This window comes from Manis javanica, chromosome 8, assembly GCF_040802235.1.
Source record: "Manis javanica isolate MJ-LG chromosome 8, MJ_LKY, whole genome shotgun sequence".
In the NCBI taxonomy this organism is placed as follows: Eukaryota; Metazoa; Chordata; class Mammalia; order Pholidota; family Manidae; genus Manis; species Manis javanica.
The window spans coordinates 1,769,346-1,910,824 of NC_133163.1; the positions used below are offsets into that span (position 1 = coordinate 1,769,346).

Below are 141,479 nucleotides of genomic sequence, written 5' to 3' on the forward strand. Positions count from 1 at the left end.
CTCCCGGGAGCCCCCCACCCAGGAGCCCAGCCCTTTCAGCATGGATAGCCTTCAGGGCATTCTGCTGTGTCTTTCTCAGGGGTTTGAAGCTCAGATCTTCGTTTTGCACACTGGGTGGCTTCACCCCGACAATTGCCATTGGCTGTGCGCTCAAGCCCCTCTGGTCTCCAGACTGTCTCTGATGAGGATCCCCCTTCCTCAGCACGTCCATGCCAGGACCATGCCTCAATTCCCAGCCTCTAACCAGGCCCCCCAAAAAACTCCCCGTAGACCTTCCTCTGCCTCTCAAACGGCTAATCCCCTCCTGCTTCCCCTACAGCCCCCTGGCACCTGTACACAGATCGCTTTGAACCTTGTTCAGCTTTTCCATTAGCTATTAGCTGAAACGTTAGTCCAGAGCTCAGAGAATCACACTGGGTCTTCCTAGGAGTAATTGCTAAGAATTAGATTTGCTGAGTCACAATTTTTAGGCATCTGACATTTTAATAGGAACTGCCCATCATCTCCTGCATCAGTCAGGAGGGGCTGGGCTAGGCCTCGGTAACAAGCAGCCACCAGATCTCAGGGGTCACGACAGTGAAGGCTCATCCCTCAGCCCTGTGCTTGGCTTGCCGCGCACTGTACGTGCTCCCCGTGCATGCTCCCCATGCGTGCTCCCCATCACTGCTGTTCCTCTCCCTGGGTCACTGCTAGTCCCACTGGTCACTGAGACCCAAGAAAGGCAGGCCCCGTAAACCACATGCTGGCTCTCAGAGCTTCGGCAGGGAGGTGACACAGGTCGCTTCTGCTCGCCTCCCGCTGATAGGACACGTCACGTGCCACATGGAGAAGCCGATGCCTGCCGTCCGTCCTACATCTACAGCACCCTCCAAGACAGGGATACTTCTCTTTTTTTTTCACCACATTTGATATTTAAAATACTTCTAATCTTGCTAATCTAGAAATTGAACAATAGCTCATTTCTGAAAAAATTTGTTTCCTTAATGAATGCCATTGGGTGACTGTTGACGTGTTTCTTGTGTCTAGCAGTTTATGGAAGAGCATTTTATGACTATGGGGTAAAATGTAACATAGAAATGTTTATAAATTCATCATTAGTAATCATGTGATTCACATCCTTGACATTATTTTTTTTATACACTTGCTCAGGCATACGCTAACAAGGCCGTGCTGAATTCTCCCTCACATTGGCCTCATCAGGTCCCCTCAGACACCGAACAGTTCTCCTTTATACATTTGGATATTACATGTTGAAAACATACAGGCATGAGGTCATTGCAGCCTTTTTGGGTATAATATTCCCTCTTAACCTATGCCAGTCTCTATCTCTTAGCAATTTGTGCTTTGAAGTATTTTTGCTATGAATGTCACCACTCTGATCTGTGCATCCCCGTTTGCCTGTGCAAACAGTTCTGCCAATGCTTTGTCTTCAGACCACGTACAATACGTATGTGGTGCCTCCTAGAGAATCTATAATCTGTATTTTTGAATGTGACTCTAGTCCTTGCCCCGTTGGGGTGGGGTGGACGTCCTTGGTCGCCCACGCACCCTGCACTGAGTCCCTGTCCCACGGGCACCTCTGGCTGGTTGTGCCTTGAATTCCTCCCCCTCCGGTGTCTACCTGGGTTCCTGACCATGCTTAGCTGTGGGCATCTGAAGGGAAAAGCCCCCTGTGTCCCCGTCCCTCCGCCTGCTGTGGCCGCTGCCCACCTTCTCCTCTCCTATGCCCTCCCGCCCACTCCAGCCCCCCATTGTCATCCGCACACCGGGAGACTCGCCAGGGCTCTTCTCGGTCCTTCTCTACAGACCCAGGGCCACCTCATGCCCTGTCATGGGCCTTTTTGGTGTCTGCTGTGGCTGCTCACCTTGCTAGTGTCCCAGAGGTCAAATGTCTGTGCTCCTCTCTGTGCCCAGAGTCCACCTGGCCACCGCCTGGACTTCCCTTCCCAGCATCCACTGAGCATCCCCATCTTCCTGTCTCTCGTCAATGCCCTGGGTCTCCTTTCTCGTCTCACCAGGGACCCAGAGCCGCCTCGTACCTGCCCCTCCTGGGTCCCCATGACCTTGTGCAGAATCACGACACAGCCAGAAGCCCGCCCTCCATCCACGACCTGCTGTGGCACGGAGCTGCCTCCCCTGTGCACTCCCAGCAGGGACGAGCCGTCCGCGCAGCAGGTGGCAAGGGCCTGGGCCGCGCAGCAGGTGGCAAGGGTTGGATCTCGGCTTCGCCACTTCAGAACCTTGGCGAGCCACTTAAAGCCCCGTCCTTTCCTCCGTCTGTAAGCGGGGGGCATAATTCACACCCTCCTCATGGGGTTACTATGAATGCCTAGTAGGCAGACTGCCCCATAAGGGTGGTGTGTCATCAATTTTTATGTTGTTGTTATTATTATTGGCATGCTGGTGCCTGGAAAATATTAGGCATTCAAGAAACAGTCTGAACAGACTAATTTTAGTAAATCAATTTTGCTTCAATCGTCTCTTGTGCGAGTACATCTGCAGCTGACGTGCTGTGACACAGGCTGAGCGCGGGTTTCGCGGCTGCAGCCTCATCCGGCAGAGCCCCTGCCCCAGCTCTCGGGCCGTGTCTTAAGGGTCATCCAGGCTGGTGATATCGGGAGCACGCCTTAGGGAGGGACCTCGCTCTCCAACAGCTGAAGCTGGACCCCATGCCCCATGTTCCCCCCAGGCTGGGGCTGGAGGTCGACCCCTTGTCATAGGGAGATGGTGAAGAGAACCACGGCAGAGGGCCCAGAGCTGAGGCCCAGGCGGCCTGGAAAGGTGGCTGCCCGGAGCAGCTGGGCAGAGGGCCCTGTAGGGGAAGGCTGGCTTTCGTACTCTCTGTGTTCACAGTGTGACCCCCGCCAGCCACACAGGGGTTCTCCAGGAGCCCCGTTTGAGTTCCTCATGGGCAGGCTGCTGTCTGGGACCCAATGGGAGGGAGCCTGGGATCAGGCCCGAGCGTCCGGGGACCTTTGGAGGTTGATTCAGCCTGGGTCCTGGGCCATGTGCTTGGGTGCTTTTGCAGAAAAATCTAGAGCCAGATGGGGTCTAGTCCTGTGGATCTTGGACATCACTTTATACCACTTTCTTCAGAGCAGACCAGGAACCAAGTACTTGGGGCACATGATTTCCTGAGAAGGTGCCCCGGGGGAGACAGTGTGGTGGCGGAGTGGCCAGGGAGGCGCTCCAGCCTTGCCTGATACCCAGAGGAGACAGCAGGGCCAGTTTATGAACTCTGGCTTCACCTCCAAGAGAGTCAAAATCAAAGCCCCCATGCGCAAGGCCCAGACCCCGAACTCTCAGAACACCCCCCGTGCCACATCCCACTGGCCAGAGGAGCATGGTGGCATCGCAGACTAGAGGGGTAGGGGGCAGACTTGGTGGAGGAAGGGATGCCGAGCGGGGTGGGGCGCAGAAGGCTGCAGGCGTGCCGCCTCGGCACACCACCCCCCAGCCCAGCCTGCAGGGCCCCGACAGCCACGGCTGCCCGAGCTCCACGCCCACTCATGACTTCTTCACGCTCCTCCTGCTGGTTAGACCCGGTTTCTTCAGAGAACTGAGGTTGAACAGCATCTCTTGATTCATGGATATTTTTAGAAATGCTTTTTTATGGTTACTTTTACATAATATTTACACCATCTTGTTCTGATACAAAACTCCTGGCTCATACATCTTTCCTGAGATTCTGTGGGCATTATTTCACTCCTTCCCAATGCCAGGTGCTGCCACGGGAAATCTGAGCTGACCTGGACTTCCCTGCGCTCTACCAGCTGCTCGGCTTCTGCCTGGAGCCGGGCACACTCTGTGCGACCTGCCGCTCTCAGGCAGGTCTCGGTGCCAGGCGTGGGTGGTCTCAGTGCGGGTGTGGGTGCGGTCCTTACAGGAGCACCATGTGCCCTTTCAGTCCGTAGCCTTAGTCCTTTTGTCAGCTTCCTGAAATGCCTGAATCGTCGCGCTGTCTTCCTTTCGTGTCTGCACGGTTCTCCTCGGAGAGCCACCACTTACGTGCGTGTTGTCTCTCCCTTTGCCCTCCCTCTCCTTCATCCCTGTAAGCACTCTGTTCTTTTCTGTTTTGTCGCTCACCCTGTTCAAGCCTGCCCCGCGGGCCCTTGTCCTCAGCGCCACCCCGCGCCTCTCCTCTGGGTCTGGTGCGGTTGTTACTTTTGATGCTTTTATGTTCTTCCTCTTGTTTTCTGAGCCTCTTTTTCACCTCCTATGTCTGGTCGTTTCTTCTTTAAGCCTGTTCTGGCCTTTCTTTTAGAGAGAAGATGTTTTCATTGCGGTCTTTCAGTTCCTGACCTTAACAGACCAAACCAGAGCCGCTGTCCCCGACTTCTGACGTCCGTCACCTTGTCTGGCAGCACGTTCAGTGGCTCTGCTTTGATTCCTTTGGCCCTGGTTTGTTTCCGCAGGAAGTGAGCCCCACAGGGGCGGCTGTTTGCAGGGCAGCTGTCTGGGTGCACAGGCGCTCGCCTGGCTCTGGGGGGCCCCTCGCAGGGGATCCTTTCCATGCTTGGGATGGTCTAGGGCTTCAGGTGCTTCCAATTTTCCATGACGATGGAGTTCCCATCTCTGCTTCTCATTTCAGGGAGGAAAAGGGAGACAAATTCACTGCACTTTAACAATCGATGGCCTTGTTTGTTTGCTTGCTTTTGTTGCATTTTGTTTGCTAGTACAAAAACCACAACAGAAGGATAAACCCTTAACTCCCAAACTGTGAATGCTTCTCACAACATTCGCCCCGCAGACACGGGAGGCCTGTTGTAGAGGCTCCCATACCAATCTGCTCATGAGTTGTCGTGGATTGGATGTTTGTGTCCCCCCAAATCCGTATGTTGAAACCCTCACCCCCATTGTGGTGGGACTTGGATGTGGGGCCTTGGGGAAGGGACGAGGGTCACATGAAGTCATGAAGGTGGGGTCCTGTGTTGGGAGTAGCACCCTAACAGAAACAGGAAGGGACCTTGGGGCTCGTCTCTCTCCATGATGTAGGACAGCCGGAAGGTGAGCCAGGAAGAGCCTGGCATTTTGTTACAGCGGCCCAGCTGGCAAAGACACTTGGTCAGTCATTAGTTTGCTCAAGACTATGGCAACATGCAGGCAAGGTGGCCACAGAGCTCTTCCCGGATTCTGGCGACGCTGTGTAGATGAGGCGGGCCCGGTCCTGCTCACCTGCAGGCTGCATTACGGGCGGGGCAGGGGGGGGAGGCCGGCAATAAACGGGCAGACAATGGATGGACATGCCTTTCTCTTTAATGCAGGAAATGGACATGAAGGAGGGCACAGGAGAAAGTGGAGCCGGGAAACAGGCTCCCTGTCGCCGCCTCCACGCCCCCTTGACTCATGCTGCTCGGATGAGCGAGGCTGTGCTGTGGACGACACACAACAGGGAGCATCTGTGCCATCCCATGTGAGCACGGCTCCCAGGAGACGAACAGATGGCCTGCAGTTAGCAGGCTCGCCGGTAAGACACCCTGAGGTGTGCTGGGGAGGAGGGAGGGTGGAGCCAGGACATGAGCCCCTTGATGCCGTGGACTCCCACGGTGCCAGGCCACAGAGGCACCCATGTGGACCACCGTCCTACCCCCAGCCTCCTCTCTTCTAAAGGTACGTTCTTCCCACACCTGAGATACGCTCACACACCAGCAGTACCGTGTCTGTATCGGCCCTGACCACCTCCTCCCAGGACGCTGGCTTCCTCCCTCGGCACATCCTGTGGGGCCCACTCTTCAAGGCTGTCTTCAGAATGAAATCGCTGCTTGCCGCCGTGCCATAGTTCCTGTGTCCAGCCAGCTTCCCAGCCCCAAGTCAGGAGTGCCTGCCCTGGGCTCCCACCTCCCCCACTGCTCAACCTGCTGCCGCAGCCAGAGTGGCCCTCCCAGTGAGATCCAACCCCGCGACGTTCCACTTGCACCTAGAATAAAACCCACATTCCTCGATGCCTCACGGGATGCTGCAGGTCCAGCGCCCTGGCACTCAGCCTGTGCCAGCCACATGGGCTCCTCGTACATCATACACGCTCAGCTCCCACCACCCCAGGGCCTTTGCACTTTTGCTGTTTTCTCCACCGGTGTCCTTCTCTACCATGTCTCTTCAGTCTTGGTTGAAGTACCCTCCTAGGAGAGACCCTCCTGGTTGGAGAGAGCCCCACCGCTGCTGCCCAGCCCTGTGCTCCTGCCCTGCTGTGATTCTCCGGTGTTGCTCGTCTGCCCTGGTCTCTGCTGTCTCCTCCCCTCCCACTGCCGTCTCTTCCTTTCTGTCTGATGGGAGCTCATCATGTGCCCACCCCAGCCCAGGATACAACCCCAGGCAGGCACAGCCCATCCGCTTTGGCAGCTGCATGCCCAGGGCCCAGACAGTGCCCAGCCCACAGCAGGTGCCCCTTTGGCACTGGCAGAGAAAAAGCATGTTTAGGAAGAATGAAAAACCCATTCTGATTTTGCTAGACAGAAACGAGAGCTAAGTGGGGCTGTATCAGATGCACAGTTAACAGGAACAGACATTTCAGGGAAGAGACAGAAAAAGGGAGACTCGTTTAAGTAGTGTGTATCTGGAGTCTTCCATTTGATCCCCCAGACCCATCTACCCCCTCCACCCTCCTCTGGACCCTGAGAGCCTGAGCTGCTTGGACCATACGGGACCCCGGGACCCCCGTGTCCTCAGCCAGGGTGGAGAGGGCGGGAGGAGGGAGGGGCAGGTGCTCGGCCCCTGATCCCTCCATGGGAGGGGCCTGGCCGGGCCCCTCCTCTTTTCTCAAAGGGTTGTTCTAGAATTAAAGGGGTTCATACCTGCAAAGCCTTTAAAGTAGCTCGTGGCACCAAGTGATCGCTTTGCAGATACGCACTCTGCCCTCTGGAGAAGCCTGACGGGCCGGGCCAGCCAGCCAGCTGCCCCCAAGCCGGGAGGGCCTGCAGGGCTGCCCTCTGCCGCAGAGCCCGCCCTAGGCTCCAGGAGGGTGGACGATGCCCTGTCGAGGGCAGCGGTGGCTCCTGTTGCTCTTTTGTCTTAAGGGGCTGCCATAGAGCCCCGGCCCAGTGCGCTGTGTAACCTCGGTCCTCAAACCCGGAACCCGAAACTCGGCACCACGCACCCCGCCCAGGCTCAGGGAGTCGGTGGGGCTGGGCTCGTACACAGAGGGTTATGGGGCGGAGGTGCCCCGGCCTGGGCCATCCTCCCGTGTTAACCTGCGGGGAGCCTCAGGACGCAGGTGTTCTGGGTGACTGCCCGGTGTCAGCCCCGGTGCCGCCCTGCGTCTCCTGCCCGTGGCCCCACCTCCGGGGGGGGGGTGGTGCTTGGAAATCTCAGACTCCGTGTCCCTGACATAGCGGCCAAGCTGTGATTTCAAAGTTGTTTGGCAGGCTGTTTCCAGTTAATTCTCAAATATTTTAGATGCTAATCCAATTTTTTCCACCAGGAATAAGCAAGCTCTCAAATTAGCTTTGTCTCGTGGTGCAGTGACTTTTATTAATCATTTTAGCCCATGCACCACTTCCTGGAGTCAGTCATAGGAACCCGGAATGCAGAATTCGCCGGAAGATTTCAGATGTCAGTGTTCCCAGGGGCCCTCCAGGGGCAGCTGCCCGGACCCACCTCCAGGGATGGCCAGACGTGGGGGACATAGGCAGAGTGACCTTGGGCTCTTCCCCACCTGGCTGGTCGTCTTGACTGCAGGGGTGAAGCTGCCCGGACCCCAGGCTGCCTACCCGGGGGCCCAAGGGGCAGAGGCTGAGTGGCGTGCGCAGAGCTGAGCCAGGAGCAGGGAGCGCCTGCTGCCTGAGGGGCTGCCTTTCCTCGGCCATCAGCCATCCGGGGCACCGAGAGTGGAGGGCGAGCCCGGGGCCCCCCACTGAGCAAGGACTGAGAGGGCAGGTGCTGTCACTGCACCTGGGGGCCTGAGGCAGACCCCAGAAACCGGAGGGGCCGGAGAGGCAGCACAAGGGGTCCAGAGGGGCTGTGCAGGGGCAGGAGGGGGGCACCACGGAGGGGCTGTTTTGAAAGGGGGTCCCTGGAGACCCCGCATGCACACTCAGGGAGGATGCATCTGGGTCCAGTAAGGGCACGAGCCGTCAGCCCAGCAGCCCAGAGGCTGGGTCACCACTGCACGTTCAGGCGTCAGCACCTGGCGCTGGACTCACAGCGGCCTGTGTCCCAGTCTCATCTGCTCCCCCCACCCCTCACCTGTACACTGGTCAAGGCCCCTGAGGTGTGGCAGTGACACCAGAGCCACCACCACTTGTGGCTGAAGCCATGCCCACTTGGTACCTGCGGCGGAAGGGCCTCCGAGGATGCGGGCACGGCCGAGGTCCCCGCTTGTGGACCCAGCTGGGCACTCCCAATGACCCCCTGCCGTGGCCCCTTACTGGACAGTCATGACAGTCTTCTGCCCCGCTCTGGGCCTCAGTTCCCCATCTCCAAGGCTGGGACTCAGCACGGAAGGTGGGCCTCGAAGAAGGGAGAGGTGTTAGGTGGGTGGGGCAGCCCTGGGATTTTCCCACAGACAGAACAATGCCTCGGAGAGAAGGCTGGCCCAGGCCAGGCGCAGTTCCTGCAGGCCTGGAAGCCATCGTTCATCACGCTGCGGGTGACGGAGAATTCTTACACTGGAAGCCAAGTGCTGGCACCCAGGCCCCACCAGGCGCCTGGAGCCAGACCAGGGTGTGGGCTTAATTAGCTCTGTTGCAAAAGCTGTGACACAGTCGGGTGTGCGGCTCTCAGCAGGCGCTGGAGAGCTGGGCTCGGCCTGCTGCGGGTTGTCACAGGACCCGGAGGTCAACCAAGGCAGCTGTGGGGCGGAGGGGGCGGGGGTGCTGAGACCCTGCTGGGCCTCATGGAGCTCCACTCCCATCTACCTGCCCCATCCCCCAGCCCCTGCCCGCTCACCCAGGCTGGCCGCCCTGCTGCAGGGCCAGAAGCTTCCCATGCCCACATCACAACGGCCAGCTGCAGGGAGGGTCTGCAGAAGGGGGCCTGGCAAAAGCCATCTTAGTCTTGGGTCCAGAGCAGAACTGGACCCTACTCAGGGCTCCCAGCCCTAGCCTGGGCTGCACCCCCAGAGCCTCCCAGGGCTCAGGGTCCACCCCTGGACCACCTGGTCCTTACTGGGGATCCCACACCAGGCACTGAGGCAACCCCCCCTCAGCAACTCAATGCCCCAGGGCCTTTGCACCCACTGTTTCTGCTGCATAGGGAGGTGTCTGTTCAGGTCCCAACTCTGCCTGCAGGCCTTACTCAATGCCACCTCCTCCTGGAGGCCCTCCTGAGTGCTGCCCTACCAGGTTCCTCTGGTACATCCCACAACCAGCCCTTCCTTCAGAGCACATGTCTGTGGGACACTTTGCTCAATTTTCCCTTTAGACTACAGGCATCCCTGAGGCCGGGGGCTATGGCCACCTCCTTTTCCACAGTAGCCCCGGTGCCTACAACAGAATTGGGGGTGACTGTGGAGCATGGACCCCCTACCTCCCCATGACCAGGCTGTCAGGTGTGGGGGCGGGAGAGGAGGCCCAGCAGGGTCCGTGACAGGGGAGCAGGTGGCTGAGAAGCCCTCACAGGGGGCGGGGAGAGGCCGAACCTCAGTCCAGGCTCTGAGCCCCTCGAAACCTCACTTACAAAACCCATCCCAGAAACAAAATTAAGAATTTCTAGCTGCTGTTTGTCATCCAAGAGCAGGACCCTGTGGGCCTGCGCAGGCAGAGCCTGTGAAGGTGGCCGCACCCAAGGGCGTGTGTCTGTCCACCACCGGGAGGCTGTTCTTCCAGCCCTCACCCTCTGTCCTTCGGGGCTGCCGCATTGCTCCTGGATGGGGACTCTTCTGTCTCCTCCCGTTGCTCTTAAACTGGGATCATCCAGAAGTTGCCATAGGCGTCCTGACAGAGGCCAGCCTGGCACGGACGGGCGAGTGCCAGCCCACAGGTGGCACACACCTTTCTCCTCAGCGTGAGGCTGGAGTGTGCGGGATTCAGCAGCTTAGGAAGTCAGGGTCTCTGCACACAGAAAGGGACTCTGGGCCCAGGGAACTGCTGTCCTGGATCCAAGATGCTTGGCTCCCCCAGAGGATACCCCATGGCATCTGACCTCTGGCCTGGGCGTCCCCTTCAAGGCAAGGTGTCTATTCACACAGCTTTCAGGAAAGAAGCTGCAGAGCGCTGCGAAGACCACCACCCACAGTCACATTCCCTGAACCCTGCCTGAGAATCCTCTGCCCACAGGCCTCCGGGAGAGGGCTTATAGCCCAGGCCCCGATTAGCTGCCCAGAGCGTGGCACAGGCACCCTGACCCATCCAGCCAGGGCCTGATGGCAGCTCTCAGTGACCAGGCGCCCACCCTATGGGCGGCACCTGATTGGCAGCAGCTGGGCTGGGGTCAGGCCAGGCATAAGATGCAGGGGGCCCTGCCTGTCTGCTGGCCTCTCTGCTCACATGTGGCTGCCAGTGGCCCCTTCACTGGTGCAGCATAGTGGGGCCCTGTGCCCGGGGACCAGGGCTGGCCAGGAGTCGGCCTGAGCCTGTCCAGAGCTGTGCACGGCCTCATGTGCAGGTGACCCCAGAGAGTGCTGGCAGTGCCCTCAGAGCCTGGAGTGCCTTGTGCCTGGACGCTGCAAGCCCGGTTGTCGCTAATTTATTGCAAATTGTTTGGGAAAGCCAGTTTAATTAAAATCTAAGTAGCCTCCCAGGAGGGCCAGCTCCCCTGCCCCCAGCGGCACGATGAGGAGCGGCGGGCGTTTCCGGCTCACGGCAGCTTCCACGGTTCTGCCCTCAGAAGGCCCCCGAGATGATACAATTTATTCATAGAATTCACACTCCAGCGGTGTAAGTAAATGGCGAGCTGGCGTTCACAAAGAATCTCACAGAATCCCAAACCGGAACCAGGCGATGGTTCAGGGACCGTTTTTCCCCTACGTAAATCAGAGCGCATCATGGTAGCTGGGCCATCATTAGAATGTGGCTGTTTTCTGGGGATTTACAGCAACTGTCTGTGAAAGCACTCATCTTGCCTTGTTTCGGCGTGGACACTGATGGGCCGAGAGGCACAGGGGTCCTCCCAGCACTGGTCACACCAGGGACAGAGGAAGCCATGGCAGGGTGCTTCCCCAGCCAGGGATCTGGCCGTGTGCCGCAGACAAGCCCCCTGCTCTCTGGAGCCCCAGCTGCCCCACCTGCAGTGGGAGACACCTGGACCAGGCGATCCTGCAGGTCTGTCTCCCTCCGAGTTTCTGCTGTAAAGCAGAGCAGCAGGTGCCCAGCTCTGCATGGAGGAGCACACCAGCTTGTGGTCCCAGCAGACCCACTGTCTCTTCCAGCACCCAGCATCCACCCAGAACTGACAGAAGTGACCCAGGGAGGGGCTGTGTATGTTTGGGGTGATGCATCTCTCCACACCTAGCTGTGAGAGGGGCAGGTGGCATGGCCCCCAGGGTGGAGGTCACGGAGGCCTGCTCCAGAGCCAGACGGCCCGGCCACTGGTCCTCAGCCCCTCTGCCTCTTGGGCCTCGGGGCCTGTCAACTGGGAAAAGTCATCACAGCCCCTTCACCTGGGCTGGGGCCCTGACGCATCCTGCAAGGTGAGGCCCAGCAGAGCAGGGCAAAGCAACTTAATGGTCACTTTATCAGTAATGGCCTGTCTTCCCCAGGCCCCGAGTGTCCCCAGGGCAAGGCCAACCGAGGTGCTTCTGGGTGGCCCATCCCCCACATGGGATCTGCTACGTAGCCCGTGGCACAGGTGGGGATTGGCGGATGGGTGGACAGATGGATGGCCAGGTGCAGGTGATGGCTGGCTAGGCAGCCTACAAGGCTGGGAACCTTAAACCCGAGGAACTGGGTCCCTCTTGCTGTCTCCTCGAGCTCCAACTGATCTAAAAGCTGCAGCTCCTGAAAGAAGAAACACCACACTTTTAAAATCATATCGCCAAGCTCTAGCTGCAGACAGCACTGAAACAAGGTGCAAGGGTGAGGAGCCCGGTGTGTCCACCCCTGCCTGTGTGGCCACCAGCCCTGGCCCACCCTGGCCCATCTTTCCCACCAGGGCCCCAGGTGTCAGCTCCACCTGTCACCCACGCTGGGGCTGCAGTTAAACACACTTGGGTGCTTTTATCGGGGCCTCTCCAGTGTTATGATAAATAATTGAAACTAAACCACATGTGTCAAAATAGATAAACCTCGTGCAAGGGGGAATGAGTCTCCGCAGCTTGAGCTGTCTTTCTCCTGAGACACTGTAAAACGGGGACCTAAAGTGAGGACAAGGCCTGGATCGCCCGCGGCAGGAGGGGCTTTCCTCACCTGGGAGTGGGCTGCGTGGGTCTGCACACGGCTGCCTGGGGAAGAGACCGCGCCGAGCACACAGCTGGCTTTGTAAACATCGCTGCCCCCCACCATCTCCTACGGGAGCGGGGACCTGATCTTAGCACCGGCCAGCCCCCTGGGGCCTCAAGGTGGCTGCCTGGCACTTGGTGCGGCCTGAACGCCTTGACAACGCTGCCCTGGCTGCTGCTGTGTTTGTCTAAGCAGATGGCCTGTGAGCAGCCCCTCCAAATGTGATTCCAGCTTCCCGCCAGGCTCGGAGGCCTAGTCACAGCCCTCTGAGCTGCCTCTCTCCCTCTGCCCAGACACCGCTGCTGGACCCAGGGACCACGTCCGACACCACCTGGCACACGAGGAGGACCAGGGCCGGGCAGCTGTGCCCACCCTGCAGGAGGGAGCGCATCGCTCTGCATTGATGCACATTTACTGCCTCATGTCCAGATGCTTCCTTCCACGTTAAGTACACTTGCCAATTTTTTATGCAAGATTGAACAACTTAACGGCCTGAACAAGTCGGACGACAAGACTTTAATTGCTATTTTTCTCCTCTATCCCTCAAGAGGGCAATACGTAGGCATTTAGAGAAGCAGTTCGTAAAACCGGAAAGAAAGCAGTTCACAAAGTTCTGGGCACACTCGCTTCCAAGCTTATTTCCATCAGACAGTGGCCACTCGGGCAGGGGGCTTGCAGTCTTCGGGGGCCCCAAGGCCTTCCAGGGTGCCACTGGAGGGGACCCCAGCCCCTAACCCTGGGAATCAAAGTTTCTCCTCATCCCTGGCTCTGTTCCAACTCACACAGTCACTCTTGCAACAAGCCCGCTGAGCAACCCCGGTGTGTGAGACCCCTCAGGGGCGCTGACCCTGAGGACACAGACGGCTGAGTGAGGAGTGCCCGGTGCGGTGGGGGACGGGACCCCGGGAGCCCTGGGCAGTCCGCAGGTTGGAGCGAGGACCCCGGCAGTACCTGGTTGCCATGAGGCCTGTGCGGGCGCCTGCATGTGAAAGCAGGTTTTGTCTGGAAAAGCATCAGTTCTGGTGGGGGGGACGGGATGGGGAGAGAGAATAACAACGCCTGTCATCTGCTCCCCAGGGCCCCACTTCGCTCCAGGACAGGCGTGATGAACAGCTGCTAAGAACACGGGGCACTTCAGGAGGCCGGCCGGAAATCCATCTTCTTCTCTAATCTCCAGCTCCCCGTAATTCTGAGGAGCCACTGCCGTGCGGTCCTCACTGTTCATTCACGAAGTGCTCAAAGGGCTCTGTAAGGTTAGAATTTCCCTTTCAAGAACTCGCTCAGGGCAGCAAGTTCCCTGGAAGAGCCGCCCAGCTGACGCCTCTCATCAGCGGGCCTGGCCGGAGGACACCTCCTGCCCCAGAGCCGGGAGCAGAGCAGAGTGGGTGGCGCACTGGGGAGGGGCTGCTGGTTCGAGGTGGGGCCCAACCCACGTGGAGGGCTGGACGGGGGCTGGACGCTGATCTCAGGACCAACGTGTTTGTACAAATGCAAAATCAGTCTGTAGAGGCCGAGGGAGCTTAGAGCGCCCCCCCACTGCCTGGCCCCCAGGCCTGGGCTGAACTGGGGCCCAGCTCCCACGCCCATGAGTGCCTCTGCTCTGCAGTGTTGACTCAGCACCTACCAGCTGCCTGGCCTTGTACTAGCCTTGGAGGGGTCAGTCGAGGACAGGCTCAGACCTCAGGAGCTCCACACATGTCCGTGCATGTGTGCACACAGAGACACACATGTGCATCATGCTTGCATACATACAGACTCAGGCATAAACACGCACACATGGAGGTGTGCACACACAATGCGCAGACACATACACACCCTTGCACATATACATATGTGTGCCACACATGTGCACACAACACAGATATAAACACATAGTCAATGCACACATGCACAGGCACACCTTCACATGTGTACACATCTGTGTGCACGTGAAGTTGTGCTCATCACACACAGATGTGCATGTACACAGCATACTGACAGGCACACACCCTCACACATGTGCACTCATACCTACCCTTGCATTTGTACATATACACATGCATGTGCACACATGCACATGTTCACATTCACTCAGCGCTCACACAGATGTGCACACAGCCTCACACAGATGTGCATTCATGCATGTGCACGTGTATGCGTATGTACACAGTGGGAGGCATGCTGTCTCTGGGAGGCTGGCTGCTTTCAGGTCCCGCACCTGCGTGGGTGGGGGCCGCAAGAGGGAGCTGTTTGGCCACGGGCTTGGGGACGGGACCCAGGGCACCCGGGCAGGAGGCCAGGCTGGTAGGGCTGAGCTGGTCACCAGCTGAGGCTGGGTGAGCAGCCAGGGGGCGAGGCACTTGCACAGACGCCACCACCCCAGCCCTGCGTGGTCCCCTGAACACTGACGGGGAATGAGAGGGGAGGGCCAGCGCTCTTGGTGGGGGATGGGCTGAGCTGCAGATGAAAGGCCTTGGAGGATGGGGGTAGGGTCTTGCGCTCAGCACAGAAAATATTGAAATTAAATCATTTCCCAGGGTTGGGGGAACTTTCTGTCCTAATTAAATAGCCAAGACTCTTGCGGCCTGCTGTCAGAGAGACATGCTTGGGGGTGGGGAGGAGGCAGGTGCTGCCCTTGAAAGAGGAGGATTAGCGGCTGCTCCCCTTTGATGCCCGCCCCTCGGCTCCCAGGGGCCAGGGAGGCAGCCCAGGCGCACTAATTAGGGCCGAGCCTGCCGCCCCCTGTCCTTAGGCACTAATCCATATTCACTTGCTGGGGCGGGCAGGAAGGCCTTTCCGGGGATGGGGGTGACAAGAGGGGAGCCCCCCGCATACACCCCTGCTCCTGGGCCACCAGCTCTGGCTGTCACTGTCCTGCCTTGTCCCCTCTCTGCATGGGAAGGCCGGGCTGCGGGGGCCCCCACTCCCTGGGCAGGAGAGCCCAGTGCGGGCGCCGGGGGCCCTGGGCACCGAGCCCAAGAGCAAGCAGCCGAGCTCCATTCAGCCCGAAGAGGTGCGGAGCTGCGTGGCCCTCCCTCTGGTACTCGCTCCAGCTGGGCTTCTCAGGGCTCACCGCTGGGGGAGGTTGCCACACCCCAGCGGTGCCCTCTGGCCTCAGGCTCATGCTGGCTGGCCTCCTGCAGGCGGGCACCCTTGGGCCAGTCAGGTCAAGAAAGCTACGTCTGAATTCACCAGGCATCAAGGAGACAGAAGGAAGGAATTGCCAAACCCAGTTTGGGCATGGAGACGGGCGAGGTGTTTACAGGCGTGCTCTAGAAGAGAGTTTCTGATCACAGTGAGTCGCTGCGAAATGAAGCAGGTGCCAGGGAGCAAAGCAGCCTTCTCCCCCTTGGCTCTGATGCCAGAGCCCTGATCCCAGACGCAGTGCAGGGCCCAGGTGTCCAGGCCCTTCAAATCCACTGTGAGAATAGGGACCGCTGCCAGGGACTCCGGAGAGGGCCCCACGGAGGTGACAGGGGCTCAGACACAGGGTCCGACGCTGCTCAGAGCCGACCTTCCTCACTTCTTCAGCTCTCTGTGATGAGCCAGGCAGCTCCAGACCCCAAACAAGCCATTCCTGGACCTCCAGGGGCCGAGCTGCCTCAGAGCCTGGACAGACCCCATCTGGTCCCCGTAATCCACACGCAGAGGCCCAGAGGCCCAGACGGGAGGCCACCGGCCTAAGGTGGCGCAGCTCCACCCACAGGCTCCTCCAGCCAAAGCCCCAGAGCCCCCGCCCCAGTCCCTGCGGCTGGCCTCCGGCATGACCAGCCTGCCTCTCTCTCCCTGGAAGGAGGTGCATGAACGCGTGTGTTCTGAGGCTGGCCTGGGGCCCGGCCTCCCCTTCTGCCACCTCAGAGGCCTGTGAGAAGGCGATGCCCGCTCTGAGTGGGAGCTGCCATTATGGGCAGGCTACCTGTTTCGGGGAGACAGATGACAGGGGAGCCAGTGGGGAGCCCTCCCTCCCAGCTGCCAGGTCGGGAGGTGTTATTTACCCACACACTCAGCATGATACTCTAGTCCTTGGAACTGAAGGTAGGCATCTGTCTGGTGCCATTTCCCATCCACCTGAAGAGCTTCCTTTAGCACATCTGTCAGTGAAAAATTATTTGTTCTTTCAACTGAACATTTCTTTCACTGTCATTCTTTAGGACTATTTTTACTGTTTCTGGGATTTTTTTTTCCCCTACCACATAAAAAATATTTCCCCCTGCCTTCCAGCCCTCTGGGCTTCTCAGGGGAAGTCAGAATTCACTCAAACTGTTTATCTCCTGGCGTCTTGTGTCATTTTTCCACAGCTGCCCTCAAAACATGCTCTTTGTCTTTGGTTTACATGCATGTGACTCCAGCGGGCATTGGCTTGGCTTCCCCTGAATTCATGTTGCCTCGGGTTTTCTGAGGACGCCAGGAGACGTCAGCAGTGTGCAAGCCAGGGAGAGTCCTCCCCAGAGCCCGGCCATGCCAGCGCCCTGCTCTGGGACTTCCAGCATCCAGAGCTGTGAGGAATCAGTGTCTGCCGTCTAAACAGTCCAGCCCATGGCGTGGCGTGGCGGCCGCCCGAGCTGACATGCGCAGGTGCTCAACGGGTTTCTCTCTCTGGCTGGCCAGGAATCCGATGTGCCCCAAACAGACTTCCAGTGCTGTTGCACGGGACAGGCCCTCCTCGCAGGCCGTCTTCCCTGCAGGTACCTGCCACCCAGCCTCCCCGGGCGGGAGGACCCCAGTCCGTACCTCCCCAGTCAGCAAGACCGCTGTGCCCTGCTCCGGCTCCTCCTTGCCACATTCCAGAAAGGCCTCAAGCAGAAAGTGGGGTGCTCACCAGGCTCTGCCTCTCTGTCTCCCCTCCCCTGGGGGCAGAGCCCTACACTGCCTGGTGTCCAGTGTCTGGAAGCAATAGTTCCATGTATGGAGCTCCACTCAGCATTGTGGTCATTCACGGCACGAGGCAGAGCCCCTGCCAGTTGCTCTGCCATGGGCAAAGCAGCAGCCGTGTGTGCCTGAATTTCAGTGTGTATGATGCACACACAACACACGTGGACAAGACGTGAGGTGGGTGTGCTCTTGTAGCCAGAACGTGGGCCGAGGAAGGAAACACCTCCACACTCAGGTACCTGTCCTGCCCCAGCCTCAAATGAGCCGCTACTTGGGCTTCCAGCCCCCCAGACAAGCTTTTTCTCTTCCGATGTGCACGTGGTGGGACTGTGTGGGGTGCACCTTCCCAGGCAGGGGGTCTTTCAGTTGCACTGTCATGTGCAGCAATGGTCGGCTCAGGCTGGTGGTCCCCATGTTCCCCTGTACGTGCATCCCAGCTCGGGTGTCCACTCACCCAGCACGGGCTTTTTGGTTATTTCAGGTTCCCAGCTGTTGAATGGATGTGCCCAGCAGTGCCACGCATGGGGACCAGATGTCATGCTCCTACTTGCCGACTCTCCTCTCTTCACTGGGGCCGCGCCTCTTGGAGGTGGTATCGCTGCTGGGAGTAGCCTCTCCCTGCTAATGGCTGAGGTCGGGCATTTCATTTTTCAAAATACAGTGGGCATTTGGGTATCCCATTTAATGAAATGCCAGTTTAAATACTGTGGCTCTTTTTCAGTCCATTTGATTCCCCCCTTTTAAAAACAGTGGCTGTTCTGTTTTTTTGATCTGGTGATAAGTCTTTTGCCAGGTACGTGTATGGCAAATTTGCATCACCCCTTCTTCCGATGGACCGAAGTTCCTAATTCTCATGTGGGCCAATCGGTCAGTTCTCTCCTGCATGGACAGTGCTGTTGCATCCTGTTCAAAATTTCTTCTTAAATCCTAAGTCATCTCCACGTTGAGATGGTTCTGAACCATGTTTCTTCCTGGCAACGCACCTCCTCTCCTTTGTTTCAGCAGCAATTTGACAGGCAGGTCCTTTATTTCTTCATATAAATCATTGATACGAATATTGGACAGCCCAGGACTGATGTCAGGGTCCCGCGGGAAGCTACTGGAGCCCTCCCCGAAGGTGACACTGGGCCATTAGCTAACTCTTTGTCTGTAATTCTCGGTGACAGACAAAATGCACCTAACATTTCATCTAGGATGCACTTACCATTTCATCCTCGAGGCTAACACAGCGGCAGACTTGGCTAAAATCATCACACTGGGCTGCACGTCCGCCGGGCAACGGACTGTAATAGGAAAAGAAAACGATGTCAGTCTCACATGATGGCCTCTTGGAAAACCTCCGTAGTCAGAGGGCAGAGCTAAGGGGGGCTTACCAGCACCTGAACCTGGCTGGACTTTCTTCCCTTCTCTGGGACTAAGTGACTCTGAGGTCTGATATTTCAAGAAATTGGCAGGGTCCTTCAAACCACAGAGCAGGTTCCCCTGACTGCAGAGGCCGGTTGCCTAGTAACTGCCTCTCATGATGTCATCACCAGCAGCAGCATCCCATCCCAGGCCCAGGCAGCGGGGTCCACAGGAGGGTGTGTGCGGGCAGACAGGGGAAGGATGCCAGCTCGGGCCAGGGAAGGCTCCTGGGGGAGGCTCCCAGAAGAGGCTTGGGGTCAGGCCTGGCAGGAGGATGTCCAGCCAGAGGGAGGCCCAAGGGGCAGGTGGGAATGGAGGTGTGGGGACAAGTGGCACAGCATGGCAGAGGAGCTCGTGGTGTGGGAGGAGGGCCACTGCCCTAAAGGGTGGAAGGGGCACGAGAAGGTGCCCCAACAGCTGAGCAGGACAGTCCCTGAGGGCTCCTGCTGCCCTAGCATAGCCGCTGTTAGTGCCCTGCCGCTCCCCGCCGTACCCAGGGCTCAGATCAAGGGTCTCTGTGAGGGCAGCCGAGCATGTCACCAGCCCCCACCTTGGGCTCCATGCCCACCACCAACTGCAGGACGCCACAGCAGCCCTGTGGGCAGGGCCCGTGCTGGTCCTAACAGAGGGCAGGAAGGCTGAAGGCTAGAGAGGAGAGCAATGTGCCAGGGGCCTGCTGCAGAAGAGTGAGGGGAGGCAGAGGGCTGAGTGCCTGCCCTGCGGGGCAAGAAATGAGGGTCACATGGGGCCGACGGGGACATAAGCAGAGACAGGTCTGAGAGGTGGTCTCAGCTGCAGCAGAGAGAGGGATGCGGTCACGGGGGGCACGGCACCCCACCAGAGCCCGGGGGAGGTCGTGTGGTAGACGGTGAGAGGGGGCCAAAGCCTCCGTGGTTTCAGGCAGTGCTGGCCCCAAAGCCCTGACCTGCAGTGTCTGGACCAGGTGCCAGATCACAGCCGGCTGGGGCACTAGATCACAGACACATCCTGCCAGCCACCCGAACAATCCAGTTACACAGGGTAATTTATCGATTTGACAAATCAAAGGAGGATGATTAACACAAGTAAAGCTGAGTCCAGACACCCCAAAGGCCTTACCTCCCGGCTCCTTCCTGGGGGCCCCCTGCTCTAGCCCCCAAGCCCACCCCAGACCCCACATCATGCATTCCATCTGAGTTCCCACCTCCACCCTCTTCCTCACAGGGCCCTGCTCCTGCCCCGATCTCCCACCAGGATGGCATCCCCACAGCCGCCGAGGCCACCCAGCATCCCTTGGCCCTGTTGGCGGCACTGGACCCAGGGAACAGCCCCATCTTCCTGAACTCTCCTAAGAAGCCCCAACATGGCTCTAGGAATATGCCCCAGCCTCTCTGACCAGCCCCACTCAGCAGCTCCTGTACCCCATCCCCCATCCTGTAAGGGGGCCCCAGACTCCTGCACCCCATCTCCCTTGTCCTGTGGGAGATCATGGCCCCAATGATAGCCACTGCACCTGTGAATGTGGGACCTGTCATGGCTGCAGGTGTGCCTGGGGGCCTGCAGGTGGACAGGTGGCCCTGCCTGATGGGGTCAGAGCAATCCCATGGGTCCTGACACAGAGGAGGTGGGGGGACAGAGAATGCAGGAGGGGAGGCTAGAGGGGCCCTGGGAAAGAACCTGGGACACCCTGATCGTAGCTCTGAGACCCCAGACCTGTGTCCCGCTTTCTAGCTCCAAGCTGTGAGGTGGCACCACGGTGTTGCTTTGGGGCAGGACGTTTGCGGTGACTTGTCACAGCAGCCACAGAGCATGACGGACGACCCCATCAACCCCCTCCCTGCAGACCCCTCATCCCCCAGCCCTCCTGGACCCTCCTCTTCGGCTACCCTCCTGGGGCACTCTCCAGGCCTGCCCCATGTCCTGCCTGGGAGGTCCCTGGTGACACAACTGTGCCCCAGCTTGAGGACAGCCGAAGCTCCCCCACCCCTTAGGCCCCAGCCCAGAGCAGATGAATTTCATGTGCAGACACTGAGAGGGGGCAGGGGACATGGATCAGCGCCAGGATGCGGCAGCCGCTCCCCACCGTGTCCCCACACCCTCCTCCTGCCCCCTCCGGGGTGCCCCCCACCTGTGTCCCAGGGAGGGGTACAGGGGCGTCAGAGCCACAGCCTCTGCGGGCTGCGGCTGTCTATGCAGGCCCTAATTGACAGCAGCAAAAACAAACATTTGCCCTGGTGATCCACGCTGTTAGATGCTCAGCGTTATTTTAATTAAGCTTGTGGCAGATCAATCTCAATAAAGAGCTGCGGCGGAGCATTCAGGTATATAAATAAAAGCGACATCAGCGGGGCACCTGATGACATCACAGGCTGCCGCATGCGTGATGGGGCAAGGGACCCACGGCTGCTCCCGAGCAACGCGGCCGTCGGGGCTGCCCCCCCACTTGCAGGGGATGGGGCTGTGCTCGGGAGCGACCCCTCGGACCCTGGCCTGAGGAGAGGCTGGGGCGGGCGGTGACCAGGTGGAGGCATAGGGGTGTCTGGCCTCGAAGGGCCTCTGCTGTGCCTACGCCAGTCGCATGACACCCGCAGCAGCCCCAACCCCTTGCCCCCGAGGGGTGCCTTCCTGCACCCCTAAGAGCCTTCCTGGATGCCTGCCCTCTGGGGTGGGGGAAGCTTGGAGAGCCCCCAGCCTGGACCATGGCCGGGGGCTGGGTGTGCAGGGGCAAAGGGGTGCCCCGACAGAGGCAGGGGAGGGGCGAGTGGCCCAGTGCAGAGCAGGGGGAGCAGCCTCCCCGACGGGGTCCCTGTGGGGGCACGGCAATGGGGCGAGAGGGGCCCAGTGCAGGAGCCCTTGTGGGAGCCCCGGGCCCTGGCGGAGCCTGGGGGATGGCCCGGGAGGGGCAGGCAGACAGGGGCCGAACCAGCTGTCTCCAGGGACAAGACGCCACCCAGGTTGGGGTCCCGGGGCTGAGGGATACGAGGGCAGGAGCAGGAAGGGCCTCCATCGCTGCACCGCTGAGGGCCCCGTTCAGGGCGGGGTGGGACAGGGCAGCTGCCACTTCAGCCCTCCAGAGTCCGTGGCGGGACAGAGAGCCTTCCTGGGCTGGGACTGCAGCTCGCCGACCGGTCTGTGCCCACGAGCACGGGGCGCCGGGGTCCATCCCCTCCAGCGCAGGGCGAGCACCAGGGCACGAGCGAATGCGTGAGGCCACCGGCTGGCCCTGGAGGAAGGACTCCTTGGGGTCAGGCCTGGGGAGGCGACTGACAGGGACAAGAGGCAGAGCCTGGGGTGCCCCTGGGGAGTCCCCAGGAGGGCAAAAGGGGAGACTGTGGTGCGGGTAGGACAGGACATGGAGTCTGCTGAGTCACTAGTGGTGACAGGACCTTGCTTTCTGCCCAGGCTGGAAGCAGACAGGGAGGCAGGAGCCACGGAAGGGGGGCCTCAGGGAGGGGCAGTGGGCAGGCGGGGCTGTGACTGGAGAGCCCACTGGGAGTGCCATTAGGAGGCCCTTGGTGCTCTGTGACCAAGGACATCCTGGTAGGTGACCCCTCCAGGACGGGCGATCGTGGGCACCCAAGGGAGGCATCCGGGCATGGGGGGACCTAGGAAGCCACACCCTGAGCCCACCTTGCATTTGTTTCTGAGATGGGCTGACCACCCAGGGGACACCCCCTTGTCTGCCTGACAACGGAGCCCGCGTGTGCCAGGGAGCCTGCACCCAGTCCGGAACGTGACTTGTGATTAGCCTAAGGCAGTCAGAGCAATCTGTCTCCTTCACTGTCTCCTGGCCCAGAGCAGCCATATGACCTTCCTCAGACCAAGCCTAGCATAGACACTGAGTGACTTCTAGGAAAGAAGTCCTCCTTGATAAAAGAAAGAGCCATATAGAGAGAAGCACACCTACCCCCCTTCATCCCTTCCTGCTTTAGATGCCGTTGTGTGAGGATAAGATGCGTGGAGCTGTGGCAGCCAGCTTGTGACCATGAGGTGACAAGCCAGAGGACAAAGAGTCAACATCCCAGGATGGCTGGGGACAAGGGGAGAAGGAGCCGGGTCCTTGAGGACATCACTGTCCCTTCAGCTCAGGTACCACCCACCTCCAGGCTCTTGTTTCTGGAGTATATTCGTTTCCTATGGCTGCTGTAAAAAATCACCACAAATTGGGTGGCCTAAAGCCACAGAAATTTATTCTCTTACAGTCATCGAAGTCAGAGTCCAAAGCGTGCTTCACATGGCTGACACTGAGGCGTGCACAGGGCTGTGCCCTCCAGAAGTCCCAGGGCAGAATCTGTACTGGGCCTGCGCCAGCCTCTGGTAGCCACCAGCGTTCCTTGGCCTGGGGCTGCCCCCAGGTCGCATCTTCTCTTTTCCGTTCTCTTGTCAAATGTCCCTCTGCTTCTCCCTTACAGGGACACGTGTGACACACGAGGGCCCGCCCGGAACATCCAGAACCTCCTGCCCGTTGCAAGATCCTTCATCGGATCACTTCTGCGAAGTCCCCCTTCCAGGGAAGGTCGCACCCCCAGGTCCCAGGGCTCAGGACCTGGGCGTCTTTGGGGACCACCCTCGGCCAGCCACGTGAAGTAAGCAATGGCCCTGCTGCCCCGCGGGGGCCTGGTGTTCCTGCTTCCTGCAGCGGGCCACCGGCGCTCTTCCTCCAGAAGGGAGAACAGGCCTCCCGGCACTGGGCTTGTGAGCAAGCAGAACGAGGCGCAGGGGAGTGTCCCTGCGGGGCGCGGACGTGAGACCAGAGGAGGTCTAAGCCCCTCCTGGATTCCTGGGCTGCTGGCCAGCCTGAAGGGCGAAAGGCCCGGCCAGGCACGGGAGTCGGGGGCACGGCAGCTCGTGGCCCTGCCCGGGGGCTGCGTCTCCTGGATGTGGCCTCTGCAGCCTTTGCCCCCCGCCTTCCCAGGCCGGCAGCCCCCACCCGCAGGGAGAATCCCGGCCCGGTGCTGCCTGGCTCTGCTGGGGGCTCTGCCCAAGGATGGTCTCAGGTCGGCCCCCAGGCAAAGCCCCCAGGGCGGTCACGAGCTCCCCTCTCCACATGTAGCTCCGTCACCAGCACCCCCAGCGCCCCCAGAGCGGGGACCCCGCCAGCTCCCTAACTGACTCCTGCCTGTTAACTGTGGACATAATGATTTGCAAAATCGGGCGGAAGTTGTATTTAAGCGGTTTGGTGGTTAAACCTGACACTGTTGATATTTCTTATCCAGAAGAATTAAGCCCCTCTGTCATTGATGAGCTCATGTCTTGCAGTCATAATATGTTTAATATTTTAATCACAAGCCATTTAACCGGGGGCATCGCTTAGATGCCTTGCAACACGCAAACTTTACTGGAGATGCTGGAGCCGTGGGGTCGTGCATCCGTCGATCGATCCGAGTCATTAGAGGACACCTCCCTGGGCCTGTCAGGCCATTCTTCATGACACCCGACAGTGGATCATCATTGAAATGGGAGGCCGCCCTCCCCGAGGCCTGCGCTCTGTGAAGAGCTCAGACTGCGGATGTATTCATCACAGCAGCAGGCTGGCCCTGCCGGGGTCTTGGCGGGAGCGGGACGGGGCCAGAAGAGGCGCCCCTGAGCAGCGTTCTCCTCGCGCTCTGTCCTGTCGGTGCACCGCGCACTGGAAGGTGCCTGTGTCCTGGGGCTGCCTTAACAGATGGCCACAACCTGGGGCAGGTGACACCACGGAGATGCGCTCCCACGCGGTTCTGGAGGCAGGAGTCCAAACTGCAGGGGGCGGGGCCAGGCCCCCCCACCTCGGAGGTCCCAGGAGAGGGTCCTCGCTGCTGCCTCCAGCCTCCGGTGGCCCCGGGTGTCCAGGGGCTTGTGGCCGCTCCTGCAGCTTCCGCCTCCAGGGCTGCACAGCCTCCCCTCTGTGTGTCTATCATGAGGACGCTCGCCGTTGCTCTCGTGCTTGGATGGCCCCCAGAGCCTCACCGTGATCACATCTGGGAAGATCTTTTTTCCAAGTCAGGTCACCCTCCCAGGCTCTGAGGGTTGGGTGGACACAGATGTCTGGGGGCCACCATTCAACCTGCTGTGGGAGAGGTAAGTGTCTACCCAACATACGTGAGTGGAGTGGCCAGCTGACCCCCTCCTGGCCCTGGATTTCTGTGGCTTCACAATTAAAGAAACAGGAAAAATCTAATGCCGCTTCCCGTGGGAGATGGGGAAACTGAGGCTCCTTGAAGGAAAGTGAGCAGCCCAAGGTCACTACAAATTGGGGTGTGAGCCAGGTCAGGTCAGGGCACCCTGCCCCTGCCCAGGTGGGCTCTGTGCCCGTGGGCCAGTCCAGGCCCCTGGGATGCTGAGGAAAGAGCACAGCAGGAACAGGGGTGCATGGGGGGGCACAGAGGAATGGGGAAGGGAGGAAGGAAGCTCCGTCTGTGAGGGCCAGGGGCCGGTCGCCCTGGGGTGCCCGGGGAGGAGCCCCCACCTCCCCACCTCATACCAGCCTCCTCTGTGTCAGCCTTGTCAGCAGGCTGAGCAACAGACAGCCAAGCGCACAGGCCACTTCTGCCTCCTCCCTCCCTACAGCAGCAGATGGGTTCACGTGTGTTCCATGTGTTCAACAGGCTGGACAAAGCCCATCCCTGTGGACAAGCCCACCTGTGCCTGGAGACCATGCCAGGAGACTGGACCCTGGAGTGACACGGGGACCTCCTGGCGTCCTTGACACAGGAGCCCCCATATCACTGCGCTGTCTTCATCGCCATCCATGTCCCAACCCCCACCCACCCGGCCTGCAGGTGGTGGCAGGTGAGAGGCACTGGCCTGGAGGCCCCTAGTTGCGTGGCACCCGGGTTCCTGACCCACAAAGCCTGTGAGATAATAGATGTACGCTGCTTTCAGCTGCTAAACACGGGGTGACTTGTTACGCAGCAGCTGATGGTAATGCAAGGCTGCCAGCAGGTGTAGCCCCAAGGCATAGCAGGGCACACGCCAGGTCACTGGGGTGCTTGAGGGCAACATCGGGTGCCAGCCCCGCAGGCAGCCATGTGCCAGGCTATGTGGCAGCAGGTGGGTCCCGGCCCCAGGCTTGCAGCATCTCATTCGGGCAGAGTAGTGAGGTGGGCAGAGCTGTGGGCACTGCCATGCCCGCAGATGTCCCCACGCCCTGCGTGGGGGTCTCCATCCCAGAGCAGGGGCCTCCTGCCCCCACGGGCAGCCACCAGGTCCTCGCCAGGGGCCCTGCTGGGGGGCCATCGTGTGATTGCTCCACTTTGGCTGATGGTCACAGGGCCCTTCCACACCCTTCCACGCACTGCCTGAGCTGTGCAGCCCGGCGCCGCTCCTACACACACACCCAAATCCCCCTGGTTACATGTTAATTTGTCCCTGAGGAACTGACACGTGTAAGGGTCCCAGGCCAGAGTGGGGGGCTGGCTTGGTCTGGGTGAGTTTATCTTGCCAATCAATATGCTCTGTGTGGAGGAAGGACCCCCTCTCCTGAGAGCAGAGCCCCCCCCAATGCAGGTGCCCAGAGTGAGGTGGGGGTAGGGTCCACAGAGCCACACGCCGTCGCCACAGAAACCAAGCGAGCTGCCTTTGTCCACAGGCGGCGGGGGAACGGGCCTGGTGAGCCGAGAGGCCCTGGGGGGCCTCACAGCGGGGCGGTGGCAGGGCCATGTCACCGCACGCCTCCAGCGGGTCACCAGCCAGGCCCACTCCCGGCGTCTTCCAGGAGAACAGAGCTGTGCTTGTTAGGAATGAGATTTGGGGGACCGGGACCAAGAAGCCCGCTTGCAGACCGTCAGAGCGTCCCCCTTTAGCATGGCAGGCGGGCGGGTGCACACACCTGTGGCTGAGAAGCTGTGTAGTCACCTCTTTGTTGCTCTGATGGCTGTTTGTAGTGTCAACCAGCCCAGATCAAGCAAGTACCCCCTCAGCCCCTGGAGGTGGCACTTTTAGCAAAGGCGCTCCCTGGCATGCACATCCCTCTGGTGCCTGGGCTGCCCCCTGGAGGAGGCGCCAGCACCACCCAATGGGGCTGTGGGCCGGGCAGGTCATGCAGCCCAGCCCCTGACCCGTCCCAGACAAGGTCACCGAGGCCTGTGGGGGTGGGGTGGGGTCACTGCACAGTCAGGGCAGGAGAACCCGCCCGGTAACCTGGGCAGCCTTCCTGGGGCAGATCAGGCCTGAAGGCGGCAGGCAGGGAGGCTGGGAGGCAGGTGGAGGGAACCCACCCAGTGTCTGTCCCCACCAGCCTCTGATAGGCCAACAGGGGCTCGAAGGACCTGGCTCTCGAATGTCCCAGCCAGACCAATGCCCCTGTGGATCTGGCATGTCCCTTGAACCCTGGACACAGGCCACTGGGGGCTCTGAGCCCACCCATGGGGCACGCACCCCTGCCTGGTCTGTGGCCTGGGCAGAGGATCACTGATGAGCAGTGGAGGGGGTGGCAAGGGGGGCTGCCCGCTGGAGCGTGCTGCATGGCCCCTCCGGGCTGGCCGACAGGAAGGTGCCCTGTGGCCTTGGTCCTGCCCTCTGGTCACTCTGTTCTGAGTCCCAAGGCTCCAGGGTGACCCAGACAGGTCACTTCCCCCTACAGGGCTGTGTTCCCAGGGGCTCGCCCACCAGGGCCAGGGGCTACAGGGGGCCTGGGGCTCACCAGCCCCATGCCCCTGGGCCTGTCCTGACACCCGGCTGGTGCGGACCCCGCTCCGGGCCTGCCTGTGGGACCAGAGGCACCACAGCATTGGCTTTGCAAAGGGCCATGTGCATGCCCTGCACACGCACGAACACATGGAACACACGTGAACCCATCTGCTGCTGTAGGGAGGGAGGAGGCAGAAGTGGCCTGTGCGCTTGGCTGTCTGTTGCTCAGCCTGCTAACAAGGCTGACCAGGTGCCGGGGTCACATGGGATGGGACTTGGCCGGTCCAGGGGAGCCTGTGGCTTCCAAGGGCTGATAGTGACTGTCATGGGCAGGGCGGGGGCGGTCTCCTCGGGACAGCCTGTCTTCAACCTCAAGCGGTCACTGCAGGGGTGCACAGGGGGGCCAGCAGCAGCCTCCCCGCACCGGGACCCACAGACCCCCGAGCAGGGCTGTGGCAGAGGGCTGTGCAGGCAAGGGGCTCCAGGCCCCTAGCGGGGTCAGGCAGGGGCAAGTGCGACCGTTTTGGAAGAAAAGAGACCACCACTCATTTACCATAGCCCCCAGGTCCCTGCCTGGGGACGTCCTGTGGGCTCCCCAGACCCCACCGGCTCCAGCACAGTTGTCCAGCAGAGAGGGGCCTTCCAACACCCCCCACTCCCACCTCCTGCATGCAGAGCAAGAGCCTGGGGCTGGGGTCCCCAGGCTGGGGTCCCCACCTTGCCTGACATCCAGAGAATCACAGTCCTCTAAAATCGGGGGCCGAGAAGGGAAGCAGGGGGTCCTGTGGGAAGTCCCCGAGGGGCAAAGGTGGGAGCCAGGCACAGGCAGGAGCCGCAGGGCTGCTAGAGGGCAACGGCATGGCAGGCTCTGGGGGGCCCGTGTCCCACAGCGAGAGCGTGGCAGGCCCTACCCCGGCGGATCCTGATTGTTCCAAGGAAGCTGCCCCCAAGGGCTGGGCTCTCCTCCCCCTCGGGGTCTCTGGCCTCCTCCCTCCCCGGGTCACGCCTGCCTGTGTCTCTATCACATATCTGGGAGTGAATGGGGTGTCCTGGGTGGGCCATCCATGCTGACACGGTCGACTTTCCCCGGGGCCGGGCCGTCTCTGCTGCGTTTGGATAAACACAGCCGACCTCTGTGCTGGGCTCCAAGAGGACATGTGTCAGGGAGATTTATGAACGCACGCTGGCCAGGAGCTAACACGCCTCTCTGGTGCACTCACCTCCACGCCTTCTCTGGGGGGCTTCTGGGCGTGAGGCTCCCAGGGTCCCAGGTGTGGGAAGGGCAGCCCCCCCCACCTGCCCGGGGCCTCCACCTGCCCACGCCTGGAGCAGGAGCCTGGAGGACGTTTGCTGAAGAAAGAGTGGAGGAATGTCTGAGGGGGACCCGAGGTGGGGCCAGGCCCCGGGGAATCTGCTCTGGCCAGAAGGGGCTGGGCAGTCAGGCCTCCAGCAGGAGAAGGGGGCATTCTGGGAGCCCAGAGGTCCCAAGCACCAGCACGGAGAGCACGGCCCACCTCGGGGCCCCGACGCCCCTGCCCAGCCCTGGCAGGTCTGCCGCTGCCCTCCTGGGCTGCAGGGTCCTCCGGGGGCCGCCGGCAGGGCTCAAGGACACCGGTGGCATGGAGGATGACTGGCACGCAGGGGCAGAAGCTGAACCTAGACAAAGGCCTCTCACCTCCGGGGCAAGCCCTCCCGCCCCCCACGGCCGGGACTCTGATGGGAGGCCACCTGCAGGGCCAGCCGGCTCCCTCTGCTCCCGGGGCTCCCTCCCGGCTGCTCTGGCCTCGCCCTGGCGCTGATCAGAGGGCCCATGGGCGTGCACCTTGTCCTGACCAGCTTGTTTTGGGGAGGGGAAGGCATGGCTCCCCACGGCAGGGATGAGGGCCCACCTGCTTCCCTGTCACACACGTTTCCCACCAGACCCTCCCTGGCCCTCCCACTGGCAGGGCCTTGGACACCAGGGACGGCAGGAAGGGGTGTGGAACGGGAGAAGGAGGGCCCCATGAGGCCCCAGCTCTGAGGCCCGCTTAGACTTCCTGCGCCAGGGGTTCTGGCCTGCCCCCACCCCCAGGCCCAGCTGTGCCCAGAGGTGGGCTCGGCCAGCACTTGGGGGCCATGGGTGAGGAGGGGGCAGAGCAGATGCAGGAAAGGGGCACATTTTCCAGTGTTCCAGGTTTCCCCTGGTCAGCTTAAAATATTCTAAAGTTCACGCCTCCTCAGGGGCTCCTCTCTCCTTCACCTTCTCCCACCTGAGTTCCCTGTTCTCGGTCCTGTTGTCGGCTCTCCACAGGTGGATGGGAGGTGATACATGTGACCTGTGGGCACTGCCAGGTCACTGCCAGGCTGTGTTGCCACCTGCCACACACCGACCCGGCGTTACTGGCGTGCACCCCCTACTGCTGGCTCCCTCTGCTGACTCTGGCGATAGGAAGGGTCACCCGTGCAGGGTGGCACTGCGGCATGTCGCGCTGACTGTGTGGTTCCTGCTCTGCGGCCACAGCTCAGCGCGTCATCCGGCTTACCACAGTGTGTGCCTGGGTCATCCCACCCTGGGACAGCTCTCTCACTCCCCCCCGCCCCCCGTGCCCGCGTCTCCCGCGCTCCCAAACACTGCCCCGTGGCTCTCTGAGTCGAGTCTGCCAGTGTGCACACCCCGTGGCCGCTGATCCCTGTCAAGCCTGAGGGTCTCTGGCTCCCACTGTCCCCAGCCTCGGACACCCGATGACTCAGAGGAGTGGCAGGTATGAGCTGGCGACGGACAGGGAGGAAGGGGGGCCGCTCTCCCCTCTGGGCGCCTCTGTGTACACAGGGAGGCAGCCTCTCCGTGACGGAGTCAGACAGTCCTTCCAGAGCACGGGACTCAGCCACGTGGCCTGCGCAGCTGGGGTCCTGGCGTGGCTGGCCTGGTCTGCTCCAGCTCCCATGGAGGACAGAGAACCAGGCGCCGGTGCGCTGCTGAGCCCACTGCACGTCCACACCTGGGTGTCACTCGCTCTTCCAGCTCACATCCTGGAAGCACCCTCCCCGGGTCTCTGGAGATCTATGCCAGGGTCCGGCCCCACTCACTCTCAGGCAGAGCCCACCCAAGGGGCAGCTCTATGCCTGCCAGAGTGCCACAGAAACCCCCAGCACACATTCCCCAGTGAAGCCCCGGAACAGGACTTGGTGGTCTGCTGCGTGGCTCCTCCTTTGTAACTGGGTGCAGAGAGGGCAGCAGATTGCATCAGACCCAGAGGGAATCAGAGCCCGGGTCAGCAGGGCCCTCCCGGGTGTCACCCCTCCCCGCCCAGCTCACCTCAGTGTAACCAGCAAGATGACTGCGACGTCCATCTCCCCTGAGGCCCAGACAGGACAGATGACTGAGTGCCCAGCTAGGCCCCCACACCCTCCCCACCCGGGGCTGCCCAGACGCATGCCCCCTTGTCCCTGGCCCCAGATCAAGTCACCTCGATAAGTGACCCTGTGCCCCAGGCTCTGCACTATGATGTCTGCCCTTATAAAACACCCGGCAATTTCTCAGGGGGACAACAGCCCACTGTGAGAAATGAGTACGGATGGTCCAGGAGACATACAGGGCCAGAGGGGTGGGGGGCTCCTCCTGCACATGGACCCCCTCCCGGCAGGGGCAATGGATGTGCCATATCCTCTGGGGCAAGGCGGGGTGGGTGCAGGCCCTGGCCAGGACCAGCTGATGCCACAGGGATCCAGTGCATGACCTCTGACCTCCTGGCCACCTTGCCAGTCTTCATATAGGACCAAGGAGGGCTTGGGGCACCCGGGTCCCCCTCCTGGCTCACCATATGCATGCAGGGGCTTGGGCAACTTGCTAGGTCTGTCTGACTCTGGGCTACTTGCCCAAAACAGGGATTGGGGGCAGGGGCATATTGCCCCCCTGGCCTTTTGGCAATGAGTACCGGGTGTCCCTTACAAGGCAATTCATTCTCAGAGCAATTTCTGCAGAACCCAGCTATCGCTCAAGAGCCCAGGCCTCCCAAAACCCGGACTTCACCCCAGGCCAGTGGTGTCAATTTGTCCCTGGTCAGAAGTCCCTGCAGAGACCCAGGGCTTTCTTTAGAGCTCATGATCTGAGGCAGACTGGGGACAGAAAGCAGGAAAGTACTGATAGGGACTCCTTTCTCCTGCACTGGCCTGTGAATCCTGGAGGCTTCCTAGAGGAGGTGGCACCTTGCAGACATTTTGGTCCAGAGGAGGGTGCATTGGCTCCAGTTCTACAGCAGCAGCCTCTGCACAGGGTGTCCCAGGTCTGCCAGCCCCCACTCCCTTCCAAAGCAGCCTCTCAGCCCCCCGGCCCTCAGGACCACACAGTCCCATCCCAGCTTGGCCCCTGGTGAGGGCATAGACTGTTTCTCCTCAAGCCGTTTCCCCAGGGGCTTCTGGGCCAGCCCTGGTGGAGGCCTGGCCCTGACTGCCTCTGGTGGACACCCAGGCTGCCTCTCCCCATGGTTCTGGGTGGCGTGAAGGAGCCCTGCCTTGTGGAAGGTGAGGTGGGGTGATAGCTGGTCCTGAGAACTCGCTCCAGCAAGGAGCACATGTGGGCGCTCTGGAGGCAGGGCCAAGGCCCCAGGGCTCCTGGCGAGGCTGCTCAGGCCAGGTAAGGGCCCTGGTCGCAGGGAAGGGGCAGGACGGTCCACGAGGAGGGCCTAAGAGCCTGCAAACCCTACCTGAGAGCACTCCCCCTCCCTGTGTGCCTCGTTGGGAAGCCCCTGACCCCTCAGAGGCTCTGGCCTTCATCTCAGCAGTGCAGATGGCGAGGCCCAGGGTCACTGGACACTTCCGTGAAGGCCCAGTCCAGTGGACAGAGTCCCCTCTGCACTGCCATTCCTACAGGCCGGCGGCCGGGCCCTAGTTCCCAGGCAGGAAGCGCCTGTGTTGCAGACCTCATGGTGGCCAGGGGCCCTGAGCCCAACGGGGGTCATCCCACTCCGTGGCTCAGTCCCTGCTGACTGAGCTGCTCAGCTCGAGGTGGCCACTGCGCTCGAAGGCTGTAGATGGGGCCGCAGAGCCCGTGAGGCAGCGGGGTCGGCACATGAGGCCTCGCCACCTGCCCTACCCCCACTCTCTGCCCAGATTTTAACTTGCTCCAGGTTTGGGGACAGCTGCTCCATGACGATGGCCGCTGGTGACCGAGGCACCTCCCGCAGCTCCCAGTGTGTGTGCCCGTTAAGGCCCAGAGTCATGTCCCAGACTCAGGGTCCAGACTTCAGGGGACCAGCCTGCCCTACACCCAGGCAGTCGCCAGGACGCTCTACACCCGTGGGAGCTCCCAGGCCTGGTGGCACTCACGGTGGTCACTCTGTGTGGCTTGGGGAACGTGCTGACTCCAGTGCCAAGCTTGACAAAAGCTTGGGGATCAAAGACTTCCTGGTCCTGTCAAATGGAGGTGGGGCTTCCCATCACCAGGAGAGGGGGGCTGGCAGAACAGGTCCCATGGCATGTGCATCCTGGCTTGCACACAGGGCACTGGGGCCTGGGGCCTGCACTGCCCCTGGCAGGGGTGCTCAGGCCACCTGGGACTGCAGCTCCCCACGTCAGCACCTTCTCCACCTGAGCTCCCCTAGTCTGGGCCTTCTTGGCTGCAGAACGGATGGGGCCTCCCGTGAGGCAGGGAGACGTGGGGCTGGAATCCAGGGTCCCAGTCCAGGGCCACAGCCTCCTAGCCTCTGGGCCTGGGGCTCACTTCCTTGCCTGCAGAGTGGGGGTTCTGAGGCCAGCCTTCTGGCACCCCGAGCCCAGGCCAGCACCGTGTAGGTCTCCAGAGTGTGTGGTTCTAGACAGGGCTCTCGGAGCTGGGGTGCTGACTCTGGCAGGCAGCAGCAGCTCAGCCCCGGCACCTGGCGCAGGCCGGTCCGGCCCCTCAGTGGCCAGGCCGCCACCCACGCTTGCCCCTTGGACTGCGTCCCCGGGGTCCAGCCCTCCGTCCCGCACCCGCATCCACCCGGCTGTCCCTTCCTGTGTCCCCTCACTCCACGTCATGCCGCAGAGGCAGGGCAGAGCGGGCGCACATCCTGTGCCTTCTGGGGTGGCTGCCAGGGACCGTTCAGCACAAACGAGGGGCTTCAGACGACAGACTGATCCCCTCACGGTTCAGGAGCCCGAGTCCAGCCGGCATCAGCAGGGCCGCGCTCCTTCCAAGGGCCCTCGGGGGGCCCCTCCCACCTCCGGCAGCCCCAGGGCCGCGCCGCTCTGGTCTCTGCCTCCGTCCTCCGTCCTCACGCAGCCTCCTTCTCTCCGGGTCTCAGATCTCCCCTGGATTCTGCCTAAGGCTCCAGGGCTTAGTGTACAGACTCACTGGGGGCCAACATTCAACCCACCAAAGTACCTGAGGACCAGCCGTGCCAGGTGGGACCACTGGGCCAATCCCGCGGGCAGCCCGCGTCCACCTGCTGGCTTCCTGGTGGCCACCCCGTGGGCTGGGCCTTCGGGCTGCACCGCTGGGGAGTCTGGTGGCAGAAGACGCTCTGCAGGTGGCAGTGGGCCAAAGCCTGTGCTGCCTCCCGGGGGCCATGCGGAGGACCGCCCAGCCTCAGGGGGGCCTGCGTGCTGCCCGCCGCGGGCTGCAGAGGCGCTAAGCAGGATGGCATCCCTTGTGCGGTTCCCAGCAGGACGAATGGAGGGCTCCAGCACCAGGCCGCTTTGAAACAGGACGAGAAGGAGGGGACCACAAAGCCCGCAGTGGGGTCCGACCTGAGGGGCAGGGGGACTGTCTCGGACGACTCCCCGGAGCCCTCCCTCCTCGGAGTGGCCGCCCGCTGTCCTCCTGCCAGGGCCCCGGTGTGGCTGGAAGAGGAGAGCAGAGCGCCCGTCAAGGCCGGAGAGCGGTGGGCCCACACGACACCCCGAAGCTCACCCCGAACTTCCAGAGGCCTCGCCTGGGTTTCCAAAGCCCCCACAGAGGGGCCTGGTGGGCAAGGGCCTCCGGGTGGACAGTGAGCAGGAGGAAGAGGGGCTTCTCCCCTGGGCAGCGCCCGGGCAGTCTGAGGACAAGGGCAGGGGAGGAGAATGTGCCGGCAGCATGCGGTGCCAGCCCGCCTGTTCTCCTGGGCAGGGGCGGGGGTAGGAGGGGGGATACCAGGGTCATTTGACGACCTTCTCTGTGATGATAAAACGCACTTCTAGCAAAAAGCTCAAAATGATCCCTAAGCAAATTTTTTTTTTAAGTAGAAATGAAAAAAAAACAAGAAAAAGGAAGGAAGAAAGGAGTTTGTCCAGCGGCAGCCCCCTGAGGAGGCAGTGGCTTTGCAGCCCCGGGCCAGCCCTGGACCACATCTGCTGCCACAAGCCAGCCGCAGAGGCCAGGGCAGAGCCAAGCGCACCTCTGGAGCCGAGAACGCCCACCCTGGTCGTGTCTCCCCTGCCCCACGTGGGGTGCCCGGCTCCTTCTGTCACTGCACGATGCTCCCTGAGCCCCCTCCCCTCCTAGGGCCTCAGTCTGTGGGGGCACTGAGTCAGGAAAGGGGGAGGAAGGGTGCAGAGCTCGGCGGTGCAGGGGCCTCCGGGGCCCAGGTCTTGGCTGGGAGTGGGTGAGGTCAGGGGTGAAAACAGGTAAGGGCCAAAGGGGGTGGCCCTCAAGGCTGGTGGCTGACTGGGTGGTGTGAGGGTGCTGGGCTGCTCGGGTGGGTGGCTGCGGGCCCTCGGCTCCCGTCTGAAGCATCACAGCGCAGGCCCTGGGCTGGGGCTGCAGCCTCACGCACCCGCCACCCAGCCAGCTCCATCCTGCTGTCGGCCAGCCCCACACATGTGGGTGCACCCTGACTGTTCTGGGGAACGTCTCGGCCCCACCTCCCTGTGCCGTGGATGCCCTGGGGCAGCGCAGAGACGGTTTCACAAGCCAGGATAGCAGGGTGGGTGGGCGGCTGGACAGTGAGTCTCCAGCCCCTCGCTGCTCCACTGCCCCTGCCCACCCCGCAGAGCGGGTGCTTCCCCTACGGCGCCACCTGCTGCCTTGCAGTCACAGACATGCACCTGCTCTCGGGCCGCCGCACTGCCTGCACCCATACCCTGCTGCCAGTGTGCAGTTACAAGAGTCCAAAGAAATCTGAAACGTGGGTGATATGATAGCTCAGCTCCCACTGTCGTGGGCTCACCTGACTTCCAGTGCAGAGCAATGACAATGAATTTCCTGGACGCCTCATGTCACACCTTCCCCAGAGTCAGCATTGTGTCGCCACACAAGACATCCCGGCAGCTCCCGGGCAGGCCAGGACCACCACCCACGCGCCGGTGCCGATGGAGCCCACCTCCCTGGGCCCCTGGGCTGTGTTGCTGACCCACACCAGCCCTTCCCGAAGCGGGGGCAAGCCCGGGCTGCCGAGAAGGGGCGATGACAGCCCAGCCCACAGCAGAGCCCACGCCTGGCCGCCGAGGTCTCCAGCACTTATGAGCTCCCCTTGTGCCACACCAGGGCCCATCAACTGGCCCTCTCGTGCCCTGTACTGCACCCCTACAGGCCCTGTGACCCCCTGTGACCACCTGCCAGCCTGTCTCCCCATCCCCTTCTTGGCCCTATAGCTCACCTGCCTTGCAATCCTTGAGAAACCAGACTGGACATCAAGTCACCCCCTGTGGCCTCTGTGGTTTTCACTGTGCAAAACTGCCTGCCCTGCATAGACTCTGTCCACCCACCTTTGACACTGTCCCCAGGCACACGGGACCTGCTGTGCCTCTGTGTGCATGGCCCTGCACTTCCATCTGTCTGGAAAACTTGTCATCAGAGTGAATAATATTTAATCCCCACAACGACCTACTGTGCACCAAGTCCTTCAGACTTAACGCCATTCAGCCCTCACAGCAGCCCTGCCCCAGTGGGTGCGGCCCTTCTGCCCAGCTGACAGATGAGGTCCCTCACCCGCTCGGGTCTCCTGCCCAAACGCCGACACGGCCGAGGCGCTGCCAGCCCAACAGCCTAAACCGGGTCCTCCCCTTCTGCTCCCACCCTGCCCCTCAGTGCAGGGTTTCACAGGGGCCCTGAGTATGCCCCCATCTTCCCCGCTGGGCTCTGGTCCCCCAGATACACCGCCATTCCCAGATGAGGGCAGACCCTGGTGCTGCAGCCCCTTCAATCACTCTGCAGGGTGCAGGCATTTGGGGTGGGGAGCGTGCAGCTGGAGGCAGCAGTGAGGCCTCCCAACCCTGGAGCGCGAGCGCCATGTGGGGAAGCAGCAATGCTGGCCATGGGGGCCCAACGCAGAGTCTGCCGTGCCCAGCCCTCAGCCTCTCTCCCACCCCTGCCAAGACTCCTTGACCTCCGAAGCCACCTGCTTTTCCCTAGGACCCCACAGCCCCTTGCCCCCTGGCCACTCCAAGTCCTGAGTGCTCCAGTGCCCCTGCCCATGGGGTGCTCATGGACACGCCTGAGGGCCCAGAGCTGCCAGGTCGAGAGGAACTGGCTGGGGTCCCTGCAGGCCAGGCCCAGACGCACTGCCCTGGAGGGAGCCATCCCCCATTGCTCTCCTGGTGGGCACGCAGGCATCAGGAGGCCCGGGAAGCTGGTGGCTTGGGGCCTTGGGGACACTGTCAGAGTCAAGGTGGCAGCAGATCTTGCTGCCCCTCCCTTGAGAAAGGAGGTCTAATGTCCCTGCCCCCCGGAGGGCACTGGCCTTGGTGACTTGCTTGATTACGAGGCCATGGCAGAGTGGCATCTGGGGCTTTGAGGTCCTGCAGCTCTCGCAGCTCCCTTGGAAAGCCCACCCTAAGGAGAACCAGCTGCTATGTAAGATGCCCACCTCCCTGCCATGCTGTGAGAAACCAAGGCCTTCATGTAGGGAAAGAGCAGTCAAGGGACACCGAGGTGCCGTTCAGGACGTGAGGCCATGTGGATGTGAGGAAAGCCCCCACTGAGCCCTCTCCTGACCCACAGAATCAGGACCACGACGATATGGGTGTTTTAAGCCACTATGTTTGGGACGGTTTATTACATCACGATAGAAACTTCACACGTGGATCATTAGTTTGGGGACCAGGTCGCAGGGGAGGCTGGGGGACGGAGCAAGCCCCGGAGTGCAGTGGGGGACATCAGGCAGCGCTCAGCTGCGGAACATGGAAAAGAGAACCGGCGGCTCGTGACCCCCTGCATCTGCCCGGGACCTCCAGGCAGGCCCTCAGAAGACCGGCTGGCTGCGTCTGGCTGCCTGTGATGAAAGATAAAAGGGCAGAGACGAGCCTAAGTTTTTTAGCAGAACTGAGGGGAAGCATAAAGGACCCAGGACTTGCTGGACCAAAAATATAACCTCAAACTCCCCACAAAGTCTCAACACAAAAACGGCTTCAGGGCAAAGAAGCCTGGCTGCAAGCCAGGGGCTGTCAGGCCTTGTTCAGGCCTCAGGCAGCCCCAGATCCTGCCGGCTAGACAGATGCCACCCCAGAGCAGCCCTGAGCAGGCCGCCCTCAGTCAGGGAAGGCTCCCCCGAAGGCCGCTGGGTGTCAAGGAATCCACAAGGACCCCTCAAGGCTCTTAGAGAAGTTGTGCCAGCTTAGCCCAAAAGGGTCTCAACCTTCCCTGGTCAGGAAGGAGGTGAACAGTGACATTTCTTATGAAAAAGTAACTCAGACAAACCAGGATCCCAGAAGGTCAAGCTCCCTGGGAGCAGGAGTCAGCCTCAAAGGCAGGGCTGGACTTGGGGGTTACGGGGGAATGGACCGCATGCATGCCTGTTTTCTGCTGGGTGGTCTCACCTAAGCCTCGCCATGGGTGCTGGTGGGTCAGATAACCAGGCACGGTTCCCAGATCCTCCCACCAGAGGACCGTCCTGAGGAGCCCTCCCAGGACCCTGTGTGCACCATGTAGATGAGGTGGTCCTAGACTTCAGACAAGCCCAAACAGGGTGGGGCCGGCAGGGAGTGCAGTGGGGTTAGGTGTATTTTGTGGGGGCCCTGAGTGGGTTTTGCATATGCAAGGAATATACACAATTGTACCCACCGGGAAGACATGGGAGATGGAGGATGGGTGAGGTCCTTTGCTTCCCCTGCCGTTGAGAGCTGGAGTCTAGTCCAGTCCAGCCTTGGCCCTGCCCTCGTCTGAGTGGCTGGCGTGACCTGAACACGGTGGCCTGACGTGTGGGGCTCCACAGGGAGGCCTGCAGCTATGCCAGCTCCCCAGGACACTCACTCTGGGGAAACCAGTGCCTTGTGAGAAGTTTGACTCCCTGCAGCTGAACTTGCAGTGAGAGGCCCGGGCTGCGTGGAGAGGCCCCGGAGGGTGAGGCTCCATGTGGACAGAGGCATCTGGAAGTGGTGCCTCCAGCCTCAGGCACCCAGCTGCCTGACCGGCAAGTCACCCTGGGCCATCCGCCCCCAGCCGACTGTGGACGATGAGCCAGCAGCCTGGCCAGACCAGGGGAGGTGCGTCAGGGAATCAGGAGCCCAGATCTTCCGGCATCTCAACCAGCTCTCACTCACACTCTAAATGAGTGCTGAGACATGTCTGCCTGCCGAGGGCTTGTGTCCCGTCAGGCCACAGGTGGGCAGAATCAGGAGGCTGCGTCCTACTCAAACTGCCTTCAGGGAAGGGACCCCCAGGGCTCACTGGGCCACTGTGCAAATGAGGGGACGGAGATTTAAACGGACCTGCATCCTCGCTGCTCGGCAGACCCTGATGCACAGAGGCCTAGAAAGAGAAATAGTATTTTTAAAGCAAGCCTGAGATCCCGAGAAAGTAAGAGAAACAACCAGACTTCAGAAAAAACATAATTCCAAGGTGGGAAGTGCACATGGGCCATGACATTTCCCCACAGCACCCACGGCCCCAGTGGCCCTCAGCCTGGGACTCAGGAAGCGTGTGTATGTGCGCTGAGAGGGAGGGAGTTGGGTGCGGGAGTCAGAGCCTGCAGCCTGCGTGGGAAGGGGGGTGACTCAGCAGTCCCCTTCATAAACCCAGGATCCCAAGCTCAGGTTTCGCAGCGCACGAACCAGACGAGATCCGACAGACACGCCTGACGGCCTGGGGTCTCAGTGGGGGGACAGATGATTCCCCCTAAGGGTTCCTGCCCACAGTCCTTCATTTATGAAGATGTGGGGTTGTGATCCACACCTGTGTGTGATAAAAAACTGATTTATTTAAAGTGGTCCTGGGTTGGTAGTATCCCCAGATACTGGAGATCCATCCTATTCAAGTCCTATTTGAGAAAACTACACTTTGAGCACAAACCTCAAAGAATTTCTACAGATAGAAGCCAGTGACTATGAGCTCACAAACAAAATTTGAAACATCCATGAAATATGGCGTCCTGAGACAGCATCAGCAGAAACAGACCCTATAGGACTTATGGTACTGGAATTACTGGATGTAACAATTTACAAAGTGTGTTGAAAAGTTTTTAAAGAAGTCATTGGGGAAATTTAAGACATAATTTTGTTCAAAAGAGGATAGTAAAATGGTCAGACAGACTTGAAAAAAGTGAACTTTGAGAAATAAGAATCATCAAAATTAAAAATTCAAGAGAAGGTTCTAGTAGCAGATTAGATATAACCAAAAAGAGAATTACTAAATTAGAAGATAGAACTGAAGGAATCACACAGAATGCAGCTCAGAAAGAAAAGAGGTAGAAACAGAAAACATAGAAGATATTAAAGACAGGAAGATCGGCCGGGGCAGTTTCTGTTGAACTGTCTTCAGGCTCCCCGATTCGCTCATGTCCCTTGGCTGTGACTTGCCTACCGACGGGGTGTTCGTCATTCTGCTGCAATGGTTTTGATTCCTTCTCAGCGTTTCCATCTCTCTGCTACACTAGTCATCGCTTTCTGCATGTTGTCTTTTTCTTATCATTTAGTGTGCTTTTTAATTTTTTTTTTGAAAACCTGACATCTTGGGTTGGGTAGTGGGAACTTGAGTGTGAGGTTGGGTGTCGATCTAGCTAGGCGTTGGGCTGCATCCCATGACTCTACAGCTGTGGGTGCCGGAGGCCTTAGCTTCCTCTGGTGTCCTAGGCCTCCTGACTTTGAGCTTCCCTGAGTCTTCCACTGTAGAGCCTGTGTCTTTCCCAGGAGCCCACTGTTATTACAGGGGAGCCCGCTGGGGAAGGGAGGCTGCCTACAGCCTTCCACCTAAATGTCAGTCTTCTGCTGGGTCTGTGACCCTGGGCTGTGGCCTTCCTTCTGTCCCCACTTCTCTGCTGCAACATCCTCAATCTATTGTCTTGAGACCCTGGGTCGTTGTTCACTGTTCGCTTTTATCCTAAGGTGGAACCGGGAAGCTGGGGGAGGCTAGAGTAGAAAGACTCCCCTTCCCCCTGGGGTGGAAACTTACAGTCTGGCAGAGCTCTGCCCGGGCCTTTGTTACAGATATTGGGCATATTCCACACGATTGTTTTTCTCTACCCTCTGCCAGAGATGTTGGGATGTTTCTCAGATTCTCATTGTAAGCACCTGGCCAGGTCTCTGGAGGAGAAGACCAGAGTACTGGGGACCCCTAAAACTGCCATCCCCCGGGAATCTCTCACTGACATTTAGTTAGCTACTCTGCATTTACCAAGTCAACAAAGCCTTGTTTAAGTGGTCCCACCAGCTTATGGTCCAGCAGCTTTTCTCCTGGTAAGTGGGTCTCAGGTTTGTTCCACTGTTATTTGTCTGTATCTCCATATCTGGAGGTGGTTGTTTGCTTTGCAACCTCCATACTCTGATGGGTCTGAGAAAGGTCATCAATTTTCAGTTTGCCCACCTTTTCTTGTGGTAAGGGTAGGAGTAACAACTTCCAAGCTCTTCACATGCTGGACCTGAGACTCGAAGTCCTGATGACTTATTTATTCTTACCATTTTTTCCAGAGTGTATCATTATTATCTACTGAAGGATCCATGCAATTGGAGGTTAGCTGGATAACAAGTGGAGCTGGTCGACAACTTTTCAAAATGTCAGCTTTTCTTACTTAAAAAAAATTCAAGGTCGGCCTCCTCTGGCTCCCCACTGAAGAGCAGGCTAAGCACGGCCTGGACGACTGATGTCAGAACCTGCCATGGAGCAGCTCTGTCGGGCGGGCGCGTCCCCTGTCTGGAGGTGGAGAAACCGCAGCTGGGGTGGCGCGTGAGGGCGCGTGTGCCATCCTCACCATCCCCGCCTGAAGTGCCCTGTGGTGCCCTCGGGACCAAGCTGTCCTCAGCCCCTCACCATGGCCCTCACTTGGCGCTCCACTTTGCAAATTTCTTGTTCTGTTTTCCTTAGTTTGGTTCCCGTGAGCCCCATGCTGTGCCCGCACATGGTGGGCAGTGGAGCTGGGTAACCGGCCCCGTCTGACTCTCCCACCATGAGTTGGGGTGGGGAGTGGGAGTGTCCGGTGGGCACTGGGACAGGCCAGCCCTGTGACAGGGGCCTTGCAGGGGCTGCTGTCACGCCCTGAGGGAGGAGACAGGTGCCAGGTGCCTGCTGCCCCTCCTGTCTTCCTGTCCAGTCCTGTCTCCTTTGTCTCCGGGTCCTATTTCTTTTTCTAGAACGTTGTGCTGCTGGTCATTCATCACCGCCAGCCTCCCCCACTAGGGATGTGGTGCTTCTCTGCACACACCCGATTCCGGCGGGGGCCCCCCAGCCCCCCAGCATGCCAAGCCTCTGAAAGGCAGAAGGTCTCAGCTGAAGCCTGAGATCATTCCACAGAGGAAAGTCAGGCCCAGAGAGGGAAGTCCCTCAGCAGGCCATCCATGGAGGCCTCCCAACACCATCTCTCCTCCTGCCTCTTCCAGGCTCAAGCTGGGCCGGTTTCCCTCTTTGAGCCTCTGCTGAGTCTTCTGGAAAGTGAGTGCTGGGAGGGTGGTGGGCTGGAGAGAGAGGGTTTGGAAAAGGGCCGCCAGCACCTGAGCTCCAGCCTGCTCCTTTCAGCAACATGCCTGTTTCCTCTCCTCTGGAAGGCGCCAGCATGGAGCAGCAGATCTGGAGGTGTGGGTGACCCGGGATGTGTTGCCTGGCAACAGCGGGCAGTGAGCTCCCCTCCCCTGGAACTAGTGACCACTTTGGGCCCACCTGCCTTGGTCTCCCCTAGCCTCCGCCTGCCTTTCCTGGGCCCTGCACACAGGAACCCAAGGGGGGCTGCCATGGCCCATTGGTGAGCCGATGGGCCTTACCAGGGCCACTCACCCCCACTCCTCGCCTCATTAGACAGCTGCCAAACAGCCATTCTTCTGCCCCAGCGTATTGATACAAACAGCCTTATTACCTGGATAATTAGAGCCCAGAGGCTCAGCCAGAGCTCCCCCCACCCACACACCCAGTCAGTCTCCGTGCGTGATTGCTTGCGCAAATGCTTTGAAGGAAGAATCTGTGGTGTCTTCCCTAGTGACCGTCCGCACGTACTTAAACCAGCTTCACCCTTCCTCCGAGATGGGCCTCTGCCTGCTCTGCCCCTCCTCCAAGTTCCCAGCCCCCTCCTTCAAGGGTTCATGGAAATCACAGATTCAGCACCTGCTGGGTGGACAGCGCCAGCCTGCGTGATTCGTTTTTCAAAGCCTGGGTTCAAATCTGTACCATGGGGAGTAAGCACACCTTCCTTGCAGGGCTTGGTATGCATTTCAAGCACCTGGCACCTTGGTACACAGTCCGAGGGCAGGTGCAGGAGGCAGCCCACTTAGAGTTCCGAGGAGTCAGTCCGGGGGCTCAGAGCACGGAGCAAGGAGTAGCGACATTCCAGGTATCCACACAAAGCCTTGGATTTCCCATCAGGAAAATGAGCAGAGAACTGCTCCCCTTCCTGCTGCACATGGGAGCATTACCATGAGCTGGCGAGGCCCCTGGGGATTCAGACGGGCCTCTGTAAAACTTGACTTTTCCTGACCTGAATTTCGGATCCCCTCATCTCTGACAGTGTCCAATAAATAACTCCATGCTGCATGAGTGATGGCAAACCCCAGAACAGCTTTAATTTTGCAGAGTGATAAATTAAATGCAATGACTGCCACGTGTGCACGGTTAAACTCTTTTTATAGCATTTCATGTTGCTTTACGACTGGACCACTGCACCTCTCGGAATTCTTGGCAGAGTCCTCTGCAGGCGGGCCTGCACCCTGGGCTCTGTAGGAGGCAACTCCCCTGTGGGGTCTAGTCCTTGGGAACCCCGGAGAGGCCAGCTAGGCCAGGAACTGAGCGAGGGATGCTGTGAGCACCTCCAGCCTACAGATGGCGCTGCAGGCAATTGCCATGAGTGTGGAGACAGAGAGTCACAGGTTCCACCCCCGATTTCTCCACCATATCTTTCCTATTTGTATTCCTCTGTTCTTTTTCCTCCTCCTTTCTGGCCTTCATGCAGATTATCCTTTTTTATTTCTTATTTGCCTTCTCTGCTGTTAAACGTATTGCATTCCTTTAGTGGTTATTCATGCTTAATATGCTTATATACAGAGCCAGAAGTTAACCAAAGAACAAATTCTATGGGATTCTGCTCCCATGAGGTCCCCAGAGGAGTCAAATCCATAGAGACAGAGAGCAGGGCGGCGGGTGCCAGGGGCAAGGGATGGGGCGTTAGTGCTTAGTGGGGACATAGTTTCATTTCAGTTTGGGAAGAAGATTAGAAAGTTCTGGAGGTGGATGGAGGGGATGGCTGCGCAACAGTGTGAATCTACTTAATGCTGCTGCAATATACACTTAAAAATGGTTAAAATGGTAAATTTTATGTTATGTATATTTCACCACAATAAAAAAAAGTTACCCCAAGTTCCCAGCCAATTCAGTAAAGAAGGGAAATAAATGTGTAAGAAATGAAGAGAAAGACCACAATTATTTGTAGATGATACGATTGTCCAAGAAAAGCAAAAGCGAACAAATCTTTTTTCAATAAGGAAGTTTAGAAAATTTGCTGGATACGAAGTATCCCTAATCCAGGTGCATTTCCGTACATCAACAACCACAATCAGTCAGAAAATATAAAATTTTAAATGTTATTTACAATATCAGCAAAAAATATATATAAATACCTAAGAATAAAACTAAGAAGTGGGTAAAAACTTTTGGGGAAAAAAAACATTAAAACTTTAGAGGCAATATGAAACTGTTTATTTCATAAGACATCAAGTTTCCAAAAATTGATCCAAAGATTTAATACAATTAGAACAAAATTCCCAGGAGGTCTTTTCATGGAACTGCACAAACTGATTTTATTTATGAGCAAATGGCCAGGATCACGCAAACAGTCCCGGAGCAGAAGAGGAAGCTGACAAGCTTTCCTGACCAAGCAGCTATAATTACGGAAAAGCTGAAGTCAGGGGACCGTCCGGTGCCCACGCTGAGGTGGACGAAGAGCAGGACAGAAGAGCAGGACAGCACAGTCAGAACACATGTTCACGGAAGCCTGGAGGTGTGAACCTCCAGGAATTCTGGGAAAGTAAACAGTGCGGATCAGGATGAAAAAGACGGGAGTTTTGCTAAGATGCTGGGAAACTGGCTTTTCATATTAAAAATACTGAAAATGAATCTCTACCTCACATCATACTTAGAAATAAATCTCAAGTGATTAAACACAAAACGTGAAAATGTAAATAGAAATTGTAGAATAGAAAGTGATCCCTCAAATAAGATATAGAAGAACGAATCATAAGGGATAATTTTTACAAATTCAACTACATTAAAAGTAATAAATGCAATTAAAAGAGATTATAAAGTGAAAAGCTAAGTCACAGACTTGGATAAAATATCTGCAACCAGCTTATGGACTAGAGGTAACATACGAAATAGATAAGGAGCTCTTATGAACAATCACGGAAGGCGGACAGTCCCATAGCACAAATGGGCAAGACCTGTGGACAAGCGTATCACAAAAGAGGAACCATACAGGCTCCTAAATGTTTAAAAAGAGGGGCCTCACTAGCAGTCAAGGACATGCCTCTTCAAGATCCTGTGGGGAATTCTGGGTTAGATCAAAGACTGAACATATGCATCTCATTATTTTCCCTCCAAACTCCCGCTAAAGCTATTGTAATGAGAATCGTTTATGACAAATATCATTAAGAATGAAAAGAACAGGAGACAAAAACAAAATTCTGGAAGCTAAAAAGCACAGGAACAAGTAACGACCTCCTTAGACTGGGGAAAGGTAAATCCTAGGCTGGCGAGGGAAAACTGGAATTAACCTGATTTGTTACCAAGAATATTGAAAGACTCAGGAAATGGTTGTAGCAGGCATCTCTGGGACTGAGGATCTCTGCAAGGGCAGGGCCAGGACCAACACAAGGCCAAAGAGGTGCCAGGGCACAAATATTAAGGAGGTGACATTATAGGCATTAGAGAAATCAAATTGAGGCCACAGTGAGATATCACCCCATACACAGTAGAATGTTCAAAAGGAAATAACGACAGCACCAGGTGCCGGCAAGGATACAGAGAACTGGGTTCTCATACATCGCTTGTGGGAACATAAAACAGTAAAAACACTCTAGATTATAGTCGTATTTCTTAAAAATCCAAACATATCTTATTGTAGGACCCAGCAATTTTACTCCAAGGCACGTGTCCAGATAAATGAAAACATGTCTGTGCAGAAAATCTGTACATTATCGTTCATAGCAACTCTATTTGTAAGAGCCAAAAACTAGAATAAACCAAGTGCCCCCCAAGACAGGAATAATGAAAGAAACTGGTACACCCATCCCATGGAACACTACTCAGCAATAAAGAGGAATAAACTATGGACAGATGCAGCAGTTTGGGTGGCCCTCAATTATGCTGAGTGAAAAAAGCCAATCTCAAAGGTCACTCACTTAATTGTTCCATTTGTGTAGTATTCTAGAAATGACAAAATGATATAGATGTAAAGCAGGATGGTGGTTGCCAGGGGTTAGGGATGATGACGATGATGATGGTAATGGTGTGTGTGTGTGTTTGACTTTAAAGAGATAACACAAGGGAGATCTTTGTGGAGATGGGATAGTTCTATATCTTGATTGTGAAGCGGTGATGGGCATGTTCAAAGACCAGGAAACAATGGCTCCAGCCTTGCAAACAGCAACGTGGAAGCAAAAAACAAGGGAATGATGCCCTCATAGTTCTAAAGGAAATTGATTTCCAACTCACATCTCCACATTCAAACCAAATGTCAATCAACTGTGAGATAGAATAAAATTGTTTTCAGACATGCACATCTCAAGCAATTTACCTCTTGTGTACCTTCCTCATTAAATTATGGGTGGATGTGCTCCATATAAACAAAGGAAGCCACAAGACCCAGAAAACAAGAGATGTTAAGGGGTTCTCAGGGATGATGGTGAAAGAAGACCCCAGGCCTACAGGGCAACTGTCCAGGAGGAGGAGCATTTCCAAGAGACCAGAACGGCGAGAGCTGCCATCACTGTGATTCTCACTGACTGGCCATATTTTTATCCTTATTTAACCATAGAAAAATTGTTCGCACCAAAACAAGAGAATAAACCAGGAAGGTATGAATGGGATTCAAGAAACAGGACTCCCACCCAGGAGAAAGGCACAGCGCTAGCAGAAGCAAATCACAGAATGACACGTGCGACCACCCCAGAGAGTGACAGCCCAGCTCAGAAGAGAAAGGGAACTCCAGGCACAGGGTCTCCAGGAAGAAGCGGCGTGAAAAAGTGCACAGAAAAGACACTGGAAAGTGTGGGGAGAATTCACAATAGATCATGAAATAATGAGCGAATAAAAGAGCAAGGCAACTAACAACTTCAGGAAACACGAAGAGCGAGAAAGGAGAGAGTCGGAGCGCTCTGTGGTGCAAGGTCAAGCGTGGCTGCTACACTGATGCGATGCAATCCATGCCGACATGTTTGGTCTGATTTAACCAAGAATTGTAATATAAATATATTTATTGGGATAGTAGAGAGGGGAAGCAGAGACAGTGGCAGAGTACAAGGGTTAAATCTTCTCTAATAAGAAATCTTTAAGGTTATGTCTTAAGTTGATTGATCAAAGGTAGTAATACACATACACATTCTATTTAGAAATATGTGGATGAATGTAAATGCCAGAAAATGCGTTTTCCCACAAGCCTTTTAGTACTATATGAGTTTGGCGGTTTGTTTTGTTTTTTACTATATACTTGTCCAATAATGTGCAATGATTTGTACTATATTAAACTTGTACTTACTTGTTAATTTAAAGCAAGACAATAAGATATCATTTTACTACAACCAAATTTACACAGATTAAAAAGCAAGTCAGTTCCAGGTACTAGAAAGGACTCAGGGCAGCAGGAGATCCCAGCACAGCAGTTAGGGTTGTGGTTACTTCAGCAAGCACTTCACCACCCCTCGCAGAGGCGACTTGCCCATAAGCCAGCAGCTCCCCACCTGGATGACATCTCTAGAGCCATGCTCTCCAACATTTTCCACATCATGGCAAAATAGGACAGGGCTTATGTGGTACAGTGGAGTAAATGGAGTCATAGCCTGCTCCGGGATATCGGGGCCAGCCAGGAGGTCCCAGGTCCAGGCTGCCCAACCCCTGCCCGGCTACTCAAGTACAGAGCATCTCCACCACCTCCAGCGACAGCACCCGCATACGCCCACCCAGGGAAAGGCTTGCACATACGCACATGGAGCTCCCTGCTGGGTGTCTAAGCAGCATTGTGATGGTAAAGAGCCTGAGATGACATAAATGCCTGTGAACACTAGAACCGATGAACAAATTGGGCACATTCACAACGGGGCACCGGGCAACAGTAAAGCCTAATGAATGACGGCATAGCGTGAAAGCGGGTGAGTCTCGAGCGTGAAATGTGAAATGGGAGAAGCAAGACACACAGTTATTTATAAAGGACTATTCTATTTACATAAAGCTTAAAAAGCAGCTAAAACTAAACAATATATCATTTGGGACACAAATATAAATGGTAAAAATGATAAAGAAACGCAAGGGAAAGGTTAATATAAATTCGAGTTCTCATTACCTGGGGGAAGGGGTTGGAGAGAAGGGAAAAGAATGTGATTAGAAACGATCAACCTGTACTTAAAAAGAGGCTTTATCTTTTCATCTGAGTGGCAGCCACAAGGAAGTCTACGCTATTATTGTTGTTATTATTTAAACTATATGCATATATTTTATACTCATGTATGACATACAAAATGTTAATAAAATTAAACAAGTCTCTAGCAAGAAATTGAGCAAAATTTTATCGTCAGTATTCTTTCTACTCCCCTGTCGCGTGATACATGCTCTGAGAATGATTAACCCCACCACCTTCCTCCCCGCTGACACCTACTTGTTTCCAAGCATTTCATTTCCATCTTGTCCTCGTAGCCCACAAATTAGATGTTACTATCCTTGCTTCATATTGTTCGGGTTTACTTATATTTGTCCACATATTTAACTTTTTTTTTTTGCTTGCCATTCTCTCTCTTGTTTCAGAACTTCCTCCTGAAATATTTTCCTCCTTCCTGAAGTAGGGTCTGTCATCGACAAATTCTTTTTACTTTCAGCTGAAAATATCCTTATTCGTTCTAAGTCTTAAAAATACTTTTTCTCAGGAGTGTAATTCTAGGGCATGCATAGGTTCCTAGTTGCCCCCAATATCTGTGCTCCTTGAGTAACAGAGCCCCCAATTTTCAGCTGTGCACATGGTTACTGGGAACAGACTGCACTTCCCAGTCTCATTTGCAATGGAGTTCAGCCAAGTTCTTCTTCAATGGAAACAGGAGAGGAATTTGTGTGTGCAGCTCCTAGGAAGTGTTCTTAACTGGGGAAGGGGGGAGGTGTGCCCTTCTTTGTCTCTTCTTCCTCCCCCTTGGTTGGAATGTGGTGCAATGGCTGGAGCGTCAGCAGCCATCTCGGACCATGCTGGACCTCAGGAATAAAAACCATCCAGAGGGCAGGAACAAGGCAGAAGGACCCGGGGTTCCTGACACAGGAGGCGCCACAATAGTCCTGGGCTCACCCTTTTGGACTTCACAAACATGAAAGGAAATGTGCTTATATCGTGTGGAATTCCTGATTACTGGGAACTTTCTGTTTTATCTGCCAAGGCTAATCCTAATGTGGCATTAGAGTGGGATATAGAAGAAAATTCTCTAAAACCAAAACAGAACAACTAAGGACCATTACTCGCCCCTCCCTTCGCTGGATGCTCCACATCTGTTGGCTACTTAGTCTTCACAGAAGCCCTGGGACGAGAGTACATGTTCCCCTTTACTGAAGGAGAAACTGAGTCCCACCGAAGGCATGTGGCTTGCTAGGTATTGCCCGGGGTGCACTGTGCTGCCCACAGACTGTGCTCTGTGTTCCTCTCCAAATAGATCCTTTCCTCCCATGTTCCGGAAGCCCAGGCCCAGCTGAGGACAGTGCCCAGCATCCAGACACCCCTGGGACACTGGTGGGAATAGAGGCCACCAAAGACCCAGAGCTGGGCCACTCCCGGCTTCCAGTCTGGCCGGACCGACTCTCCGCATGGCCCCAGTCAACACCTGGTTCCCCAGGACCCGCTGCTCTGTATGCTCAGCTATCCTGTCCAGGGCCGGTGACGAGTGCCCACCTCTGAGGTCCTGGCCTGGGTTGGGGGACAAGGGGGGCTGGGCAGAAGAACAAGCGTTTGTGGAGCTGGGCCTGTTTCTCCTCAGTCCGAGCCTGACCCGCTGCAGGCCTTCCGAGCTGCCTGGCCCGGGGGCCTCATCCTCCCGCTCGGCACTGCAGGGATGGGGTGTGGATGGCACCTTCTCTGGGCTTCTCCTGCTCCAAGGTGCCCTGGCCTGGGCTGGGCTCTGTGCCAGGTGCCGGGGACCTCGATGGGGAGAAAGGGAGGGGGAGCCTGGCATGTAAGCTCCCCACAGTAACCGGAGGTCCTGGGGCTGGGGAACCCAGCCTCCACCCTGTCACCCGCGTACCAGTTGGCTCTCTGATGGCGGGTAAGTCCCTGTAAGACTCTGATCCTGCTCCCTGGCACGGGAACAGTCCGCTGGCCCTTGAAGTGTCCCGCAGAGTGTGGTCCCCATGGAGAAGCGCTGGGTGGGTACCCAGCAGGGTGCACACAGGGTGGACACTGCCCAGAGGCACGCTCCCCTAGAAGAGCCCACATGGGTCACAGGGCATGGACGGTGAGGTCTCGGGGGGCAAGGGAAGGTGCCGGAGACGGGGTGCAGGGGTGGGGGCAGGACAGCCTAGTGTGGCAGGAAAGACACAGGTCTAGGGCCACATGTGCACCGAGAGCCCCGCAGGGGCAGCAGGGTGAGGTTGCCCACGCAGAAAGGGGGACTGGAGTTGGGGAACTGAGCCACCCACCCTGGATGGACCCACCCCACCCCACACCAGGCCCTGCATCCCCCTGGGGTAGATTCTGCTGCGAAGCTCCACCAGCCACCGCCACCCAATCTCCGCAAACACCGTGCAACCTTTTTCCCAGGATTTATTCTCTCATCAGGTGGACATTAGAGTCACTTCACACGGTGCTCCCCAGCGTCAGCAAAATAAAGATGCAGATAAATCCCGTGACCCAGCTCCTGGGGCCGCCACAGAACGCAGGACCGCCCACCACCCTCGCTGCGCGTGGCAGCTTTGAATTTTAAATTTCATTTTCCCATCGCTTTTCAATAAATGCTTTTCCCCGCGATGCCTTGAGTCCTGACCTTATAATGCCCCAGTTAAAGGCAGTGTCTTGTTTCCAGCTGCAGATAATTTACTTTTGAATGGTCCAATTACACGGCAGCCGGGGGTCTGACGGCCGCGCGGAGACAGAGCTGTTTGCCCGGGAGATAATGGTGTCGCTGGCAGCAGGATGACAGGGCCTGTCCTCCAGGCGGCCGCCGGCTGGCAGGGATAGGCGGTGCTTCGGGAGCCCTGGCGGGCGCAGCCACCCTCCCAACATGTCCTGCAGGGCCCCCGGGGCGGCCGCCTCACCCTCACCAGGCCCCAGGCGTGCATGGACAGCATGCCCCACTCCTGGCTGCTGCTGACTTGCTGGGCAGCTCAGGGGCAGCCTGCGGGGTGCCACTGCCCTGGGAGGTGCCAGACGAGGCATGAAATACAGCATTACGTTCTTGAAAGAAGTGTGAAATCTGGCCAGACACTAGCGCTAATTCTTTATCACTGTAACGAGGTGGCTTACGAATTTTTGTCCTAGTAACAGAAAATCTGAAGGGATGTGAATTATCCATGTCTTCAAATTTCTGAAAACGAGACGTTTCGGCGCCCTGCTCAGCCGCGCTCTTTCTGCCCTCAGCACAAAATGTTGGTCTCTCGGTGGTTTTGCTCCGAAGATCGCCTAGATCTGAGTGGTCCCATTGCACAGCCTAAAGAAAAATTCCTCCCATTCTTACCGCAGTGAAAGGGAGAGGCAGCGATTTCTCTACCGTCTGTGGTGTGAGAACATGTCCAGCACGTGGAGGCTTGGAGACTCCCTGAATTTTATACACTGAGTTTTCCCTTTGAATTTTCTCATACAAATAAGTCTAACTTATTGACAATTTAAAAATGAAATGAAAACCTCCCTGGCTCATGGGAAGTGTGTGATCCATTCCTGGACCGCCACTGTCCTGAGAGGGGGGCAGTGGGGAGCTGGGCAGCACCGGTGGCCCCTCCTCTACCCGGTGTGAAGCCCCGAGTTGGAGTGCAGATCGGCCCCAAATCTGCCCCAGCCCCCTGGACTCTGGTTTTCGGTGGGGAAGCTGCAGCTGGGGGAGCAGGTCAGGGGGGCCGGGTGGGGGTGGGGCTCGGAGGGGGTGCCAGCCCTTCCACGGCCCCCACCCATCGGGGGGCAGTGTTTGCTCTCCGTCCCCTTGAGTCTGAGCAGGCTCTGGGGCTGGCTTTGCCCAACAGAATGGGCAGAAGCTATGGTAGGCCAGCTTCAGGCCTAGACTTTAAGGAAACAGGCAGTGTCTCCTGCCTTGTACAAGGTGTGGCTGCCACGTGGAGGAGACATGAAGGGAGAGAGCACGAGGCCCCGGGACCAGACGGCAGGGCACGGGGGAGCCTGGCCAAAAGCCGGGGACCCAAGCCAGCCAAGCTGCCCCCAGGTGGCCAGGCTGCCCTGGCCACTCCAGGACGGAGGGAGGAGGCCCCCACCCCTCCTGCACTTCTCCACCTGCATAGAAGGGGAACACGGGTCTCTGCTCCCAGCCCCACCACCCCCACGCTTATGGCACCGCGCAGCCCCTTTTGCAGGAGGAGGAGCCTCCTTGACTTGCTCATCTCCACTCTGCTCGTCTCCTTCCCTGTTTCCTTCTCTGCGCTTCTGACCCATGGGTGGGTCCTGTCAACTCGGCTTCCCAGTCACCAGATCACAGTCGCCTCTCCCCCATCCCCATGACCGCAGTCAGTGCCCCGTCCCCTGCCTGGAACCCCACAGGCCCGTGGACCTCCCGCCTGCACCCTTAGCCCCGGTGCCCACCTCCTCGTGGAGTGAGCTCTCAGCGCTTAGACCAGGCTGCCTGGCGACCCCAGTGAAAGCCGAGTCCCCCACCCCGGCCAACGCCCAGCCACCCGCCCCTGTGCCTCCCCAGCTACACACCCACCTGCTCTCCCAACGCCAAGCCGCTCCCCTGGGCGTCTCTGTGCACCTGTTACACGATCCTGCTTCCCCAAACCCCTCGGGTGCTGAGTCTCAGGTGGCCTCGTCTGAGACCCCCCATGACCAACAGGGCTGGGACGGCACCCACTCCCTCAAAGCCACCCCTCATGTTACACTAGTTGCAGCACCTGTGACCCCGTGCCCTGCCATGAGGGTCACTCTCCTACTGTGAGCGGGTCCCTGCGGGCAGAGTCCTTGCTGTCCGTGGCCTCCCAGCAGCTGATGCTCCAAATGAATGTCCCATGTCCTGCTTCTCCCTCCAAGGAATGATGAGCCCCCAGGGTGGGGCGTGGGGTCCCTCCCCTCATCTGCCCTCTGAACAAACCCCTCTGGCCTTGGCCTGAGATCAGCAAGCCCCCCGGGGCTGCCTTGGTGGCCGGGGGGAGGGACAGCGTGCTGGGGGATGGCAGAGGACAACACCTGCCTCCCTACACTCCCCGCTCCCACCAGGGCCTTCCAGGGCTTCATTTTCTCTCTACAAAACAGAACGTCCCTGTGGGAAGAAGCCAGCTGCCCCCACAGCCCCGGCTGTGCCCCTCCGGCTCCCCACCTCGGCCATCGGAGCAGCCCTCAGGACTCCCCAGATTCGGTTCTTTCCTACAGACGCAGGAGGCCCCGGCCTGAAAGCACTGTTGGGGCAGGGGGAGGGGGCGGGGGGCGGATTTCTTGCCTTCAGGTCACCTTTAGGTGTAAACATCTGGGGGGTCAGGGATAGGGAACTGGGGTCACAGAGACAGAAATGCAAATGGCCCCACACACGCCAGAAAGCTCTGCTTTTCCCACAGTGAGGGAAATGCAGGTGGGGCCAGACTCAGATGCTGCTTTCCACCTGTGAGGTGGGCACAAACCCAAGTTTACACGCATCCCAGCGAGGCTGTGGGCAGCGCTGGTGGGCATGTGAGATGGTCTGGCTTCCAGCGCGGGAGACACAAAATCTAACAAAGCTGCAAATGCGTTGGCCCTTAACAGTAGTGACAGCACAGGACTGCAGTCACCACGTGTGCCCGACACGAGGGGACTGAGGGCTGAATACAGAGGGTGTCCACGTGGCGGGACAGCGTTCACCTGGAAACTGAAAGGAGGCGGTGCACTGCGTGACCCAGGCCTGGTCCCCAGGCACGATGCCACGGCCAGAAGCAGGGCGCAGAGCTGCGCGGCTGCTGTTTCCTTTATTTTAGAAAGGAGAGAGTAAACCGACAAAGAATGGGGACAGTTGCCACAAAGTGGAGGGAGGGACAGGAAAGAAAGACTGGCCCAAACCCAGAGCACGGCAGCAAAAGCCGGTGAGGCCACGGAGCAGCGGGCACGCTCACGCAGGGCTGGCGGGAGCGCAGATGGCGCAGCCCCTCCGAAGGCGGTCTGACGGGCTCAAACAGGACTAAACACTCCTCACCATACCTTCCAGCAATCACACTCCCTGATATACACACAAAGGAGTTGAAAATGTGTCCACCCAAAAACCTGCACGTGGATATTCACAGCAGTTTTATTCATAACTGCCTGAACTTGGAGGTACCCAAGAAGTCCTTTGGTAGGTGAATGGATGGATAAATGGGACATCCAGACAATGGAATGTCACTCAGCACTACAGACAGATGATCAGCCGGGCGAAGTCATGGAGGAAGCATATTAGTAAGTGAAAGAGGCCAGTCTGAGAAGGCCAGACATCGTGTGACGCCAACCGCATGACACTCTGGAAAAGGCAAAACTAGGGAGACAGTAAAAGGATCGGTGGTTGCCAGGGGTTGGAAGGAGGGGCGACTAGATGGAGCGCAGAGGCTGCTCAGTGCAGGGCCTCTGCTGTGTGTGCGATTCCATATGATGCGCACAGGCCGTCATGCACTTGGCAAACCCACACAACATGCAGCACAAGAATGAGCCCTGATAAGAGCTGCAGGCCTCGGGGTTGGTGGTGTGTCAGGCTAGGTTCAGCGGCTGTAACAAACGAGCCATCCTAACGCAGATGTTAATAACAGCAGAAACTAGGGGTGGCGGGGGTAGGGGGTGTATGAGAACCTATGTACTTTCTGATCAATCTTTCTATAAACCTGAACTGCTCTTTTAAAAGCCTATTAATTTAAAAACATAAATAAACGCAAAACATTAAATCATAATAAAAAGGCAGTTTCTAAAATCAAAATGAAATAAATGAATCTGTGTATAAAGTCAGTGGTTCAATCACACAAGACAGACTTACTTTAAGCAACTTTAAAACATGGTCATTGGACTATACAGCCCTAGTGGGACATATCCTAAGAAAAAAATAATAATAAAGAAATCTTAAACGATTTTCAGTAATCCAGTTACTACTGAGGTGTGGCAGGGACCTGGGACAAGCATCATGATTGACTTTTCCTGCCTATGATGAAAAATGCTGAGATATTAACAGTATAGTAAGAACAGGAGGGACCCCATCTTAAGGCTACAATTCCATTTTAAAAAGCAGAGAGTTGAGAAGTAAGATCCCTGACATAGTCTCTGGTAGTCAGACAATAGCCCAAAAGCCTACCTTAAGGCAGGGCAGGCAGTCTGAGCTGATATGTCCCCACTGCTTGAGGGTAGCCACTATCTTAGAGAAGAACAGATAAATAAATCCCTGTGTTGGGTTTATTTGGCAGAATCAGCTGGAGGACTGATAATAAAGAAGGGGAGACATGGTGTCTCCCACCAGAGATGAGCACCTTGAGACCAGAAGTCAAGCCTATGCCCAATAACCGCCGCCCCCCGCCCTTTGCCCCATTCTTGAAAGCCTTAAAAGACAGAATCCCCAAACTTTCAGAGCACCTCTTCTCTGAGGACTCCTGCACTTTCCTTTCTTTAAGTGCATACTTTCAAATTAAGCTTTCTCACTGCTCAGATTATTGTGGTTTGTCTCTTTGCTATTTCATTTTATTTCCAAGTCTTCACTCAGTCTCTGCTTCACTCCTAATAAGTAGGAAGGGGCTGCTAGGAGCTCAGATTTGGCCTGCATGTTTCCATTGCCTGGATGACCTGGACAGAACTGCTGCTGTGCCATCTGCCCTTAGTAGCCTGCCTGAAAATCCCCTTTCTTTGGGAAGTTCTCAGAACGTAATCTCACTCCATCCTGTGCTCCAGGGCTCCCCCAGATCCTGGAGCAGCAGGCGCCAGACCCCATGCCGCAGATCCAAGCGGACACAGGATGCCAGGTGACCCTGGCGTCAGGCGTTGGCAAGGGAATCTGTCCTAGGCCGAGAACTTTCCTTCTTTCCCTCTGCACTTTCTTGTTCTCTGCTGACTGCAAGGCAGCTGCCATTCCGTGCTGCTCTCACTCTAATGCACTCCTTCCTTACCTACACTCCTCTGACCTGCTCGAGAATTCTTTCTCGTTCAGGGTAAAGAGCCCACCCCTGTCCAGGTTGAGGTTTCTCCTAGTGCTACACCTAGCGTGCAGGGAGAGACCCCCACCCCCGGACGCAGCTGCCTGGCAACACTGATACTATTACTAATGCTGCTTTGAAGCTGTTACAGACTTGCATCATATATATGTGTCAGCTACTTATTGCTGTGTAACAAACCACCCTAAACCTTTGTGGCTTAAAACAATGAGTTGTTTTCCTCATACACCTGTGGGTTGCATGGCCACCCTCTGCTGGCTGTACCTGGTCTCTCGTTGACTGTGGTCGCCGGAGGCTCAGCTGGGCCAGGAGGCCCAGGAGGGCTCCTCTGTGCATCTGGCAGTGGGCACTGACTGTCCGCTGGAGTGCCCATTTCTCCTGTAGGCAGCCCAAGGTCTCATCCAACCACAGGATCAAGGTGCAGGCAAGTCTCTTCTGATGTGGTTCTCTGAGTGCAATGACTCGAAGGTGGCTCTTCTTAATTCAGGGGCTTGGGAGCTGAACATGACGGTTATCTGTCTCCCACACGTAGCCCAATATTTGCAGCTGAGTAATTTTCTCAATGCGTTTCCCTCTCAGGAGTCTCTTTCCACTCTGAACTGTCTTCTTTAGTCCAAGTTGGTGGTGTTTGCATCAGTACAACTCTCTTTAAAACTTTGTGGATTTGCTAGGAATCTAATTGAAGTTTGCTCCATATCCCAAAGCCGCATCCAAGATTCTCTTTTGAGACAGATTCCTCTCTCTCTTAGGCCATTTATGAGGCTGTTGTGGAATGAAACCCTTAGGGTTCCTAAAAATCCCTTTTGTATGGCCGAGAGGGATTGTTAGGCATGGCCTTAAATCTTTCAAAGGTCTTAATAAGACATCCCACAGACACAGCCTTGATTTGATGTTTGGCCCCAGACCCACTTTCACTTTAAATACTTTTACTAGTTGGACATACTAGGTGTTGGGGGGTAGTTTTATTTTCTAATTGAGCAAGTCCTGAGCCTTCTCTCTGAAATTCTGCTTACAAATCGAACAGTTCCTTCTTTAGCTCATCTCTTTCTCTACGTCATCATATGCAACTAGAATAAAACAACTGGCACTTTTAACATTCTGTCTGGAGATCTCTTTAGCCACAGCCACAAGTTTGTTAGGTACATCTTTTATCTTCCAAGTCACCACAGGTGACAGTTTGTCATTTATTCCAAAGGGATGAGGGTCACCCTTTCTCCAGCCTCTAATAGTCTCTTCACCACCTTTCCAGCCCTCACCCACTCCAAAGGCAATGTGACGCATTTCAGGTTTGTGTTAATGTGCCTTTCTGCTCCTGGTACCAACATCTATATGTCATATCTTTTGCTACATTACAAACCACCCAAGAATGTGGCAATATCAAGTGATGACAGTTTATCCTTCTCACCGTGATGCTGGGTCCCCTGCTGACCCCACTGGGGCTCCCGCACCTGTACATAGTTTGCCTGGGGGCCAGGCTTACCTGCAGTAGCTAGGACAGCTGGTCTCCCCCACGGGGCTTTGCATCTGAGCCTTCTTTGAAGTGCGGTGACTGCAGGGTCCGAGAGAGCAAGGGTTTGCCTCAGCAGTCACACCACGCAACCCCGCATTTTCCTGGGCAGGACATGTCATGAGCCCAGCTTCTAAACATGGGGAAATGGGCACTATCTCTTCACAGGGGCATAGGAAACTGTGTGCGTCCAGACGGAATCTGTAACGAATCGACGGTACATTACAGTTATACAGATCGCTGGAGGGAGATAAAGCAGGTAAGTAATTATGGAGATGTCACTAGGAAACAAGATTTTCAACAGAAGAGGGGAGAGATGTAAACATAAAATCAAAGAAGTTATACATTCAAACTGAAATATCAGCATCAACTCATGATGTACATTTTTTTGTGCAAAAAATCAATTCCCCAGCCTCAGCCACAGAAAGGTTTAGAAGCAATGACTCCCTCTTAGCTCTCAGACTGTGATCACCGAACACCATTTTCCGCTAAAAGAAACCAGGGCTCCTGGGAGAAGTGGTCAGTTCAAGTCTTGGGCAGGAAACACACAAGGTGAGTCTGGAACAGATTGTCATCCCACAAAGCAGGGCAGCTGCCAGTGTGACCGGAGAGCGGTAAGAGGACCAGGAGGCGCCTGGAATGGCTTCCCTCCTGCAAGATGGAATCATTTGCACAAGAACAAGGAGTATATCTTTATCTATACACACATCATGTATGACCGCACTGAATTGAAACCAAATTCAATGGCACCAAAGGAAAGATGACATTCCTGACCACCTCTGGGAGTTGCTAAGGCACCACTGCGTTACTGCAGACAGTGCTGAGCAGAAAGAATCAGACACTGATTCTGCCTTCCTGGGTGAACTATATGTCAAGGTAACTGAATGGCCGTCAGGGAGAATCGCCTTGAAGACAGAGTGCCAGGCGACAACCTCAGCCAGTTAGGGTGGTGGCACTGGGCACCTCTGGTGGCTGCTCAAGCCATCCAGTGAGGAGCTGAGGGGAAACTACAACGGACGGGCCAGGCTGGTGCCCTGAGCCTGCTCACCAGTCCTTACGCTGTGGCAAGGGAGAACAGCGGTTGTGTGTGTCTCTGGATTAGACCTGGAAGTGCCTGGAACGCCCAGGAACTTGGCCTGAGCCTGCACCTGACCTCCCAGGGATGGCTGCCAGTTTAAGAAACACAGGGGTCAGAAGAACAGGATAAATGGCACCACGGGGACAAGGCCGACAAATGCAGAGTGTGGGAGGTTCTGCAGGTCAAGGCGCCTGTCTCTTCAACAAATAAGTGGCTGGATGGAGAAGTGGCATGGGGCCTGCCACAGATGCAAGAGGAAATAAGCAGCCTGTCGGCCTGACGCTCTGCAGGAACTCTCTGATCCGGTCCAAACGGGACCACTGGGAAAGGCCTTTGAATGATCGTCAGACCTGGAACACCAACACCATGTTCAGAGATAGCAAGGAAATAGTTAATATTTTTAGATGTGAAAATGGTAAGAGCTTATAATCGGGAAGATTCCACATTTCTTAGAGGTACATATGGAGGGATTTAAATATAAAACAACTTGCTTCAAAATACCCCAGTGGGGGCTTGGGGCCAAGCGTGCGGCTGCCCTCCTGCTGGCGATCACTGACGCCAGGAGAGGGGACACGGGTGTTCCTGGCACTGCTCCCTGTCGTGGGATCGCTCCTGTGCACACTGTTGAAGCTCCCTGTTAAAAAGCTAAACAAAAAACAAAAAACAAAGTAACATCTGTTGGGCAACAAGATGTGGCAGCTGAGTCAGCCAGCTCTTCCCAGGTGGCAGAAAGGAATGCTTTCCTGCAGCCACCACCCACAGAGCGTAAACAAGGAGGGGTCGCTGGGTGTCCCGGGGGGCCGCCCCTCCGACAGGGCCTCCCACTCCTGTGCGCAAGGGAACCAACATCCTTGGAAGTAGTTTCGCTTGTCTCCTCATTAGCTCCTGGGATGTCGCAGCGCTCGGTCACCAGCGCTCTGCACACTGGGAGGCCCACAGGCTTCTGGGCTGCTCTGGGGCTGCCCACCTGCTGGAGGGGTCCTGAGAACTGAATGGACAGACCGCCCATGGGGCTTGGCCACCCCGGCCCTAACACTCAGAGCTCTGGGGTGAGTGGCCCACGGCTCCGCCTAGACCCACCCTCCCCTTGGGTGACATGCTCTGTCTCCATCTCCCTGCCCAGGTGGCCCCAGGGTCCCATGTCAGGGCTGAGCCCAGATGGCCCAGTCAGCAGTGGGGGTCCCCACTGGGAAAGACCGCATAGCAGGGCCCCGGGGTGAGGGCTGGCAGCTGGGCAGGCGGGCAAGAAGCAACACCCGACCTCACGGAGGTGGGACCTTCCAGACATCACGGAAGGCGGGCCCAGAAGCAAAGGCTGGGCCCTGGCACTGCCCACCCCCTCCGTCCTAAGGAAGATGGGGATGCCCTGGGGGCCAGAAACTGGCGGTTCCGGTGCTGCTGGGGGCACATGCCCAAGGCGCGCGGGCTGGAGGCCTGCTCCGGACTAAGGAACGCACACACTGATCTAGCTGTAATATCATAAAGCACAAACCTGGTTGCTATGTAATTATCTCGAAATGTAATGAGCAATAAAAAAACAATTATATTCCTGTAATACATTAAACTCATGTGCTTTCTTAATCCACTTAAAAGGCCCCATGCGTGTTCCCAAGGCCAAGAACACAAAGGGGAGAGGGGAAGTGGTGCTTCCCAGACACCCGGCCTCACACACAGCTCTTCAACCCCTGGGACCACCTTGCCCTGTCGTGGAAGGCCAGGGGATGTGGAGCCTGTTTCCAGAACTTAGCAAATGGCCTTTCTGTGTAGAAGGGGCTACATGTGCCCCTGGGGGTCAGAAGTGAAAGTTCTGGCTAAGAGGAGCCAGAATACCTGGGAGAGACCCAAATACCCAGCAGTTCCACATCTAGGTGTACACACAGGAGAAAGGCGCACACATGCCCACACAAGTGTCCTTGCACATGCATGTCCATGCACGCAAGTGTCCGTTCATATGAGTGTTCATGCACATGGATGTCCTTGCACACAAATGCTCATGAACACAAGTGTCCATGCACATGAATATCCACACACACAAATGTCCTTGCACACAAACATCCATGAGCAAGTTTGTCCTTGCAAATAAATGTCCATGCACACAAGTGTCTTTGTACATGAATATCCATGCACACACATGCCCGTGCACACAAGTGTCCTTGCACACGTGTCCATGCACACAAATGTCTCTACACACAAGTATTCATGCACATAAGCATCCTTGCACACAAATGTCCATGAACATTAGTGTCCTTGCATACAAATAGCACTATTCACAAGAGCACCAAAGTGGAAACAACACAAGTGTCCAACAAAGGATGAGCGGAAAAACAAAACGTGGTCCCCGCACCCACTGGGGTATCACAGCCATAGGAGAGATGAAGCGCAGACCCACGCTGCAACACAGATAGACCTTGAACCACATGCTACATGTAAGGGCCAGACACCAACGGCCGCATGTTGTCTGATTCCACTCGTATGAAGTGCTCAGAACAGGCAAATCCACAGAGACCGAAAGGAGACTGGTGATCGCCGGTGGGGGCGGGGAGGAGGGAGGATGGGGAGACTGGGGCACAGGGAGGGTTTCTTCTCGAGGTGGTGAGAAGGGTGTAAACTGACTGGTGATGGTTGCACAGATCTGTGCATCCACGAAAGACCACTGAATTGTATACTTTAAGTGGGTGACGTGGATGGAATTAAAAAAACTGTTTTTAAGGAAAGACTGGAGGAGAGCAAGGGGTGGACAGGCCTTAGGGTTCAGAACAGGAGGCCTGGGGGTGGGGGAGACACGGTGCACGACAGTGCCTGTGATGCCACCCCACATCAGGGAAGGAACATTCGAGACTGAGCCCCGGGGAGGGCTGGGGGTGTGGGCTCCAGGCAGCAGGACGCATGGGCCCTCCTTTGGGAAGGGGTGGCACCCACTCCATGCTGCCTGATGCCTTCTCCGCCCAGAGGCAGCCCTTGCCCCCCGGGGCAGCTCTGGGGGCTGGCAGGGCTACCCCTCCCTCTGCACCCGCTCCTATCCAAGCTGATCCGTGCTCACAAAGGCCCACCCCTCCCCTGACCGCCGCGTGACCCGGGGTGTGAGGGCCTCTCGCCAGGCCTGTTTCCCCTTCTGTCTCAGGGGACTCCCACAGGCTGGCCGACTGTTAGGGGCTGGGCCCTGAAAAGCCTGCTCACAGGAGAGAAACCACTGGGGACAGCTGGGGACAGCCTCACGCCTTCCCCTTCCTGGTGGCCCTCATGGCAGATGCCACAGACATCACCGGGGAGGATGGATACGCAGCATTGCTTTCTATTGGCGGGCAGGACATGTGCTCTCCCCCCACCTCCTGAGAGGGGCAGGGCCCGCAGGGGTGACCCCCAAGCTCTCTCCTAAGGAGTGTTCTTGATCCAAAGTCAGACAACCTGGAAGTTCTGGGCCCTGAGCCAGGAGCTCAGGACAGGTCAGGGGTGGGGATGGGAGGCTGAGCCAGGTGCCCAGGCCCAGGAGAGGGGGCTGGGTGGGAGGCTGGGTGGCACCTCCAGCCGAGGAGGCCCCAGGTCTAAGCAGCACCGAGGACAGGAGGCCTGGGGGCAGGGGGCGGCCGAGGAGCCTTGTGGCTGGTCAGGAGGGAGACCGCGCTGCATGGCTGGGGCTGTCCAAGTGTGATATTACTGATAAAACCCGCAGTGGAAAACATCATCTCACAAGGTCATTTTTTACAGAAAGTTGCGCTGCGTGGATTTATTGCTGTGTGCAGAGAGGATTTTAATTACCACATTTTAGGAGGTGTTATTATCTCTGCAGCAGGCTCTGTGAAGAACCCCCTTTGAGACCCAGTGGTGCTCCCTTAGCACTGGTGTCCCCCCTGGGACTGGGAACTGCCTGCACCCCCAGGTTTTCCTCCCCTGCCAACCAGGCACGCCGAGATGTCCCTGACCCAGCTCAGAAAGGAGAGAAAATAACCCCACATCCCCGCAACCTCTGCTTGCACACCTCTGGCGACAGGGCACTCAGTCCCATGCCAGGTAGCTACCTCCCTGCCTGCAGGGCCCCAAGGCTGGCATCTTTTCTGTCCTGCTCTCCTACTGGCCGTGAGCAGTCCCCGCCCCTTTCCTCCCCCCTCTGAGCACACCCTCCTGCCAACAGGACTACCACCTCCCATGTTTTGGGTACTCTGCTCCAAAAGATGCAGCCTTCGCTGAGCAGTGCCAGCTCTGGGTTCCCGTGGGAGCCTGGGGTCAGACCTGGTCACCTCCCCAGGTGGCAGAGAGGTGGGGCTGGGACACCAGATCTCTTTGCCCTTCTGCTATGAATGCCCTCCTCACGGCTGGCTTTCAGAAGGTTTTGTTCTTATTTTTTTATTTGCAATTAAAGATTATCCTTGACAAATGTCCCCTGTAAAAAGGCTTCACTAATTTAAAACCCATTCTTTCCTCTGAGCATTTTAAAGTGCAAGGAGCCTGGTGAATTCTAAAAGGTCTGAGTCAGTCTCCTGGGCCTGTGCAGGGGAGGCATCTCTCCTCCCGCCCAGCCCCCCATGCCTTCACCTTCCCTCTGTCCCAGTACATCTGGGACAGGGTCTGATCCCTCCTTCACCTGCAGGGCTGGAACCTAGGCCAGGAGGGCACCCTCACGCCTGCTGAGGGGCACCGCGGACACACGGGCACAGGCTGCTGAGGGAATCTGAAGCTGTGTGGCCGGTGGGTCTGCAAGCCTGAGAATGGGAGCCCGAGGCAGAGACTCCATCAGACGTGTGACAGTGTCCCTCAGGCCTCATTGCCCCTGGGCGCTCTTAACAACTGGCAGGGGGTGGGGGCTAGGAGAGGCCTCCACCCAGAGAGGCGCAGTGCAGCCGAGGAGGACTTAGGAGGAGGAAGGGGGAAGGCCCCGGCTTCCCGGCCCTCAGTCTCTCTACCCAGTTGAAGCCAGCTGATCCGGGGACTGCTGCAGAGCGCCAGCACAGCTGGGCACCCCGGGAGGCACCCACCCGGAGCAGCCTGAACCCTGTGCACACAGAGCCGCCAGCCAGATGGTCAAGGAGGCTGCCCCTGGAGGGCGGGCAGAGGAGCAGGCGACTGGAGAGGGTGGCCCAGGACGGGCCTGAGCCGAGCAGGCCCCCACCCTGCACAGCCTGGGAGCCCCTCCCGCTCAGCTGGAGACCTCAAGGCATGGGATCCGGGGTTTTCAAAGTGCCCTGGCAGGACAGAGGCTGGGGCCTCGGCCACGGCCCGGCCCTGCTGCCCTGTGCCCCGGGGGCCCCCACTGCTCTGACTCCACAGCATGCCACCCACACAGAAGCCCGTCAGGCACCACGGCGCTGGAGCGGCAGCATCTCGGGGGGCAGGCGGAGAGTGCCCGGCATGCAGAGCAGCCCCCAGGCTGGGGTGTGGGCTGGGGCAGGCCTGGGCGGGAACACCACAGGGGGAGCTGCCCCCCAGGGCGCCCCTCGCCCTCTGTCAGTTATCTATTTACAGTGCAAGATCTTCCCAACTTGGTCATGCGGAGCCGGCAGGGGCTCTGGCTGCAGAACAGCAGAAAGCAAAATGCTTGCACCTCCTCTGGGCTGCATGGCCACAGCGCACACAGGCAGGACCGCCGACGCGACAGGAAAGCACACAGGGTGACAGGCCCGCCACCCGCTCTCTGACGCACCCCTTGTCCTATAACTGAGTTCCAGGCCCCCAGGCGTGGGAGGAGGGCAGGGAACCCGAGCCCCTTCCCCACCCAGTGTCCCTCTCATGGGGCCTTCCCTATCCCTGCTCCCGGGTCCCGTGGGCTGTCCCCAGAAATGGGGGGTGTCCGCTCCTCATGGGCCACGAGGCTCACCTCCCAGGAGAGGGCCGTCCCCAAGCGCAGGGAGGACCCCACAGGCAGAGCCGTGGGGCAAATGGCTGTAACTCCTTAATAAAGTCTGGGGACCCACTTCTGTCAGGTCCCCAGCAGAGGGACCCATGTGGCTAGCATTCCAGGAGCCTGAGAAAGGGGTTCCCTGAAAAACCTGAGTCCCCACGTGGCTTGGGCCATTATCTCACATAAAAGCATCTGTCCTTTAGACAATGCAACACCTATCAAGAAATCGCCTGTACATTACAGTTCTTCCGTGCCGATCAGCGTTCATCTCCACAGCACTGCTGACATTCTGTGGGCGCAGACACAGATATGCACACATCTGCTCACGTTCCCCCTTTGCAGGTGAGGCACTTGTGGTGCACAGAGCAGGTTAGTAACTAGTTCAAGGTCACACAGTCAGCAAGAGCACAGCCTGGCTTGGACCCAGGCTGTCTGCTCTTCTGCACCTGTCTTCTAAGGGTAAAGCCATAGAAATGATCCCCACAGGGAGAGGGTCCTTCCCTGCAGGTTTGGGGAGCCTGGACCCACACTGGCCAGCACTGCAGAAGTCCCAGGCGGCCTCCCTGAGCAAAGCCCCTCGGAGTCCCTAGCCCTCTGGAGGGACCCACTTGGGCTTCCCCTGGAGAGCCCCCACATAAACAGACCAGTCCCTGGTGGCCACCCCTGGGGCAGGGCCAGCAACTCTGAGCATACCCCAAGAGACTGTTCTCCAAGATTCCCACACTAGCTCACAGCCTGTGGCCAGGGGGAGCTGTCAGGCAGGCGCTGCATGGGGGTCCCTGCCTCAGGGACTGGGGAGGGACGAGGGGCAAGGCCATGGTGGGCAGATGGGAGGCTAAAAGAGGGTGAGAGCCTCTGTGTGTGCTGGGCAGACCCGCCCCAAAGTCCCTCCATCCTCCTCGGCTTCCCTGCGGGCTGCCCACGCCCACCAGCCCACCCGGTCAGCATAGGAAACCTTCCAAAACAAGGCTGGAGCCAGGGAAGGACACGCCAGAGCTCCCACCCCGGGACAGGCTTCCTGGGGCCCACAGCTCTCCCAGCCTGCAGCCTCGTGCTGAACCACACTGCCTCTCAGTCCCTCTGAACCTGCCAGACCTCCCGGCTTGCTCCTCCTGGCCCCAGGCCCTTTGCAAAGGCTGCACCTCTACCCGAAGGCTCTCCCAGTGGCCACTTCCTGACGATGTTTTCCTCACACTCTCTTAGGCATCCCTGGGGCCCTCTAGACACCCCACCCACCATCTCTTACTGTCCTTTGAAGGCAGAGACCCAGGAGACTTTTGTTTTGACATACACATCATAGGTCCTCAGTAAAAATCAGCAGAATCCATGAAGAAGTGAATGCGTGCCCCTCCTCAAAGCCACGAGCACTGGCCCTTCAGCTGCAACCTTTCTCTGCCCACCAGGCCTGCCCCTCCCACACTGAATCACGGGGATATATGCACATATACATAATGAGTTGCTGGTGATGGCCAAGGGTCCCCCAGAAACTGCTCAGCATTGTGCTTACCCTCTCCTAATTGAAACATGTTCTCTGACAGGGGCTGTGGTGGGGGTGGAGTGTGGGGAGGGGGAGTGGCAGCCTGGCCCATTAGCAACAATTTGCCCCTTTGATAAACATTAAATAAGCCTGGACGCCTACTGCCCACATGCCAGGTCAGTTCACTGATAAAACCATGAAAACACTTTAATTAGCAAAAAACATTACATTTGGTCGGGAAACTAAAAGCTTTATGATCCTGAAGGTCTGAAGTCAAGGGTGGGGGGTGGGCTGGAAGCTGCAGGGGCCCTCCAGGGAGGACCCCAGGGCAGACTGAGCCCTCCGCCTGCCTCCTTCACTTCCCCTGGGGGCGTCCTCTCTCCCGGGGGTCTCCAAGGGGACACGGCCCTGGCGTGGCCCGGCTGGGATCCAAGCTCGAGGCCCTGGCAGCTCTTCAGGGAGGCAGGAGCCCTGTCCCTGTGTCCTCCTGAATTAACTGAATTTCCAACCCAGAGCACACACCCAGGCGCCCTTGGCTGGCCGGGGGCTGGCGACCCCACATGCCCTCATGCACGTGCTTCCCTCCCAGTGCCCCACCTCCACCTGTCAGGGCCATTACGTGGGCCGGTCGCCCAGCACCCGCTCCTCGGCCCAGAAGCCTGCCTCCCGGCACCCAGCACACTAGGCCTCACTGCAGCCAAGGAGGCAGGGGCAGCGGCTCTCCTGCCGTGGGGCAGGTGCAAGCACGGAGCGGGCAGGCGTGGCTCCGCAGGCGTGAGGCATCCTCAGCAAGTCCTGGGAACCCTCTGCTCACCTGCTCGGGAGCAGGACACTGCCTGACCACATGTCCCGACCCTCTGGCCAAGACCAGGCCCCGTCAACAGCCACAGGGGAGACTAGAGGGAGGCCCGGTGGGAAAGTCTGAGCCCTGGGAGATGAGTCAAGAGGTCCCCAAGCCCACTGCTGGACACCAGCAGACAGGGTTACGGAAGGCGGTCCTCGAGGTGGGTGGGCATTCCGCCAGGCAGGAAGGCAAAGGTGGGGTGAGCGAGGCTGTAACAGGGTCTGTGTCCATTTTGGGTGTCCTGGCAGCCCTCCTTGGGAACCTGGCAAATTCAAACCATAGTTGCCTGGCCTGCATGGGAGCCTGGCCAGCGCCACCCCCTGGCTACCACACCCCAAAGCCAGCCATGCCTGCTACTCTGCAGCCATTTTCGGCCCTGCTCGGGAGCAGCCCACCAGCCCAGGAAGCTCCACTGTGTGCAAAACAAGCCTCTCACAGTCTTTGGTGTCTGCGGCGTCATCAGTCTCCACATCTGGGTCGCTCTGGGGGGGCCGTCCTGTTATCTTCAGGTACCAAGGGCGCAGATGCCCCAAGGCAAAGGCTGGGCTGCTGGCAGGGCTGGGAGGCCAGAAGCTGGGGTGTGTCGTTGTAAGCCGGTTCTCAGTATGTGGTCTGGTTTTCAAAAATCACTTTCCCAGGTAGGAGAAATAACAGCAAAACAGGGCGGCCAGGCCCGTCGGGCAGGCACTGTGTGGGGCCGAGGCCCCCGCGGGGAACAGAGGCCACCTCCCCCGCTGTGCGGCTTCTGCTTCTCGGCTTCCACGGGGGAACCAGTGACTGTCCCAGGACTCTCCTTTGATCCAAAGCTTGAAAATCTAGACCAAACTCAAGAATCTCCCAGATTCTGACACCAGCACTCACACTGGGACGGAGGGGCAGCCCTCCGGGAGTCGCCCCCCGCACCCTGCACCAGACAGCCAGGTGGCCGTGTGCAGGGCTACACCGGCTGCCAGGAGCCCAGGCCCCGCCCAGCACCCCCACACCCAGGGGCTCACCACCCACCTCTTTGTCTACCATCTCCTCAACAGAGAGGGTTCTTTTTATTTTTCGATTTACTTTGCAAATAACCCTGAATTAAAGACCATATATATCTATTTTTAAAAACCCGGTCTTTACTGCCTTAATTAAATTTCCACAAGATATTTTTCCCTCGGAAAATTCAATTAGGTTTTAATTCCAGTCGTCTCAAAGGCACTGGAGCTTAGAGTATTTGATTCTTAATTTAGGCCCGTGACAGGGCATTCCAATCAAAACGCCCAGGGCAGGCGCTGCAGTGTGGCCAGGCCCTTACACAGTGGGCAGGAGACCCAGCAGCCACCGTGGGCAGGTTTCCCGTGGGCAGCTGGGGCCACACTGGCAGCCACTCTGGCCACCTCACCCAAACGACCCCGCAGGACGCCCGGGTTCCAGCCCCAGGGTGAGGCCCCACTCTCCGCTGGGTCTGGGTGGACACAGAATGCCCAAGAAGAGGGCAGCAGGCATGTCCCTCAGAGGACCGAGGGCCCACCTGGGCTCCACAGGGCTGGTGTCTGTGGCTGGTGGCCTCCCCTCTGTGCATGGAGAGGTGGGTTTGCACCTGCAGCCCCTTCCTGGACACGGAGGGGTCAGAACTGCTGGGAGTGATGGCCCCGTGCCTGTCTGGCCAGGGCTGGTCCCATGGTTCCAAGGCTCCATCCCAGGGCCTCAGGGCCCTGGCCACTGCAGGGGGAGGGCTGCAGCCCCCTGCCTAAAATGCCCCCTTATTCCTGCCCCCAGGGGAAGGCCACCCCAGGGTGGTGCTCACACAGGCAATAAGGGAGACCCTGAGAATTGCTCTTGCAACTTGGTCAGGAACCTGGAAGACCCCACAGCCCGCCCCCCGCATGTCCCAGTCGGATGCAGGGCAGACAGCTGCTGGTCCCAAGGGGACCCAGGGAGATTGAGCCAGGACTGCTCAGGGGCCTGACCTCAATGGGAGGGACCCTGGGGCAACACTAAACCGGTCCCTGGAGAACAGGGGGAGGGGCAATCACAGAGAAGGAGATTCCCCCCAGCCCCTGCCCTCTGCTTCCTCTGACGTGTTCTCAGAGGGTCCTGACCTTGGGGCACAGATAGGTCCCTTTAAAGAAAAGAGGCCACAGTTCCCTGTGCTCAGGGTCAGCCCCTCCCCTTCTGCGCCTTGTCCCTCCACCTCAGCCCAACAGAGACCAAGAAAGGGAAAGAGGGAGAGGAGAGGACAGCCCCCCGGGGAGCAGGGGACATCAGTGACGAAGGCATCTTTGTTAGTTGTTTTTGGGTTTTTCTTTGTTTTTAATCAGTTTCTAGTTTGTGATAATTGCAGATTCACAAGCATTGTAAGAAATAACACAGAGACTCCACGTGCCCTTTATTCAGTTCCCCCCAGTGGTCCCGCCAGGATGTGGACGTTGATGCAGTTCAGATGCAGAACTTCCTGTGCCCCTAAGGGGCTCCTCCTCCTTTTATGGCCACGCCCTCACCTGTTTCCATTTCTACACATTTGTCATTTCAAGAATGTCATACAATTGGAACTGTACAGTGTATAACCTCTGGGGACTGGCTCACTCAGCGTAATTCCTGGAGGCTCATCCAGGCCGTGGCGTGCATGGGGTGTTCGGCCCTGCTTATTGCTGAGGGCTCTTCCACAGTGTGACTGGACCGCAGCTTGTTAACCACTGACCTGGTGGAAGGCACTGGTTTGTTTCCAGTCTGGAGAGATTATGAATAAATATACTATAATCAGCTGTGTACAAGTTTTTGTGTGAATGTACATCTTCATTTCTCTGGGATATATGACCAGGTGCGCAATTACTGCATCAAATGGAAATTGCATGTTTTGTCTTTGAAGATGCTGCCAAACTGCTTTGCAGAGTGGCTGTACCATTTCACATGCCCTGTGGCAAGGGATGAGTGATCTCCAGTTCCTCCACCTCTTCGCCAGCATTTGGCGTTGTCACTATTTCAGCCATCCGGAGAGGTGTGTAACGATAGCTCACTGCATCTTGATTCCCACTCCCCTGATGGCTCGTGAGGGCGAACATCTTTTCATCCGCTAATTACCATCTGCATATCCTCTTCAGTGAGATGTCTGTCCATGTCCTTTACTCATCTTCTAATGGGATTGCTTTTTTACTGCTGAGTTTTGTGAGTTCTTTATAAGTATACCAGACACTAGTCCTTTGTCAGATAACGTGGTTTCAAATGTTTTCTCCTACTCTGTAGCTTGACTTCTACCCTCTGTGTCTTTCACAGAGCGAAAGTTTTTAATTTTGATGCAGTTCAATCTATCAATGCTCCCTTGTAAGAACCACATTTGTGGTGCCCAGTCTTTGAGTTCTGCCTAGCCCTAGCTCCCAAAAGTCTTTTTCTAAAAGGTTCATAGTTTTACATTTTATATTTAAGGTTTATGGTCGATTTTGAGTTCAGTTTTGCACAAGATGTGAACTTAGATGGAGACTGATGGACTGATTTTTGCTTATGGATGTACAACTGCTCCAGCAACACTGGTTTAGTGGCTGCTTGTCCTCTGGTGAGGTGCTTTGGCACCTGTCAAAAATCAGTTAACACATTGCTGCAGGTCTATTTCTATGCCCTCTGTTCTGTCCCACTAATCTGTGTCTATCCCCTGTCAATGTCACACAGTCTTCACTGATGTGGCTGTTGAATGAATCTCGAAATCAAGTACACTAATTTCTTTATTCCTCTTCTTCAAAAATATTTCAGCTATTCCAGTTCCTTGTATTTTCATGTGGATTTTATAGTTATCTATATACAAAACCTGCTGGGATTTTGACAGGAATATCATTAGACCTGTATATCAATTTGGGGAGAACTGACATCTTCAGATGTCAAACCTTCCAATCCACAAACACAGGTATTCTCTCTACTTATTTAGCTCTTTCTTAATTTCTTTCATCAGCATTATGTAGTACTCAGAATACAAGTCTTGTATATGTTTTATTAGATTTGTACCTAAGCATTTCATTTTTTGAACGATTGTAAGTGGTAGTGTATTTTTAATTTCAGTGTCCACATGTTCATTGCTAGGATATAGAAATGTAATTGATTTCTGTATGTTTACATTGCATCCTGCAGCCTTGCTGGATTCTTATATCAGTTCTATGAGTTTTTGTACATTCATTGGGGCTGCCTGTGTAGAAAATAATGCCACCTGCAAGTAGGGATAGTCTTATTCCTTCCTTTCAGATCTGTATGCCTTTTATTTCCTTTTCTTGTCTTATTGCACTGGCTAGAACTTCCAGCACTACACTGAATAGAGTGGTAAGAGTGAACATCCTTCACTTGTTCCTGATCTTGAGGGAAAGAATTTTGTCTTAATTATGTACTTAGTTATAACATGAAGTATAATATTAGCTGTAGTTTTTCTGTAAATGCTCTGTGTCAAGTTGAGGAAGTCCCCTCTATTTCCAGTTTGCTGAGAGTATGTCATGAATTGGTATTAAGTTTTGTCAACTTATTTTTCTTCATAAATTGATATCATCATGTGATTTTTTCTTTTAATTAATACAGGATCACATTGATTGATTTTCAAATATTAAATCGGCCTTGCATCCCTAGAATAAACCCCATTTGTTCATAGTGTATAATTCTTTTAATATTTTGCTGACTTTTATTTGCTAATATTTTGTGAAGGCTATTATGTCTGTATAAGGGATATTAGTTTGTTTTTACTGTCTTTGGCTTTCGTATCAGGGTAATACTAGCTTTGTAACATGAGTTGGAAAGTCCTCCTTCCTCTTCTGTTTTCTAGAAGAGATTTTGCAGAATTGATGTTAATTATTTAAATATTTGTTAGAATTCTACATTCAAACCATCTGGTCTTAGAGATTTGTTTGTGTGTGTGTGAGTTCTTTAATTATGAATCCTATTTCTGTAATAGTTAAACAGCTATTCAAATGATCTATTTCATACTGGATGAGTTGTGGTAGCTTGTATTTCTTGAGGAAGTGGCCTGTTTCATAAAGTTGTCAGATTCATGTATATAGAGTTGTCCATGCCATTCCTTTATTATCCTTTTGGGGTTTGCAGGGTCTATAGTGATGTCCCTGTTTTGTTTCTGATATCGGCGAGTTGTGTCTTGCCCCTTTTTTCTTTGTCGCTCTCACTAAAGTGTTGTCCATTTTACTGATCTTTTCAAAGAACAAGCTCTGTGTTTCATTGGAGCTCTTGGCCATGTGGTAGCTTCTGGCCAGCGTCAGTGTGGTGGGGGTGAGGTGAGGGCAGCCACAGGTGCAGCTGTGTCTGGAAGTCACTTTCTGCCCACCCTTCTGTGTGGGGTGCGGATGGACTCCTCTAAAGCATGCATTTCGTGCTGTGACTTCCCTTCAGCGCTGCTTTCACTTTGTCCCACAACTTCTGATCCGTCGTGTTTCATTCTCACTTAGCCCACTGTGACCTCTATTTCCCTAAAGAACCCCTTAGTGAGTGGCGGGTCATCTAGGTGTGCAGCGCTCACGAGTGGACTGCCCCTTCGCCTTGGATCCTCCTTGCTGCCCCACAGCCCCTCTGCCTGCAGCCGATCCAGCATCCTTCAGCCCTTGGAGGTCATCCCCCTCCCTGCCACTCCAGGATCTTTACACCTGCTCTTCCCCTGTCTGGAGTGCTCTCCCCTCCCTGTCTCAGGCCCAAAGCTGCTTCCATGGGGGCCTTCCCTGCCTGTCCGTTTCTCTGCTTCTGTGCAGAGGCCCCTGCCCAGCCCGCACCCCACTGAGCATTGCTGAAGAAGATGGGCTTTAGGCCACTAGTTACCCCAAAGAGGGCCAGAGTAGGAAAGAGGGGCAGAGAGGAGGAGGCAGGCCACTGCTCTTAGCGAGGAGAGTCCCTGGGCCCACCTGGGGTCGCCCAGGCCTCCCCCTGCCTCTCCCTGCACACTCTCCCTTCCATGAATCACGCAGGGCTGTTGGGCCCAGAGGTACCTGCCGAGATGCATCACATGAACGGACGGGCAGTAAGAATGGAAAGCCCCACTACTGCCACACCCCACAGCTGCCCCCACAGCCTGGGCACCAAGCCTGGCCCAGATGCTGCCAAAGGCCCAGCACAGAGCTCCCTGGGCCTGGTGCCAAGGCGGGGGGAACCAGCCCTCCCACTGCAGGTGGGGCACCTGCCTGCCTCTGTCCCTGTGCAAACCCTGGTTCAAGCCTCCCCTGGGGAAGCTTTTGTCCCTCCTGTGCTTGGGGTCAGTTCTCCACAGGAGAGGCCCACAGCAGCCAAGAAGATGGCCAGCACTGTCTAGGGACGCCGTGAGCTTCCTGTCCCCAGGCTGTTGAGCACAGGCAGGAGGCCCCTCAGGCACCCCCTGACTGCTGCCTTGGGGCGGGGCCTGCTGGGGCAACCTTAACATGAAGTACAGGAGCCCCAGGATGAGGTGCCTTCTTACCCATGACTGCATTTCCCTGTGGGTCTGGGCAGTCCCGGCGACGTGGGGTGGAGGTCAGGGAGAAGACAGACTCGATTCTCACCTCCATGGGTGCTGTGGCGGGACTCACCCCAACCTGCCGGTCCCCATAGACCATGGCTGAGGTTGCGGCCCCCCAAAGGCGAGAGAGCTTCCTGGGGAGGCACGGGGCGAGCAGCGCCCCTGGGCTAGAAGGTACACTGGGCCTGAGCTCCCAGGCAAGGCAGCTGCAGGCATGAGTGTGGGGACTGGGAAGGCCACAGCCCTGGGCGGGGCAGAGGAGACCCACCTGGTGGGGCATGGAAGCGGGGGTGTGTAGGGTTCGGGGAAGCCCAATGCTCTTGTGGCCACAGTGGGTGCCTCCAGATGTTGGGGACCCAGAGTGTTCTGGGGTTCCCCTGGGTCCTCAGGCCCACCCTGTACCCTGTACTCAGCAAGCAGGTGGCAGAATGCCGTTTGACAGCTAGCAGATTGCCTCTCCCCTTATGAGAACAACCCGGTCGTTTGGCAGTGTTTTTCTAATACTCGGAGCATCTGTCTTTACAGCTAATCCCGGCTAATCTACGGAGTCACTAGTTGGTAATGACAGTTTCTGCCTCTCGGAATGGCCCTCAGACTAGGGCCCCGCGTCCTTTGCTGGCCGGCCGTGTGACGCAGCTCCTGGGCAGGGCCTGCTGGCCGTGGCGGGCCAGGGGCTGGCCAGCAGGGCTCCGACACTGGGGTCCCTCCCTACAGTTTGGCAGGTGGTGGCCCATTGGCTCTGCAGCCCCGCCTGGGTGGATGGCCGCCAGAGGGCTCTGAGCTGCTGGCTGCCTCGAGGGCCTTGCGGTCGGGCCCCGAGCTCCATCCCCTCCCCGACAGGAGCAAGTGTCTGTCCTGGAGCCGTGTGGGCTGCCATGTGGTTGGGGGTGTGGCCTGCACGACCATGGGGTCCGCCTTGCTATGTGACGGTGTCCCCATGCCAGGTGGCATGAAGGACCAGCCGGCGGGTAGGTCATGGCAGCAGGCCAAGGCAGGACGGCACTCAGGGCAGTGACCAGCAGGACCCGGGGCTGGCAGGGGTCTTCCCTGATGTCAAACGTCGGTTGGTGGGCCATGTCCATGAAAGAGCAACCTGCCATCACAGGACTCACCTAAGACCTGCCCTGAGCCCCCACCTGTCAGCCCCTGGCCTTGCTTTTGGGCTCTGCTCGGGACAGCACCACCCACAAAGGGATCCCCCAACTGGTCAAGTCCTGCTCACCCATCAAGACCCCTGGCAAGTGTCCACCTTCAGAGACACCCAGGTAAGCTCAGGTCCTTCCTGCCTCTCCCCACCCGAGGGCCACGCCTGGCCTGGCCCCCACCCCGTGTCCCACCAGGACACATGTGGCCCCGGGGCTGTAGGGGGGGCTGATGGGAGGCTCCAGAAAGGTCAGGCTGGGGTGGGGTGAAAGCTGCCACATGCCCATGGCCACACCTGTCAGCCCTGCGCCTGGGCATGCCAGCGGTCACCAGGATTGCCCATGGTCCACCCAACCCGGTCACCACGCCTGGGTTTCTCCCCAGATCGATCTGCAGTGTTCGAGTAATTTCCAGTTTCCACCCATGACTAATGGCTGCTCCTGTCTGTCTCTGCACTGGGCTGTTTCCTCTGCCGCAGCTGGATAAACAGGCGCAGCCCTGATAGCCTGCGGAAGGTAGGAGGAAGCGGGCAGTGCGGCCAGCCAGCCAGGGAGGGGCTGAAATGGAAAAACGAGGTGCCTGGCCAGGGGGACCCGCCAGGGTTGGTGTCCGGGGACCACCCAGTGCGGGACCCCCAGCCGGGGAGAAGGCAGTACCTCACTGCGTCCTGCCCTGCTCAGGCTGCTGGGTGGGCTTGCAGCCAGGACCTCCCCTTCCCTTGGGCCCGTCTGCATCCTGCAGGTGTCCGGCGTCCTGCGGCCCGCTGAGCACCCTCTGAGGTTGTCAGTCTCTCACCCAGTCCTGACACTGTGCCACACTCCAGGGAGTCCTGGTCATGGCCACATTTCAGAGATGGACAAATTGAGGGCCACCGAAGGCATTCGCATCCCCAGGGACCCCAGCTGGGGAGCCCCCAGGCCAACTCCATCCCAGACCCCACAGCCCTGCCCCTTTCTAACAACTTCTATTTACATGTTGGGGTCCCCCACCCCCACTGCCATGCCTCACCCTCCCCACCTCAGGTCCTTTCCCATTTTCCTATACCGTATGAGCGCTCCTGCCAGCCAGCACCTCGGTGGGGGCTGCCCCAGGCCCCCAGAGCCCCTGGAGGACATGCCAGCAGTCACCAGGATTGCCTGTGGTCCACTCAACCCGGTCACCATGCCTGGGTTTCTCCCCAGATCAATTCCCAGTGTTCAGGTAATTTCCAGTTTCCACCCATGGGTCTCAATCTTTCAGCAACTCGGCTTCCGGCCCATTGACTCCCCTGCTCAGGGGGTCTGATGCTGACCTCCGCTTCCCCTCGATGCCCTCTGGGCATCTTCATGCTGCCTGGATCTCCTGGGGGCTGCTCCTTTGCCCAGCCTCCCCCTGCCTGGCCCACCTCCCCTCTCCCTACTGGCCTGTCCCAGGATCCACTTCTGGGGAGCCCAGAGTCCGGGGCACTGGCCCAGACAGTTCTGGACCACCACGCCATCTCTGTGGGGGGACACACAGCCTGTCTTACAGGAGCACCCACAGATGGCACACACCTGCCTGCCAGGGGTCAGCTGCCCTGGCCAGAGCACCACTGTGCAGGAAACCCTGCCAGGTGGTCCGAACTGGCCCTAATGCAGTGGAGAGCCCAGCCCTGGTGGCGAAAGGTGGTACTTCCTCCTGAGTCACCAAGCCACATGCCCACCTTTTATAGAAAGGGGACAGAGAAGAGATAGGAGACGGTGGGCTCTCTGTGGGCTGGCCCGGCCTCACCAGCCTCCCTGGGCAGCCAGACCAGTCAGAAGCTCCTTTCCATTTGTGGGAGCAGGCCTTGGACAGCTGCACACGAACAGCGGGGGATGCAGCTGCCTGTCCGTCCCTTCGTGGGTGGTGGGCATGGACACTGAGCTTGCAGTAGGAGTGACACCCTGGTGAAGCGTCCAGCTGGCCGGAGCAGGCAAAGGCCATGAGTCTCCACCAGGGTGGGCTGTGCTGGCACCTGCACTCCCACCATGCCACCAGTTGCAGGCCCCCAGGCATGTGGATGGGGTGCTGTCTGCCCTTCCCATGGCTCAGAGCAAGGTTGTGCTGTCTGCACCCCCCGACGGAGCAACGAGGAATCCCCTCCAAGGCCCCCTGTCCTAGGCTGGGCTGCCAGCTGGGGCAGCAGCCAGAAGTCTGATGTACAACTGCATTCTTACAAATTCTTACAAATCGCCTGAAGGAGGGCGAGCGTTCCAGGGCCTGGGGGAGGTGGAGAGCCCAAGGATGCTAGGGGCTGAAATCTGCTCCTGGTCCTGGGTCTGGAGAGCCCTGCTGGCGGTCCCCCCACCCCACAGGGCTCTCAGCCAGCCCAGGTCTTGCCCAGACACCCCAGTGATGTCCCGCCTCTGCCCCAGGGCAGCTCAGCCTCCACCTCCTGCTTTCCTGGCCTCTTGGGCCTGGCTTGGGATGGCCAGCTGGCTAGCAGGGCAGGGACGGATGGGGCACAGCCTGCTGGAGGGTCACGGTCTGGCCAGTGCAATGACTATGGTGCCCCGGTGCGGGCTGCAGGACGGGAAGGGCAGGAGAAGCGCTCCCAGGGGCCCAGGAGGCTCCAGAAACCCCAGCGCAGCACCCTGGTCAGCCACACCTGATGGTACCTGTAACTGCCTCCCCCTGGTGCTGCCAGAGTGCTCCCGGAGCCCTGGCATGGCTTCACTGACTGCATACTTAATGTCAGAGCTATTTAGATGCTGGCCCATTTGTCTGCAATAATGTAATAATCATATGAACACTTGCTGTGTGCTGGCTAGGCCCTGTCCTGGTGTTTCTGCACGTATAACCCTTAGACCAAGTTCATGAGACAGGTGTGTCATCTCCCCCATCTTGCAGATGAGCAAACAGAAGCTCAGAGAGGTTAAGTGATGTGCCTGAGGTCACACAGCAGGCACAAGGCAGAGCCGGGGCCTGAGCCCAGGTGCTCAGTCCAGAGTCTGTGCTGTTAACCAGAACTTTCCTTCAGCCTGACGCTAGGCTGGCCCAGCTCCCAGGGTGCCAGCTTTCAATCTGGGTCAGTCCTGGAAAAGAGGGAGGTGGAGAGGGGAGAGTCCAGTCCTGCCAGGAGCCTCTGCCTGCTTCCTTCGCCCAGCTCAGCATCTCATAGAGACCCTGGGTGCCGAAACAGGCCTCACCCAGCCCAGGGTTTTGGGGGCCCTTCTCCAGCACTCTTTCATCTTCCTGGTACAGTTGATATAAAACCACCCAAACCAGCTCCCGGGCTCCTGGCTTCCTGCCAGGTGACCCTGGGCAAGTTGAGAGGCTCCCCTGGGCTTCCTTCTCCCTCACCTGCCTCCCAGGTGTGCTGCAGGGCAGCTCCCCTGCCCACTGAGCTCCCAGTAACCCCACCAGGGAGTAGCCTCAGAGCACAGCTCCTACTGGGCAGAGGACCCACCCCACAGGGACGAGGATTCCGACTGGAGTCAGCCTCCCCTACACCCTGTCCAGTCCAAGCACACTTGCAGGTCACATCTATGGGGGACCTGCTGTCACCTGCCTGCTCTGGTCTCCCAGGTTGCCTGATGAAAGCCAGAAAGGGGACACCATGCAGTGGCCTATTCCAGCTGCTGGAAGCCCCAGGGACTCCTGCTGAGCATTTGAGGGATGGCCTGGAGGCGGAGGAGTCCCACCCAACCCACCTGGGCCGTGGTGTGTACACGCTCGCGCACAAAGGCAGGCAGTGTCCACGGGCAGTCCTGCACACACACGCCTACGTGCACAGCATGCGCACCTGTGCGAGCACACGCATGCACGACGCACATCCACACGCACACACATGCGAGACGCCAGCACCAGGGCCACAGCACAGTAAACACCAGCCCTTTGAATGTCATGACACCCTCTGCACCAAGTTAAGGGTGTGGGACCTTCAGGCGCTCACTTAGGGCCAGCTGTGCAGAGAGAATTCACCCCATGCTGACACCCACCGAGACCCGCGGGGCTGGGCACCGGAACAGGTAAACCCCAGCAGGGCCTTGCTCTGCCGGACTGGACGTGCTGGAGGGGAGGGCTCACTGGCCCTGGCGCCCAGGTCACTGCGGCGTCAGGCTCCTTGGCACCCATGGAGCAGGGTCAGGCCTCAGCTCCTTGCCCCGCGTGCAGCCTGGGGCACCTCTGATGCCCTTGGTGCACCTACCCTACCTGTAAAGTGGAATCCAACCACCTGCCTCATCGTGGCTGTGAGAGGGCAAGGGGATGATGTGCTAAGGGCCTTTAAAAGCCCCAGTAAGTGCCCGACCCAGGAGGTTATTGCTAGTGCCAGCGATGGTGACAGTGGCACAGGACAGATTCGCGGGTGGGAGGCATGGAGTGGGGCCGGGGTGGGACCTGCCCCCAGTGGAGCTTGGACGTGCTGCCACCCCCTCCCTCCTGGGAACCCCACGATTTCTCAGCTCCTGCACATGGCCCTCAACGCCCTCCCCTGCTTGTGTGGAATCTGTGCAGCTAGCGCCCGGCACCCACTCTGTGTGTTCACCCCCTACAGACCAGCCAGTGCTGTAGGGACACGGGGTGAGGGACACGGAGGACCACGTCCACAGAGCACCTTGTACTTTTCATGTTCCATTCAGCACGGAAGGTGGCTCATTGCAGAGAGACAGTAAATATTCACTATTTAAATGTAATCGCTGTAAAATCAGAGTGAGCTTGTCCCAGAGACCACACCAACCCCCTGGCGCTGGGTCAGTCGTTAAAAGCTAAAGGTCAGCGTTGCCTTTGGTTGTGTTTTAATCGGATTCAGCATCTTCCGGCTGGCTGGTGAGGGCTGGGCGCCTCATTAATGCTCACGGAGAAGGGAGATGACATCATTTACATTTAATTGTCTTGTTTATCCGCTGTGGCTCTGTGGTTGTTTTAATAAAGGGCAGAGGCAGATAAAGGCTACATTTGCATCCTGGAAGGGGAGTCTGACAAGGCCTCCTGCTGCTGACATTTATTGTTTGCAAATGAGATAATCCAATAAGGGAGAGCGGGCTCCCGCCAAGTCCCCCCATGACCCTGCCTGCCCCCCTCCCACAGGCGGGTGGAGGCCAGGCTGGAGGAGCTGCCTTGACGGATCAAGCCGAGGCGGGTGAGGCGCCCAGGCCCCTCCTGGGACACCTACGGAGTGGCCCCAGAACAGGCAGGCAGGCGAGGCCCTTTAACACCCACCTCATACAAGCACTTGCTGGGCCCACCACCTACAAGAGGACATCAACACCTGCACTTCGCCAAGGAGAGAGCTGAGGCCCAGAGAGGTTGAATCGCTTGTCCAAGGTCACACAGCTGAAAGGCGAGCAAAGCAGGAAGGGAACCCGGCGCTCTCTGAGCTTTGTACTTGGCTATTTGGCGTCCTGGACCCCGTGACCATGGCACCTGTGCTGGTTCACAGTCTATTAAAATCGCTCTCGGTGTGGAGTTCCCACTCAGCCTGTTTCTATTGCCTCTGGGGACACAGCTCTCGACGTCAGACCTCCAAGGAGCTAAGAAATTCCTGAAGCTGCACAAATAACATTTTCCAGACCCAAATTAGGAGTCTGGTGAAAGGTTGTTGCTTAGCGCGTAAATCTTACTCTCCTGAAGGGTCTTACAAGGGATTGACGTTGTATCAGGTTTAATGACATGAGTGGCTTTATTTGTAAGAAATCGTGTTATGAGCTGGCTGGAGCCAGGGGAATCCTCTGAGCTGCCACAGACTGCCCCGCGCCCACGCCAGCTACCCTCTGTCACAGCTCAGGATGCTATGAACACTGACTGTCAGTAAGTCTGAGGCCAGGAGAACAGCAGGATCCGAATAAATGGTGGATGGATGAATGGATGGACAGTGGGTGGGTGATGAGTGGATGGATGGATGGAAGGAAGGGTGGGTTGCAGACAAACACACTCGGTGTCCACTTCGGTCTCAGGCAGGGGCCACTGTGAGTGGACATTGCCTGCCAGCAGCCACGAAACATGAGCTCCCTTGTTCCCACACAGCCCACGGCTGTGGGAGAGCCCGCTGGTGTCCCTTTCCCAGGCAAGCCTGCCTGGCTGGGTCGGGCTCATATCCCTGAGCTGATGGCCACGGGTGGTGGGGGTGGGGGGCAAGGCGCATCATGATGGGAATGGGGCTCGCCGGGCACCACGGGTGCTCAACCGCAATGCCGGCCACAGTGGCCATGCTCGTAGGGCCTGAAATGTTAAGATCCCTCATTCTGGATATAACTGGATGTCTCAGCATCTCCAGCCTGTAGGCCATACTGTTCCCCACTCCCAGACCAAATGTCCATGCTGTCCCCTGGCATCCCAGCATTGGGAGGCTCATTCAGGCAGGGAACAGGTGTCCTGAGCCCATACTAAACCTCAGGCCTGCTGCTGGGTGCTGGGGCCGTGGCCTCTGCCAGACCATGGGTGGAGGCTGGCCACCCCCACCCTGCAGCCTCCCACTTTTCAAGGCATCTCTTCTCTGGAGTCCCTGGATCCCACCACCCCCAAGCCTGGACCAGCCCCACCCGGAGGTGCCCAGAGATCTGCTAAGCCCAGACCAGAGTGAGCAGTTAGAGTGATCAGCAGAGGTTTCTGGAACGCCTGGAGTTACCAGCAGGAGTAAGACCATGTGTCTGTGGAGGGGAAGGTAACCAGAGGCCATGTGCCCTATGGCCGCTCCTCTCCCTGCACCTGGGGCCTCTTGGGGCTGTGACCTCACCTGCTGCCCCTAGACCTCCAGGCGGATGGACGCAGGGAAACTCACAATCCCAGGGAGGGACAGGCCCCCAGACAAAGCAGCCACTGCCCCCAGCTTAGGCACGGCCACACCACTGCCCCCACCCAGGCTTCAGAGCCCCAAAGGGCCGCACTGCCCACCCCCCCAACATGAACACGTGCCATCGCCCAGGCCCTGAACCTGCCTCAAAGCGCCGTCCTGGGCCTTTGTCCTGGACCTGAGAAAACTGTGTGAGGTGGAGGACAAAGCACAGGGCGGCTTCTGGAAAGTTCTGAGGACAGAGTGGATGCCAAGCCCAGGGTCAGGCCCTCGCTGCCTCACGCACCCCACAGCTGCCCACGAGGTGCAGCAGGACGCGGTGACGCTATGTCTCCATTAAGAGGGTCCCGCTTCCACTTGGAGGAGGGGTGGCAGGTTACTTCATCCACAGCCAGGCATCCGTCATCGGGCAAATGAGATTAAATGCCCTTGAAATGGAATTAAAATGACATCAAACAGCAGAACATCATTTTCTTAGCAGGGCCCTGCGGAGTGGCTTGGTGCCTTAACCCTTCGCTGGCTGTGTCTCAGCCCCCGAGAGTGAGCTCGCCGAGAGCAGGGCCCAGCTGAGACTCCGCTGAGCTCCTGCGCCAGCCCAGGAGCCGCCGAGGAATGAATGCCCAGGGTCGCCCCTGCAGACCCCTCTCCGGCCTTTGGGGTCCTTGAAATGGCAGGCGGATTCTCCAGCCTCAAGTCCTGCTGGCAGCACCTGGAGCCTGAGACCCTGTGTGTGGGCTCAGCCCCTCGACGGGCCCAGGGCACATGGGGTGCAGCGGGAGGAAGGGACGGAGCCCGCCGGGTCCTGGGGGCCTCTCCCTGCTCTTCCCTGTATTCAGTCGTTGGCTCTGCTCTCTCCCTGTTAGCACCCCTGCCCTGTGCATCCTTCCCGGGAGGCAGCCAGGCTCCCACCCCTACCCACTGCTGTCTGCAGCCCGGGGTGGGGGATCTGTCTCCACTTACTTGAGTCCCTTTCCATCCTGGAAGAGGAGTGAGGCCCAAAGACACGGGGCCCCGGGGCCCAGGGAGGCCATAGGCAAATGGCACCCACTCTGGGAATGACCACCCCTCCAGGGGCCTCCCACGCAGGTGCCCCCATTTCTCCAAGCCCGCCCGGAGGTCTGGCGGGTGCTCCCTTAGAGCCACCACAGCGGGCCCCCGCCCAGTCCGCCTGGGCTGCGTGTCCAGGACGTGGGCAGGGGCAGGAAGGGCCCAGCTCCCGCCCCTCCACTGGGTGTCCCTGGGAACTCATGTCTCTTTAGAAGACCCTGATTATTGGAATAGCCAGGACGACCCACAAAGTCGCTGGAAGTCTGTCTTAATAATCTGCTTCTGGGCCTGATCGTTATTTCTCATTTTCAAGGAAACAATCGCTTGTCGGGGAGCATGGTCGGCGATCTGCCAATTCATCATGCCGGCTGTGACAGCCTGGCTGTGAGCACGCGCCGCCCAGGGGTCGATGCCGCACGCACCCTGTCAATAGCTGTAAATGGTGAGATTTACCTCATGAGCCACGACAGCCTCTTGCCAGGCCACAGTCCCCGGAGCTGCTGGAGGACAGGCAGGTGTGCCCCGCAAACCAGGAAGGTATCGGCCCTGAGGGGGCAGTCTTCACTGCGCCCACCTGCCTACTCGTACCTGCAGCGTTCCCCTGCTGAGCCCGGCTCTGCCCAGTTCCGGGCTCCAGAAATGATCAGTGCCCACAGGGGTCTGGAAAGGGGCCCGTGCCTGTGACCACATGACCACCTGCTCTCAGCATGGGGCTCCCTCCCGCCCTCCCAGAGCAGCCTGTTCCACTCTCCCGAGCCGGAGTGGGGACCGGTGCATGCCAGCACAGTCCCCAAGCGGCCCTCCTCCACCTCGTCATGGCCCACGGCTCTGGGGACAGCCTCTCCCAGGAAGCTTGCTTGGATGACCAGCGTATCGTCCTGTCCGACCCCGGCCCCGTGCGGCCACATGTCTCCCACTCACCAGTGGGCCCTGCTTTCGGGGTCTGGCTTGGGAATGGAGCCCCACTGGGGGTTGGAGCGGGTCATCCCCACCCCAGACCCTCTCTCCATTACAGCTGTCCTTAGCTCCAATTAGAAGCCCTCAGTCTGTTTCCCACTGACACCTGCATCGGTCAGTTCCCAGAGAAGCAGAGTCAATCGGCTAAGGGCGTGTGTACATACAGTGAGATCCGTGGTGCAGGATCGGCTCACCCGGAGGCCGAGAAGCCCCACAGCCTCCATCAGGGAGCTGGAGACTTGGCCAGGAAAAAGCCGACGTCCCAGGCCAAGGGCCGCCAGGCAGTGAGAATTCCCGCTCACCCAGGGGAGGGTCGCCTCTTTGTTCTAGGCAAGCCTTCGACTGACTGGACAAGGCCCACCATGTTGGGGAGGCCAGCCTGCTTTCTGGGGTCCACCAATTCAAATGCAAATCTCACCCAAAAACACCCTCACAGACACCCCTAAGCAATACTTGGCCAAATCTCTGGGTGCCCTGTGGCCCAGGCAAGTTGACACTAAAATCAGACATATCAAGGCCTCTTCTTCTGCTTAATCCTCCCTGACTCTGTCCCTGACCATTGGCCAGTGCCCCCCAGCATCCCAGCCACCCAGTCAGATGGTTTTTCTCTAACACTCCCAGGAAGCTGCAGACTTCCCAGAGGGGCGGGAGGCCTTTCCTCCCACTTCCTCCCCACAGCCCCAGGGTCAAGCCCCTGCTGAAAGGTTGGGTGCTGGACAAAGCCCAGCCAGGGACCACTCTGCAGCATTCCAGGACCCCCAAATGCCCGAACCAGCCTGGAGACACAGCCAGTGCCCCCAGACCCACCAGGGCATCCTGCACCTTAGCTGCTGACCGAGGCAAGAGGCAGCTTCTCTTAGGGGACACTCACAGCCTGTCATTACCAGCTGCGGCTGCTAAGCCTGCACCCAGAGCTGTGCCTCCTGGGACACCTGCCCCAGGCCACACCCTGCCCCTGGGGCTCACAGTGCAGCAAGGGCCCGTGATTTGGAAGGGGGCTTTGTAGGAAGAGAGGGCTGAGACCCCCGGGCCTGGCGGGGCTAGGGCCAGGACCTTCACCAGCCGCCCCCAGGGCCTGGGTTGCAGGCTGTTAGCAGGAACGGCTTTTCCTGTCAGGACTCCCCAGACAGGTGGCACCAGCTGGCGCTCTCCGACAGCGTTGCTGGCCTTTACTAAGCCCCAGCACTGAATCCTGGCAATGCTGGGTTATTTTGTGAACAGTTTAGAGACAAGGAAACAGAAGCTCAAGATTCAAACTGAGTCCTGTGCTTCCAGGACCTGGCCACTGGGCCCCCTGCCTTGGAGGAGCTGGCCCCGGGGAACAAAGCGCTCCAGAGCCACCTGCCTCGGCCCCCCAAGCTGCTCCCTGCGCTCACCTCCCTGACGGGCTGGGGTTTCTGCAGAGCATGACCTTCACACTGGGGCCGATGTACGGGCGCCCAGCCCAGCCCAGCCCACTTTCTGTTCAAAGAATCAAAATAAAGCACCAGGTCGTTTCTTGAGGGAAAAAGCTGCAGCCTCCGGGACTCAGGCCTGGCCCCTCCAAGCTCTGGGCCGGGGTCTTCACCCCTGACCCAGGCAGCCAGCCAGGGGGTGACACCCACGCTGCCCACCCTGGTCTGTGGGCTCCCAGGAGTTGGGGTAAAAATATCCATTCTCTTTCCATATGAAAACCTAAAAAGAACACTGGACAGTTTTAACAGGAAGCCAAATATTTATTAGATGCTTCAGAACCCACCAAAAACCACAGATACTGGGTAGAACAAAGCCCTGTTTTCAGAAAGATGGCAAATCACAGTGAAAGCCCACGAGCGGGGGTGTCTCATGCTGTTCGTAGGCCGCGAGCATCTGACACCCCAGGCTGGAGCAGGGCTGGGGAGCAGCCCCCTGACAGGCCCCAGCACCGACCCCTACACCCAGAGTGTGTCTGCGGAAGCCAGGGGAGTGACTGCCCAGTCCCTCATCGTCTGCGGGGGATTTAAATGCATGACCACACGGATCTGCTCGGGGTGGGTCCAGAACAGGGCAGCCAGCCAACACCACCCTCGTCTGAGATGCGGAGAGCCCAGAGCTCACCCCTGGGTGGGCAGCAGGCTAGCGGGGACATCGGGTCAGAGCGACAGCCCGGCACCTTGGCAGGGACATTCCCCAGCTGGGGGCTCCCGTCTGGACCCTGGTAAGGGGCGTGACCGCGGCGGCCCCCGGCCCCTGGTGGGAGGTTAGGGACACCAGACTGGCCCTCTCTGCTGGGACAGCCGGAAATGAGCGCCTTTGTGGTCTCATCAAAAAGGTCCTGCATAAAGCAGGGGGGGTGCTGGCCGCTAGCCCCTTGGTATGAGCCCCGCCCGGAAGCGCAGAGCCTCCCCCTAAAGAGAAGCCTCTGGAAGCAGGGCGGCCTCTGGGCGCTGGAGGACAGAGACGGCAGCTCGGCAGCTCGGGTGCTCCCTTCCTCGACGCAGGACTACCCCCCTCCTACCCCGCCTCCCGTCCACGCCCTCCTACCCCCCTCCTACACCCCCTCCCGTCCACGCCCTTCCTTCCTTCCCGCCGGGCCCCTCCCGCCCCTCCCGGAGGATCCGGCCCGAGGCCCCGCCCCGCAGCAGCAGGAGCCCCGCCCACGGGGGGGCCGGCGGGTTGTTGGGGTTTTAACACTTACTTATACTTGACACTCGGAAGGGGCGTCTGGGGAGGCGGCCCCACGCAGGGGGCTCGCTAGGCGCTGTGCCTGTGACTGACCTTTCCCGGCCACCACGGCTTGGAGCGAGTCCCTCCCGGCGGCGGGGGGGCTCTCCGGCCGGGGGGGCGGCAGCACCGCGGGAGGTTCCGCACCTTCGTGTGGTGGGCGTCTGTCACCTCCCGAGGGGCCCTGCGGCGAGGCCTGGGGGCGCTGGCCAGGCGGGAGGACACCCTGTGGGGGCGGCTGCAAGCAGGGGCCTTTCCTGCCCCGTTGGGTGGATGACAAAGCGAGCTGGGGCGCTGTATGAAGGCTCTGGGCAAACACCAAGTATCGTGAATAAAAGACTAAAGGAACTCCCGTTAGGAAGACACAGGCCGCCGGGCGCCCTACAGGGAAGAGGTGACGTTCTCCGCAAAGCGGTGCGCTGCCCCCGGGCGCCCGGAGCCCTGCAGGGGGCGGGTCGTGGGCCGCCCCCGCCAGGACCATCTCCCCCCGGGTCCCCGGGGCCTGTAACACACCCGCCGCAAAGGGGAGCGCACGCCGTCCTGGGAACTCAGGAATCAGTGAGGAAAGGGGGCATCGGGGGAAAAAAATGGGCAAAAAGGTGAAAGTGGCAATTCACCAAAGGAGGACAAACGTCCACGAAACACGGGGAGCGGCCGCGCAGCCCCACGAGGGGCCTTGCCCGCAGGCCGGCGGCGGGGGTGGCAAGCGCGGGGCCGCCTTCCCTGGGCGCACGTGTGTGTGCCGCCCGGCCCTCCGGGGCTGCTTCCGAGGATAGATTTGGGGGCAACTAGACAAGGGATCGAGGAAGCACCCATGCACCCCTTTGGCGAGCCTTTCCGGAGTGCCACCCTCTGTGCTGGGTGCAGAGTGGAGGACAGCGCTGAGGAGGTCAGACCCTGGGGGGCCTCGCTTTCCGCAGGGGGAGAGTCAGCACGGAAGCAGAGGAAATGCACGTCCAGATGACACAAAATGCTGAAAAAGAGGGGAAATGGGGGTCAGGGAATGGAAACTGACCTGTGGGCAGGACAGGGTGCATCGAGGTAGGCTGGGGGTCAGGGAGACTCTCTGACAAGGGGGAGACTGAGCAGAGACCCCAGCAAAGTGGCAGAGCAATTACAGGAATACTGTGTGGGGGAGGGAACAGTCCCGTCCAAGCTCCTGGAACAGGCAAAGGTCCTGAGGCAGAAATGTGTCTAGGAGAGGCAGCAGAAAGGAGGGGGCGGCTGAGTGCTGTGATGGGGAGATGCTGCCCAGGGTGGTGACAGGGGACACCGTTTGAGCTGGGGAGACTTGGCAGTGCCTCAAATGTCCCCCCAGGAACAGGAGGTCACCCCTGGTGGTGATCCAAATAAGAGAACCCTAGACAAGTGTTAGACACTATTTTTGGCATGTATTTATATAAAAGATCTTGAAGATTTAAAATGCAGTGTATGTAGCACATTCTAAATTCATAACAACTCATAAGAATTAATAATAAGAACTCATTCGCAGAAAATACCCCAAAACCTTGGACACCAACCTGTTCATGGGCAGCTCAGGGGATGTGGTAATAGCCTGACTATTTTTCCTTGTGATTATTTTGGATTTTTCAAATTTTATAAAAGTCACGGAGCTGCCCTGAACTTCTTGTCTAGAAGACACCTTCACTCCCAAGGCCCCTTTGGGGGTTCCAGAACCTCGACCCAGGGCCCAGAGCCCACTCTGTCAGTGCCTCACACTGGGGTACACCATGTGACCCCAGACCAGGGGGCTCACCCATCCACACATCCCCGAGGGCCCTGCCCACCTCCTGCTGCACGTGGGCCCCAGACAGGGAAGCCAGCCTGGGGGATGGGGGCATGGGGCCCTGCCCCACCAGGGGCCCAAGAGGGGACCCGAGGGGGCAGCTGGGTGAACGCCCCCAGCACAGCTTGTTTCTGCCTCACAGTTCCTTACCCCAACCTCCCAAGGAATTTGTTCCAGTTTTTTTTTAATTATGCAAGTGATCTGTGAGTAGCTATGTACCTTGAAAATCCAAACCAAACAGGCACAGACGCTGCCCTTGTCCCCCTTTCAGTCCAAGTGGCCTCCCCAGGGTGACTGTAGCATTCCAGAACATTCTCTATGCACTTGCACACATGTGTTTGTGGGTACGTGGCTTTGCTTTTCCGTGGCCTCACACTGCAGACTTTCTCGTGTTCCTCTTCCCTCCATCAGCCCTGGGCATCAGAGGATGCCCAGGATGCCCAGGATGCCCGGCTCTCTGGCTTTGTGGCCTGTCCACACCCCCTGCTCCTTGCACTGAGGGATGGCCGAACCTGGGACCCCCAGTGCTCCCCCTTCCCCTCACTGGCAGAAATGAGGCCCCCAGGGTGAGATGCCGGAAGGACCTGGGGCCCCATGTCACCACACAAAACACAGTGACCCCCAACCAGGAAGACTCGTGGGAACGTGCCACCAGCAAGACTGCTCCTGCGTGCCATGTGCGGAGACACCAGCGCACAGCTCTCCTGTGCCCTCCGCAGACCCCTCCAGGCCCTCTTGCCTGCCGGGACCCACTGTTGCGTGGTGTCCCACAAACCCCAGGGACAGCAGCCTTCCTCACGGCCCCATTGTCCTGTCAGGACAGACATGGATCTCGCCTCCCACCCTGCTGTCCAAGTGGCCTCTGTGCTGGGCAGGCTGGGGTCAGGACCACGTGGGGAAGAGCGGTTTTTCCAGATGTGGTCCCTGCATACCTCCTCCCTTTTCTGCAGCCACCCCCATTGTGTCTGGACAATTCGGTCAAATGAGGACTGAAGAATCAACCCACACCTCCCAGCCAGGAGACAAAGACCCTGTGCGTGCCTAATGGCCCGTCCCCTGCTGCACTGACAGCAGCCATCTAGTCTGCAGAAATCAGGCCTTGTTTGTGCTGAGATGGTATCAAATTACAGCTTGCAGGCTCCAGCCAGCAGGAGCGGCTGCCGGTCCGCCCTCCTCCCAGACAGCAGGCACTCCTGGGTCCCGCCTGCACAAGACATCACGGGCTCCTTTGCTCACCTGCCGCCCTTGTGGCCAGACTCTGGGGCCCAAGTAGGCCCCAGACACCGGCTGTGGCTTGCAGCCCTGCCGTGGCCTTGAGGGAGGGGCTGCCACAGGCTTCTCCAGCCTCCTGATGAACGGGCCTGCCCTGCACACGCACAGCAGGAGCCACACCAGCAGCTGACCTGGGAAGGAGGGGCACTGCCACGCCTCCCGCTGCTACGCCAGGCCTGTCGGAGCAGAGGGGTGACTGGGTGACCCCAGGTCCTGCGGCTCCACCATCAGTGACCCTGGTGCCCATGCCCCCCTGACCACCCAAGTCCTGCCCTTTGACGGGGCTGAGGTGACGGAGCACTGTGTGTGGCCTCCAGGACATGGAGCTCCGGGGACTGAGGTCCGCTGGGAGCCTGTGCTCTGTGCCGTGTGACAAGTTCACTGCACCCTCCCAATGGTCCATCAAGGCCACCGTCGCAACCCCATTCTGCAGATGAGGAAGCCGAGGCCCAGAGAGACTGGAGGCCCAGCCAGTGGAGACAGGAGCAGGACGCAGGCCCGCAGCTGGCCCCAGGGGACACAGCCTCATGATCACGGTGCTGAAGTGATTGTCCTGGAGATCCCGGGACCTGATGGGACCCTCATGAAGGGTGCAAGCTGGGGACACCCATGGCCAGGACACGGCCTGACTCAGGCCAGGGAGGTGGGATGCCATACCTGGAGCTCTGGCTGAAGCTGAGCCAGGCTGGCCGGCGCAAGGTACGCCTCTTCCACGGGTCTCCCCAGGCTGGGACGGGGGGCACCTCTTACACCGAAGCCTTGGTGCCTGGCACAAAGCCGTACACAGTAGGTACATGGCGATGTCACCAGAGCCATGGCTGGGCCTCCCACCATGTTACTCCTCTCGGTTCCCTCCCTTCCTCTGTAGGCCTGAAGCCATCCCCCACCCCATGTGGTGGGCGACTCTGCATGCTGGGGGCTTTGGCACTAGAAGGTTCCCAGACCTGCAGACAAGCAACAGCTACGGCAACAGCTGAGGTTGCCAACCTGTCTTTGGCCACCAAAGTCACCTGACTTTCCACACCACGCCTTGCTGTCACTCCACACGAGGCCTGGGGACTAGGACACCTGACAGCACAGCCTGTGTGGCCCCTGACCCTCTCATTAGGAGCCACACAGCTGCATCCCTGCTACAGCCGCAGCCGGACAGGACGTCCAAGCTGGCGACCAGCCCTGGGGAGCACCACAGAAGGGCACCCCTGGGCAGGCCGCCCCTGGGCGGGCTGCCCACAGACAATGGGTGTCAGCAGCCTGTTATGGGGCGTTCTGCCCCTGAGGACGCTGCGTGGAACGAGTGCGCTTGGGGTTATGATCCGTCACAGCGCGGCACTGCAGAGAGCTTTTTAGTTGGCTTCCAACTCAACACCTTTGGCTACTCTGAATAATTCACCAACCCTGACCCCCCACCCAAGCCAGGCGTGCCCAGCGGCCGCCCCCACAGCCCTCACCAGCTCTGCCGGGAAGCTCTTGAGGCAGGCACAGCAGGCTTTCCCAGGGACCCCCCAGTCCTGCCTGGGGCAGCCTGAGTTCCTACCTGCCCCACCCCATGTAACCCTCTGCCCAGTGGGCAGCAGACATCCTGACCCTCCAGCCTCAGGTCCAGCCCCGCTGCCCCCAGAGGCCCCTGCTGTCCGCTGCAGGCTCAGCACTGCCCCCACACTATTGCAGCACCCAAAAGGTCTGAGCCATGGTCCCCTCCTCCCTTGCCAGCCTGGGGCATCAGAGGTGGGCACAGGCTCCAAGTCAGCATGGCACCCCTATGCCAGCAGCGGCCAACGCCCTCCTGGAGCCCGCTGACTGCCCTCAAGGCCTCCCTGTGTGGAGGTCATTGCGTCCATCCTCCTGCCCCCGTGCAGCCTCAGCAGATGCTCAGCCTTGCCTTTCCCGAGAGGAGCTGGGGACAGGGAGCCATAAACCCAAGCCCACTCTTGCTGTTGCGTTTAACGACCCCTGTCAAGGACACCTGCCCGGATTCAATTACCATCGGAAGTTTATAAGACCAGTGGCTCACGGCGTGCTCTGACCTAACCATGTGACCCAATGCCAGCTGCCCGCATGGCGCCCGCCTGCCCCTCCCTGCCACCTGCTTTCTCTCCTGTGAATGACGAGGATGCCTGGGAGGAGCTGGAGGCCAAGGTCACCTCCAGAGCTTTTTCCCAGGAACTGGGAGGCATGCATGCATGGCCGCAGCCAGGCTTCAGGCCTGACACAAAGGTGGCTCAGGACTTCCTGGAAGGGCACCGAATTCAAACTGAGTATGTTCACAGCCAGGCCTGGGACCTGCTGCGCACCCACACAGGTTGGCCTGGTCGGCCTGCACGTGGGCTGGTGCTGTGGGGGAGCCCGTGCAGGCTGAAGCCAGTAGCCTGTGCCCGTCCTGGGCCTAGGCCGGTGGGGGCCAGCTCGCAGCCAGGCTTCAGGGCGCCAGCTGGGCCAGAGCCATCTCCCCGGGCTTCAAGGCCTCCTGTGCTTGCTGCCACCTGACGGCCGGAGGCCCAGCGCCTGCCACCACGTGGGTGTGTCCAGTGCGTGCCCGGCCCATCATTCTGATAAGGGACCCCAAAGTTCATGGGGTACAGAGCGCCGTGGTGCACGCCCTGCCCTGCAGGCCCCACCTCCACATGCAATCTCTTAGGGGGTCACTCCAGCCCCCAGCAATGGGGTAGGGGCAGCATGCACTGCTCACCCACTGCAGTCAGGAAATCAGCTCAGTAGGCATACCCACACGCACATGCCAATCCACACACACACGTGCTTGCCCCTCCACCGCTCCCACCCTCCACCAGCCCTGCCGCCCGCCTCCACCCCAGCCCCATTCCATCAGGTCAGATGGCACAGGTGGCAGCTCAGCCCTCCACGGGCCCCTGTTCTCCACAGAGCTTCCAGGGTCCTCATGTGGCCCCCACAGCAGGCTGGCTGCAGCCTCCCAGCGCCGTTCCCTGAACACAGCAGCCCCGCTCCCCACCCTCTGCCCAGAACACCTTTCCCCACCCTTGGGTGCTTCTCAGCCCCGGGCCCTTCACAGACCCCCAGGCCCTCCCTGTGCCTCCCCGGGGCTCCTCTGGGGCCCCTCCCTGCACAATCCCACTCTTTGTCACCATCTGAGCCCGCACCAGGGAGGCAGGGATCTCTGCTCCATGCTTTGAGGGTGCCTAGCATCTCAGTCAGGTCTCAGTAGAGATTTTTGGGGTGATGGAGAGGGCGTCTGCTGTGTGCCAGACACACGGTGACCTGCCAGAGAAGCAGCACCCCGTTAAAGTGATCCCCCACAGCCCGCACCCTGCGTCCATGCCCGCCCATTTGCCGTGGAGACCAAGGCTCAGAGATGTTCAGTCACTGTTCAGCCACACAGCAGTGCCAGGGCCGGGGTTCTGGCCCCAGACGGACTCCTAACAGCCCTGCCTGTGGTCACCCTCAGCGGACGAGCTGGTGCGAGTATCCTTGACTTCACGGCAAGGACTCAGGGCCTCAGAGCCCCTCTGCAGGGGCCCAGGCCTCACACCCCCTGCCCAGGCGGGCTCAGAGGCTGCCTCAGCTGGGCCTGCTGCACCCTGACCAGCGTCCCCCACCCCCTCATTCCTTTGGCCTGGAAGGGGGACTGCCATGATTTGAGTTTTCCTGAAGGCACACTGCCATCTACGCCCCTCCCTCTGTGTGACTTTTAAGAAATATCACCTAATTAACAGATTGCTGGCACTCAGCACTGCCAAGTCCCCCTCCCAAGGCATCTGGCCACAGCCTGGGTGCTCCCATATGCTGGCCGGCCCTGCCAGGCAGATCTGGCGCCTGCTCTCTGCCTGGCACGGCTGCCGTCCCCCTGGTTTGGCAACCACGCTGCCAACTTTGGTTCCTAAGCGCTCGTGGCTGCCTGGCCACCGACCAGAGGGTTGGGCTGGAGCCAGGTCCGGAAGACCCCTCCCCTGCCTGGGCCTCCCACCTGGGTGTCCCCATCCCAACCCCAAGGCCTGTGTAGACACAATTCCCCCAGGCCTCCAAGGTGAGAAATAGCTATATCTAATCTGTCTGTTTGTCTGTCTGTCTCTGTCTCTCTGTCTCTGTCCCCAAAAAACCAAAAATTCTCATTCTCTTAATTATTGGAGAACAGATTTTTCCCCAAAATAATTAGGCAATTTAAATCATACAATTTTTCTCTGAGAACTATATTTAACCCTGATTTGAATGTAATTTGCACATCGCAGCTCCCTTAAGCAGCTCTGGAAGCCAAAACATGGATCAAATATTTTTTAAATGTCAAATGCTGCTTAATTGTGGATTGCACTGAATTTATTTGTACAGATAAGCGTTTGATCTTCCACTGCCTTCTCCCCCCAAAGTAATTTTTCCTTAATCTATATGATATGCCAATTGCTCTGATAGCTGGAGGATTGGAATAATATGTGAGAAGCCCTCAAATTTGTAAAGTATTTTAAAAGATGCATATTTAATGCATAAATGCACAAAATCTCTAACTGAAGACTTAGAGTGGTTCATTAAAGCAGAAAGAATGTGGGTGCCAAGAACACCTGGGATCCCAGGAGGGCTGCTCACATCACCCATGCTGTGCAGGCCTCCCGGGACACCAAGAGGGTGTTCACCCAGCAAGGGTCTTCTCTGGTCCTTGCTCTTCTTTAAACAATTTCTCCCCTTGTTAAAAATATGTTAAATGCAGAGACAGCAGAGAGGGGTACAGACATACTTGCAAGGCCACAGCAGCGTGACCAACCCAAGAGGAGGCAGGAGGAGAAGAGAGGAGCCCTCCACACCTGCCCACTGAGAGGTTAGTGATGACCTCTAAGAGAAAAGTGAGGGCACGGTCTGTATCAGTCAGCTGATGCTGTGGTAACAAGCATCCCCAGAATCTCAGAGCCTGACACCACAGAACTTTATTTCTTGCCCATGTGTTGTGTAGGTGGTAGGCCAGCTGTGGTCTGCTGCACAGGCCTTATTCCTTGTGGGATCCATGCTAATGACACCCAGAGGCAGTCTCCAGTCTGACACCTTCCCAGTCCCTGTTAGTTGAAGCTGACTGCCCAAGCCCTTAGCACTGGCTTTGTGACTGTTGGATTCCAGGCTGTTTCTGTGCCCATGGCTTTTCTGGAGATACACCTCACTCTCTGGATGTTCTGACAACTATCTTGAACTTCCTAGGCTTCATCAGAAGAGCAGAGCCTTCAATCTCTCTTCTTGAAAATCTTTGCCTATAAAAAAATGTCCTGGACTGCCACCTTAGTCTATGCAGAGGTCATAACAGAAGGTCTGGTGGCCACCTCTTGATCTTGTCCTTGCCACCAGCCTGAGTCTTGGCCTCTGGGTAGTGAAACATTTCTAGTTTTATCTTCTATTGGTCAGAGATAAGAAATAGTTGCTTCTTTCAACACTTTTGAAAACCAGTTTCTCTCTGAAGTCTTCTCTTTCCTGTGGCACCTAATTTCATATCCAATCAAGACATACCAGCAGCATTTTGTTTCCCAACCTCTCTACCTAAATCCACAACCTTCTGTATTTTCTGCCTTCCAAGACATCACAGGGGACAGTTTTGCCAAATATTTCACCACTGCTCAAATCACAGACCCCTTGCTCCCCCCACCCCCACCCCAAGGCCAATCAATGCCACAGATCTGAGGTCTGTGCGTGGCAGCGCCTGAGCTCAAGGCGCCATTCTCCCTGTCCGTCAGCTCGCGGCAGGCTGTGCTGTGGCGGCAGTGATCTCCACGTCGGAACAGTGTGCGACAGAAGTTTCTCACTCAGGCTAGTGTTGACTGCAGGTTGGTTTGGGCATTTTCTGTGCATCGGGATTCAGGCTGGAGGGATCTCTCTTAGCAGGACTGTTCGTTCTCACGGCAGAGAAGGCTAGCTCTTAAAGTTTCTGTCTCCACTCACTCCATCAGCCAGGGCAAGTCACCTGGCCAAGCCTGACGCTAGACAAGTCCCTGTGAGACTGGAGTGAGGGTGGGTTATTGGGAAAAAGAAACTAAGTCCACCGGCAGACTTCTAGCTGCCACTGTTTTGCACAGTCTCGTAAACAGTCACTGGCCGACAGCCAAGAAAAGGACTTGCTGGCGATTGGGAAGCCACAGGGGCTGGGCCACTTTACTGAGCTTCCCCATAGCTGCCACGGCCTTAACCTCATGAGATCCTGACGTGCCTCCTAAACAACAGAGCTGATGGAGGTGAGGGAGAAGCCAACAGAGCTGCAATGGAATCAGACAAATCCCCAATTACAGGTGAGATTTCAACACCCATCCTCAGCAACTGATAGATCAAGCAGGCAGAAAACCAGTAAGGAAATCGTTTCTGTTATCAATGATCAATCGACACTTTTAAGGTACTCTATTCAACAACAGCAGAATACACATTCTTCTCACATTCACCAAGACAGGGCACATTCTGGGCCATAAGGCACATTGTAAAAAATTTGAAATAATAGAAATCTCAGAATATGTTCTCAGAATATGATGGAATTAAACTTGAAATCAATAACAGAATAAAAGAGCTAGAAAATCATCAGATATCTGGAAGTTAAACAACACACTTCTAAATAATACCTGGGCCCAAGAAGTCCTAGGGGACATTTAAAGATATTTTGGACTCAATGGAAGTGAAAATGACAATTATCAAAACTTGTGGGATGTAGCAAAGGCAGTGTTCAGAGGGAAATTTATAGTATTAAATGCATATGTTAGAAAAGAAGCAAGATCTAAAATAAATAATCTAAGCTTTCATCTTAGGAAACTAGAAATAGAAAAGCAATTGAAGACCAAAGCAAAGAGAAGAAACGAAATAATAAAAATTCAAGCAGATATTAATGAAATTGGAAACAAGAAAGCAATGGAGAAAATCAACAGAAACAAAAGCTGGTTCTTTGGAAAGATCAATAACATTCATAAATCTCTAGCCAGGCTAACCAAGAAAAAGAGAGATGAATTATCAATATCAGCAATGAAAGTGGAGACTTCACCACAGACCCCACGGACACTCAGGGATCACGAAGGAGCACTATGAACGGCTCTCCAGCCACACGTTCGAGCATATAAGGTGAAACAGACCAATTCCTTGAATGATACAAAGTGCTACTCCCACAAGGAAACATAGATAACCTGAATAGCATTATATCTGTTAAAGAAAGTGAAATGATAGTCAAAGTAATAACCCTCAAAACAAGAAAGGACTAGGCACAGATGGCTTCACTGGTGAACTCTACCAAACATGCAGGGAATGAAAGATACCAGTTCTCTACAATCTGTCATGAAAAAAAGGAGCAGAGGAAATAATTCCAAATTCATCTGTAAGACCAGCATTACCCTGATCCCAAAACAGATAGAGCCACTAAAGGAAAACTAAAAACAGTAACTCTCATGAATATAGATGCAAAACTCATCAACAAAATATTATAAAATCAAATGCAACAATATATAAAAGTAATTATACACTATGCCCAAGTGGGATTTATTCCAGGTATATTTCTATATTCAAAAATCGATGTATGTGTGAATAAGTCTATCTATCCATCCATCCATTTTTCTATCTATCATCTATCTCCTGGAACTAATGAGTAAGTATAGCCAAGGTCACAAGATACAAGGTTAATATATAAAAGTCAAATGCTTCCCTGTATATCAGCAATGAACACTTGAAATCTGAAGTTAAGAAAACAATATCAGTTACAACAGAACCCCCAAAAATGAAATACTTAGGTATAAATCTAGCAAAGTATATATAGGATCTATATGTTGAAAACTATAATATTCTGATGAAATATGTCAAAAAAGATCTAAATAAATGTAGAAATATTTTATGCCCATGGATAGGAAGACTCAATATCATTATGATATCAGTTCTTTCAAATGTGATCTATAAAGTCAATGCAATCCAATCAGAATCCCAGTAAACAGTTTTATAGGGGACTCACATTATCCAATTTCAAAATTTACTATAAGGCTGAAGTAATCAGACAGCATGATGTTGGTAAAAGAACAGATACGTAGATGGATGGAACAGAACAGAGGGCCCAGTAGTAGAGCCACACGAATACTGTCCTCTGAGCTTTGACAAAAGGTGGGGGCAGTCCCACAGAGACAGCACGATCTCGGCAACAGATTGTGTGGAACAGTTGGACATCCATATACAAATGTTTTTAAATGAATCTAGTCACAGACTAAAGACACTTTTCACCAAAATGACCTCATCGGATCTTAGGCCTAAAGTAAGCCTCAAAACTATAAGACTTCTAGAAGAAAACACAGACCCTATGTGACCTTCAATTTGATGATGAGTTTTTCTGTTACGAAACCAAAAGCACAGTCTATAAAAGAAAAAAAACCAATGTTAGACTTTTTAAAATTAAAAACGCCAATCCTGCAAAAGACACCGTTAAGAGAATGAAAAGCCACAAACTGGGAGAAAAACCTTTGCAGAACACACATTGGATAAAGGATTGGATAAAAAAAACTCTTAAAAATTAACAATTAGAAAATAAACAATCTAATTTAAAAATGGGGGAAAGGTCTGAACAAACACTTCACTAAGAAATATCAACAAATGGTGGTATTTGTACATGGAAAGGTACTCCATGCCATTTACCATTAGGGAAAGGCAGGCCACGTGAGGAAATACCACTATACGCCTGTTAGAATGGCCAGATTCAAAAAAATCAACAATACTAATTGCTACTGAGAATGTAGAGCAACAGGAGTTTTCACTCATTGTTGGTGGGAATGCAAAACAGTGCAGCCACTTTGGAAGGCAGCCTGGCAGTTCCTCACAAAGCTCGACAGAAGACCCACCATATGATCCGCAGTTGAGTTCCTAGGTATTTACCCAACTGATCTGAAAACTTATGTCCACACAGAAACCTGTATGTAAATACTTAGAGCGGCTTTATTTATAACCGCCTGAACTGGAGGCAGCCAAGATGCTCTTCAGCAGACGAGCAGATAAAACAAGTCCTGGTATATCCATACAATGGAATAATATTCAGTGACACAAATTAATTAATTTTGAGTGATCAAGCCACAAAAAGGCTTAGATGAACTCTCAATGCATATGGCTAAGTGACAGCAGCCAGTCTGAAAAGGCTGCCTGTTGGGTGAGTCCCCCTGGGCACCATTCTGGAAATAGCGAAACTGCAGAGACAGTAAACAGACTGCGGTTGCCAGTGTGGGGCTGGCGTGGGGGGAGGTCGGGTAGGCAGAGCACAGGGGGTTTTAGGGCACTGAACCTATTCTGTATGACACCAAAGTGGTGGGTACACGACACGAAGCATTTGTCACAACCCGTTCAACCTTCCAGCAGAAGTGTGGACCTTGATAACCTTAATATACGCCAATTTTTAAAAAATCATTTAGGAGGTTGGGGGTTCCCAGGAAGAAGTCCAGCCTGGGACAAGGGAACCGGAACCGTTGCAGGAATGCTCGGAACGACCTCAGCGGAGGCGACAGGGAAGGTGCCGCCCTAGAGGCTTCAGAAACCAGGGTCTGCAGGGTGGGGGCACCCGCGTGACATGCCCTGTGCCCGGGCGGGGCGTCTCCCCGGCGCAGGGACAGGGGAGCCACGCGATGCTGCGGTGCACGGACGCTGCCCATCACAAAGAGGTCGGTGGACGGTGGTGGCGGGGCCGGAGAAGCTCGAGAAAGCCAGGCAGGGGGCTAGAATGCCCCATGCGGGCTGGGGCGGGGACCTGGGCAGGAGCGCGGGTGCAGCCTGGCGTAGGCACAGAGGGGCGGTGGCCGTGGTGTCAGCCTGCCGGCCACCAGGGGCCCGGAAGGAGCATTGCTCGTGGGGGCGGCTGCCGGGTGCTTCCAGGTGAGATTCGCGTCCAGGGGGCGGCTTCGCGAAGCGGGCCGCCCTCCCCGCGGTGGGTGCGCCTCGTCCAGCCCACTGAGCGTCTGACCTGCACAGAAGGCGGAGGAGGGAGGAACTCACCCGTCCGCACCTCGCTGAGGAGCCCGCCATCTCCTCCCCCGTCCTCAGAAGGGACTCAAACCATCAGTTCGCAGGTTCTCAGACCCAGACTGAGCAGCCGGCTCCCCGGGCCTCCCGCTCGGCCTCCACGACCCCGTGACCCGGTTCCTCGCCCAAGGAAATGCCAGCAGGTGTGTGTGCCCGCCTGCGGTAGTGCGTGTACTCTGTCGCGGGAAGGCCCAGAAGCAAAGAGCCCAGCAGCACGCGCGCCCCACCCCCAGATCTCGGTTTCTAGTAATTTCTAATACTTTTCCAGTGAAAGGAGCCAGGGCCCCTGGGGGAACAGATGACCCTAGGGCTGGGCACTGAAGGTGCAGGAGGGGCCGGAGCGTCTTGAAGCATCAGAAAGTGGGATCGAGGCACACATCCAGGACATAGGGGTGCACGGGGAGGGCTCCCAGAGACCTGCACGGGAACAATTTAAGCAACAACATAAACAGTAATACTGGATTTTAACCCAAAGTATCAAATGAATACCCAGGGTCCATACTGATAAAATGAATGATTGAGTAAATAAATAACGGAGGAGTAACAAATCTCCCCTACCAAAGAATCCCTAGTGATTAATGCAGATGCGTAACGCCTCACCCCATAGGCGTGGGATGGGCAGCGACTCCGTCGCAGAGGACAGTGTGGACAGGAGAAAGAGCCGCTTTCCGGTGGAAATGTGACGGCACACCTCAGCCAGGCGGCCAGATCAACACCCACAGACACGTCAGATTTGTGTAAGTACTGCGCGCTAACCGATTGTGCCACTGGACCATAGACATGTCAGATTTGTATGATGCGATGCAGGTGGCATGTATGTCTGTGGCCATCCCTACCCCAGAATACCTGTGAGAAAAATGTCAGACAAATCCTGATGGGGGAACATTTTACAAAATGTTCTGACCAGCCGTCCTCGAAACTGTCAAGGTCACCAAAAACAAGGTAAGTTCCAGATGCTGTTAGAGCGCAGAGGACCTGAAGAGTCATGGTGACTAAATGTCACAGGGGCCCTGGACATGGTCCTGGGGCAGAAGCTAAAAACAGGCCAGTCACGCAGGCCCTTCAGTTACCGCGACCCCTCCCTACTGGTTCATTAACTGCATCAAACACGTCGCTTACATGAGGCGGTTAGAAGAGGGGGACCGGTTTGGGGCACTGGAGAACTCTAATACCTTCCCAGTTTTTCTGCAAATCTGCAAGTGTTCCAAAACAAAGCATTTACTTCTTTTAAAGGCATGAATTTTATTGCATGTAAATTATACTGCGGCGAAGCTGGTTTTAAAAGTTACTTTTAAAATGTGTCCCCTGCTCTTTGGAGTCTCAGGAAGGAAAAATACAATAAAAAAGAAAAATGTGCATATGAATCACAGGCTGTGACTCTCCCTCTGAATCAAACCTACAGAGCCTGGCCAAGAAACTGAGGCAGGAAGGCCCCTGACCCACCCAGGAGGAGGCAGTGCAGGGCTTTGGGGGCAGAAGGGACAGAAGCAGGCGCTCAGACCCACCGGGAGACAGTCCCCAGGGAATCACAGGCGTGGCTCAGCCACGGAGGATCAGCGCGGGGCGTCACAGGCACTTCATGTTCTTGGAGGAAGACAAGAGCTCCCCCAGCGCTAAGCTTAGACCTCCTGGCATCGGCCACGGCCCGAGACCAGAACACGGCAATCACTGCCCTTTTAAGCAGGTTTCTGGGAAAACAGCCCACGGCCGTGCGGAGACTGAGGCGGCACAGCAGTGAGAGGCTCCAAAACACGGTCTGTCTTAAGTGTAATGGGTCTTAGGGAATTTATTTTGCCAATTTTAGGACCTACCATAAAGAAGAAATATGGGAGAATTTTATGAGGTATACTGTGTATCTTTAATACTCATATTTTTTTCTCCAAATGCTGAGAATATCAATTATGTTTATGGCTTTATGAGGAGGCGCTCCAGCCCACTTTGGCAAATCAAGTTTTAGCAGAAAATACACAGTGGTGGGCATGGGGTCACCCAGCTCCTGGTGGGCACAGTCCAGGACCGTGTTTGAAGATCTGGCAGACTTCAAACAAAGCGATGGTTAACATTCGAGGTACTTTCTGTTTGGAAAGCGTGTACACGTGTGCGTGTGCGTGCGCGTGTGCGTGTGCATGCGCATGTAAGTGTTGTGTGCGATGTGCCCGAGGCCCCCCTCGCTCTTTGTTGTTTGCAGAGAGAATGGTCCTGGTGGGGGAGGGACCCTGGGAAATGGCGAGAAGCTGTCAGCCCCCTGACCAGTACAGAGAGTGGCTCCCACCTTGTCCCCCAAACCAGAAGCCTGACCCCGGGGCTCTGCAGTCCTCCCACCCGCCCCCATGCCCTCATGGGCCCCTGCTTCTGGCCCCCGGGTTTTCTATAGGATCTGCCCATCAAGTCCAGTCTGGCCTCCCCAGCTGGGCCCTCAGGAGCCCCGACATTAGAGCTTGAAGGGACATTTGGCAGCAGGTAGGGTGGCCGGGGTTCCAGGCTTAGGGCAGCATAGGGGTGCCCCTGGGGGTGCAAGGGTTGGGCAAGGGAGCAGGCTGGGCTCCCAACCTGCCCCTTTCAGCCATTGAACAAGGGATCCTGTAACTGGGGAGGTCGGTGCTCTGAGGCTCTGTGCAGCTGACCATCCCACAGACGGGCGCCAAGACAGAAGTGCAATGGCTGCCCTTGGCTGTGCCTCTCAGAGAGGCTGGGAGCCTGCAGGGACGTGTCCTGAACATGTATGTGCTCACACACATGCAAGCACGTGCACATTCACAGGCTGCACACACACTCATGCACGCTAGCCCCAGTGGGTCTCAGCTCCTCGTGACTAGAGAACTCCCTGGAGCAAGCCCTCCTCCCCACCCTGGACCCTGCCCACCCCCAGGGCAGGCAGAGGGTGCCCAGAACCCCGGGCAGCCAGCCTTTCCTGGGTGACCTGTGAGGCAGCGCCCACCCCAACTCTGCTTAAAGTTATTTACAGCTCCAACGTGTGTGTTTGTTTAAAACCTGCTGCAGAATTCATCCTCTCTGCCACTTACTCAGCCATTATCAGCCATCGCAAAAGTGCCGAAGAGAGAGTCATAAATGGCAATGATTTACGAGGCAGCAAGAACATGGAAGCGAGCGAGAGGAAATTAAATCCTTTACCTGCTCCGTGATTTACGAGCTGGCTGACACGCATGGCCACGCGGGTGAACAGTGGCCTGGGGCACGTGTTAAGTGTCTGTCCGGCCCTAGACCCTGACCTCAGCCCTCAGTCACTTCCCTCCCACAGGGAGGAGACGCGGGCGGTGGAGTGGGGGGCTACATCCCACCTGCTGTGTGACCTTGGGCATGTCCCTTCCCTCTCTGGACCACTGCCCTCTGGGTCTCAGTTTACCCTCTCTTCCAAAGAGGTGTAGACAGGCAGGGTCTAGGGATGGTGGTAGTCACAGGGCAAGTTAGAAGTGCCCCCTCCGCCTCCATGCTGCCCACCCCCTCACCCCCATACCCCACCTGGCCTGCCCTTGGCCCACATATCCAGGGCAGCCCACTGGGAACCACCCCTTCTGCTCTGGGTCAGGGGATGGACCCAGCCCCCAGCCTGCCCTTTACGAAGGACTGTCCTTTGTTCCCCACCGACCACCCGGCCCATCCCAAGGAAGCTTCAGCTGCCCCTCTGTCCCCAGGGACTGGCGGACATCCCCTGAGAGGGAGAGGAAGGGGCTGAATCAGAAGACCGGAGCCCACCCTTCTTGCCTTGGCTGGAAAGCCCCAGAGGAGGGTGAATGTTAGCAGGGTGTGCCAGGAGGTCAGAGCGCCGGCTCCACTGGTCAGAGGAGGCTGCTGGGTCCGTAAACACGGCCAACCCGGCAGCCTCAGCCCCTCGGCTGTGCCTTCCATGAGGGGCCTAGGAGAAGAGGAATGGGGCTCGCCGGGCAGAGGCCTTGCCTGGCATGAGGACATGCCTGGGTGGGGCCTGGGAGGGTGCCTACCTCCTAGAGAGACAAGGCCAGCCTCCTAGCCTCATCCATCCCTGCTGCTCCAAGAACAGGCTATATACACCAAGGCGGCCAAGAGCCTGGAGCCATCCGTAGGGACAGCAGGCCTGTCACAGCTGACGCCTGCCCCCTGGACCTTCTCCAGGTCCATCAGGGCAGGCTCCAGGGCAGGTGGGTGCGCCCACTGTCACAAGGAAACACCTGGCCCTGGCCACCTGCAAAGGTGTGTGTGGAGTCACCGTGCCCCAGAGAAGAGTGGCCCTGTCTGAGGACAGGATCTTGCTGGGCCCCTGCCCTTCCCAGATGGAGGCAAAGTCCCTCAGAGCCCCAGCCCCAGTGCCACCTGTGTGTCCCATTCTCTCTGGGGTGGCCAGGCCAGGGCCCTTCCCTGAACTCCTGCAGCTGCCAGGCCCCCACCACACAAGCCAGACATTTCACCCTCACTGCCATCCCCAGGATCCGTCTGGGCTGAGGCCAAACTCAAACAGAAACAAGATATGGGGCACTCTGAAGTGGGGGCCTTGCCAGGAAACAGGACCCAAGCCTGTGGGCTCTCCCCATGGCCAGAGAAGCCTCCCCCAGGACTCCCACTGCCCGGTGCTCGTGGCACAAAGCCAGGGCCCTCCCTGTGGATGGGGCAAGTCATGCTGGGCTCCCCCACCAGACAGCCCACCTGGGCTCCGAAAACATGCGCAGGGTGACACCGAGTCCCCAGCCAGCCGTAGGAGGGACCTGGCACCCGCACCCAGGGCTGGACTGCGTATCAGGGGCCCAGCACAGCCAGCCCTCGGGGGGCTGAACAGTGGGGGTCCCATGCAGCTGACAGCCACCAGGCAGACCCCAGCTGGGCCTTGAAGGCCCATCAGACCTCACACCCCACCCATGAGCGGAGGGAGCCAGGCCCTGGCCCCACTCTGCCCCTAGGACACCTGGAATCCAGGTGTCAGACACCAGGGTGAGCTCACCAGGTCCCAGAAGACCCCGTTCTCACCTCCGGGGCCGTGTCTGCCTGTCAGCTCCAAGGGCACTCCAAGCCCAGGGAGTGTCGCTTCCACCCCAGGGACACCAGGAGGTTCCTTGTGACAGAGGCCAGCTGGCAGCTGTGCTGTGTGTTCTGTTTTGTGTGGTTTCCCCTTCTTTAAAGAAGAAAACACCAGGGAATGTGATTGCCCACAAAGCTTTATGTGGGCTTAGAAATGAGCAGGGCACCTTCAGAGAAAATAAGCATTCGATTTTTCAGTTAAATCCTGTATGGACTACGGCGGAGCTTCCCACAGGGCGTTAGTTTTGCAAACAGTTTGCCAGCACCGCACCCCCCACCACCACCACACAGGTAGGTGCTACCGAATCTCACCCTTGGACTCTCTGCAGCAGCCAGGAACACTGGTCCCACCTAATCCCCTGCTCCAAGTCTGCCTGGGGTACCTCCCTCTCCAGGAAGCCCCCCAGGCTACTCTGCCCAGCCTCCCGGCCAGCCAGGGACCCTTGAACCCTCCCAGTGCTGCCAATCCCCAGGTTGCCTCATCTCGGCCCTGGGCCAGGACAGGCTCAGGGACCCGGACTCTGGGACAGGAGTAGCAGAGCGGGTGACAGGCCCCTGCAGCCCCCTCTAGCTGTAATGCTGGTCTCCTGACCCGGCACCCCTGCCCGGCCCAGCACACCCAAGGCTTGCTGGCAAGCCCATCTTCCCTCGCCCTCTTGGCCAGGGCTGCCGGGTCCCCAGCCACACCCCCACTTGGCAGGTCCCCTACACCCTCTGTCCTGACCCTCCTCAATCTGCCATGACCTCACCCATCCCCCAGCTCTGTGCCTGCCAGGCCAGAAACAAGACTCCAAAATTAGGAGGGAGCAGACAGGACAGACGGCCCTGGGAGGACCCAGAGGAGGGGTCACCCTGGCCAAGGCTGAAATGCTCCGGCAGGGCACAGAGAGAGGCCCACGATGGTGGCCAGCAAGGGCTGGACCTTGGGGGTAGGCGAGGCTGGGCACGGGCTGGCAGAGCGTCCCCAGCCCCCTCGTCCTTACCTGAGCTGCTCACCTCCCAGAGGGCTCCAAGGGGCCATCTGGGAGAGGTCTCACCTGTCCTGACCTCAGACATTCGCGTCAAGACAGAGCCCGGGCCCAGCCCTGAACAAGGGCCTCCGGGGGTGTTTGGGGAGCACAGGGGTGTTCTCCTGGGAGGCGGCCCTTCAGCCAGGGACTCCAGGGTGGAGGTGCACTGAGGCCGGGGCAGAGCCCTTCCCCACGCAGTTTCCTCAGCCGGGCAAAGGGCGCTTGTGGCTCCGAGGCCCTGGGGTGATGTCTCCGGGTCACAGGCTCCCAGGGCCCCTGCTGAGACGGCTGCCCGGCCAGCCACCTGGGGTCACCTGCGGCAGTGGGCCCGGCTCGGAGCCATTCGCAGAACGAGCACCCTCTCCATCTCATTCTCGTTTTCTTCCCTGAGTAATTGAAAAATCGATATGTTGCAGAATTTCTGCACAAACTGCAAATACAATTATTTCCAATCACAAGAGGAATGAGCCTAGGAAAACCGCAGCTGCCCCACCGTGAGTCGCCGCGCAGCCCCGCGGGGCCCGAGGGGGGCGAGCCCCAGCCAGCGCGGGGAGCTGGCAGTGCGGGCCTTGCTCCAGGGCCGCCCGGCTCCAGCCCCAGGCGGGCCTTCCCTTCCAGGGCCTCGCCTGGGTGTGCGGCACCCAGCCTAGTAAATAATGGAGCTTAATGAACGGCGTGAAAGTTAATTAATTGCGAGCATAGCTACACACAGCCACGCCATGCCTCTCATAAAATATATCTTGTGCTGGAACTTACTACGTTTTTATCACCTGGGCCTTGCAAGTCCCAATGTGTCCCTGGGCCACGGCCTGTCCTCTGCAATCAGAAGCATTCAGTTTTCATGGGTTTGTCCAATTGCTCCCAAGGGACGGAAGGGACAAAGCAGGGATAGGACCATCAGTTCTTCCACATGGAGGACATTCAAAGGCCAGGCCAGCCCCAGAGGGGACACCATCAGCCCCACGTGCCTCACCTAGGCCGCCCACACTCTGGGCTGCGCTACTCAGCCCAGCTGGCCCTGCTCTGGCCCCTCGGCCTGCAGGTCAGGCTCCCCACAGGCCCACCCCACCCCCACCACAGCTGCTCCTCCCCACTGTCCCCACATCAAGGTCCAGTGGCTAAACCGTGACCATCACCACCCCGTGCAGACCTTGGACCCCCAGAGCTGGGCCCACCCCAGAGGGAGACGGTGGTGGGGTGCAGGATGGCAGGCCCCCAGAGTCCCAGCCAGGGCTCAGCCTCTCCTCCTAAGGGGCAGGGTCCCCAGGATGGAGGAGGCTCCCTGGATGACCTCCTTGCCTGACCTCTAAGGGCAGCATCTGTGCCCCACTCTGGCAACACCACCTCCTCTCCGCCTCTGCCCCAGCCACCCCTGAACAGCCCCCTCACTGCCATGGGGCTGGCATCATCACCACTGGGTATGGGGTCTCTCCACCAAGGGTGGCCCAGGCCTGGGATCCCTGCTGGCACCCCCCCGAGGCCCCTCCCGCCTCCCTGCCGGACCACGATGCCTTGGGTGTTCCATCGTGGGCAGCCTCCTTTCCAAGGGACTGTCTGGGACATGTCTCCACAAGGGTAAAAATGTTCTTTATCCACACTGCCAAATCTGGATGCCACCAGCCACTGTGGCCGTGCACCCTCGGCATGTGGCTATTACAACTGTGGGGGCTGATTTTTAAAACTTTATTTTATGTAAAAGTTTTTTGAAGGAATAACTGATAGAGACTAAGCTATCCATGTTTACAGTAAACAATTTGATGGGTTTTAACTTGTGTATACAGCATACGTATGATCATCCAGGTCAGGTACAGATAATGAACACACCTGACACACAACGAAAGTCCTCATGCCCCTCGTCCCCCGCTCTCATCCGCCCGTCCCCATCCCCGTCCCCAGCAACATCCAGTCTCTGCCATTATAGACCATTGTGCCTTTTCTAGGATTCTATATAAATTCTTGATGGCAGCATAAATTACATTTTGTTTTTTGCCTTCCTTCTTTCACGTGGTATATTGGCATTCGTCCATTATGCGCCTTCCAAAAGTCCATTGCTTTCCCTTGCTGAGTAGAGTCCCCTGTTTGGACATACCGCAGCTTATTCATCCACTGAGGGGGTGGACGTTCAGATTGTTCCCATTTTGGGGCTGTTATAAATAAAGCTGCTACTCACACTCATGCACAATTACATGGACACATGGAACGGCTCGACCACGTAGCAGGTGTGTGGTTAATGGTCTGATAAATTGCCAAACTGTTCTCCAAAGTGGTTGCGTGGTTTTACATTCCCTCCAGAAGATCTGAGAGTTCAGCCCCCCCAAATTCTCCCAAACTTGGTGAGATCCGTCTTCAACGTCACCTTCCTAACGGGGGCAGTTGTGTCTCCCTGTCTTTTCATGTACTCATTTGCTATCCACGTATCATTATTCGTTAGTGGCGCTGTTTTCTTCCTTAAGCATTTGGTAAAATTCATCAATAAAGCCAAGCAGGCCCGGGGTTTTCATTGCAGGAAGGTTTTTAACTACAAATGCGACTTCTTTAATAGCTACGAGGCACTCAGGCTACCTGTTCATCCTTCACATTCATGGGTAATTTGTGTCCTTAAGGAATTTGCCCATTTCATTTAAGTAGTTGAATTTACTGGTATAAAGTCGTTCACAATATTCCCTTATCCTGCTAATATTAACAGAATAATATTAAGTTCTGATGCCGCTTCTTTCATGCCTGATGTTGGCAATGTGTCTCTTTTTCCCTCTACCAGCTTAGCTAAAGGTTTATTGTTTGTATTGATCGCCTCAAAGAACCAGCTTTTGGTTTCATTGATTTCCTCTATCGTTTTTCTGTTTACAATTTCATTGATTTTCACTCTGATCTTTATTACTGCCTTTCTCCTTCCTTTGGTTCTCATTTGCTCTCCTTTTTCTAGTTTCTTAAGGTGGATGCTGAGGTCGATGATTTGAAATTTTTCTTCTCTTCTACTGTAAGCATTTGGGATGCTATGAATATCCCCATCAGCAGTGGTTTGCCTAAATCCACACATTTTCTGTGGGATTTGCTATGTTTCATTTTGATTCAGTTCAAAATACTTTCTGATTTCCCTTTTGATTTCTTCTTTGACCCATGGGTTATTAAGAAATGTGTTATTTCATTTCCAAATTCATGGGATCTACCAGAAATCTTCCATTTCCAATTTAATTCCATTGTAGTCAAATAACATGCTTTTTACAGCTTGGGCCCTTTTATATTTTTGGACTTGTTTTAAGGCCCAGAATATGGTTTATCATAGTAAAAGTTGCATGCATTTTTAAAAAGAAGGACTGTGCTGGTATTGGGTGAAGAGTGTTGTCAGTGTGACATCAATGGTCATCTCTAGCCTCACTGATCTTCTGTCAACTTGTTGTGGAAGAAGGGTGTTGAAATTCTGTCTCTATTTGTGGGTTTGTCTAATTCTCCTATAGTTCTATTAGTTTTTGTTTCCTGTATTTGGAAGCTGTTATTAGGTGCATGAACATTTAGTGTTGTTATGTCCTCTTCATGAACTGACCCCTTTATCATCATGAAACAATTTTCTTTATCCCTTGTAATATTCTGTGCTCTGAAATCTATTTTGTCTGGTGTTAATATAGCCACTGCGAAGCTCTTTTGATTACTATTAGCATAGTATATCTTTTCTATTTCTTTTACTTTTAGCTTACTGTATCTTTATATTCAAAATGTGTTTCTTATGGATGGCACATAGCTAGACCTTGCTTTTCTATCCAATTTGTCCATCTGTCTCTTTTTGGGGATCTTTAGACCATTTACATTTAATGTATTATTGGTAGGGTTCAGTCTATTATCTTATTTGCTTTCTATTTATCCCACCCATTTTTCTCATTTTCCTCTTTTTCTGCCTCCTTTTGGATTAATTAAATATATTTTTACAATTCTATTTTATCTTTTTGTTGGCTTATTAGCTATGGCTCTTTGTTTACTAATTTGTTGATCCTTTTAAGGTTTATAGCACACACATCTTTAACATTTCACCATCAGCCTTCAGGTGACATCACACTGTCTCGTGTGCAATATGGTCACATTACAATAGGATATTTCCACTTCGCCTCAAAGATTGTGCTGTCGGTTCATGCATTCTACTTTCACAAATGTTGTAAACCTCATGCAACATTATTATCATTTTTGCTTAAACAATTACCTGTAAATATTTGTAACTGGCAAAAAATAAGTTGGTACAAAATAAATAAACCTTACTCATTTACCAAAAAAGTACCAGCTGTTCCCATTCCTGTATGTGCGTCCGTATGTCCGTCTGGTATGATCTTCCTGCTGCCCGAAGGACAACCTTCAGCATTTCTTGCAGTGCAGTCTTCTGCTGAGTTTTTTCAGCTTTTGTAGGTATGTCAAAGTCTTCATTTTGCCTTGGTTTTTGAAAGATATTTTTACTGGGTATAGAATTCTAGATTCATTGTTTGTTTTTTTCCTTCAGGACTTTAAACACACTGCTTCACCTTCCGGCTGGCATTTTCAACAAGAGGTCTACTGTCTTCCATACTTTGGTTCCATGACATGAATCTTTTCTTTTACTTTTCTGGAAGCTTTTAAGATTTTGTCTTTATCACTGGTTTTAAACAATTTGATTAAGATGTGCTTTGGTGTTGAGTTGTTTTTTTCCCCATATTTCTTGTTCTTAGCCTTCCTTGAGCTTCTTGTATCTGTGTTTATAGTTCTCATCATACAGAGAAAATATTTGGCCATTATTTCTTCTAGTGCTTTTTCTGTCTCCTCCTGTCTTTCTCCTCTCTTTCAGATACTCCAGTTCAACATATCAGGCCACTCGAAGGTCTTGCAAAGCTTACGGATACTCTGTTCACTTTTGAATAAATGTTTTCTTTCTATGTTTCATTTGGGTCATTTCTATTGCTATGTCTTCAGTTTGCTAATCATTTCTTCCACAATGTCTAACACACCATTAATCATATCTGCTGTTTTTCATCTTAGATGTTGCAGTTTTCATCTCTAGAAATTTAATTTGGATCTGTTTTTCTTTTCATTTTCCATTGCCTCTGCTTAACTTTTTGAACATGTGGAATCCAGTTGTAATAAACGTTTTAATGCTTTTGTCTGCTAATCCTAACATCTGTGCCAGTTCTGGGTTGGTTTCGGTGATTTATCTTCTCATTATGGGTTATATTTTCCTGCTTCTTTGCATGCTTGTGAATTTTTTATTGGGTTCCAAACATCATGAATTTTATCCTATTGGGTGCTGGATTCTTGAGCTGTTTCTGTGATGCAGTTAAGTCACTTGGAAATAGTCTGACCACATCAGTATTGCTTTCAAGATTCTTTCAGGCAGGATGGGAGCAGTGCTCAGTCTAGGGCTTGTTGTCCCTCGTGCTGAAGGAAGGCCCTGCCCAAAGCTCAGGGGTCCTAGGGGCTTCCAGACCGACTGCCGGGCCTGTGCTGTCCCTGGGCACCGGGCCATATTCTTCCTGATCCTTTCCAGTGGTGCCCCCCTGCCTCGGGTAGCTGTCACTCACATGTGCTGATCAGCCCTCACCCGAGCCATCTGAGCCCTGCAAGGGAACCTCTGCGAGCCCGGGGCTCCCGTGCACAGCTCCTGCTCTCCGGTTCACCGCCTCACAGTGTCACCTCCTGACCTCCCTCCCCCGCTCCCTCTGGTTCCCGGTGAATCTCCAGGCTCTGCCTGCTTCTCTGTCTCCTGCTGCACAGACTGGAAATGCTCTCTGCCAGGAGCTGGGGTGGGGGCCCTCCTCACTGGTCCCCAGCCTCTGACCATACTGCACTGCCTGATGCCCCGCATCTTGATACTGGATTTTTCATGTACTTTTGCCCATTTCTTGCTTAATTCAGGAGGGAAGATTCCATCTTGGCTAGAAGCAGAAGTCTGATTTTATTGCATTGTATTTCACTTTAATTGTAGTAGTTACTGGTGGCTAGTGCCCATCAAATTGGGTGGCACAACCTAAGACTGGGCCCATGGGGTCAGGAGCCCAGTTGGCCTGGCTCCCTGTGGGTGGCCCAGGTACTGGCACAGCCAGGGTGCGTAGGAGCCGTTCCCAAGTGAACAGTTGGCAGAGCATAGCTCTGGGCCTGGAGGGAGGAGGGCGAGTCCCAGGACGCCTTTGCTCAAAGCTCCCCGCTGAGCCCTGCAACAGAGTCCTTGATGCCATGCTCTCTGCCCGCTGGCCCCGGGCGCCCTCAGCACCTGGGGCCACCCACGACCCTGTGGTCAGAGGGCTCTGCCATCCCTCATACCTGTCCTCCCAAGAGATCACCCCAGTGCTAACGCCCTCAGCCTCCCAGAGCCCTGACCCCGTGTCCTTCAGCATGGCCCCTGCACCTTGAGCCCAGACCAGCGACCCCCACCCTGGCAGTGTTCCTGCACTTTATGGCTGAGGAAGAAAGACCTCAATAAGGTTGGAAGTCCTGAATCAAAAATGGGCAAAGACCTGAACAGACATTTCTCCATGTTGGTCTACAGATGGTCCACGGCACGTAAGAAGATCCCAACATTGCTGATCACCAGGGAAATGCAATCAAAACCAGAATGAGATCCCACTCACACCCACTACGATGGCTTCTATCAGAAAAACAGAAAGTGAGCGTTGGCAGGGATGTGGAGAAGCGGGAACTCCCGTGTGCCGCCATCAGGAATGCCAAGTGGTGTGGCCACCGAGGAGAACCATTTGGCGACGCCTCAACAGGGCGAACAAAGAGTTACCTATGACTCAGCACTCCCCTCCGAGGCATGTGCTCGCAAGAATGCAACGCAGGTGCTTTGCACACCTGTGTTCACAGCAGCATTATTCCCAATAGCCAAAAGGGGGAAGCCTCCCAGGCGTCCACAGCCAGATGACCGGATGTGCAAACCGGTGTGTCCATGCAATGGAAGATGCTCAGCCTAGTGAGAGGCGGAGTTCTGACACAGGCTCCCACACAGACGGACCTAGAGGACAGCGTGCTGAGTGAGGTAAGCCAGACACAAAGGGACACGCACTGCATGACTCCGCTCCTGTGAGGTTCCCGGGGTCATCAAATTCAGACAGGAAGTAGCATGAAGGTCACCAGGGGCTGGCGGAGGGAGAGAAGGAGGGTTGGTCAGAGGGGACAGAGTCGATGGCAGGAGCTGTGAAATGCTGTGCATGTATTTCATGTCACTGGACTGCGCGTTCACACTGGCTAGAGTGTCAGGCAGGATGTGAGGTGTATTTTACCACACGTTTTTTAAAGGCTGGAGGCACCAGTGCCCTGCCTCCAGGCCGGGTGCTCTCTGGCCGAGCTGGCTCGCGGGCACCCCACGTTGCAACACCCCCAGGCACACCAGCTCGGAGCTGTCGGTGGGGTGGGGGGTTGTGAAGGCGGCACTCAGCCTCTGACGCGCGCGGACACCAGGGAAGCAGGCGTCCCACAGCTTCCATGGACGTCACGCGGCTCTGGCTAAAGGAGTGCGTCTTCCCAGAAGCATAAATTTAGCAGATTGAATGGGAAACTGCAGCTGCCCCGGCTAATAGCATCCTGAGCACCCATATTTTAGCGGCCCGTGAGCGCTACACAGGGGTGGGGATGGGGCCAGGGGAGGGGCCAGTCTAGGCGCCTCTCCTCCATGCCTCCGGCTTTGGTGGGGTTTAGGTCTCTGTGAAAAGACGCCCACGGGGCGCAGCCCCGCCCTCTGCTCGGCCTGGCCCTCATCACTCCCCTCCCCGTCCATCTCCTGGCCTCTGGTCTGCCTCAATTTCCCACCTGCATGGCCAAGGGTGGATTTCGGCCGCCTGGAGCCCCTCGGCTCTGACCCTCCTGGCCCTCTCCTGCCCCTCCCATCAGTCTCCTCTCTTCCTAGAGTCACGTTGAAGTTGCAGGGACCTGGGGCGGCCAGTGGCCAGTGGCCAGTGGGGCTTACAAGGCTGCCAACGGCATCTGTCTCACTCACACACTCACACACACACACCAGCAAACCCAGGCATCCCAGCACATCTTGCAGGAGGAGATGGCATTGCCCAGCCCCTTCAGAGGCGCTGCTCTGGAATCCCGAGGGGCCAGCCCCTTAAGCCCACAGTGTGATGCACAGGCACACAGGGGGCTGCTGCTTGCTCCTCACAGCTGATGAGCACGGCTCCTGCGGCCCCCAGGCTGTTGGGATTAAGTCTGAAATTGCCTACGTGCAGCCCACATCAGGAGCCCCCTCCAGGGTTCAGTGACCCCAACAGTGCTGAAGACCCTCTCCTCAGAGCCACCTGCCCCACCTGGCCCATCCTGGTGACCTCAGAGGCACCTGTCTGTACCCCCTGAACATGGCCACTCCATGGACAGGGCACCTCTGACAACTGCAGGTCCCCTGAGCCCAGCACAGCGTCAGATGGGGTAAGGCAAGAGTGACATGAGGACCTCCACACACATCACACCTGCAGGTACACACACCCACACTCACAGCCGCACGGTGGGGGCTCACACCAGGACGCCGATGCCCTTCTGTCTCAGTGCGGTCCTTTATGCTTACTTGCTGACCCCTTTCCAGGGCCAGGTGACCGCCGCTCACCCTGGTGTGTTTCCTCATGTATCCTTCCCCACCACACTGAGTTTAAAACATCGAACGCATTGTTGACACTCATAGACGGATTTCAGATCAAAGCCCAGATTTCTGGCATCTCCTGACACACTGGAAGCTCCCGTGGCATGGGGCCATCCGGAAGAGCAGGGCCAGCAGGGCCGGCCCCTGCGCAGGGGCCACAGAGCCCAGGCCCCCTCTCTGGGCCCCGCCTGGCTGCAGCACCAGCATCAGACAAGGACCCGGGTGGAGGCTCTGCCCCGCCACTAGATGCAGCCCCCTCCGGAGGCAGGAGCAGCTGGCACGGCTCCAGGCGTGGCTGCCCGTGGTCAGGGGAAGGAGGGCCGACTGGGAAGGCTGGGGCACAGGGTGCCCTACCCTTCGAGGCCTGTCCCTACCAGGCCCCCTACCAGTTTGCTGAGCCCTGCCAGCCTTCCTTCTCTGCCAAGAAACCAAGAAACCGTGGGCCCAGCTGCTCAGGAACGAGCCACACCCAGGCGCAGCAGCAGCTCTCGTGTGAGGGGCTCCGTGCCGCCCACCTTGGGGGCTGAGAGGGCCTTGCAGCCCACAGCAACCCGGTTTGCCCTGAAAGGTGCTCCTGGGCCAAGGCGGCTCCCTGAGAGCTGGCATCCTGAGGTCCCCAGGGGCTGTGATCCCAACAGGCAGCTCGGGGCCAGGCAGGTGCACAGAGTGGAGGCCCCTGCTTCTGCCCACTGCCTGCCTACCCACCAGCTGAGCCCCCACACAGAGCTGCACTCGTCAGCAGGGGCTTAATCAGAGCCCAGCGGCAGACGCCAAACTGCCGTGCTAGCCAGTCCCCCTCCCAGCACCAGGCGGGCCGCAGCCTCTGATGGGGCAGTCAGGCCTGACAAAGGGCCCGGCAAAGGGCTGCCTGCAAATTGAGGGCAAATTGAGCCAAGCCTACGTGGGATGTGATGATTGGGCCCCACTTTAAGGTGTCTACGGGGGCAGGGACATTAATGGGGAACAAGAGACAGGCAGGGGAGAAAGGAGCCGGGGCCACAGCGGGGCGCAGCTGGAAGTGCCTGCAGACAGAGGCCCTCTCTGCGGCCTGGGGCAGCCCCAAGTGGGCGTGAGAGAGCCACCACTGGTCGCCCACCACATCGTGACAGGTGTCTGCAGGCCTGAGCCCAGCAACACCGCAGGCAGCTGGTCTAAGGAGGGGCTCCCCAGCCACAGCCCCCCACATCAGGGACCGAGGGGCATCTGCACAGAGGCTTTAGCAAACAATGAAGGAAGGGATGGACAGGTGGGTGGGTGGACAGACGGGTGGTGATGGGTGGGCGAGAGATGGATGGATGGATGGGCTGTGGGGGGCGGACAGATGCGCAGGCTGTCTTACCGAGGGAAGACCGGAGGGAGCTCGGGACACCGGGGCTGACCTCTGCCAGGAGCAGCGCCCTTCTTGCCCTGTTGGCAGGGATTCCTGCCTACCCCCCTCCCTCCTTCCCCAGGGCTCACATCCCCTCTCCCAGAACCCCAGCCTGCCCTGCCAGAGCTGCCTCTGGCCTCCCTTGGCTGTGCCCTCGCCCAGTGCCCTCAGCCACCCCACCCCCCAGCCAGGGCTCAGGCCTAGTCCAATCCTCCTGCCCCCTGGATCGATCCGGCCACCGGAGGACCACACAGGACCCAGAACTTGGGGCCCCCACTCCAGCTACCCAAGCTGGGGATGGTGCCCAGCCCAGAACCATCACTGCACACTCCCACCCTCACCATGCCCCTGGCCAGCCGCCCCAGGCCCCAGCCCACTCCAGCACAAGCTCCAGGTGCCCCATGCCCTACTGCCCCCCAGGCCTCGCTCACCTGGCCCCTGGGCAAGTGCACCCTGAACCCACAGGCCCTCCCAAAGGCCCCCCCACACCCTCCCTCCAACCTTCAAGTGGAAGCTGGGTGCCCCAAGCAAGGAGAGAAGGTGAACTCAAGGCCTGGCCAGGCCTGGGTCCTATCCTGGCCCCACCTCTGTCCAGCTGGTCTCCCAGGGTGGCAGGTCTGTCCTACCTCTGAGCGTCGGTTTCCCAGCTGACATGCGGTAAGAGCACCCCCACCCAGGGTTGGTCTGCAGGTCCTATGAGACACCGAGGCTGTGGCCCCTGCTAGCAAGGCCCCATCAGTGCTGTAGGAGGGTGGCCCACCTCCCCCACCCCGACACCCCACAGCTCTCCGTCACTCCCCTGAGCAGACCCAGGGGGTGAGTGGGACCTTCTTTGCTACCCAGAGAAAGCACCCCATTCCCCAGGGCACCTACCCCCTGGACACAGGACCTCTGAGCTCAGAAGAAGGGCTGCCTCACCCTCCCAGCAGCTTCTGCCCCCCTAGGGGTAGGTCCCATGGGGAATAAATGCTCTTAAACAGCTCCTGAATAAGCAGCTGGCTCATTTCTGCTTCTAAAACTTTAAATCATCAAAGTATACTTTTATGTATATTTAATTTGCTATTATGAAACTCAGATCACAATTTAATCTGGTCATTATTTGGTGGGTAACGGGAAGGCAGCTTAAGTCATTAATGGCTCTGCTCATTTCTCTGTCTGGCTGGTGAGGCTGGGCACAGGCACTGAGCCTGGGGGCTGAGCTCACCTGGTCCTGGCAGGGGTCCAGGGTGGCCCCCACCCACAGCCTTGCCCTTTGGGCCTGCTGGGAGGGCCCTGCCTTACCTGAGCTGGAAGAGGGTTGGGGAGGTCCTGAAGCTCTGAGCCCACCAGGCCTGGTCCCAGGGCGGACCCCTCTCCCTGGAAGGGTTTTCACGGCAGGACTCTGCCCACAGCGGCCAGTTTTCTCATGGGGTACAGGGGGCTGTATGAGACCATGTCGGCGAAGGAGCCTGCGTGGGCCCTGGCAGCTGGCAGGGCTCGGCCGATGGAGGGACGATGCCGACAGCGAGGTGCCAAGCCCTGAGGAGGAGGGGGTGCCGGCTGCCGGAGCCGGAGGAGCCCTGGAGCCGGGTCTCATTTGGTAAAGCAGCTTTGCCCCATGGCAGAGACTCCTGGGCTCGGAGGCGGAGGTGGGGCCGAGTAGAGCCCGCAGAGGGCGCGCCCGGGGCCAGCCGCGCCCACCTGAAGGGAGAGTATCTGCCTCCCCACCTGCTCTGCCTGAGCTGTGCCCCACCGTTTACACACTGAAATCCCGAGCCCCAGGACCTTGGAACGTTACGCACTTTGGTGACGGGGGCTTTGCAGAGCTCAGGGGTTACCAGGAGGTCGCTGGGGCAGCCCCGCTCGGCCATGACCAGGCCCTGGTAAGGAGAGGAGATGGGGACACAGACAGGCACAGAGGGGCCACTGCAGGAGGATGCGGAGAGAAGGCGGCCAGGCAGGGCCTCAGTGTTGATCTCGGTCCCCTAGACTCCAGAGTGCTGAGCCGGCAACTCTGTGCTGTCCGGGCTGCCCGGCAGCGGCGTTTTATCACAGCAGCCCTCGGTCACGGCCCACCATTCTTCCCTGAATGCCAGGTGACTTCGAGCCAGACACCCGGGCTCCTGGAGGCCCTGGCCACCAGCTGACCCCCAGAGGTTCCTGGCTCCCCTCCGGGGTACGCACCCACCCAGAGAGGGAGACAGGCCGGTCACTGGGAGGACCTGGCTTGTCCTGAGCCCCAAGCCCAGACGGCCAAGGGAAGCCATCCTCGGCAAGCCAAGCCCGTGTGCCTGCCGTGAGTGGGCCGTCCTGGTCCCTGTGTCTGGGCCGCAGGACCCGTCTCCTCCTCGCACTGGGGAGAACAAGGGCGCCTGGGGCCCCACAGCCGTGGGTGGATGGGCGGGAGCCCCCAGGCTTCCTCCACTCCAGAGGCTGGGTTCAGGCCTTGGGAGGGGCCTGCTGCCCCCCACAACGCCCTGCCCTCTTCATCAGGCCTGCTCAGTGGACAGCCCACGGCCACGGCCGAGCTGGGTCTGGCCACCCTCTGAGCAGATTTTGATGACATTAAATCGCGCAATGCAGCAAAGAGGGTCCCTTAATGCAAGCCTGACAGGGAACTGAGGCTATTGATTTTCCGCGGCTTGAGCTGTCATATTCCCTTAAAGGCATTTACCACGGCTTTTAAGAGCCTCAGCGCTTCCACAAAAGAGCAAATTACGTGCAAATCAGGCTGCTGCGATTTATCCTCTCTTCCAGCCCTTGTTAGGGGGGCTGTGCAGCAGCTCCCAAGCGTCCCAGTGCCACAGCTGGAAGCCCAGGAAAAGCTGCCCCTCCAGGGCCGGAGCAGGACCTGCAGGCCGTTCACCGCCCACCCCCGGCTGCCAGGAGGAGGCAGCAGGCCGTGAGGGCGGGTGCTGGGCAGTGCCAGTGCCCGTCCCGGCAGCCTCCCAGAGGGGCCTGTCTGCCTGTCAACCCCAGCCACACCGAGGCCGCTGTCCCCTCCCAACCGGCCATCCTGAGTTGGTTGCCCACCAGCCGTTCTGTCCTCTGGCCTGAGCTCTGTGTCCTGGGGCCTGTTTCTCCCTCTGGAAGACTTCACGGGCCAGCGTGCACCCCCCACCCCACCCCCCGCTGCCTTCCCCTGGGCGCCCCAAGCCTGTGGCAGCTGCTTCCTGAAGGAGCCCAGCCAGCGGCCCACAGCCTCAACATGCCAGTCATCCACCAGGCTGCTCACAGCCTCTCCAGGCAGCTCCCTCCCACCCTGTCCATTGCAGGCACAGAACCCAGCACTTGGGGCTGGGGACCCAGGGGAGTATGAAGCCCCAGGGCCCAGCCCCATCTCTGCAGAGAGAGAAGCAGGCGGTAGCCATGGCGAGGGCCCCTCTTGATGAGGAGGCCCCTCCAACAGGCCTTGAGTCTGTGCTGGATGGCACACCCTTGCACCCACAGTTCCAGGAGGCCCCACTCACGAGGCACACCCTGCAGGGTCCCAGAGGGGAATGGACCTCAGACACCTGTCCCCTCCTGGGAGCCCCACACCCAGCAGGGCACTGGCAGGGCCTGGAGGGTGCCAGCCTCCTGACTCAGGGCTCCAACTGAGGGGCTGACCCATCTGGCTCTGAGCCCTGATGGCCCCTGTGCACTGCAGAACGCTGAGCAGGCCCAGGAAGCAGCCTTTGCCTGGACCCCCTGATGGAGGGGACACAAATCATGCCTTCTCCCAGGCTCACTTTTCTGCCTGCTTTCTCTGCAGCCTTTAGCGGCCCCTGAGTCCCCACGGGCCTATGACCAGCATTATCTCTGCACTAGGACGTGGGTTTGGCACTGGTTGGAGTCCTGACACCAGGACAGGCCAGGTCAGCCTGGGATGGCAGAGGCAGGGCCTCTGGGTCGCACTGCCATGATCCTGCCGCGTGTGTGGACACTTCATGTTGACACGTTAAAAAAGCTCTTGTCGCATCCCACCCGGGACCATGAATCCCCCTGAAAGGTTTGGTGATCAGCGTCTTCCCTGGCCGCCCTTATCCAGTGGGGCAGGTGGTCTTGCCAGTGGGGAGGGGGTGCCACCCTCACCCCTCGACAGCCAGGCTGAGACGGAGGGAAGGGGCTCTAAGCGGGCCTCGCTCTGTGCCCTGTGCACATTCTGTTGCTCTGGTAACACATGACCACAGGGGCTCCAGGCTGAGAGCCCACCAGGAGCCCAAGACCCGGCTCCTGGACCTCAGCACACTTGCACTGCTGTACATTAAACACGAGCGTGCCAGGGCCCAGGGGAAAGAGCTCAGGCCTGTCCCGGAAGCTGCGTGCCCGCCGATCACGGATGCAGGAGGGCGCTCACCTGGGCTTCACTTGCCCTGACCTTGGCAAAGGCCCGCAACCATGGGCAGGGTACTTCCATCTCAAGGCCTCACCTCCTCTTCCCAAGCTTGGGCACCACGGTGGTAGCTGTTGCAGGCTTCAGGACAGCAGGCAGGGTGCCCTGCAGGCTGGGCCAGCTGGGCCCGCAGGTGGGTGCTTGGGCGGCTCAGCTGCTCTTATTGCCACGGCCACATTCTCAGTGTGGAAGGGGCGCCCTCTCCGTCCTCTGGCCCTGTCTGCAAGGGGAGTTAGGAGGGCAAGCGGGGATAGCTGGAAGCCTTCAGAACCCCCGTCTGAGCATGGGGGAGATGCCGCCCAGGAGAAGCCCCGCCTGCTTGCGCTGGGAGAGGGTGGTGGCCCTCGCCGTTGTCCCTGGCACCCCAGGCCTCCCGCTCTGTCCTGTTTGCCTTCGGTGACAAGGAAGACAACCGTCCCAGGCCAAGTCCGGGGAAGGACCCCGCCTGCGGGCAGGGACTGCGTTCCCAGTGGCCTCTGCTGTCTGGGCCTGAGCAGCTGTCCTGCACAGGAGGACCAGGGCGTCTGACCCGGCCTCCACACCTGGGGCAGGAGGGAGGCGCAGGTCAGACCCCCAGGGAGGGTCACCGGCTCCCCGTCAGCACAGAGGCCCCGTGAGGCAGGAGCCCGGAGCACAGCCCCAGCCCCAGCCAGGCAGCCCCGAATCCACAGGGGGTCTGCCGCTGCAGGGCCCCTACCCAAACCCTCCCTTATGGCTTCTGGGCCCCTCTCCTACCTGACGCGGCCCCTAGGAGTGCAGAAGGGACATGGCACTGTGAGGAGCCACAGTGCTGGCGGCCACAGCATATTTTTGGCCTGGGCAGGAATTCAGGGCCAGGGGCAAGGACTAATTATGGCTCAAGGATAAAGACATGAGCCAGGCAGCTGGCACTACGGAAGGAATGCTGCCCCCAGAGACACATTTTCCGATTCCTGGGCCAGCAGGAATGCATTCTTTGAAATTTATAAGCCTCAGGCTCCCCATAAACCCAGGACTCCAAAGAGGCCAACAGCTGGCCTGCTTCTCAGGATCCGGGTTACGTGGCCCTGTCCCTGTGGCCATTTGCAGCGGCCGTGTTTGCTTTTGCTTTGCTCAGGGGGAGCCCCACATCCTGGTCATCAAATGTCCCCCGAGCAGCTACGGTGTCCAGACTGCAGACCGTGAGTCAGCTCAGCTCAGCAGCCCAAGGGAGGCAGGGGACAGTCCCCTTGGAGGCTGAGGGGACAGAGGCTCAGGAAGGCTGAGAGCCTTGGCCAAGGCCAGGAGCCAGAGGTCACCACTTGCCTTGCTCTGCGCTGTACAAGGCTGCCCCTCTCCATGCACAGCACAGGCCCTGGGCTGCCTCTGGTATGCACAAAATATAATAAGATTGGAGAAAAACTCCCCACAATGTCCACAGCCTTCTCACTGGATGGGAACACTGTGGGCACCTTTTCCCTTCTTGCGTATTTCTGTTTCCCCGCAACGACCATACATTATTCTGAAAACAGGAGATACCCACTTCCAGTAAGCACAGACCAGGTGACCAGGAACACAATTAGAAAAGCTGGATACAAATGGTTTTAATCTTCTTTAAAGCAAAAAAGAGCGAATCAGGTACTGAGGAATGAGTTCCCAAGCCCGGGCTTGAGGAGGCAGGAGCCAGCAGGAGAAACCCAGGAGTCAAATCCACTTTGCTCTGAAGGGCTCGGCGGCCATGCTGATCAGCCCCCTGGAGGCAGCCAACAAGGGAAGCCAGTGCTGGCTGGAGCCGGATCCAGGGCTCATGAGCGCAGACTGTACCCACCGGGCCTTCAGTGCAACGTGTTGATGGCCTGAAATCAGCCATGGTGGGAGTATTTATACCACAGTAATCAGCAGATGCTACGAATCAGGACTTGGGTTTCTGGAGAGCCAGTAATTAAGTATTTACCAGCACAGCACTGGGGACAGCAGAGCTAACACAGAGCTGGCCGGAGGCAGGCCCTGACAGTGCTCCAGTTCTTGAGGCCCAAAGGGACATCTCAGGGCAGACCAGAAGCAAGTTAGCCCCATGTGAGCTCGCACTTCGTGGCAGTGGCCTAGTGGTCCTGACCCAGGAAATCTCAGGCCTTGAGCTTTGCCTAAAGTAGTTCCGGGTGGAGTACCCCACCCGGAACCCGGAAAAAGCAAACCAAAACCAGCTCTGATGGAAGGTACTTCCTTCCTGGACACAAATCATTCCCACCAGCACTTTTCCAAATGCACGGTCTAGCACTCAACCCAGCCACACATGCCACCAGCCAAACCCTGCGGTCAGGAGGCAGCTAAACCAAGACAGAGCAACGGATGCACAGACACTCCGGGTTCTGGAATCATAAGCACAAGGTATGAAATGGTGGCATTTGAAGGGCAAAAAGCAATAAAAAGATATCTGCCAGAGACTGAAATGGTGCGATGTGTCAGAGCAGATTCACCAAAGAGAACATCCACACAGCCAAAAAAAAAAAAAAGAGAGAGAGAAGAAAAATGTCTAAATCTGAAAAGCAACCAAAAATTAGAACCAGATGGACATACTTGACAGGTTTGACACAGCTGAAGAGAGAAGGAGCAAACCAGAGAACTGTCCTGAAGACATCGTTGAGACCGCACCACCTTAACGGGAACGACACACGCTCCAGTTGTATTCCCACGTCAACAAGCAAGTAGATGTGCAATTTAAAGAATGCTGGACAGCTAAAAAAATGGTGTACGAGGCTTCAGAAAGAAGACTAACAAGTGTTTGACCAGGTGTGAAGGAACACCATGGAGATAAACCATGTTCGTGTGTCGGAAAACACAGTGCTGTAAAGTTGCCAGTTCTTCCCAAATTGCTTTGCTTCTATAAAATTCTGACCAAACCCCCCAGGGCTTGTTTCTGTGTCTTTGGGGAGCTCAACGAGCTGACTCTAAAAGGTATATGGAATCTTAAAGAGGCACAGACCCCCTTTAGGAAGAAGAGAGTCTAGCAGATATCCAGACCTATCCTACAGTATCGAGATCTGGGAAGTCGATGCAGCAACAGACAGATGGGCCCATGGATGGTCCAGGGAATCCATACAGACTGGGAGGTGATGGCCACTGCCTTTGCGACTGAAGTCGGCCCCAGGGCCAGGGGAACCGGGATCCTTGCAGTAACTGACGCTCTATCAACTCTATCAACTGGCTATCCAGGTAGGGGAGAAATGAATTCGGAGCTCTATGCACACTGTGCCTAAAACCAACTTCGAGCAGGTTTATAGGCCCACGTGGAAGACGCAAATACCAAACTTTTGGAAGCTGACTTAGCATAATGGCGTCACCACTCCTGAGCAGGGAGAGGATTTTTAAATAAGACACTGAAAGTTCCAGCCAACAGGAAAGATTAATAAATTTGACCATGCTCACCCTCAGAAATACTGTTCCTGGGAAGTCCCTGTAGGGAGAGCGAGGCACCTGTGCTTGGGGAAGACACGGCTCACAGAGCCTCCATCGAGGACGATGAGGACCACTGGCACGGACAAGAGAGACAATCCAGAAGTTTGCAAGTGGCCAAACGACCCCACTGGGCACTTGACAGGGGAGAAAATCCATGCAGCAAACAGACAAACAGTGTCCAGCCTCAATGCAACTCAAGAAAACACACCATGAATCTGCAATACTGAGACCCACCAAGTGGGCAGAAGTTGTAAACTGATGGCACCATGTGCGGCATGTCAGCCTCCCCCGTAGATGCTGCCAGGAGCCGCAGCACAACCGCTTTGCCGAGCAGATCGGGTGGAGCACCAGGCATTTTGAGGGCAATGAGACAATGCTGGATGATACTGCAGTGCTGGATTCATGACATGATAGATCTGTACAAACCCATAGCATATACAGTGAGCTAATGTAAACTGTGGATTTGGGTTCGTAACAATGTATTGATACTGGTTCATCTGCTGTAACAAACGCACCGCAGCAGCGCACGCTGACCCTGATGGGGAAGCGCTGGGGAGGAAGGTCTAGCTGGGTGCTCTGTGCCTCCGGCTCAATTTTTCTGTAAACTTTCTAAAACATCTCAAAAAAATAGAATCCATTAATTCTTCTAAACCCAGATTGGCATTACCTAGGAGAGTTGGAGACGGGCTTAGCCTGTGACCCAGTGGTTCCTCTCTCTAGAAATGTGGGCCCCAGCAGACACATTCGAGAATCTCCACAAGCAGCAAAGGGCAGCCAGATTTGGAAGCAACCCGATTTTTCATCAGCAGGAGGGACAAAGGAATAGACCGGTGTATTCGTGCAACGACCTCCGCAGAGCCGTGCACCTCCACTGGGTTCCAGCTAGAAATCAAGGAACACCCGACAAGCGGGAGACTCCGCGTCCCCCTTTTGGAAGATGATGCGGTGTTATAAAGACGGGCTGGGTGTCAGACGGCGCAGCAGGGGAAAGAACAAGAAACAAAGGGATGATTGTGTTTCGTTCCATTTATATAAAACTCGCCACCAGGGACAGCTAAGCGAGCCTGCTGAGGGCTGCCGACTTAGGTGGGGACGAGGCCGACCTGGAGCAGCGCCAGCTGGAGGGTGGGGGAGGGGAGTGGGGCACGGGGAGGCCAGCGACTTGGTATCTCAGGTCTGGGATGGTGCTTGCAGAGACGCATGCACCGACGACTCATGTACTTCTCTGCATGCACGTTATACTTCATGATAAAATAAGAAAGGAAAGCCGAGAAGAATGTGCTCTACTCTGCTATTTGGTTGATCCTGCTTGACTCAAGGCACAGACCACCAGCCACTCTCACAGTCCAGGTGCCGGCCTCGGCACTCGCAGGCATTCCTGGGCCAGTGGGCTGACGGCCACAGCCTCTGGTGCCCATGTGAGTCCATCACCCAACACCGCAGGCCTGGGTTGAGCCTCGGCCTCTGGCCATCAAGCACCTCCCAGGCCAGCCAATGTCAGAGTCTGTGTGGGGGTAGCGCCAGGGACCCCCAGGAACCTGCCACCCGCAGCAAAGAAACAAGCCGCTCGTCAGGCCCTCGCAGTGTGTCTGGGCTTCCCTCCCACACAGGCAGAGAGAAGGTGACTAACGGGGTGTCACCAGCACCCCCAGGATCCTGCCTCTCACTCCACCCATGCCCACAGCGGGAACCGCCACAGCCGACAGTCAGGCATGTGCTGGGCTGATCAATAATTCATCTGAACGTTAAAGAGCATCGCCTTTGTCTGGAGAGGAGCTGACTGCTAAAGTGGCTGCGCTGGGCATCGTCTTTCTCCCGACTCCCCGTGGACATGCATTCTCCTCCCGCTACAGGGAGGGCAGTGGCCTGCCGGTGGGCATGGTCCTTGCTGCCCTGAGCTCTGGTGCGGAGCCTCCGCGGGGGCCACAGGCACTGGGGCACCACCCCACACAGCCCAGGGCCCGCCACCCCAGCCCCTCACCCCTTCCTCCTCACACCCCTCACGCCTGCCTCCCTCGCAGGGCCGCCCCTGGCCTGCCCAAGCCCCCACCAGTGACCGGCCACACCTCCCCCCACAGCCTGCAAGGAAGGACCAGCTCAGAGGCCAGCCCGTGTGTGTGCAGCCTCCCCGAGCAGTGTCCACAGACAGGGCGCCTCTGCGTCCCACTGACCTGGCTTCCCTCCCAGTTGCCCGGCGCTTCTCCCCTGCACTGCTCCCCCAGCTATGGGGTGATGGTCCTCGCTGTCCCCTGCTACTGGCATGTCTCCTCCCATGTCCCCCAAACACTGCAGTCCCCGCGGAAAACATGGCACAGACCCCCTCCCTGCCACCCCCGTCACTTGCTGAGGGCTTTAGCACTGGGGTCACTCACTGCTGTGGGCTACACTGTGTCCCCACAGACTCACATGTGGAAATCCTCACCCCAGGACCTCAGAAGGGGACTGTACTTGCAACAGGCTCTTCAAAGAGGTAAAATGGGGTTATTAGGGGGGCCTGATCCACTGTGGCCATGTCTTTATAAGGAGATGTGAAGACACACACACACACACAGAGGGACGGCCACGCAGGGGAAGGCACCTCGGGAGTCAGCCCCCCAGCACCCCACTCTGGGACTCTCAGCCTCCCAAATCAGGAGAAAATTCATTTCTGTCATTAACGCACCCAGTCTGCAGGGTCAGCATCCACACAACGGCCTGTCCATCTGTGTCCTGACCCCTCTGCTCCCATGACCGGTGTCCCCCCAGGCTGCAGGCTCGACCCTGCTGTCACTGGCACGCCTGCTGTGCTGGCCCCGGGCCCTCTGCACTCGCCCTCCGGTGGCCACGGCCCCAACAGCTAACCTCCTGCCCCAGCAGGACATGGGGGCCACTGCGCCCTCACCATCCTACTCGTCCTGCTCCCCACTCTGGCCCTCCGCTCATCACCCACCCTGGAGCCCGCGGCCACCAGGATGACCGCTCCCTCTAGTTCACCTGAAAAGACCCCTTATCTTTGTGCCATAACTACTGTAACATGCAGCAAGACACCTGAGGCAGTTGTTCTCAGGAGCTGACCGCTGAGTCCCCGACGCTGATGCTGGGAGCAGGGACTGGGGTGAGCTCCATGCCTGCCACCCCTCGGTGTGGGCCAGCGGAGTCCAAGTAGGACATAGCAGGCCTGCTGATCTAAGTGGGAGAGGCCAGAGTTTGGGCTGCCTACTGGCAGGAGCATGGGAGCCAGGACTCTAACAGAAGGGCCCAGAAGTCAGTGCAGGGTTTCCAGAACATTCTTGGCCAAAGGCTGGGCTTTGCATGCAGAGGGTAGGACACAGTGTCCTTGTCCAGGGCTGATGCCAAATGGGAATCTTAGAGGCTGAGTGGAGCTGAAAGATGGCGGAGTCCAGACCAGCCCAAGGGCAGGGGCTTGGTCAGTCCCGTTAGCAAGCAGCTGACAGACCATGGTGGCCACAGCACAGGAGACCACACCTCCACCAGCCCCAGAGCCGACGCCACACCCCACAGGGCCACAAGGGAGGCGACAGGGAGCTGTTTGACTAATTTAGAGGCTGGTGAAACCCAAGGGCTTCCCAGGACTTGTCTTAATGAAGCCCTGAAGCCAGACTACACAAGTCCAGCCTGCAGACGAAGATAACAGAATCTAGAGTTTCTGCAGTGTATCACTTACACTGTCCAGTTTGTAATAAAAAATTGCTAGGCAACCAGAAAGACAGAAAAATTACTCTAAGAACAGATGTAACTATGTCCAGGGTTTAAATAAAAATATTAAGTGATTAGTTATGCAGTCTCAGTAGAGAAATGGAAACTATAAACAAGAACAAGATGGTAATTCCAGAAGTAAAAAATGTATCTGAGAATTTTTTAATCCCTGGGTAGTTTTACTGGAGATTGAAGAATCGTAGAAGAGTCGGTGGGTTTGAAGGTGAGCCCACAGAATGATGCGATCTGAAGAACAAAGAGATTGAAGACTTTTAGAACATGAACAATATCTGTGTTAAGCATGTGTCCTCCCTCGGATGCTTTGATGTCTGGGGCCTCACCGACCCCAGAGAGGCGCCCTCCCCCCGGGCCAGTGCACCCCTAGAGAATGAATGGCCAAGGGCACCTGTCATGTGCGCACCACCCACCCAAGCCCATACCCGACCACCACTTTTTCTGAGCTCTCACACCCGGGGCCATTATTCCTCCGCCCCAAATGTCCCCAAGGCCATCTATCAACTAGGGCCCTTCCTCATGCCCCAGAGCCCACTGGAGTCACTCGAGCTAGTGAGTCCCAGGCCTGCTGACACCGCCTTGCCCACGGAGACCACAGTGAAGCTTCTTGTCCACAGCCTCCTGACCAATCCTGGTGATTCCTTGTGCAGCCCTGCATGGCGTGGCACGCCTGCTTCTCTGGGGAACTGCGAACAACAAACTGCCCCTTCAGAGGTGCCTTCTCCTGATCTGGCTGCCTCACCACACCTGAATAATAGTAAGACCTACATTTAGTGGTCTGCAGTGGCCTAAGGCATATATAACAGGAATCAAGAATGGAAGGAGAATGAAAAAGGGCAGGAAAAACATTCGAATATATGTGACAGCCAAATACTTTTCAAAAGTATTAAATGTCAATTACAGATCTGAAATGTGAACAGACCCCAAACAGTATGAACACACACACACACACACACACACCTAGGCACGTCATAGTTGAACCACTGAAAACCAATAACAATGAGAAAATCTTGAGAAGAAAGCAGAGAGAAAGACAATGTACTGCTCCTGCAGCCGGCCACCCCCCGACACCACTAAGTTCCCCCACTCACTCATTCTACCGACCAACAATTATTTCTTTATCTTATCTTTCTTCTGTCCACATCTTGTTCGTGTTGCCCCCGTTTCTCCCCTCTCCTTCCTGCAATGGGATCACCTTCCGAGATGATAACAGTGACGACGGCAGCAACAAGGGCAGTGGCCACAGCGAGGACACTGACGGTGGTGGCGACGGCGCTGGGCATCATCTTTCTCCTGCCTCCCCGTGGAAATGCATTCGCCTCCTGCTATAGGGGAGGGCAGTGGCCTGCCGGTGGGCATGGTCCTTGCTGCCCTGTGCTCCGGTGCGGAGCCTCCGCGGGGGCCACAGGCACTGGGGCACCACCCCACACAGCCCAGGGCCTGCCGCTCCAGCCCCTCACCCCATCCTCCTCACGCCTCTCACGCCTGCCTCCCTCACAGGGCTGCCCCTGCCATGGTCACGGTGACGCTGGTGCTGCGGGTGGTGTCGACAGTGACAATGCTGGTGGTGACAGTAATGGTAGTCATCGTTTCTTAGGCGCCAACTGGATGCTAGGCATTGGACCATGCATGGATGCATTTGATCCCCACAGCTATTCATAAAGGCGAAAGGCCTTTCCTCCCTCCATGGACAAACAGACTTCTCCATATTAAATGCCCACCAAAGTGGACAGACACAGAGCTGGGGCCAAGCTCGGGACTCGGGCTGGACCTACAGGAGAGCTGACATGGAGCCGGGGCGTCCAAAACACCTGTCACCATTCTCTGATTGTGTCAGTCTGCCACGGCTCCCATTCTACAGATAGGAAAGCAGGCCCCCAGAAGTCCAAGTGACCCACAAAGTAAGCGCTCCATCGTCGATGGGCAGATGTGAGAGGCCGCGTCATGCTAGGGAAGAGAAGCAGGCAGAGGCCCAGCCCCTCAACAGTGGGGGCCCCCGAATTACGCTCCGAGTCATCCACCCATGCCTACAGGTGGCTGGGGAGATAAACAGAGCACCAGGTGCCCACTGGATGCTCAGTCAGGCCTGTGGGGCCCCAGCCCGGGGCCAGTGCCCCCGCCCTTCCACCAGACCTCCAGGACTACTACGATGGGCCCAGGACGTGGCCCAGCCCAGGCTGGAGTTTCAGCCACAGGTCTGGGAGGGAGGAACCAGGCGGGGGCACCTGAGGCTGGGCCTCCCCCAGTGCCCACCCAGGACAGGCCAGAAGGCTGTGAAATGGTTAAGGCCGCCCAGGCCCACAGAATTGGCTCATTATCATTTCTAATACCAATCGATACTCACCAGGCATCTGGCAAAGCCAGCAGCTCTCTGTCCCCTCCCTGCGCCCCACAATGTACAAGACCCGGAAGCCTCTGTCAGCCAGCGCTGCCCCCGCCCCAGGCCTCATCTCCATATTGCTCCGAATCAAATTGAGGGGAAAGATGCAAATCAATGGGCGGCATCGATCATCTCTTCTCCCCTTCGCCTGCTGATACTCTGTCCCCCTCCCCCGAGCCGGCCAGGCTAACGGGGTCCCTGCCCCCCACGTAGGTGGGGGCGCTCCTGAAAAGCCCTGACTGCTCTGAGGCCCTGGGCCTCCGCCGCTAACACAACATACGCTGCCCGCCGCCGGCTTTGTCTGCGATGATAAACGAGGACTTCCCTTCCATTCCAGCCCTGTGTCCGATTCATCAAGACCGGCGCCGATGCTCTCCCGCCGTCGCCGGCCAGGCTTGGGGGTGACCAGGGGCAAGCGGATGTGGGATCACCAGGACCAGATCTCTCCGGACCAGCACCAAAAACTGCATTAGGCTCCTAACAAAGGTCCCCATCACTGCAGATGCACCGGGGCGGGAGGGGAGGAGGGCGGGGCCCAGAGACTCAGTGCCATTGTCCTTTGTCGTAGGAGACGGAGGAAGACGCAGTGGGCCCCCTGCACCAGTTACCCGCCCTCCTGAGCCTCGGTCCCCCAGGAGAGACCCCTCCCCCACAGGCCACATGAGCCCTCGAGGAGAGACTGATGCAAAAGGTCTGTAACGGGCCCGGCATATAGTAACAGCTCAACAAATGGCAGCTGGTACAGCTGCCTTACCAGAGTGATTGTCCATGTGCAGATGCTACATTCAGTGCCGCTGTAGATGTCACACTGATGCATGGGCAGCCTGTCCACCACGCCCAGAGATGTCCCTGCAAACCAGTGCAAGTGTCCTATGCAAGGGGGCCTCCAGGCGAATTGATGCCCACCTGCATTGAGAGTCCGCAGCGGCCCCACGGGACATCTCGCAGACACTCCTAGGCAGGTGGGCCGCCGCAGCAAGCGGGACACCAGCCAAACCCCATGAGCACGACACAGCTTGTGGTGCGACTCCATCGCTGCAAGGTTGGCGAACAGCAGGCCCCCGGGAGCCGCAGCCTGGAGTTCATGCTGGCCGCCCCCATGAAACTCAGCGCAAGCCCCGCTAGGTGCTGCTCTGGGCTGGCAGGTCAGCGTGGGGAGAAGGTGGGGCGAGGGAGTGGGGCTCTCAGCAGCAGGGTAGGGGCCTCCCACAGACGTGGCCCTCCCCAGACAGGATGGCCCTGACCCCCCACAGCGTGCGGCAGGGAGGCCCAGCCTGGAGGCTGCTCCCAGTGAGGCCTAACTGACGCCCTAGGGGCACCCTGGGTCCCCTTGTTTTCCAACAGCCCCTCCAAGTGACAGGACCGGATGGGCCGCTCTGCACAGTTCAATCTAAATGTGGATGTGGGTCCAGCAGGAGCCACTGGCTGCCATCTGCGCCCATGTGCACATTCCAGCTCAGGCAGGGGCACCAACAGGCAGGAGAGAGCGTGGGGCCAGGGCAGGGCCAGTTCTGGCCCAGGATGAGGGTAAGGGCAGCCAGAGCCCCAACCACGGGGCCACTGTCATGAGGTCTGTGGGAGGCAGGCCAGATTGTCAGAGGGCCAGGCACAGAGCAGGCGTGGGGTGGGCAGCCAGGAGGGGCATCTGCCCAGCTCCCTAGCACTCTGCTGCCTGCCCAGACCCTACAGCCCCCCAGCTGCTCCCCCTGTGGCTCCAGCCCCACGGCTAAGCCCCATGGAGGAGGCCCTACGGCTGCTGCTCCCGTGGCCCTGCTCCCGTGGCTGTGTTCATTGCCATCCTCAGCACCATGTGGCCCACACTGCTCCCTGCCCTTCTCAGTGGGCCTCACAGTCAAATCCATGGAATGAGAACCTGGCAGTGTGGCCCCCAGCGGGCTTCAGGGCACGGTGATGGGCGGATCCAGGCCAGCACACAGGCTCAAGGGCCAGACAGGCCTGGTTCAAGTTGCAGCCCCGCCTGCTGAGCTGAGTGCCTTGAGTGAGGCTGCCTCTGCACCTGAATCTGGAAAGGGTGCCGGAGGGCTCGGGTGAGCTGCAGAACCTGGCACAGGGCCAGCGCATGGTAAGCACCAGTGGCAGTTGCCATTAGCTGGCCAGACCTCTGGTCTGGGCACCTGCCAGTGACCAGCAGGTAGGAAGCCAGGCCAGGGCTTTGGGAGTGTCCCGCAGTCCAGGGCTGTTCGGTCCAGGGCCTGGCTTCCTCCCAGGCTCTCCGGCCTTCCTGCCATCCCCGTGGCCTGGGGACCATGCCCTGACCTTTTGAACAGTTTGTTCTTCTCAAGCCATTTAAGGTCTCCACGCCTCTCCCTCAAGTTACCTCTCTCTCCAGCAGTGCCCACTGAACTTCTATTGACACGGCAAGACCCAGTCCGGATGTCCCCTCATCTATGAAACTCCCCATTATTTGCACAGATAAGCTAAGCACACCTTCCTCTGAGCTCCCACAGTAGCCTGGGCTTAGTCAGAGAAGAAGCCGGTATTGATCTCAGCCCTGTACTTCTTTCTAGGTCCTTCTCCCAGCTCCCCGCCCCCATGGCTGTTGCAAGGGCAGTTGTAAGGGGCAAAATTCAGGGGCCTCCAGCCTTGTGATTGCCACGATGTGGAGCAAACCAATGAGAGACCTGAAGCCCAGCCTGGAGGCAAGAGGCCTAGAGTTTCCTGCAGCCTTTTGGGCCCAGGTCCCAGGGGCCCGTGAAGGCCGGCTGCCTCCCACCCTTCCAGTCCAGGGGTCCGACCATCCTGAGATTCCACGCAGTGTCCAGGTCTGGTCCAGGAAACCCTTTAGCCCCGGCCGCTGTGACTGATCCTGTCCTGCCCGTGGAGTCCTCCTCCTTGGGGGCGGGGAGGGTCCCTGCCTGGATGACAGCCCCGTGCAGGGCAATCGGCCCAGCGCCCGAGGAGGGCTCATGCCGCCCCTTCACTCACATGAGCTCTCCGAGGCCCTGGAACTAATGTGGTTATTTTTCTTTTTATATTTTCTTTCTTAGAGAAGACACCCTCTCCCCGACACAACTGCATGATCACCCGCCCCACGGGACCCACCCTGGCTCCTGCATTCTGGGAGTCCCTGGGGACTAAGGACTCCAGTTTGTGTGCCGGGTGCCTAGTGCGTGGAGAGCGCATGGGAAGTGTAGACACAACCCCACCCAAGTCCCCAGGGCCCTGAGGGCTGTAACCAGTCTTGCACTTCCTGGCCTGGCCCCATTAATAACGCAGGCACACATGCCAGGCGAAAGACGGCAGCTGGCGGGTCTGCAGGCTGTTTCTAAGGCCTGGTTCTCACAGAAGCATGCCAGCAAGGAGCAGAGACTGCAGTCCCCGGACCAGCCCGTGTGTCCCGGCAAGGACGTGTCTGCCCCAGGCCCTGCCCCACGTCCCCCAGGGGATCAGCTCCTCAGACCACTGTCCCCAGCAGCCAGGGAGACCTACCTAGGTCTGCCCTGAGGAGTCCATGAGTACCCCGTCCCCTGGCCCTTGACGGAGTGGGGGACCCCAGCCTTCTGCAGCCAGCACCACCAGATTGGAATTGAAAACATGCTCACCAGGGTTCCTGCCACTAAATCAAACACTAATAAGCTCCCCCTAATTTCTCTAAGACAATATTAGCCATACAAAATGAAACATAAATGTTAATAAGACAACGGCCGTCTGGAAGCCCAGGCGCAGGCGGCCTGGGAAATGGTAATTTATTGTGTATTTGCTGAGGCAGGCCAGGCACACACCAGGGAGAAGTTGGCATCCTTAATTTTAACCTGTGTTGTCTTAAAGGCACGGCAGCCCCCTCCCCTGTTCCCGGGGAAAACCTCTTCCTCAGTTGGGGGGCGACATGGCCTTCATGAAATGGGAAGTGAACTGGCTGCCTTGCCCCCACACCACAAGGATTCTCTGCAGAGTCGGCAGGTGTGGGGAAATGTCCACAGTAGCATTGGGAGCAGGTTGGGCTGGTCCGGAAGCATCCTCATGGAGGCTTACTCACCATTTCTGCAAACCCAATTTCTGCAAAGCCAGGGTCCTGGAGTCAGAGGCAGACAGACCGCCCAGCATTACTCAAGACACGTGTGGTCATCTGAGGTGCATGGAAGAGACACGCGGAGCTTCATCATGTCTGATCCCCACCGCCTCCCTGTGTCATGAGCATTAAAGAAAACGGAGGCTCCAGAGAGTGTACACCCCTTGCCCAGAGTGGGTGCGAGAGGTGGATCTGAAGCAAGCCTCCCTGAGGGCTGCAGAGCCCTGGTCCCAGGGGGAAGCACAGCCAGGTGATGGCGGGCAGAGGGGCACCAGGAGCCAGGGCGCTGCCATCCATCAGCAATGGTCACGTAACACCCCCCTTAGCCCCACTTTGTTGAAGAAGTTTGGACACCTCACCCGAGGTCACATAGCAGGTCAGGCCAACCCTGCCCTCAAGCCTGGTGCCTTCTCCTCAACCCCAGGCGGGGATCGGTGGGGGTCTGGGGAAGGGTGATTTCATACAGAGTCCCTCTGCCATTCATAGACCTCCAGCTTCCCAGAGCCACCACGGTGTCCCCCACTCTGCAGGGCTCAGGCACCCTTCATGTTTTACCCAGCAGTCCCCATGGGAAAGGGATGGGCAGGACCCCTGGACCCAAGCTGCCTGCCTAGACCGGCTCCACCCACCTGCCTGGCTGGCATCCTCAGTGTCTCCAGGTAAACCCACACCTGGCAGGGCAGGTCTGGGTCACTAAATGGCCACACTGGCCACCACTCTTCTGTGCCCACCACTCCCACCCACCAGAGTGGTCTCTGAGCTCAGGCAAGCAGGGCTGACTTCATATCCAGCTTTGACCTTTGACCCTAAGCAAGGCCCTTGTGGGGGACTTGAGCCACTGAGCCACTGTCCCTTCCCCTGGGAAAGGAAGGTGGACCCACCTACAAGGTGGCACTTGTGGAGGGTAAGTGAGGTCTGGCCCAGTTGGCATCTGTAAAGGTTCTCCGGCCTCACCCCAAGGACTCATGACCTTCAGGGGCAGGTCCCTCAATAGCCTAGGGTACATGTGCCTGCAGTCGCCCAGCCCTCTGCCAGCACCATGTGGGGCCAGGGTTCCTGACCACCGGTTCTCCCTGACCCTGGCCCAGGCTCCAGGCCCACCTGGGGGGCTGCTGTCCCCCCAGCCCCTCCTCCTCCATCTCCTCCTTGGAGCCAGGGACAGGCGTGGGCAGGGCAGGCCTAGGACAGGTCACAGCCGCCCTGTACCCTGCCCAGATCACAGGGCTGACCCATGCAGGCAGGACCGTCTTAGGCACTGGACAGGGCCTGGTGTCCCCAGGCCCAAGGCTGACTGTCACTTGTCCCGGTGTGACCAGGAAGGTCTGAAACAGGATTACCTCCCAGGCTTAAGAAGCCCACCTTGCCAGTCCAGAGGGCTACGTGTGCCAGCCAAGGACCTGTTCCCAGGCCACCTCAGACCACACGCCTGGTTAGCCAGCAATGTCTGGCCCGTCCACAGCTGGCATCCGGCCTCCGGGCCACAGCCCCCTGCCCAGACCTCCCTTCCGGCAGGTTTCCGCTCGTGGCCTGGACCAAATCAAATCTGACCCCTTGAGCTTCCTGTGAGGGGGAGGGGAAGCGATAGATCTCGTGGAGACATTCCCCAGATATCAGGCAGCAAAGCCTCATTAGCAGGCTGGAGGCGTGGGGAGGAAGAGGGAATGCGCGCAGCAGCAGGGCTGAAACCAGACCCGACAGGAGGCCGGCCCCCCCACGACAGTGTCAGGCCAGGGGCGCTGCAAGGCCCCTGGGGCGTCTTTGCTTTTCCTGCAGGTCACCCAGAAGGTGGCCTCCCATCCGGGGCCCTCAGAGCAGTGGGGGGGCAGGTGCGGGAGTGGTGCCCCGCAGGGCCCGTTGTGGGGGGCGGCTGCAGGAGGCCCACCGCCCCTCCTACCTCGGCGCCTGCACTGCTCCCTCCAGTCAATGAAAATCCATCTGGGTCTAATGGAAACGTTAACCTCGATTTCACCTGATTGCCTCTCTGCGCCCAGGGCTGACCACCCTGAGGACGCGTGGCTTCCTGGGAAGGGGAGGTAGCCATAGAAGCGAGGGCCCCAGGCCCCCAGAGCAGTCAGGCTGGTCAGGGTCCCCCCACCCCCGCCGGAGCCTCTGCAAATCACCAAGGAGCTGACTGGGCCGGGCACCCCCTCACCCACACGCCAGGTCAGCAGGTCTCCACAGCAACAATCCCGGACACCAGGCCAGGGGTGGCCAGAGAAGGCAGGGGAGCAGGGACCAAGGAGACTTGCACCCCGCTTACAGCCAGGCACAGCTGCCCCCAAGCATAGCGGCAACTCAGACCAGGAAGCAGGCGTGGGGGTTGGAGCTGGGAAACAGGGAGGAGTGGGGAGAAGACGCCAGGCTCCGCAGGGCCGGCCGCTGAGGGCCCCCCACTTGGGTCCGAGATGGCTCTAGGGCAGAAGCAGGGCTTGGCTTGGGACAGGCCCTCAGGGCACCCCATCCCCAGATGCCACAGAAGGGCCGGCCTCAGCCAGCTCTGCCTGTGGGTCTCCGACAAGGCTGAGTCCAGTGTGCCAGCCAGGGGCTCTCTGCGTGCCGCTCACATGCCACATTCCAGCCTTCAAATCCCGGGATAAGCGCCATCCTCACAGGCCTCCCGAGGCCCTGCCAGCCACACTCAACAGCCAGGAAGCTGGGTAGCTTGAAATTGGCTGCGGTGGGGTGTTCACACCTCGGAAACTGGCAAGTACTGCCCACAGTGTCTCCTGGAGAGAGGGCTAGCCTCACACTACACGTGCCCCAGGCAGTGTTATGGGGATTCATTTTGGTGAACCAGCCTGGGACTCCCTCTGACCACCAGGGGGCACAGCGTGGATCCCACACCCTGCGCGCCCCACCTCCTGGGCCAGCGCACTTCAGCAAACCTTGGTGGGGGGCTCCAGACGCAGAACTCCAGGGCCAGGCTCACAGGCAAGCATTCTTGGGCATGGGGCGCCCAAAGCTCCCCAGCGCCTGGCAGACGCCCCGCCCTCGTGTGGGGGCCGCACCCAGGCAGAGCCGTGTGCGGGCAGGAGCTGGCCCCGGGGTGAGGGGGAGAGCGGGTCTGTGACCACATGTGAGGAAAGTGGGAAGAATCTTTTTCCATTACCCGAAACATGGGAGTCTGGGTTTCTGTGTCAGAAAACACACATTTCATCATTTTTATCTTTTCTGTCAGGGCCAGAGAGGCCACTTCACTACAGTCCCAGGAGGCGGCTCTGCAAAGTAGGCAGCCAGGCTCAGGGCCACCCAGTTGGCCCTCAGGCGGCAGCGTGTGGCTGGTGGATACGGTGGAGGTCTCCAAGGAGGGGCCTCACCACCTGCTGGGGCTGGTTCCCAGCAGAGCCGAGACCCAAGCACCCACAATTTGCGGGCAGAGGGCCTCTTGAGTGCCAGGCCCACCACTGCCCCAGAGAGCTCTTTCCACATGCAGACCTGCAATGGCCACCCTCACTCTGGAGCCTCCAGGCCACCCTTCCCACCTACAGGATGGGGTCCCACCTCCTTAGCTGGCATCTGGCCCCACGGTGTCCACCTGCCTGGGGCCCTGGCCACCATGCTGTTGTCTGTAGGTGTGTCACAAGTGCCCCTGCCCGGCACCGGGGGCCCCCCACCCTGCACCAAGGACCCCCACCCTGCACCAAGGGCCCCCCATGCTGCACTGAGGGACCTCCACACCGAGAAGCCCCCCTGCTTTTTCCTCCCTGGAAGCAAGCCATGAGGCCCCACATGGGGAAGCCTCTGCTGCCATTCCCCTTGGTCCCCATCACAGGCCCCTGGCTGGGTGAGTTCAGGGTGAGCCAACCCCAGCCCAGGTGGTTTCAGGCACCTGGCACCCAGCTTGGACCTAATGCACAGTAGGTGCTCAGGGAATGAGCTCTGCTCAGCAGAGGGGCAGAGAGGCCTTGGGGAAGGACACTGTTGTCCGTGAGGCTGCGTCCTCCACAAGCAAGTCGCCAGTGCCCACCCAGGGAGGCTGCGTGCTGCATGCAGAGGGCGAAAAAGGGGGCTCTGGGTACTGGGGCCGAGGGGTGCAGGACGCTTCCAGGGCCTGGTTGCCAGGCGTTCCCGACTGTCCCAAGACCTCCAGGAGCAGCTGCCGTGGTCCCAGGTGCAGATGGGACACCGAGGCACGGAGCACTAGGACCCCTGGCTGCTGTCCAGAGGCCAGCAAGGGGAGCACCCTGCTCGTCAGCTCTCGGATCTGTGGCCGCTTCCAAGCGTGGCTGACTCCCCTGCTGACACCGTTTCCCCTTCTCCCTCCGGAGGACCCACCGCAGAGCTGGTTTCTTGCCCTAGGAACACCATTCACCCTGCCTTCCTGATTGGCTGCCCCAGCAGTGGACGGACCGAAGGGCAGCAGGAGCCCACCCCAGGAGAAGGCTCCCGCCAGCCTGGGCCAATGAGCTTGCAGTGGACTTTGTGTCCCAGCCCGGGGCAGTTCCCCCGTGTCCCCTTCCGTCCTTAAAGGTGCAGGCAGCTGGCTCAGAGAAGGCCCCCGGGCCCCGGGGCTGCCCCGCCTGTGAGGGCATGTGCCTGGCACGGGAGCTGCTCCAGCCCAGCCTCCCAAAGAGCAGGCCCAGGCCACCCCAGTCCTCCGCACCCCAGAGCCACGCCACGGGGGGCCGAGTCAGCAGGACTGTCCACTGCTTTCCTGAAGGGCTATGAATCTGCAGCTGGAGTGACAGCCAGCCGGAGCCTCCCTGTCTCAGAGGAGCAAGCTGCCATCAGCACGGCAGTGCCTTCCTCCCAGCCAGCTCCAGTCCCCGGACACAGGACTCCCTGCCACCAGCCTGCCAAGGGGTAGAGCTATTTATAGACGTGGAATCTAGACCCAGAGACACTTGGCAGCTGCAAATTGACACCCCCTACCCACTCCCCTTTTCCCCCATTTATGCGGATGCAGTGGGAAGCTGCCCCCCGCCCCCCGGCCCTGCATGCCCGTCTTCAGGTCCCCCACATGGCTGCACTGTCTCCTGCTGCCTTGTTCACCCACAGCCCTGCCCCAGGTCTCCGGCCAGCACAACTCAACGCTGCAGCTTTGTGGCTGCAGCCAGGATGCGCCCTCCCAGAGATGCTTGGATTCCGAAGGGAATGGGGCGTGGTCAGCGACCTGTGTTATTGTTGTGGGGGGTGGGGAGCAGGGTGGTCCCTGCTCGGTGTCCCTTTGGGACACCGTGCATGACCCTGGTGTGAGCGGGATCTGGGCAGCTGCTGAACCAAACGCAGGGCTCCTTCCCACTGAGTACCCCCCAGCCCCGCCTCCTTCTCCCTGGTGAGCGCACTTCTCCCCTCTATGGCCCGGCCTCCCATCTGGAGCCCACCCAGACATCCTCAGGCCCCTAATTGCACAGCAGCCAGGGGCTTCATTAAAATTCATCACCACGCTCAGGCTCCAGGCCCCTCGCCTGCCCGGCCAATCACCAGCCACCAGAAACCCGTCCAGGGGCTGAGCCGTGAGCTCGGGCACCTGCCCAGACCCCTGTCCCGGTCACAGTAGAAGGGGCCGCAGGAGGACGTGCCACGGATAGCCCCCGTGGCCTGTCATTAAATATTGATAAAAGGCGAGATGGGACAGCATAATGCAAATTATGTATTGATCTTCCCGGGGCAGGGCTGAGATAATGGGGGCCACCCTCAGTGCTGGCCTGCGGAGCTTAAGCCCCGGGGCCCCAGGACCAAAGCCCCTGGGCAGCTCAGGAAGGGCCAGGAGCAGGGGGCGAGGAGAGGAGGCACCGCCTCCCCAGGCCACCCCAGTGTGACACAGCCCCACACACCTGGATCTGAGGAATCTGAGTTCCAGCTCTGCTGCTTGCACAATTTTTGTTTGGTTGTGTGTTTTTTTTAATGGAAGCATTTGACTTTTTTTTTTAACTTAAAACAATTCACATAGTAAATGTCCAAAAATTAATGGTGACATGTAATCATCCCCTTTATTTAAAAAAACTCAGAGAACTGAATTATACGTCTGCTTTAAAGAACAGTAATGCTTAAGTTCTCAAGAAGGAATAGAAATGTCTCCCTGTGCGCTGCACGCTGTGCCCCCAACACCGCCGTGGAGCTCCAGACAGTGAGACCAAAACCATTCACGGCGGGCACAGTGATAGGGGAGGAAGGGGCAGGTGAGGCTGGAGGCGTCTAAGAGGTCTCCCACCCTCTCTAAGGAAAGGGCACACTTCCGGAACATTCTAACGGTCCAGCTGCATTGCCCCGAGGATGGCACTGGGCGCCCTGCATCTGGTCCAGTTCAATCCACAAACACTCGCAGCCTGTGCCAGCCTACCCATCCCTTTCCCTTGGTGGGCTGAGGCTGGGCCAGTTTGCAGACCCAGGTCTTCTGGATCCCAGGATCCCCCCAGGGGCCCCCAACAAGGCTCTGTGCCTCCTGCTTAAGAAAACCAGCGGGTCTGTGCTTCATTCTAGAGAGATTTTCATGTAAACGGTTCCCTTCCAAAGCAAAGTGGTTTCTTAGGCTTGGCTATCCCAAAACCTGTTTTCTAGCCCAGCACCATCCACACCATGGCCAGCCTGTGAGGCAGCCGGGGAGGCGCCTGTCACCTGTCCTCAGCCTGACCCCCATGGTGATCTTACCAAGTGTGGACACTAAGGCCAGGGTGTCCAGGACTTGCCGGGCTCTCCCGAGAGGCCTCCTAACCCTTTCGTCCCACAGCCCTGGGCAGGGTCTGCCCCATTCCCCCAGGAGTCAGGGCACCTGCTGGGATCGGACAGGCCCTCAGGGCTGAGGGAAGCCAGGCAGGACAAGACAAGGCCGGACGAAAGGCCCTGCCCCAGGGAGCCGAGAGCTGCTCCAGTGCCAGGCTAATCCTGCAGACACTCCTCGGTGAGCTGGGACCAGCCAGTACAGGCGGCCATGTGGGTGCTGACGCTTCCCCAGGCCTGCCCTGGCTGCCCCAGCCTGTTAAGAGCCCCACACACAGCGGGCACCACCCGCACCCTCCCCTGCAGGGACGGGGGCCCTTAGGAGGGGGCTCAGGCCTTCCTCCCTGGTGGCCTGCAGAGAGAGAGAAGCCTCAAGCCCCAGCCACTTGTGACCCGGTCCCTGCCAGGCAACACCCCCAGCCCTTGCTGCTGTGGGGCACCCCGGGCTCCCCAGCACCCTGGGAGGACCCAGGCCAGCACCCCACTCCAGGATCATGTCCAACTCACAGCATTCGAGCACAGCGCAGTGTCCCTATTGCCCTGCTGCAGGAAGGGACACATTAGGACCTTAGGAGGGGGACACACACGTGCCCCCCCCCCCGACCCCAGCGTCCCCGCGGATCCATCACCGTGATGTGGTGCTCCCTCCCTCCTTACTGTGGCCTAGCCCAGCTCTTGACTGAGACGCAGGGCGGACCTGGTCACATCCTGGCTCAGACAGCCACACAGACGCCAGCTCACCTGGGCAGAGGCCAGGCTGGTAGCGTCCTCCCCACCCCTCGAGGGCGCTCTCTTGCCAGGAGCAAGAAGAAAAGGATTTTCCTGCCCTCCAAGCCTGGTAAGTGTGGATGAAATGAAGGTTCCTGTGGCCAGGACTCTCACCTGGCCCTGGTTGGCTGGCTCACTACACACGTGTGGGGAATATGTTGTTATTGACTCAGTGCCCTGGGTGACACGGTGGCATGGCTGCAGGAGAGCAGAGAGAGGTTGGAGTGGTGGCAGCGCCAAGGACAGAGGCCCAGAGGCGGAGACAGGCTTGCTGCAGGCAGACGCGCTCTGAGTGGACAGGATTTTAGTGACTGACCTGCCACCGTGGGAATAAAGTTGGGTGTAACCCTTTCGCCCCAGGAACGTTCTACTGTCATGTCTTAGGTCACACTGAATCCACGGTGAACCTGCCCCAGGCTGGAGCCCCCCGGCAGGACAGTGGGGGAGGGAGTTTGGTTGCTGGAAGGACCCAAGACCTGGTGTTTCTGCAGAAAGATGGGCCGGGACGGCCCCCACTCCCCTGTGCCCCCACCTGCCCCACTGCCAGGCACCTCGACAATTGGCAATCCAGCTGGCAGCGTCAGCGGTGCTCTCAGTGGAGGCTCAGTGCCTCCGGGCACCCCGATGGGACAGGGTGTCACCTCTTCAGAGCGCCCTCTGCTCCTGCTGCCCGGAGGCTCCAGTGACCAGAGGTGGCAAGGTCACGGGGTGGGGTAGGGGCTAGTCACAGCCCCCACAGACCCAGGGGGCCATCATGCCTCCTCCCAACCCCTCCCAGCCTGCAGGGCAGGTACCGCCCCAGCTGATGGCTCCTCCCAGGTCATCACTGACCCAGCAGGTCCCAAAACCCTGCTATGGCCTTTCTCCCTGGCTAGTGTGGGGTTTGGGGGCCCCTGGGGGGTGAGCAAGACAGCAGGGGCCCCGAGCCCATGGCCCTGCCCAAGTGCTACACTGCCGGCTTCCTGGTCTCTTGGCTCCCTGCACGTCCCCCCAGAGGGCCATAGTGGGGATGCTATCTGCAGCCGCTGTCTGCTCCCCAAGCCGGGCTGTTCCTGGTCCTGCGGATGGGGTCATCTGCCCGCCGGCCTTACCAGCCCTCTTTCCAGTTCATTCTGCGGTGTAAAGCGGCAGTGGCGGTAGGAGGAGGTGTCAAGGGAATGAAAGCAGGTCCCGGTTAGCCCTCTCCCCCCTCTCCCCCCTCTCCCCGTGGAGGATCGCAGCTATTTCTCTCTGCCAGAAGTCAAACTGCACGCCCAGCCTTGTCACACGCGCGATGACTCACTGGTAGAAATAATTAATACAAACTCAAATTGACAACAGCTAAAACTCTCACGGCAAAAGCTTGGATGCAATTTGACAAAAGTCTTCTGGCCCCATTTTGGCTCCAGGCGGGAACCCACCCAGGAGGGCGCCAGGCAGGACTTCAGTGCCAGCGCTCACTGCAGAAGGCACACGGAAAAGACCCCGGGGACCCTGGGTGGCTGCACACGCATGAAAAGGAA

General features: G+C 57.5%; 2 long non-coding RNA genes across 6 annotated transcripts; one reads left to right on the plus strand and one right to left on the minus strand.

The window, feature by feature from the left end:
- Window positions 1-5,289: 5,289 nt before the first annotated feature.
- On the plus strand, window positions 5,290-5,944 carry LOC140843230 (uncharacterized). The gene is made up of 2 exons (XR_012120828.1): window positions 5,290-5,467; window positions 5,611-5,944. It is a non-coding gene; the product is annotated as an uncharacterized lncRNA (long non-coding RNA).
- A 4,495-nt stretch (window positions 5,945-10,439) lies between these two features.
- LOC140850680 (uncharacterized) lies at window positions 10,440-119,873 on the minus strand. 5 transcript variants are annotated; one of them, XR_012133620.1, is made up of 5 exons: window positions 119,750-119,873; window positions 118,979-119,234; window positions 18,367-18,445; window positions 13,263-13,557; window positions 10,440-11,870 (listed from the first exon to the last, which is right to left on the minus strand). It is a non-coding gene; the product is annotated as an uncharacterized lncRNA (long non-coding RNA). The 5 variants fall into 5 exon arrangements; XR_012133619.1 differs by lacking the exons at window positions 10,440-11,870; window positions 13,263-13,557; window positions 18,367-18,445 and adding exons at window positions 37,033-37,300; window positions 38,736-38,775; window positions 57,431-57,658; XR_012133617.1 differs by lacking the exon at window positions 10,440-11,870 and having other exon boundaries at window positions 12,820-13,557.
- Window positions 119,874-141,479: the final 21,606 nt, after the last annotated feature.